The sequence below is a fragment of the Tachypleus tridentatus genome, chromosome 12 (genome assembly GCF_004210375.1).
Source record: "Tachypleus tridentatus isolate NWPU-2018 chromosome 12, ASM421037v1, whole genome shotgun sequence".
NCBI lineage: Eukaryota > Metazoa > Arthropoda > Merostomata > Xiphosura > Limulidae > Tachypleus > Tachypleus tridentatus.
Genome location: NC_134836.1, coordinates 92739933 through 92884111, shown reverse-complemented (window position 1 = coordinate 92884111; position 144179 = coordinate 92739933). Strand labels below are relative to the sequence as shown.

Below are 144179 nucleotides of genomic sequence, written 5' to 3'. Positions count from 1 at the left end.
GGTAAAAACATGGCAAAGGCTAAAAAGTTGGCAGAGTTTGAACGTAGCAGAATTATCGAGCTGCAAAAGCAAGGTTTCTCTCAACGTGCCATCGCTGGTGAGATTGAGCGAAGTAAAACTGCTGTTGTAACTTTCTTAAAAGACCCTGAGGGATACGGAACGAGAATTTCAAGTGGTTGGCCCCAGAAAATTTCACCGGCTTTGAGCAGGAGGATTCGGCAGGTTGCCGGCAAGACACCAGTCGATCGTTGAACCAGATTAAGGCCCTTACGAACGCATAATGTAGTTCAAGAACAATAAGGCGACATCTACGAGAAAAAGGCTTTAAAAACCGTAAACGTCTTTAAGGCCACGCCTCCTTCCATACCACGAAACAGTTCGGTTAAACTTTGCTGAGAAGAACCAAACATGGGACGTAGGAAAGTGGACGAAGGTTTTGTTCTCTGATGAGAAAAATTTAACCTGTATTGTTCAGATGGCTTCCAACGTTACTGGCACGGTAAGGATATCCAACCGAAGACATTTTCTGCACAAAACAGTGGAGGAGGTTCCATCATGATCTGGGGCGTTTTCTCCTTCCATGGAAAAATGGAGCTTAAATTTATAAAGGAGCGTCAAACGGCAGCTGGCTACATTGGTTTGTTGGAGAGAGCATTCTTATTGACTGAAGGCCCTCGAGTGTGTGGAAATGACTGGATCTTTCAGCAGGACAACGTTGCAAGCCACAATGCCTGCAGGACAAAGGAATTTTTCTTGGCGAATAATGTGATTCTTTTGGATGTTCGCCCGAACTGAATTACCTTAAAAATGTTTAGGGGAGGATGGCAAGAGAAGTCTATAGAAATGGACGACAATTCCAAACAGTGCATGATCTTCGTGAAGCCATTTTCACCACTTGACAGGGGCGTAGATGTTTTACACTCGATGGGGGAATGATTTTTGCAATCACTTATGTGGACTGTTCAATTTGCAAATTGATAATCTCTGATTACGTGAACTTGAAACCTGTAAACATGCAGTCCCAGAGTAATCTTGTTGCCACGATACTTCAAGGTTTCTATGTAGGTTTGTATAAGTGAGATGTTGTGAACAGTTTTCAAAATGTTAACAGAATAAAGACAAATGTGTCACAAATTAACTGCTGCATGAATTTATTCCTGCACACTGCAAATATAAAAGATGGCCATTATACTTGATAAGGTTACTAATATTTTTCATTTCATAAATTACGTTTTCAAATATTAATAAAATTAGTAATTACCCTTGATAAGTTTATATATATACTGAAAAACTGTTCATTTTGTTTGATAAAAATAATTAAAATGCCTTTGGGAACTCTTGAAAATTACACATCAGTACAATGTAGCACATAAGTTTTCATACTTTTCATTGAAGTAAGATTCATTTAGTCCTCTAATCTACATGTTCCCAAACGTAGACCTCCTTTGTAACGATCTGTTTATGAATTATTTCACAAGCTCTTCTATATTTATCTTGTCGACCTCATCTTTGTGAGTGTGACAAACTGTCACATGGTTGAGGCGACACTGAGACATAATTGACCTTAACCATGTCTTCAACCGTTTTAATGCAGAAAAGCTGAGTTCACATTCGCAGCTGGATACTGAACATACAAGCAAAATTTTCATGAGAAGAAACACTCCACTAAACACCTGCTGGCTTGTTTCATGCATTTTACAGTAAGCATCCTTCACTCCTTTCAGAGATACTGCTTTTGTTGTTCCTTTGAACATGGGCAACTGAAGCTCGAGCCGTTGTGCAGAGATTTCTGGATAGAAGTTTATAACCGAGTTGTCAATCTTGCCAGATGTGATCATGTTCTCAAGTGCCAGATATTGCCTCAAGTCATTGTTGTCTGCATTGAACCTAGTGGTCAAATGCTCTATGACTGTGTCCACAAATTCAAAATATTGGCTTCTGTAGTAATCTCTAGCTGTTGCAGAATGGTGTGCTGAGCCATCGCCTGTAATCATTCTGGGGGATCTGCAATTGCGTGGTAGTTCAATAGGCACCAGATCTAGGGAAGTTACCTTTTTCTCAGCTTCATCAAATATCTTGTTGTAATTTTCCTCTGTTCGCAATACCTGCAATTGCTCAACTGTCATTGCAGATGCTTCAATCATGCCAGATACTGTCGCTGATTTTGCTTGGAATGCACGGTTTAGTTCCTCTAATGCAGCTAATGAATGCTGAGCCATCAACAATCCTAAAACAGTCTTTCCTTTCTCAAATCTATCCAGCAGACCTCGCGCTTTCACTGCTACATCTGATTTTTCATTTGCTAATTTAGATAAAAAATCAATAATGTCACTGTAGTGATCATTAGCACATGTAATTGAAGATAAGCGGCACAACCAGCGTGTTGAACACAGTGGGCGGATGTATTTATCTAGACCATTGTGGCTGTCTGACGATACAATATTTTCAAAGATTGACTTGTATTTGCCTGACCTCTGAAGCAAGACACCAAGTTCATATACCCACTGGATAGAATCTCGAACACATTCACAAGCTTCAACTGCATGTTGCATTATTAAATTAGCCTTGTGTGCTCCGCAGTGAAAAAACAAAGCTGACGGTTGCTTCTCTTTTATTTTTGCCTGGCATCCACTGTACGCATCATTCATGTTAGCGGCTCCATCATAAGTTTGTGCTCATAATCCTGACAGTGGTAAATTGAGTCTAGTCAGTACATCAAGTATAGTCGAGGATATTGTTTCACAAGTTGTATTGGAAACACTGTACAAACCAATAAATGCTTCATGGACGTCAAGGTTCTCATGTACGTATCGTACACATATTGCTTCCTGTTCGGCACCTGTAACATATTGAGTGCCATCAACCATAAATGCAAAGATTTTACTTTGCTGCATTTCGTGTGTTATGTTCCTCAGTATTTGATGGCTAAACATCTCCATTATTTCATTCTGAGCCTAGAGTGATGTGAATGCGGTTTTTTTTTGACGAGTAGGCCGTCAACTGAGGATCTTCCTCTTCCAGGAGCTTCATCAACTGCAGGAAGTTTCCCTCCGTATCAGTATGTCCACGTAATGCTAAACCTTGACGCAGTAAGAAACGTAAACTTCTGAATATTTTGGTTAGACTTCTTTTGCATTCTTTCTGCTGCTTCTTTTTTCCATCATGTAGCTGGACAGTCACTGAAGTTACATCAAGTGAATCTTCTGGAGATATAGCAAATCTGTGCTGAGAAGATGATTGGTGTTCGTTGAATTTCTGTTTTGCCTTTTTTCAGTTGCAAAAACCGGTGGATATGAAGGTATACTCCACTGGCCTCTCCAATTTTCCTGTAAAAAGGCCTCTATTTTCCGCCTTGGCACAATGAAAGCATATGACTTTTTGAGTCTGATTGTCGAAGTGCAGCCATGGGAACTCATCAAACCACTTACCCTGGAAGTTGATATTTTGAGATTTTGCTTTCTGTCGTGGTATTAGTTGTGCGTCTGGATGATATGGCTTTCCACACTGTATCTATGGAGTGTCAGATTTTTCATTACTGCACAAACTTGTTTCACAACTATCTGGTGGTTCATGATGTGCAATAGTAGCACAAGCACTTTCAGACTCGTCCTCTGATGAACATGGTATTTCCTCTGTATGGCAAGTTTCTATTCCTTTGCTTGAGGTTGTTGGATTATCTGCATCTGCATTGTTACTTGTAGTTCTAGTAACTGGCTTGCAGAACTGTCTAATATCGGAAAGTTTCAGACGCTTGCTTGTCATAATTGGAATCTGCTTCCCAGATGACTCAACAGGTTAAAATACAGTCTTTATTGAAAAACTCTAACGTACAACGAACGAAGATAAAACAGAATGGAAGAAGGACTGAACTGTACAATGTATTTAAATCGAACGCGCGAACCTCACAGTGACTATGTGTTTTCTTTAGTCTGTAGTTTTCATATAAATTACAAAATGACATCTTTACTAGAACCACGCGGTTCTTTGAACTTTGATTCAATTCTCTGTTTAGGACGAGAGTGAAAACATCTTTCTTGTGATTATTAAACTGTTTTTATTATTAGCGCCTTTGGCATAATTTGAGTCTTTGATGCTTTCATGAGACCTGTGTTTTTCTGTTTTGAAATTGACTGATGTTTAAGAATACCAGAAAAAGTAAGCTACGTGTTGTTTTTTTTCAAGATAGTCATGCATTTGATTTTCAAATTATTTTATTTTATATAATATTTAGTATTATTTTTAATGTTATAAAGATGTGAATATGCACTTGCAAGAAATATGGATTTATTTTGTTTTTATTTATCTTCTTTTATGAGTTTTGCGAAGATATGATAAAATTTGTTGGAGCGTAAAAGGCGCAAGCAGTTAGATATTGTGATATCTAATAGGTTCGTTGATATCACGTGACAAATTTTGTATTAGTAAGCAACAAATTTTCGCGCGTCTGATGACAAAGGAGTGTGTGATTTGAAAGATGGTGAGTTTATTATGCTCACAGTTGCTCAGTTGTTATATTTAATTGGTTATGTATTATTATTATCATCATAAATTTTTTGTTGTTGTTTTGTATATTTAGGCAGGTGGAAAAGCAGGGAAAGATTCAGGTAAATCAAAAGCCAAAGCTGTATCACGATCGGCGAGAGCTGGATTACAGGTACTTAAGTACTTTGTATGCCTAATTTTAGTTTTACAAATTTATTCTTACTTTAATTTAATATTTTTAAGAAACTAAACTTACTAATAATATACTGTGAGTAAGCTAATAGTACCTGTAACGCATAGTGATGTTTAAAAACAAAGTTTTTTTTTTATATTGATTAATCATGGCTTGAGCTTAGTGCCTTCAATTTTTGAGAACTGTGCCATAATTTGCTCAGAATAATATTTTAAACCTCGTTTATTTTTAAGACAATAAACATTGATTACAAAAGTAACATAGACACAATAATGCACAATGTGCATTTTACTTTTCTTGGCACGTTAGTTAAATGAATACTCATAAAATAGCTACTTTTATTATTTATGCTATTGTTATAATATTAGTATTAAACGTTAAGTCTTAAAAATTAAAACGTGTGATTAACATCTTGAAACTGTAAGATCATCAAACTTTCAAAGTAGATAGTCATTTTTATATGACAAAGTTAAACTTTATAACTCTTAAATTATCTTTTAGAATTAACTCATTTCAAGTGTCAGATTATCTGATTAAAGTTAGGAAAAAAAAGTTTAACACAATCAAAATGGTCTTATTTAAATTTCAAAACAGTTATCAGCAACATTTCTGGTAAACTGTAGATGCTGGTATTATTAAATTATGAATTAAAACTGAGTATTGTTATAAATATTAGAGGAAAATAAAGATAAAGGCAACATACTGTTTGATTTACTGCCAGAACTGTTTGCAGATGTATGATATTGTAGTTGTAAGTGGGCTTTCCTCCCATAATTTTATTACAGTGCAGACTAGGTGGATTGTGTGAGTTTCAAGAGGTGTACTTCAAATGTAAAAGCAAATGATACATTGGATTATATATGGATTTTATCTTTAGCTGCTTTTTTTTCTCTCAACATTTTGATTATACATATTTTCCTTAATAATAGTCTCTTCAGTGAACTGTTCTGAACAAATCTCAAAATATTAACTTGTTGACAGTGGGTGTACAACAGTGAATCAGTCAGTTTCTAAAGTATTTACATCTGACAATGTTTCTCTGTCATGTTAGGTTGTTTCAACCTTATTAGACTTGTTTCCTTTACCTAATAATATGCTTTACAATTTGTTAGATTAATTTATATTTGCATTTCTCTTCTCATTACTTTTAATATACAGGTACAGTTAATTTCATTTTTAAAACTTCACTCTTTGTTTTTTTGTCACCATTGTCCACAATAGCTGTCACCCCAAAGAATTATCTTCCTGAGAAATTCAGTCGTTTTTATTCTGTGCTTTGACTGGAGCCACAGTTAACTTGAATAGTAAAACCTGAAATATATGTTATTAGTTTCATTTGCTTAAAGGATACAAAATTGAAATGTGTTTGATATAAGAGTTGATACAACAAACAAAATTAAAGTCCCTAGAAACTGAAGTAAAACTTTAAGAATGAAAATAACAATTATTGATAAGTGCTCATTAAGTATGAAGAAAAGCCTAGTTGGCATTAGATATTATATAGTGTTGTTTACATGTTTTTCATTGTTTTCACTTGAGGTTTTTGAACATCATATTTTACTTCTGTAACATTACCAATTAAGTGTTTCATTATTCATAGGGTCTAATGTATTTGTTTTGGGAGTATGCAGATTTTGCTGGTGAATAATTTGATGTAGTTATTTTTTATTTTTATAATATTAATTGTCAAAAAGGGTAATACAAGACAGTTTTTCATAATTGGGAGCAGTAAATGTAGTTAACATATTACAATACTTAAAATGCAATACTTAACCAAATGTTTGCTTACAAATATTCATAATGTTGTTGTTTAGACCTTAAAATCTTAAATTTAGTAGTATTTATATAACTGAATTTAATTTAATTTGAAAAAACAAAAATATATTTAACAGACAATGAACAACAAAGAACCATTTAGTCAAGGATGTCCTTACTCATTCATTGAAAGAGTAAAAATGTAAACACAAATTTTCAATAACTTGTTGATTTCCATCTTAAACTCCTATATAATGCTGAAGGCAACTAATTCCACAAGTTAATGAAGAGAAATACATGTTGATAAATCTTTACCTATCCCTGATTGACATAAATTGTTCAGTGGTACCCAAATGTCCTTAATATGGCTAGAAATAAATACTCTGGTGTTTAAAGTTACCAACAGAGTTTATTAACTACTCTACTCCTCTCTCAACATTGTTAAATAATTAATGTGAGAAATATTTATTTTTAAGTATTTGCAACAACTTGCATTTTGTTAGCAGTATTTTCCAGATCCAAATGAGTCAAAGTCAGAAGGAAGAATATTCAAATTTGATCTAGTAATTACATCTGCATTACTCCTTTCAATATTTATAAATATGTAGAAAAATGCAAAAAATCATGCATTCTGAATTTTTCTCCATATATTAATCTCTGGCTTGCTAATAATGTGGTATTCTCTGGTTCATGGATTGCCAGCAGAATAGATGAGAATGGTTTACTAAACAGAAGTTTTGATCTATACAGTTTCAGAGATGCCAACCATTATGATTTTGGTGTATACATTATAACTATATGCTCATACAGACAAATATTACAACTTGTTGCAACTCCCAAATTATTATATATCATATAGGCCTATACAATAAAGTGATAAATTGTTCCCCCAGGGCTTGAAATGGGTTAAAAGAAAATTTCTAGTGAGATACAAATAAATTTTGATAATAAATAAAAGACAGTCTAAATGCCTACTTGCGATAATCATGTTTGTACTTGAAATAATAAAAAATATTTGTATCTTCGACGTCTACCAATAGTTTGAGTGAGGTGCCATTCCATACTGGGTACGTGGGGGTATCCATAGTTACGTCATCAGTACTTGTCAATCAATCAGTGGTCGCGTAGATGGGTATTTCTCGTTTTCTAAGAGGCATAGAAACACCAATGCGATTGTTCACAAGATGGAAAAAAAAGAGGCCTTGTTCATCAGATTGTCTTGTTTCTGGCAAATGTAAGAGGACTAAAACTGTGAATCAAAAATTCAGGAAAGAGTATAGTGCAAAATATCCGGTCATTGCATCAAAAGTCAGTGACAGTCATGTGTTTTGTACAGTTTGTCACATCGATTTTTCTGTGGTGTATGGTGGGATAAACAATTGTTCCAGACATACAAAATCAGCATCTCACCAACAAAAGGCTGAGGTGAAGACAAAAACGATGCAAATAACGACATTTATGAGTAAGAATTCAGAATATGAAACTATAATTGCAGAAGTGATATTCACACAATTCTTCATTGCTCATAATTTACCCCTAGCTGTAGCCGATCATGCAGGACATCTATTCAGAAAAATGTTCCTACACTCTGATATAGCAAAAAAATATGGCTGTACTAGAACCAAAACTACAGCCATTGTACAAATGTTGGGTTGTGAAGATGACAAAGTTTTTTTAAGCATACTTACTAACAGTGTTTACAGTTTAGCCACAGATGGATCCACAGACATGGGTGACTCAAAACTGTATCCAGTGGTTGTACGATATCTGTACGGGTTCTATCTACAATCATTACCCTCAGTCATTTGAAATAGTTGGCATCTCTGTTACAATACAAAAGCAAAACAAGGGTGAGCATATGTGCTGAATTTGAAAATTATATGGGAGCAAATGTGAAAAGAAACATTTTACGATTCTCACTAGTTTAATGTGAGCTGCCTCTTTGTTGTAAGAAAAAGTTAACCCCTATAATTAAAATAAGCTGTAAGATCAAGACTGCATTTAGTTTGGACTTTTCATGTTTTAATGCAGCACAAAGTAAATTGATTTGGGTTTCTTAATGTATTCTGTACAATTTTTTTAATACTATTTTTTCTGATTTTTATTTTCATTTATTATGGCTGTTCTTTTGTGTGGGCTAGTCTTCATTCACTTATGCTTGTATTAATCTTCTAAGGCTGTGAAATATAATTTGGGTTGCTTATTTACATTTTTTAAACAAAAATGGAACACTTAATCACACCATCATGCTATGATACACAGATTGTTTCACATCTATTTGTTAAATGAAGCATTGTATTTAATTGTAAGTTATTTTTATATTGTTAAATAGCTAATCACTAGCCATATATTATAGTCTTTAACTGAAATAGGTTCTGCTCATAATGTAGTTCTGTAAAGTACTATTAAATGTCAGTGTGTCAACAATGAAACTCATTTTATAACTTGTAGAATCAACTGATGTTAATTAAATATTAGGTTTTAGCTCATTATTACCATAGTTGTGTTTTAATTATACATCTCTTATCTAATCTTGAATTCTTTAAGTTTCTGATTGAATACAATTTATCCTCATTTTACAATTTTTTCATATTTTATGTAAGTAAATTTGTTAACATCTGGTTTTATTTTCTTTTGCCCCAAACCTTGCCTGAAGTGTTGGAGTTAATATTTACTATTTTAACCTAGTTATTTGATAATAGAAAATTCATCACCTGCATACAGATCAACTACATATATTATCAGTACATAACAAAATGTTATTCTAAGACTCCCAGTCTTACTCATTTTCATCTGGCTATGTGGATGAGTATAGCATTTTATATTAAGAATTTTATTACTCTAGGTTTTATTGCTAATTGTTTCTTGTGAAACTCCCTTTTGTCCTCTTCAAATCTTTAAAATGTTGGCAAACTTTAACTTCTATCATAGTTTTAAAAAGTTAAGTATGTTTTAGTTTCCTGTTGGGAGAATTCATCGTCATCTGAAAAGCAGGACAACCAGCCATGGTCGAGTGGGTGCTACAGCAGCTGTTTATAGTGCTGCAATTTTAGAGTATTTGACTGCAGAGGTTAGTACATTTTCATCTTAACTATTTTGTTAGTTGATCAGCTGGTCTGATGTTTATAAAGTGAAGAGGTAATGTGGTTTGTTTGTTTTTTTCAAAATACCCTAAAAAGTGGTTTTACAAAAATTGATAAGTTTTCTCTAGACCAGAATTTCCTAAACCTTTGTCATCCCATCCCCCTTTTAATAAGTATGGTTTATTTTATGTTTTATCTGTTTTAAATGAGTGGAAGGTTCTGTTCAGTGATAAGACATTATACATGGATATACATTAAAATAATATATTGTAGTTATTACTTGTTTTCATTAATAAGAAAATATAATTTCTTCATTTTGCATTATTGTCAATCGTATTTGTTCGTGCCCCACTATCACCCCACAAAAATGTTAAGGGGTCCTGACGTGGCTCTTTCACCATGTGTTGGGTCATAGATCAAAGACCATTTCATCACTGTTGTTAACTTGCATTCCAAATTATATTGAACTACTGTTTCATGAATTTATGTCAAGATGTTTATCAAATTGTAGATTATAATTAATATTATACATTAAGTAATTTCTTAACAATAAGAACACATCTAAATATCAATATTTTCAAGTGGTGGTATAACTGGATACAGCACTGATTCAAATTAGATGTTTGTGAGGTTAAAATACAATTTCTCTAGTTTTCTATGAATTAGGGAATTCAAATTACTGATATTGAGAGACTAGACGATAAAATAAGAGCCTTGTATCTTTTCATTTTGCTGAGATAAGGCTTATATACTAAATCAAACACAGTGGGCCCCATTCACCTCTTTCTGTTTTTTGGAAACAGTTTTCTTTATCTGCACATTTACTTCACTATATGATGCAAATAACAAACTGACAGCTTAGAGTGTCTTTTAGTGGATTTTTAGTATGTTTTAATCTCTTAGGCCCCCTTGCTTTCATATTTTTATTTTAGACCTAAATGCAGCTTGGTTACTAAGCTTGGTAAATTGTAATGGAATTTTATGGTATCAGTATAATAACATATTTTTATATCGATGTTTGACTGTATATATATGTATGTATGTATGTATGTGTATATACAGTCAAACATCGATATATGGCGCTAGTTGGGGTCCAAAAAATTCGACTGCGTTGTATCTGATTGCGCCTTATACCGATTTAATTATATTTTTTTACCCTTGGGGTGAGCGATAATGCAAAATTTACACATTTTGTAGTGAAATAAAGAAAAACAAACAAAACTACTTACACCAATGATATAGCATTTTTTTTATTTATTAAACTCAATTTTAAGACTGAAATTAAATGTAAAAAGCAGAATTCTAAAGAAATTTATCGAATTCATTACTTTGATGGGGGCTGATATTCTAAAAGTAGTTCCGTCAGAGCAATCATGTGATCGTTTTTACGATTAGACGCTGATTAAAATTAGTTCAATTTTAAAACTTAATACATATAGTAATTAATTTTGATAATTTATTTACTAATTATTAAAATCTAAGTACAAACTGAAGTCAAATAATTACCAGATAAAAAAAATGTCATGGCAAAGTTTAAAATACGAATTCAGTACTGAAACAAAAACGGATTTTTTCAAAAAATTTAATAACAATAAAATATAGTAAGCACATAAAACAAGTTGAAATGCACAAATTTATAGTTACTCAGTAGTCTTCTTTCTTTCAAAAGCCTCCAAAAGTGTCTGTTGTCTTCCTCCTTGGTTCCGCATCCTCTTCGCAGTTCTCATTAGGTCCTGGATCTGTAGTACCTTGTAAATTCCTAGATTGTGGTGTTCTGCCCAATATAGAAGTTGTTCTGTGTACTGTACTGCCTGAGTTGAGGTGATGCAATTTCTGAGTTCTTCTGGAATGGGGTCATCTTCTTCTTCATCTGTGAGGGGTGGCTGGGTAACTGGTGCTACTTGCTCAATCTCGCCCACTGCTTCACAAGGGTTGTCAAGGTGAGTCCATCCTGGTAGTCTACAAACTTCCTTTCTGCCTCTGCTACTTTTTCTGCTGTAAATCCATGGAAAATGTCATCTTTTTCTTCTATTGGTTCTGGTTGTGGTTCTGGTGCTGCTTCTTTGAGTCCTTTATTCCAACAATTGATGATGGTGCTCTGGCTTATCTTGTTCCATGCTATGCTGCTCATGTAGATGGCGTCCTTGATGGTCATCTTCAAGAACTCTGGTACGTTGCTGATATCATCGACTATGGCCTTGACCAGTTGAGCTCTGTATTCTCTCTTGAAGCTGGCGATGATCCCTTGGTCAAGTGGTTGAATCTTGCTGGTGGTGTTTTTGGGTAAGTTCTCTGCCGGCGGGTGTGTTGGGCAATTATCCAATAGTAGTACGGCCTTCTCTTCTTTCTTCTGTGTTCTGAGGTGCTTCCTGACCGCTGGGACAAATTCCTGATGAAACCATTCTTCAAAGATTGTTGCTGTCATCCATGTGTTTTTGCTGCTGTTGTAGTCAAGTGGTAGTGTCTTCATGTTGAGGTGATGGAAACATCTTGGTTGTCAAAACTTGCCAATGAGTGGTTTGATCACAATATGAGGTGTGAAAACCATACAAAAAGATTGAAGTGGATTTCGTTTTTGATTTTTGATTACATTAAGCAGCGGCCTCTGTAGAAACCCCAAAAAATTTTGGGCCTAAGACCCCATCGCGCCCAACTGATTATCGAGCTTTATCGATGCGTTTTATATCGATGTTTACCTGTGTGTGTGTGTATATATATAAAACCTAAAAAAACTATATATTTTGTTTCATATCTTCCACATGAGAAATTTTAGGAACCGGAGTTAAGCAGCAGTGAGTTTGAAGATCATAACCAGAAGACATAACTGTTTTCTTTACTTCATTTACTGTTCTACATTTCAAGAAAAATATTTAATAACTTATTTCTAAATAGTAATAATCTGTATCCGTATATAGAATGCATAATAATTGAAATGTGACTGCATATTACATAATACTACTAGTCCACTAAAACACAGACAAGACAGGGCACTTGGGAAAAGACCAAAGGCTAGTTTAATGTTACTGAATTTGGTAATGTGTGCCATGTCAGTGCAAGTTAATGTCAGCCAAGATTGATTAGAAGGTCAATATAATAAACATAAGTCATGAGACTTGAGCTGTTTAGACAAAACATTTGTATTTTTATTATAATCTTTTGCCATTCTAGAATGAAAAAAGCATAATTTATTTTATTTTCAATTTTTTATGGTGGTTATTAGGTCAGTCTGATAGGCATACCCCACATAGTTAGGGTAGAGAAAATAACAGACAAAATATAGTTTTACTAAAAATAAACATTAGAAAATTAGATTACTCAAATATTTGATAATTTTGGGACAAAGAATAGCTTTTTAATCATAACATGAAAATTACTTTGCATAAACATATCTTTAGTAAAAATACTTCATTTAAAAATATCTCATTTTTTGTATACAAAATACTTGTAATTTGTACTAAGTCTACCAAATTTTGTATAAACACTTATAATGTGCAAATGTGTATTTGAACTTGGGTTTATTTTACCAAGCCAAATGCAAAAGACAAATCTTCCTATGGTCACAGATCAAAGGCCATGTCATTGTGTTTGACTTGTAATCAACATTTATTTGAGTTATTATTTTGTGAATTTATAGCTTTAAATTTGGTATCAAATTGTAGATTACTATTATATATTATCCATTGGTTAATTTCTTAATATAAAAGTAAATATTAGAGAATCACACCTAAACACTAATTTTAGGTGTCACCTGCATATTTTTAATGCATCATAAGTTCAAATTCGATGTTTGTGTTGTCAAAATATAACGTTTATAGTTTTGTTTAAAGTTGATATTATGTTACTGAAATTTTCTCAACCCATACCAGCCATTTTTACATGTATATTTTTCTCTATAAGTGGGTTTTCTTGTCATCACTGCTTATTTCATCATGGCGATTGTACGAGAAGTGTAAGTCTTTGTGTTTTATTTATGTATTTGTACTTATCTATGTAACCATTATATCTGAACAAACATACCTTACACCACTATTAACAGTACATGCTCATACGATCGTAAAGAAACTTAAACCAAAGAATTATCAATAGAAGAAATGACATTTCATTCAACAATGTAGAAAGGAACAACTAACTCCTAATTTTGTAAAGGTAAAATTATCAAATTTTAATCAATGCACAAACATTATTCAAAATTTACAGAAAAAACTATTAAAGCCCTATTGAATATGAAATACAAAGAACTACATGACTTACACAAACAAAAAATGAACCTAGCCCATCAACTGGCATGCTGCATTAACCAGATATTTACGGATTTGTACAACAAAACATAAACCAAATCAACACTAGGAATGACAGGAACAAAAAGATCTGCCACAACAAAAACTAGAGAAACTAAGATGTAAACAACAGAAAAGACGTCACAACAAACCGTTGACTAACTTCATAATTAACAGATCCGACCGACAATTAAACACAGATGAGATACATCTACTTAACAAAGGACTCAACTTTGCAACAGCACATAGGTACATTCCAACCTTAGAAATTAAAATATGTTTAGAAGACCTAGCCAGGAGACTTGATACTTTCCACAAAAGCAACCAACAGAAAGAAGACAACTTCGACAATTTTATTGACATCCAACAGCTAAACTTACCAGAAAAAATTAATTTTTATATTTTCCAGAAACACCTAAAACATCTTAAATTTTTTCAAAGAATTTTCTTACAAAACCATTAACATAATTTCACAAAACAAAAAACTAAAAAAAACAATCTTATAAAAAGAGACATGAATTCCATTAAAAACCTAAAACAACACAAAAACATAATTATAAAAGCTGATAAAGGAAACGCTATAGTTACAATGAACACACATGAATACATCTAAAAATGAAGAACATCCAATCAGACACAAAAAAATTTAAACCAATGTACACAAATCCAACAAAGACACAAAATACTACTGAAAATGAAAAAGCCAACACAATTTCAAAAACACTTAATTCCTATTTATGCAAGACCAACTCACGCACACCACAAAATACAGCATCTCTCTCTCTCTCTCTCTCTCTCTCTCTTTTTTTTTTTTTTTTTTTTTTTCGCAAACCTGACGATGACCTAATCTATACCAACCGTTTTCACGTATATATTTTTCTCTACAAGTTGGTTTTCTCGTCAAGACAGATTATTAGATCTTCAGAATATCCCACTAATGGCTCTCTTTATCATTTTAAAGTGTCATATCATTTTCTTCTTTCAAACTAAGACCAAATGAAGGTAAGAAGAATCTTTAGTCTGCCAAAATTTTCATATCTTAAGATTCAAATACAACTTGGTTACTGAGCTTGATAAATTAGTGAAATTCTATGGTATTGATAGTTTATGATTTTTAGTTATTTGAAATGTATATATAAAACTTAAATTATTTCTTTCACATTAACATGAAATTTAAAAGGCTTGGCAAGATATAGCAAGCAGCAAATAAGTTCAAAGGTTGTATAATCATTTGCCATACCTATTTATTTATTGACTTATGTTTTAAGAAAAATGAATGTTAAATTTATATGTAAATAGTAATAATCTATATACATATAATGTATTAAAACTGAAATATGACTATTTTACACAATGCTGTTACTAGTCCACTAAAACATAGTCAAGGTAGGTCAGTTTTATTTTTGTGGATAATGTAACACAATTGCACATGAGTCATATTGTAACTTCTGTGATGTTAGCCAATAGTGGCTGAAAGGTTAATATAATATATACAAATGCAATGACACTTAAGCTATTTGTGCTAAACATTTGTTTTCAAGTTATAATTTTTAGTCATTCTAGAGTAAACAGCATAATTTATTTTTTTAATTCTTTATGGTAGTTACAAGATTAGTCAAATCTACTGAACACATACGGAGATTCCAGTTCAATAAGGAAAATAATTATATATAAAAGATTTCTTAAACATTTACTTATCTGGAGGTTATAAAAATTTTACATGCGAAGTTTGAAAATTTTCTGATGCATAAAAGTATTTTTACTCTTACACTAAAAATTACTCTGCATGTTGGATAGTGAATATTCTGTGAGTAAAAAATTAGCAAGAAATCTTTAATTAAAAAAATCTTAATACTTCATTCTAAACCTGATATTTTGTGTACAAAAGCCTTGTAATACCAATAACTTGCAAACTTTTCTAAACATATGCCTACATTATCAAAATTCATTATATAATTACTCTTATGGTTTTGAGCTGGGTGGATTACACCCAATCAGTGATGGGAGGGTAAAGATGTTTAAGTTGAAAATGCTAAAAACTGTTTTATAAAACAGTAACGTGTTTTATTGTACATTAGCATTGTGTGTGATTCATGTAAAGAATCTTAATTATTTAATAATGTGAAAGCTGATGATTATCCAGTTTTACTATTCTTAAACTTTGGCATACATAAAACTTAATTTGAATATGATTCAAAATATTTGTTTTCTAAAGGTATTGGAATTGGCTGGCAATGCGAGTAAAGATCTTAAGGTAAAGAGGATAACCCCCCGCCATCTTCAGTTGGCTATTCGTGGAGATGAGGAGTTGGATTCTCTGATTAAAGCTACTATTGCTGGTGGAGGTATGTATAATCACTTTATATTAGATCTGGTATAATAATGGGTATGTTTGTAATCATAGCTACTTTTATAGTGGCAGTGCTATTTTAAACCTCTGTTTAAGCATAGGTTTAATCAGCATAAGAAATTATTAACGGTATATTGGAGAAATAAGTAATTGTTGCATCTTCTTCATAGTTCTATTTAGAAAACTGCCACTTTTTCAACAACCAAAATTTATAGGGTCCCTATGGAGTGTATACTTTTAAGTTCAAACTTGTTGATTTTATGAAATAAATATTGGTTACATTCTAAGCGAATTTTAACAAGCATGGCATTATTCTGTTTATATTTTAAAACAGTAAAATTAAGATACATTTCCTGATTTATGAGGGTTATAGTTGTATTGTCCTATTTGCTTCCCATTGATTCATAATTCTGATTGAAAGCAAAAGTGTCTTATATGCAACAAAGACTAAAACACTTTCTGTACTGTAAGACTGTTTAATAACCTTCTTTGTATATTAAATAATGGAATTTGAATTCTATTCATTTTATTTATATAAATAGTGAAATAAAAGTGAAAGTGCTTTTATTGTGTTAAAAGTATTGTATGTAGCATTGTACATTGTTTCACAAACATAGACTGATACGTAATTTGTTGCTTACATATTGTGCTTTGTATTAAAAAGGATTATTTAATGTGATAGTGCAGTACAGTAAGCATGGGTGAAAAATCTTGTATTTTATACATAAGTGTCAAGATTGTGGTTTGTAAGTTCATTTGCATTAATTCTGTGGCAAAATCAGCTTTTTCTATCATTATGTAATTAAATGTAAAATAAATATATTTTTCATGCTTGTAACCCTTATTGTATACATATACCACCATCTGTTTCTCTTTTTTTTCTTTTCTTTTACACAGGTGTTATCCCTCACATTCACAAATCCTTGATTGGAAAAAAAGGATCCCAGAAAGCAGCATAAACTTGATAAACCAGAGTTTTGTGTAACTTTCACCAATCATTCATTTTAAGAATTGTGGTTCACCAAAACTGCTCAGTGTTCATTTTTTTACTTTTATCATAAAGTGTGAATGTTTATCATATTGCATATTACTATATTCGTGTGTTAGTTGAGGTGACTTTTATTATATTTCATGTAACATAACTATAGAATGTCTCTTTTTCTATATTAAACTGACTTCTTGACATGTTGGTTATTTTAATACAACTTTTTATTGATATATAGCACCTGTCCATTTAAATGGAATTTTTCCTGTAGATACTAGATTGTGAATTCTGTCCAAGATTTTTGATTTAAAAAAATATTTGTATCTGTTCAAATATGTTGTTCATGCTTCTTAAATTTGTGTAATAATGTTGATTTTGGGATATTTTTAAGGTTCAGGGTCCCCTTTATTTTGAAACCTGAGTAAACCCTATATACATTACCGAAATGATTTTATGGTGATGGAAGAACTTTAATTTGCAAATGTTTTCTCTTGCAAGTCCTGTGTTCAATTGATATATGAAGATATGTGCATTAACTCTCATATAATGTATTTGTATCTGTAAATGTTTCTTCAGGTGGAGTTTCTGTATTTGAATTTTGTATAAAACATTGTGTCAACCCTGGATTCAGATTTTTAATTTTTTACTACACGTAATTTTTGTATATATATCGGAAGTCAACTGAAAAGTGTAATTTGTGCTAAATCGTTTGCATTTTAATTAAGTAAATACATTTGAAATGAATTAACAAAAAAAAAACTAGTGTTAAAGGCCACTGCTTTTACTAAAGACAAAAATAATGGCATATGCTTTTTCATTTGTATTTGTTTCAAAGATTTATTCTCTTATTTTATTGCAACAGAAACAGAAAGCAACCAAAAACCCCATACATACAAAAAAAAAAATATAAGTATATGTGCTGGGCATTTTCTGGTAGATGAAAGAGCATTCTAGGTATTAAATGAAAAAAAAGGTAAGAAAATTGTGCACACGGGTTAGAACCAAATGTTTAACTACACGCTGTAAAATTTTATGATTTTTCTGAGGACCCATGCATAACAATAATAAAAAACCTTTTAAATACTGTTTCGAGAAACATTACATTATGTTCTCTGAAAATAAATAAACAAAACTTCATTTCATGTAGTCTGCTTAGTAGGATTTTTGACATTTGAGTTTTGTCCAATCAAGTCATAGGTCAGTGAGGTCAAGAAACATGCAATTGATATGTCTGCTGAAAAATGTCAAGAGTATGAACTTGGTCCAGACAGATGGCATTATTTAATCAAAATCAAGGTTACAACGAAATTATGGAGGGAAAAGTCATAGCTGAAGAAACATAATAGATACGGTATAAGCAAGAGTAGTGTGGAGAAATAGACATCTAGTATTTTCAATGGTCAGCAGAATAAACTGGAAGATTTTGTCCATTCATAGGAGAATGTGAAATATGCAAGCATAGTTGTTTGAAAAGAAAATGCAGAACAACACTGGAAGTTAGAATTGTTTTATATTCTGAAAGACTTGATATATACCTTATAACAAGAAAATTGGAAACAGGTTTTGTACAAAAAGAATAAACACCTTTTGAGGGAGTCTGAGTTTCATCTGATAACTTATTCCTGTTTACAGTTGCATGTTACTCAATGAGAAAGTGGACTACCTTGCTGGTAAGGGAAACTTGGTAAAATCACCAAATAATCACTGAAATAGCATGTAAACTGAATAAACAAAAAGATGGAGCAAAGATCACACTAGTCAGCTGGAGGAAATAAAACATGTCTATAATAGAAATACTCCTGTTCTTTCCAAGTACAAAGCAAGGATATATACTCTTCAAAAAAAGAAACGCAAAAGGGATATTTTTGTTATTTTAAAGAGAAATATATGTAATAACGTTACAAGCTCAGAGTATGTGATGTTACACGTGTTAAGGCACTGATTGTCAGACCAAAATGACAATAAAAGTTGTGCACTTTGAAAACGGAGGAAAACATTGGATTTTTCGCCAAAACGCATTCGTGTCCAATAAATTTGAGAGATCTGCAAGTGCAACATGTGCAAAATCCCTATAAAAGTGACGAGTTCTCGGTTTCCATAGCTCAGTGTTAAGCTGAGCTTAGCACACGCAATACAGTTACGCCAAGACTGACTGAAGCACAACGCAACAACATCATTGGTCGCTTGGAAGCAGGCGAATCTCGATCAGATGTTGCCAGAGCTGTGAATGTTTACCCAAGCACCATCACAAGGCTATGGAATCGTCACCAACAACATGGATCAACTTGTGACCGTCCACGATCTGGCAGACCCTCGTGTGACCACGCCCGCACAAGATCGCTACATCCGGTTACGTCACCTTCGGGATAGGACCACCATTGCGACGTCTACTGCCTCAACCATACCAGGGTTGCGTAGGATTTTCGATCAGACCATACGCAACCGTCGACGAAATTCTTAGGCCACATGTGCAACCCATCATGATGAACGTCAACGACGTTTTTCAACGTGACAACGCCCGTTCTCACACAGCCCGACTCACCACTGTCTTCTTGAGACACCACAACATCAACGTTCTTCCCTGGCTCACCAGATTTAAACCCCATCGAACATCTTTGGGACGAGTTGGACTGGCGACAACCTCAGCTTGCAGCAGCTTTGCAGGCTGAGTGGACAGCCATTCCACAGGATGTGATTCGTCATCTCATCGCTTCCATGGGCAGGAGATGCCAAACAGGTATTAATGCTCACGGGGATCATACTCGTTATTGACGTTGAGTGACGTTAAACTTCAACTAGTGAGCGTGGACTTCGCCTTTGCAGACTTTGGATGTTCAGCAGTGAATGGGCAAAGTTTCACACATGTCATACAGAACTACCCGGAATAAACTTGTTTACAATATGTCTCAAATTTTGCGTTTCTTTTTTTGAAGAGTATATTACAAGTGCCTCTTAAAAAAACAATTGTTTATATTCATGATTAATTTTAAGATGTAAAATGTATACACAATATGCTAAAAGATTTAACGTGTGCAAGGCATGTTTACTGAGATTATACCTGCATGAGTAACTTTTTAAGCTGAAACGAAAGGGGTACTGTAATATTACAAGGGAAAAATTTTATGCAAAAATAAGGTCCCTCGAAATGTATTCCTGTACGTGGTGATGGGAGGACATCCCAAGGAAAGTTCTGTTTTTCAGTTTACCTCCTTTGGGATCTGATCATCCACCCACATGTTTACCGTGAAGGAGAAGAGAGGATCCTGGTGGTTGAGTGGCGTCTGGGGCACTGCAGTATATTAGTTTGGCCTGAATTCCTGTGTATATGGCTCCTTCTCAGGTCCTGACGTGTTGCTGCAGGGTCCTTGATTGGCATTACAGTGCATCTATTTGTTGGACTCTATTGTAGGTGAAATAGATGAGCAATGAACCGTTCTCCTTTTATTATGGATCCACCAAATCTTCAAAAAAATAAAATAGTAAAAAACAGCTAATCGGTAAACAACCATGTGTTAAAGACCAGCAATCTTTGCCCATTCTGAACATGTTTGTTTTTATCTTGCATTTCTTATCATGCAAAACTTTAGGGCAAATATATTTTTTTATTCGGAAGGGATTAGAGGAGCTTCCTAACTATCCAAACTCAGTTGCAAAACAATGTTCTTGGGACATCATGGTGGAAACATTACATTGAAACACAGCTCTTGAATTCGAAAGACCATTGGGGATTTACCCATTTAGGTTACTCTCCATATTACTTTGAATTCCTTACAAAGGGTTTTTGAGAAAGATTTGAAGAACATATTCGAGGCGGAAATCCTCGCTGGTTTATCCATCCAAGTAGTTTCTGCAGTGCTACATTTATCCACTAATAAAGAAGGTATTCTCCTGCCTTCCATAGTTCTTATTTTAATATTTATGTTTTCACGTCCAACTGCTGCTGTCAAGATAGGTTATCTGAACTTTTAGGTAAAGGTATATATTCCAGATGTTTTTACTGTTAGCGATTTTGTCATTCAAAGACGTCTTATCATGGTTCTGTGACTTATGCTCATTGCAGTGGTAAAGATCATGATGTCTATGAATGCAAACTGGACATTCACTGTGTTAATTATGGTAGTTTTTGTCTTAAACAAGTGAAAGAAAAAGAAGTACACCATTTCAAACTTAACGTTTCTTACTCGGAAGTTATTGTATCCGACTTCATTTCTCACCTATGTCATTGCACTGTGCCCCACTGCTTCAGGGGAAGTACAGACAGATCTTTCCGTGTCTACTTCGGAGTTTCTCTCACTGAAGAGTTTTTGTTTGCCCTCTATGGCTAAAAGTTGACAAGTCAATGTTTTCTCCTGTCATTGCTTTGGGTGACTTCCCAGGTCTGTCTTCAGCTCCAAAATGCAGAACTATTTTTTGTTCGTACCCCTTGGCAGAGACCTGACAATCAACCCAGGGCAGGATCCATAGAGGTTAATAGACCTCCTAGTAAAGAAAAAAGGCCTGGTTGTAAACAGAAGGGTTCTTTGTTCAGTTTGCTTCATTTAAATAAAAATAGCGAGTTTGATACATTGGAGCTATCGATGTTTCCATTGTAATCTGAATGGCATTAAGCCTTCATTGATTCCTATCATCCTGTGTGTATTTTCTTACAGGAAATATTCCTGAAACCTGCTATTATAGTCGTCTTGTGGCAAGTTTTTGTATACTGGAATGACAGGTTGTGTGAGAGATGAGTGGCACTGCTGGTCAACCAACAGTTGCCCACCTTGGAGATCATAGTTTCTTGGGTCGTACATTACTGTTTGTTCATTCTACTTGTCTGCTTTATTCTCTCGTAAACCAGTTGCCATTTCCCTTTGTAATCTTGGGAGAGTAATGGACACGGCTTCCTCTAGGGTGGTTCTGATAATCATGGGAGAGGTCGTTCTATGGAGTGTATGATCTAGGACTATGGCCACTTCAATACTGGTTCCTTTACCTATTTTCATGTACCTACCCTATCTTCTGCTGCCATTGATCCATCTATCTGTTCTCCACTTTTCTCTCGTTTCTTTTGCAGGTTGATGCCACCTAACTCGAGTGCCGTGGTGAAAGTTGAACCAGGCTAACTGGCTCTCGTTCACCTCTCTCTTTCTCGAAACTTGATCCTGCTGTCTTTAGTTAACGACTGTGTACAGGTAGTAACTGATTACATCAATCAAGCAGTTGTTTGTTCTGATCTAACACTTCGATACATTTCCTGCAGTATCTTCGTCCACAATGAGCTCTGGCAGGCCCACGAAGCTCAGAAATGGGCTTCGGGTATTTTTCACAAATATCCCAGTTTTTCTAACTGCATTGCTTTCCAGCAGGTCAGGTATCAAAGCCAAAATTAATCTTGCATTACATTTACAACCAGCGTTGCTTCTACCAACAGTTCTAAAGTAATACAAGACAGAATTCTGTTGGTCAATGGGAGGCATGATTTCCATCTCGCTGTCAAATTACCAGGAAGTTGCTGATGTACAGAGCATCGCTGACATTCTTGGTGAGAGCTTTTCTCGTCCATCTAGTTCTTTAGCTTTTCCTTTTGCCTTCTTTATTATCAAATTTCGAGCAAAACGATTGCCCCTTTCCTTTCGAGCTAATTGTCTCTATGACTATAATCGCCCTTTTTACATTAGTGGAAGTCGAACTTGCTATTCATTGGTCTGGAAATACATAAATTGGACCTGATGATTTTCATATAACAGCATGAAGTTTATGAACTTCAGTTAATGTCGCAAAACAGTTTTGTTGGAGTGGGAGAAATGAAAAAAAAAAAAAAATAGGCTAACAGAATAATTTCTTGTGATAAGATTTTAAATCGATATATCAAAAGATTATATAGTAGTTAGGTAACATACGTAAATAAACTAACGTAATAACTGTTGTTATTATTTCAAGCACAAAGTTATACAATGGACTATCTATGCTCTTCCTACGAATGGTATCGAAACGTATTTTAGTGTTGTAAGTCCGCAGACATACCGCTGTGCTACTGTGGGGTCCTAAGGTAATAAAACTTTGAGTACCTACTAAAAAATAAAGTGAGTTCACAAGTTATCGATCCTCCAGGCAAACAGTTTGAACTTCAGTCGTAAAAAAATCATGTTGCAAGAAGTGAACCAGCTTTTTTACGATTATATGCTTTGCTTTAAAGAAGTAATCTAAGATTCATTTGTAAGAAAGTTTTATTACGGACGTAAATGTCCTGTTTAAATATTTGTGGCTCCAGAATTACCGACAGATGGATATTAACGGCTTTTAAAACACACCTTTTAAAGATGTATGCATTTAATTGCTTCTACTTTCATGGTTTAAGCATCACTAATAATATACAAAAACATTTTACCAGGGTATTGCAATTAGTTCCACTTAATTACTATTGGGGTTTTATATGCATTTCTTTTTGAAGAAAATGAGTGATATTACCCGTTTCAGTTCTTTATAATTACTTAGAAAATAAAGTTAGACAATATAATGCAATTATTGAAACTCGCCATAGCGAACAGTAATAAACAGAGGTCAGTAATCTGAGGGTTATTTGAATGTTTTTGGGTGTTACTTTTTTAGTGAGATTTTACTTTAACGCTAATTTTAAGAAATACAGGTCTTACAATGCATCTTAAACAGATCCATTTAAGGTCTATTTATGATAAACATTAAATTTTAAAATACGACTACTTTAACCTAAAAATGTCTAAATTAAGGTGTGTTTTTTCGTTTTTTGTTTATATTAATAAAACAGTCTGCGTGGGTGTCAGTTAGTCAGCGCCATATCTCCAAGAGGAAAAAAACAAGAAACCTGGAACTTTTTACATATACTGAAGAAGTTTCGAGGGTGTGCACGTGGGCATTATTTTTTCTCAAAAATATTTTTGTCCTTAATCCTTCAGCCATCCTTTCTGTTTAGGCCAGGTGGTTGAGGCACTCGACTCGTAATCCGAGGGTCGCGGATTCGAATCCCTGTCACACCAAACATGCTAACCCTTTCAGCAGTGGGGACGTTACAATGTAAAGGTCAATCCCACTATTCTTTGGTAAAAGAGTAGCCCAGTAGTTGGAGGTGGGTGCTGATTACTAGCTCCAGTCTTACACTGCAAAATTAGGGACGGCTAGCGCAAATAGCCCTCGCGTAGCTTTGCACGAAATTCAAACCAAACCAATCCTTTCTGTTTAAAAATAGCTGAACATCGGCCCTATGTTCAGATAATTATCACTGCACAACAAAGTTTTTGCTTCTTGTACACTGTTGAGTGTTCCTTATAAATTTTTGGCTGTCGATCACCAAATTCACATTTAAATTTACCCATCACGTACCGTTTCATCGAAATCTTCAGTTTTGTCATGTTTTTTTCTTATAATTGTGTCCAAAAATGTTCGTCTCTGTAAGAGACCTATGAATAATGTTTTGTGCAGTCTGGGCATGTCCAGGTATGAAATCAGGCCAGGTTGGAAGTTGTTCTGTAAAAGTATGCAGACCGGAGCCAGCTTGACACTGTCTCAGCAGGCTATAAAAGTGGATTGCATACACAGATGCTACTCATTGGATTAATATAGACCTCATAGTGTGTACGTATTGTTTCAGAATATAGTATTGCCTCAGTGGCACTGTAATAAGTAAGTTAGATGTTATACAGTAGACGTTTTACAGGACGATTGGTGTCGGTCAATATGTCTCGTCAATGTCGTAACAGCCGCGATACATTCTGCTATATTTGTGACGAGTATACGCTTGTTCATCAGAGACGCTGAATGACTGCTCTTGTGAAGAAAGCATATCATCTGTACTTCGGCTGTAAAATTGGTGATTAAGACCGGAAATGGGCGCCTCACATTTGTTGTGCGATATGTGCTGTTTGTCTGAGAGCTTGGCTCAGAGGCACTTGAAAGACAATGCCGTTTGCTGTCCCGATGATATGGCGAGAAAAGAAAGACCATGTGACGGACTATTACTTCTCTTTGACTAATGTGTCTAGTTTCTCTGCCAAAACCAAGAAGTCAATTGAATACCCTAATCTGCATTCAACAATGAGACCCGTGCCACATGACGACGGTCTTCCAATTCCGAAACTACCAGAGGAATGGACCTTAGATGAACCAGCTGAAGAAACTGCAATGCAGGGAACTGGCAGTGACATTGAACCGGATTTTGAGCCGTACTCCTCAGACGATCCACATCTCATAACCCAGTCAGAATTAAACGATCTGGTCAGAGGTTTGAGTCTGTCAAAAGCAAAAGCCTAATTGCTGGGTTCGAGACTGCAGGAATGGTGTTTGCTGTCACCTGTTGGCTATGCAACACACATGAAAGAAACTTACGAGAACATGGAAATGTTGCTGAAGCACATCCAGTACAGCAAGTACAACTGGAATATCTGTGGAGATCTGAAAGTCGTTGCTCTGTCACTGGGATTGCAGCTCGGCTATACAAAGTACTGTTTTTTCATCTGTGAATGGGACAGTCGTGCCAAAGAGTCACATTATTCTAGACAGAGCTGGCCACTCCGTAAAAAGTTAGTTCCAGGACAAAAAAATGTGGCGCATGAACCGTTTGTCGACCCCGCAAAGTTTTTTACCTCCTCTTCAGATAAAATTGGGACTTATGAAGAATTTCGTGAAAGCAATGAACAAAGAAGACGAAGGTTTTCGTTATTTAAGACAGATGTTTCTAAGAATAACTGAGGCCAAGATCAAAGGGGCATTTTTGTTGGCCCTCAGATCAGACATGTTATGAGTGACAAGCGGTTCGAAGATTTGTTAGTTGGGCCAGGAAAGATTGCCTGGAAAGCCTTCAAAGACGTCGTTGACAATTTTCTTGACAACTACAGAGTCCCACATCACATTCAGATGGTAGATAAACTTCTCAAAGCATACAAAACAATGAAGTGCAACATGTCACTCAAGATTCATTTCCTCCACTCACACTTGGACTTCTTCCCCGCAAATCTCGGTGCTTTCAGTGACAAACACGGTGAAAGGTTTCACCAGGACATTGCTACAAAGGAAAAATGATATCATGGGAACTGAAATCCGTCAATGCTTGTTGGACACTGCAACGTGATGCACAGGACATTGAATACAAACGAAAATCAGGAGCAAAACACTTTTAATTATGTTGAACTTAATAGCGTATTAGAAACATAAACGCAATTAAATACGTTATTGCCGGTAAACAGTTAACTGTCTATTTCTCAGAGTTCCTACGTGATGAAGCAAAACCAAAACTATATTTGTGCATACCCACCAGGTACCTGTCACAATCAGCAAAAACTTTTCAGGAAGCAAAACTTTTCAAACAAATTGTTGTGCAGTGTATCCAGACAACACCGAGTAAGTGCAGTGTTTTGTATTTATGACTTGCACGAGTTCCTGTTGTTCAGGTCAGTTTTTAATTTCTATATGCATCGTTACGTAGTTAAACTTTCAGATAATCCTGGTTTATCCAGTTTCTTTTATATTTATTTTGAAATACCACATCAAATAAATTACAGCGTGACATTTCCTGGTTTGAACAGATGGCAGATTTCTTTTCTTAGTATTGCTTTAAAAGTAAAATTTTATTGAAAACCCCTTTTACTGTATAAGTCAAATGGCTTATAACAGTTTATCTAAATCAGTGCGGCGTAAGAATAAAACACCACCTGTCTCCACGAGCATTAGAGAGTTTAGATCGAGACCCACCCAGTTATGAAAATAATTAACAACTGACTTTGTACTCGTGATAATGACACGCAAATTATTTTTAGTAATCGTACAATAAATAAAGCAACACAATTTCGAAGTTTCTCAGTGACTCAAAGGCTTGAGGGTTTATAATGGTAAAATTTGACCTTTGATGAGAATAGCGCAGTTTTGTGCTCGAGAACACAGAAAACAGAATCAAAGTCTTGTAAACAACAACCAAAAAATTACCCCACACTCAGAAAGGATAGCATATTTTGTTAAACTTAAATGGTTTATAAGTGCTCGATAATTACCATACTTTATGCAATGATTGTATTCGGAATGCAACGTACCTAAGTAAAATGGCGCAGCTAGCCTTGTTGCTTTGCCCCATAAAACGCCAAATCAACCCACCCACTCTCATCCACCTAACAACCGGCATTTCAAATCATTATCTCGTGTACATGTACACTCTTCTACCATGTATTTATGTCGATATTTCAACTGCAATGTCTTTGTATTTTATATCTTGCTTTAAGGATGAAGTGATACGAAAGTGACGTGTAGTAAGTTTTGTGTTTACAAACCAAATATCAAAAGTTGAAGCCACTTTTAATAATTTATTTTGTCGAATATTGTTTCAAATTTTGTGAACATTACATATTTTTCTGTCCATACACATTCAGATTTTCACAATCTCGTAGTTTTAAAGTACTTAAGTTTATTTACAGAGATGTAATTCTAAGTTACTGTATCTTCCTATAAAGAAAGTACATACTAAAACCAAACAACTTGGATGTTAGTTCAAACAAATGCAAGTTACGTTCATTATTTCGATACACACGTAAATAAATGTAAAAAAAGAAAACGTATTTGCTTCCGAGCCCTAAGAGTCAGTTGAAAAGTAAATGTTAACAAAGGTTTATTTTATGTATTTAAAGGACGCCTCTGTTTCGATTGGCATGATTTCTCTTGAATAGATATGCAATACACAGTGATATTATGAATATGAATTAACTGAATAATACTAATAAATGTTGAAAAGTAAATGTTAGCAAAGGTTTATTTTATGTATTTAAAGGACGCCTCTGTTTCGATTGGCATGATTTCTCTTGAATAGATATGCAATACACAGTGATATTATGAATATGAATTAACTGAATAATACTAATAAATGTACAAGGTATCTTTGTAACTAAACAAAAACAACAAAGTATATGACTGAATTAACAATAACAGCTAGCAACTCTGATAAAACTATCGTTTCATCCTTCATTAAACAGTCAGTGTACACGATTGAAATAAGAGATGTCTACAATATTTTGTCATAACTTTATAATTTTGACGTCAATAGACACAAAAGAACAATCCAAATAGAGCAAATATTTAAAACTGGTAAGAAAATGCTTTATTAAACTAACCTCTTGCACGGAACTACTGACATTTAGTTTTAAATCTTTTTAAACGAAATACTATTGGAATTGCGATATGTAACTCAAACACCTAAACTGAGCATCTAAAATATTGAATTGCTAACGAACTGATTGGTATACTGATTGGGTTGTTAATAGAGTACATCAGAACTTTAAACTGGCAGATCGTAAAATCTACTCGCTGTTGTTGTTAAGCACAAAGCTACACAAAGGACTATTTGCGATCTGCCTATCACAAGTATTGAAACCCGGTTTATAGCGGTATGAGTCCGAAGATTTACAACTGTGCCACTGGAGGCGTAATTTAGACATGCTATATTTTAACAACTACACGTTCAATATCATTTCTAAGTATATTTGATTTCTAATTTCAACATACTTGACAGAAGTTACTTTCTAGAATATAACATTCTATCATTTCCACTCAAGTAAATTATGAAACGATTCGGTTCTACTTAAACTCATTACTTTCGAAAACGAACATTCAAATACTTCAACAACCACGTTTAATTTAAAAATATACATTTGGATTACATATAGGCGAACTACTGTCTTAAATTAAGTCGATACATTAATTCGAACTGCTATACTTTTACTTTGAGACAAATTTATTGTAATTACTACCATAAATCAGTTTCAACATAATTTATTAACATCAGATTATGGCATAAATTCATTTTCACTCTTCCGTGGGTTATGGCTTTGTTGTTCGTCTGATACTATTGTAACAAGAAGAGGATATTCTTCGTTTGTAGATGCGTTGCTTTTTGTATCAATGACACTCTCGTCTTCCACACCTTCACTATCATTTCTGGTCAAAACACTAATACTGCCACTATTACAGCTGTGAAATTCCTCAACTGGTGAAACCTCTTTTGAATGCACATCTTCAAACCTTGCAGTGCTTTCTGGTTCTCCTGTTCTAGAAGTGAGCAATCCTTTAGTAACTGATGGATTTTCGGGAACATTCTTAACAAGTATTATACGATTGTAAGATCTCCACCGCTGAAAGAACTGCGTGTACATCTTACACTGTACGTACATGAAAAACACGCCTCCAGTGAAGCCTATTGCAACAATAAGCAATTTAGTCCAAAATGGCCACTCCAATACGCCCGAATTCATTTCTTCAGTAGTTCGATCTAAAAGCACATAAAGTGACCATACGACGCACGTGATGGCGATTACGTGGAATGTGATGGAACACAGGATTTTCCGTCGTTCTACCGGAGATACTCTCAACTTTTCCCACTAGAATAAAAGAAGAATTTCTATTCATCCATGGATAAAAATGATTGAACATTTGTTTTAAAAACAAATTATTTAAAAAATCACAAAAAGAACAGCACACATACTGAACGGCAAATCGCTCATTATGTTTATTAAATCAAAAAAAATAATTTTTTTCAGAACCTTAAACTAAGTTCTCAAAGTTTATAAACTCATGGAACCGATGTTTAAAAAATCGTGGTTATTTTGAATACAATGACTTTAATACATAGTTCTGAAAATAAGACAGTTTTCAGTCTCAAAAGTACAATAAAATACCATTAACATACCACACAGGATTAAAATCAGTAAAAAACCCCAATGAGACTGTAAACCAGTCGCATACACTCTGCATGTTTTGACATATATTAATATGTCATCTAGAAGCGAGACCAACAAGTGTAAACAGTACCGATATTCAAGTTTGTACTGACAAAATTTCCATATCACCACTGAGAGAAAAACTATTCAAACTCCTTGCAATTTTTAACACCCGAATCGCGACATCTTTAGTATTTTTTGTGCCATACATAAACTATTCAAGAATTTCTCGTAGCTATAATGATTTTAATAAACTTACTATTTCCATTGCCTGTCTTACAACTTTTTCCCGCGTGTTAAAATTGAATATTATGGCTAGAAAGCATCGTAAAATCGCAGGTCCTCGTCTGATGGGTTAATGCCTTACACTATTTACAGATTTTAATATTCTATTGTACTGAGTTACGATATTTTTGCTACTGCTAACCAGTTTGTTATGTAGCTAGAATTCTCATTGATTTATCCTATTGTAATAAGAAGCTCTTAGCAATATATTTATATAGATGTTTCAGATTAGAATTCTTCAGGATGCATAGTTTCGACTCTGGATTGCTATAGCGGTTCTTCTTCAAACAATTTTAACACATTAAAGTATCGCGGTGTTCTACTTTGAGTGTAGATTCACATATTTCAAATGATTATTATAGGACACTTTATAAAAAAAAAAAAAAAAGAAATGCAACGGCAAGAAAAATGCGTGTCGCTAGAAAGATTCAGATGATAATTAAATGTAAAAATGTATTCATACACGCTACGAAAATATAAGATGATCTATTTGCATTTAACAAAGAAAACAGCCATGTGATAATTATAAGAATCATTATTTTACAAACTGTCATTCACAAGTTGGTCAAAATGTAACAAGTCTAATTGTCAAAATATGTTCAATGCGATTAATTATTTATTCAAAAGAGAAGGGAACACAGGCAATAAAAATGTATACCAATCAAAATTACTAAAGTGATTTTAAGCATTGGTACTTCACAAATGAAAATTGCATGAAAAAACATGGCTAACTGGAAGTCTTCAAATACTATAAACTGAATATTATTATTTAACTATAACAATTTTTTCCCAAGAAAACTGTTCTCGTAAATTACTACTGTTTTAGAATTTTCGAGTAAAGCTAGAAGCTGGACATGGCCTAGTAGCTAGGATTCTTAACTCGTAAACGGGTCACAGGTTATTAAATCCTCAGCATCGAACATATTCACCCTTTCAGCAGTGAAAGGATTATAATGTCACGGTCAATCAGTTAATCACTGGTGAAAGTGTAGCACGCTGTTAGAGATGGATTTTTGGTTCAGTTTGTTTTGAATTTCGCGCAAAGCTACACGAGGGCTATCTGTGCTAGCTATCCCTAATTTTGCAGTGTAAGACTAGAGGGAAGACAGCTACTAATCAGCCAACCCTTGGGCTACTTTTTTTTACAAATGAATAGTGAGATTAACTGTCACATAACACTCCCACGGGTGAAAGGGCGAGCATGTTTAGTGTGACGGGGATTCGAAATTATAGACGGCTAGCGTTGGTAACCCACGAGTAACTCTTTGCAAAGTTCAAACAACACTTAAAGGTACACAAAGCTAACTATGGATTTGCACACTAGAAAGGAGGCGACAAAATGGACCATCACCAATTAAACTACTTTTGTCTAAACAAATGGTGGGATTTGACTGTCACTTTTATAATTCCTCCACGGTTCCAAGTTGCGGAACGCAATGGAAGCACAAACCGTGAATTCATAGTTCGAGTACGTTAACCAACAGGCACGCACGACCTATTCTGTCACATAATGGAAGGTTTAGATTTTAAAAGTACAAAATGCTGAGTGAATCATAGTCGTTAAAAAAAATTACGAACTTTAACTCAAGGTATGGCTGACACCTATATGTATGCATGTATGTAAAGGTTATTTGAATGAATATAAATCAATATTTAAGAGTCTATATATATTAGTTCGCACTCTATTTATGTAAATCAGCTTTGTAATTCACAGTGGACTAGAATCCTTTAAAATTCCTTATACACTCAAAATGGCAAAAACTACTAAGATACCAATAGAGTTTTATCTCTACACTTAGAAAATAAATAAATGAGTTTAATTTTTCGAAGTCAGCGACATTATTTCAAAGAAAGGTGTATCTTTTGACTAAATGTTAAGGTTAGCAATTTTAAGACTCCACAATAAGGAAAGGGCAGGTACTGAGATTTCCACAGACGTACCTGGAGCAGTATCATTAAAAAGCTCAAACTGAACGACAAGTGTTTATGATATTCTCTGGAAAACTGATAACTAAAGGTTCGACACAAAATTACCGCAAATCTGTTTTAAATTTCTGATCTGAGCGACTTGAAGAAATATTTCTCTGTTTTCGAATATCTGCCCCAAACTATCTGCTGAAGTTATTCACAATATTCAGCTGACAGCATATTAGCTAACACCATTCATTGCCAACTCTTGGCATGCCCTTGTCCGAGAGAATAGAGATTTGACCGTCACTCTTATGACACACTCATAGCCCCCAAGTGAGGAGTACAATTCTTATTTATTTTTGCGGTAGCTGGATAAGAACGTTGGAACCACAGAGTTCGCGAAGTATTTTTAGTCTTGGCTTTCGTTTAAAAATGTCAAATTCTTAATATCGCTTTTTGTCATCTGAACTTCACAAGGTCAGCTAGTTTGTTTGAAATGTTTGATATCTTAGTTATGGTCTCTTCTGAAAACACATTTTAGATATGAAGCGTTTTAAACAATGCTATGTATTGCTCTGAAGAAATGTTAATTCTACTAGTATACCTATACGCATACTCTATTATGCAGTACTCAACATATCACATTATAAACAGGTAAGACATTAATTATACAAATTTCGTTTAATATGGCAAAAAGTTATTGCAAGCAGGTTTCACTTTATTAGACAATTTTATTCATTTCTGAATATTACATTCGAACTAACCAAGTTTATTCCTCATTAACATTACCGAAAATATTGTGTCGTAAATTACACTGTTATTTTCAAGTGAAGAAACTCCACTAGTTTATCAAATTTCAACTACCAAAAACGAAAAATATTCTCCCACCAACCAATATAAAAAAGCAACAGCATAGATAACTATCTTTCTATGATGCGGCCATAGTTCGATATCACAGTTTCACTACTTGTACTAATATTTCACCAATCAGGGCTAAGTTATTTATTTTATTGATTTGCTGCCTGACAACTGTGTACATGATTAACGTATATGATGCAAGATCCACGAGCGTATGTTACTATACAAGCGCAACACAATACATATGCATAAAGCCACATGAACGTATATGAATACTGCAACTAATGGTTTTTGCATATAGTTCCTGGCAGACTACCTGGATAACGTACACCCATGGTAACTTAAGTTACGACTCCTGTCTGTTATGACTGCACAGCTGTTCCATCTGTCACCATATCATTTATTATAATTTGATAAAGTACATTATCTCTCGATATTACAAAATGAAAAACAGCAGGTAAAACCTAGCGAAACTAAGAATTTTCACTATAATTCATCCAACTCGAATTAAAATCTGTGCTATCCACTAAAACGTACAGAAGTACACACACAAAATAATAGCAGGACAACAAGAAAAGACATTACGTGTCACAGGCAGCTACATACATCACAAAGCTTTTTACGTGTACATTCATCTGCAACAATCGGTACCAAAACGTTTTTGCTATAATTTCAGATTACTTTTCTTGGTATAATAACGACTTTTTCACCAATACTTACCACAGTCTGGTTCATCTGTTGATAAGTATAGAATCTGCACATGTGGAAGACATGTATAGGTGTTATGTCTTACGTACAAGTGTAATTGCAACATAATTTTCACACAAGCGATCTCAGATAGTTTTCGCATAAACATCTTCGCACTGTTTATCACAAACTTCCACAATGAAACTTGGAAAGCAAAGTCCTGCCATCGTGTATTAGTAATAATAATAAAAAAAGATCACTACTAGTCATCTCAACTATACGTGCTCTTGATGCCTTAACTTATGACACCAGCTGTCCTGGTTATAATGCAAACGAGCAGCTATCACGCGATGTCCTGAGGACTTCTCACCCAACAAGCACCACCCAGTGGCTAGAAAAGTAAATACCGTCACTTTTTCTAGCAGTTAGCCAGTGTGGCAACTGACACAAGCCATTATAATCAGAAGATCAATGCTGGGATCTGCCAATCATCGGAGCTGTCACGTTACCTCTCCACTGGTGTTTCTTCGTCTAAAATATCCAGATAATTATGTCCATCTTCCTCCTCATCAGTTGAGTCGAGATTGCCCAGAACAGTGCCCCCGATATTCTCTGGCCAGGCGGTATGGGCGGTTCGACTCGCGAGTTCGAATCCTATTACCGAACATGCTCATCCATTCAGCCGTGGTGAGCATTGTAATGTTACGATCAATTCTTCTAGTTACTAGTTAAATATCACTTCTATATTACTAATGACTACCGTAGACGGCCCTCTAGCAGCTTTGAATAGCATTCAACAAATCAAACAGCATGTTGAAAATAGAGCTGACGGTAAATGAGATTTTAAAAATAGTTTAGTATCTGTCACTGTTATATCTTTATCACATTTAATCTGCAAGTCAATTGCCAATACGAGAAAAAACAACGCAAAGTAGATATAAGTAACAAAAACTTATATAATCATATGAAATTGTCGTACATTACGTGATAATGTATAAATGTAACATTGTGAAGGAGGCGTAACCCAAATTTGTTATTAAATGAATGAAACGAACTTTAATCACAGTATGTGAATATTAAATTATTTCGTAGATGTAGTGCAACAATGTTCCGAAATAAACGTTTTAACAACGTAGAAATGAACAGTAAAGACGTAAGTGTATAATTTGGGGGAGAAGAGAAACTGGATTTTCATTTCTCATTATTTTGTACGATATATAAATTCAACGAGATGTACATGTGCAGACCTAAGTTATTTTGTTGCAAGCATAAGTAAAATTAAAATTTACAAATATTTTTATTTCTTGCTTTTGAAGTTCATACGTCATGCTATAGCTTTAAATAGTGCACAATTCTTTTCGTGATTCATTACAAATGCACGTTTTACTGACTTCACCACAGTACAAATTAAAATGCAAAGCGTCCCTTATATGACGTCATTTTAATATCTGCTGAGTGACTTAAACAATATAGTACGGTATAGTGGTGGTAGTGAATGTTTATATTTTGGACATTATCACATGATAAAAGAACAAAAATGGAGTTATATTTGAATAATATCACAGCGTAACTGAATTACTTAGTCTACTGTTGGAGCACGTTGGCATTGTTAAATAAATCTGATAATTTGAAACAAAATACATAAGGGCTTTATGTTCCTATATTTTGCTATTCATAACAATTTAATAACTTTAGAAGACAGAGAAAACATTGCGGAAAAAGGAATTAATTTTATTTGCAGGCGAAAACGCAATATTCTTATAAAAGCATCTATTTATGTCCAGATTTGAGGATACTGTTAATAGCAATTCATTAATCCTCCAGTGTTTCTTTGCAATTAAACACAAAGTTACACAACGGGATAACTGTGCTCTGCCCGCCACGAATATCGAAGCCCGGATTCAAGCATTGTAAATCCGCAGTCCTTCAATGGTTCAGACGTAAGTCTTAGACTTTATAACTCTAAAAATAGGATTTCGATGGTCGCAATGAGTAGATCAAAAGACATAGATGTGCAGTTTTGCACTTAAGAACAAAAATTTACTAAAAATACGTTAATTTACTGTATTTTGAAACTCAGTTTCTTCAATTACGTAGGCTATAGCACGTTTGAAAGATTTTTTAAAATCTCGAACTACCGAAAAATATGTTTTTTACAAGCAGGAATTGTTTGTTTTTTTGAATTTCGCTAAAAGCTACATGAGAGATACCTGCACTAGCCGTCCCTAATTTAACAGTGTAAGAGTAGAGGGAAGGCAGCCAGTCATCACCACCCAACACCAACTCTTGGGCTACTCTTTCACCAACGAATAGTAGAAATGACCGTCACTTTATAACGCCCCTACGGCTGAAAGGGCGAACATGTTTGGTGTGACGGGGATTCGAAACCGCGATTCTCGGATTACGAATCGAGTGCTCTAACCACCCGGCCATGCTGGGGTAGAAATATGAAACTCCCTATGTTACACTTCTGTATGAAGTTTAATAAAGGCTCTCTCTCTCTCACACACACACACACACCCGCACGCACGCCGAGAGAGATAAATATGTCTTCGGAGTCATTACAGCACATAATTGTCTAAAGAATGTGCAGATTCAGCACACTTCAAGCTCTCAGAGAAACTAACGATTAGGTTGAAGACTAGATTTTAGTGAATTGTACTTAGCTTGTTTTTATTTTTACTTCTGGATATTTAGATTCTAAAAAATTGTTTCAAACGTTTAAGCACTTAAGCGTCGCCGCACACTTTGACTTCGGCACATATATGTACGTTGACAGTATGGTTTGAAATGAGAATACTCGTGCACAGTCGCGCACTAATAATCTATTAACACTATTTTTAGGTTGGCTAACGAAACAGGAACAGACTCGTTAAATCAGACAACACAGGACTTCCGAAAAAGTACGACAGATTATAACAATGAAACTTGTTTTTTGACAAACGGTTAATTGTTCCATAACCTGCAACATTTTTTCTAGCAGCGTTGTTTCAGTAAAACAATATTTAAAGATGACAAAACTACATATTTTGATGGACAAGACTGACACTGTCGCATTCAACACCAATACATCCTGGTTAATGAAATATACCCCGTACATTATGAAGTTACAACAACATTCATACTATAATCATATCAGTATTAGGATAACGAAAGGATCTTAAGTCCATCAAGATTTATAAGGAAGAAAAAAAACCTCTTGAGGGTTGAAAAAAAGCAGCTTGTATCAAAACAAATTTTTTTCAACGACGTTAAAGTATTTGAATGTAAGAGAATATGACTAAGGTATACAGTTCCATTCAAAATGCACCATGTATATACAGCCTAAGTAGGCAGATAAAAGTTTGTTTGTTTTTGAATTTCGCACAAGGCTCCTCGAGGACTATCTGCGCTATTCGTCCCTAATTTAGCAGTGTAAGACTAGAGTGAAGGCAGCTAGTCATCACCACCCACCGCTAATTCTTGGGCTACTCCTTTACCAACGAATAGTGGAATTGACCGTCACTTTTTAACGGCCCGATAGATGAAAGGGCGAACATGTTTGGTGTGACAGGGATTCGAAACCGCGACCCTCAGATTGCGAGTCGAGTGCCTTAATCCACCTGGCCATTCCGGGCCCAGGCAGATAAAGGATCACTACCTATACATTGCTACTGTTATCTGTAATATTCCTTTAAATATAACAATTTAAAGCTTAATCTCAATTACTCTGTTTTCTTACCTTTAACAAAGTTCAAATTTAATAATCTCAAAATTACGTGTCTAAAACAGCTGTAAAACCGTACAGGTTGAATAAATATGCGAAGTTTATGTTTGCAGTATTATTGCCATAGAATAGCTGAGCAACTGCTTAGATCAAATAAGTGTATTTCGATTATCACACAGGTCTAAAGCAAAGAAAAGCAATTCATTGAAACACAACACATACGCACACAGTATATTGCAAATAACACTAGGGTAACTTAACAGTACATTTTTTTCGTTTTCTTTTTCGTAAAACGTTTCACCTTCCAAGTAACCTTTAATCTGCGTTGTTTTTATTTGGTTTCAAATATTAATATTTTCCCTTTAAAACCTGGACAGATATTTTCGTTGAAATGTCCACTTATTGATTCCATTCAGCATAATTGCTATAGGTCTCGGAGTGTCATTCCATCGTTTTCTTAGGATGTTTTAAGGTAGATGAACTTTAACCTTTACCAAGGATAGGTTAAATTACATATATTTATGACACCTGGCCATGATAAAAATGACCCCTGTAAACTTCGCGCAAAATTTTAATACATTATATCCCAGAAGGCGCTGACTAGTAGAAATATACTACTTAACCCTATTATTGAGAATCTTTGTTTCTCATATTTAAAATCCATGAAGTGTGAAAAAGATACAGATGTAAAATTATCTTCCACTGTTGCTTTTCACAGTAAGATATTTCCGTTGGGTAAATATCTTTAAACCAATTACGACCAAGGGTTGAAATTCTTGCTATTTTCATACGCCCTCAAAACCACCTAGTACCATCTTTATAGATAGAAATACATCGAGTTCTAAGTATGTCAACATTTTGTTTTTATGCAAGATGCACACATACACACAAATTACTGTAAGCTATTCACTGCAACAATTAAAACGTCAATCAAAACTAATTTTAATACACCATTTTAGTGTTAGATATACATTATATCACATAAATCAGCGCATTCCTTGTACGTTTTAAGATTTGTCCGGCAAATGGTAACAGCATTTTTCTTGCTTTAGTTCTAATGATTTAATTTTAGGTAGACTTTAAAGAATTTTGTTTGTATAATTTTTTATATTTAACTAAAATTTATTTTGAGTGGTTTAATTTACTCAAGTCAAGGTCGGAGTTAAAATTTCTAATAATAAGTCGAAACTGATTCACTCGAAAGGAACTTGTAAACTAAAAAGCAGGTTTCAGATGTATTCCGTTTTGTTGGATGCGTATGTATGTTTTCTAATATTCTGTTTTGTTGAAATTTAAACATGTGGTAAGTAACGTTCGCTTCTCTATACATGTTTGTTTTCGCACCAGAAATAAAAGTTGGCGTTACCAGAACGACTCACTTATTTTTAGATAAGTTATTTACTACTGTAAACGTACTTTCCAAACATTAAACAATTGTTTCCTGATGTAATGCACTTTGGGTCTGCTTATATGAAAAGAGATTGGGTCGTGTGTGTGTGTGTGTGTGTGTGTGTGTGTGTGTTTTCTTATAGCAAAGCCACATCGAGCTACCTGCTGAGCCCACCGAGAATCGAACCCTGATTTTAGCGTTGTCACTCCGTAGACTTACCGCTGTACCAGCGGGGAACCCAGTTGGACCGTCAGTTATCTTCTTGAGCCGTATAATATACATGGTCTAAATCTCAAGTCAGTGTTCATTAGAGTTAGTTTTGAATGAAGTTTTGTTCCATTATTTATACATTATAACATACAAGTGATAACGGGCGGTAAATGTTATGAGTTCTCTCTGTAACTATTAGCTTTGTACATTACCTTTGTTATTCATTATTTAGGAGTTTTTTGTTGTTGTTTTTGTACCACAGATGTGTAACAGTTTATTGTACTCCTATTTATTTCGGTTTTAGGTACAATATGATGTAGAAGTTGGTTATTCATTGTATGATTTACTGAACTTGTTGCAAAAAAGACCAGCGTTTTCGTCTCGCGTAAATATCCCACACACATGTTGTATATGCAAAATTATCACAAGACTTGAAAATGGGATGACGTTTGTGATCGTAAGTGATGCTTGTTGTGTGTCTATCAGGTTCTTTATAAATTGCTGTTGTAAAATTAAGACTCAATTACGAGGTGTTCTAACCGGAATAGTAAGTTATATAGGTTCAAGCTTCCGCCAAGATGGTTTAAATAACCATTTTTAGTTTTGCTTGCTTACTGATTCACTTACTACTATTATATTTTTTTTGAAAAGGTTGAATATGGTTTTGCTTAGGCTGATTTACCTTGTGTAGCTGTCGTTATAGGCTTGGTTGAAACCTATAAACAGACGTGGTTTCAAAAGTTCACGACTTTTGACTTGAAGGGTAATAAAACACCTTGTTCCTAAAACTACGGTTTTACAACTTCATAAAGCAACTGTGGTACAGAGACTCAGTCAGAATGTCGAGATTAGAAATGATATTCTTGCGCGGGTAAATTCAGGAACTAGCTGGTAAAGTAACACAACAAATTCGTAAAGTTGGGTATTGTATAAAAACACTATTGCTTTTTGTACCGTGAGAAAAAGAGGTTGTAATAAAACCAAAAATAAAGTATTTCTTTAATTTGAAGTAAGTGGTTGTGAACTTGTACTAATTTATCAAAATTTATTTTGCACTATAAACAATTAAAAAAGGTTCGAGTGTTATTATTTTCATTAATTAATTAAGAAGAGAATTACGTGACTATTACTGCATATTGTTAAACAACTTGAGTAAATTTCACATTCGTTTAACTTTTATTCAATTAAAGACTTGATGTTTAGCTGGCTTCTTTTGTTTTTGAAATTCGTGCAAAGCTACACGAGGACTATCTGCGCTAGCCGTCACTAATTTTGCACTGAAAGACTAGGGGAAGGCAGCCAGTCATGACCACCCACCGCCAACTCTTGGGCTGCACTTTTACCAAAGAATAGTGGGATCGACCGTCACATTATAATGATCCCAGGCTGAAAGGGCGAGCATGTTGGTGTGACAGAGATTCGAACCCGCGACCCTCGGATTACAAGTTCAGCTGGAAAGTGCTTTATTACCTACAGAAATGTTGTATGTTTGTTTGCCAGTGTTTGTGGCACAGTAACCAACTGTAACATAAAAAAATATAAAGTCAGAGAGTAAACTAACTCATTTTCAAAGGATTACAATTCCAAAATGAGTGATATAAATTACACAATTTCATAATTCATAATTTGTAAGACTCGTAAAGTATTTCCTACTCGCGTTAAATAATTTTCCAATCTCAATAATAATAACTCAAGGAAATGTTGTCAAGAGTTTGTTGTTGTTTTTATGATCTCATCGTCTACTGCTTAAGAGGTATAATATCAACAGAATTATTAATAATTTCCAACTGTAATAAATATAACACTTACACTTTGCACTTATCACTAACATATTTATAAGTAACGTTATCTATATCAAAGTAAGGGCACCCACAGCTTAAACTCAACCGAAATAGGACGCGGCGTGGCCAGGTGGGTTAAGGCGTTCGACTCGAAATCCGAGGATCGCGGTTTCGAATTCCCGTCACACCAAACAGACTCGCCCTTTTAGGCGTGGGGACGTTATAATTTGACGATCAATCCCACTATTCGTTGGTAAAAGAGTAGCCCAAGAGTTGGCGGGGGGTGGTGATGAGTAGCTTCCTTCCCTCTAGTCTTACACTGCTAAATTAGGGACGGCTAGCGCAGATAGTCCTCGTGTAGCTTCGCGCGAAATTAAAAACAACAATAACAGCCGAAATAAACTGAAGATTACTTTATCAAAATTGTCACTTCGGCAATGACTGGAAATATTGTCGTATTTGATCGTAAGAACACAGCATGAAAAAAAAAAAAAAAGAACAACACCAGTCACTTGACAAAAACATTACTGGAAAATATCAAACAGTTACAAAATAAAAGCAGGTTAAAGAGGTGGTATCATCCATTTTAAAGTACAGCATGCTGAATCACTTCTTTATAGATACATTTACACGATAGTAAAATCAAACAACATTTATACTTACGTGATTTAGGTATTGTAAAATTAATAAATCATTCGTGATATCGAAAGTTTAGTATATCCTTATGTACTTCTGACAGTAACTCCTCACATTAATGAGGAGATGATGCACGACTTTTACAAACATGCCTTACTTCTAAGGTAGAAGTAAACTAATTCCAAAAACAAACATGTCCCTATCCTCTCCTCACAAGTAATGTAGGGCCGGCATGGCCAGATGGTTAGGGCACTCTACTCGTAATCTGAGGTTCGCAGGATCGAATACCCGCCATACCAAACCTACTCACTCATTTAGCCCTGGGGGCGTTATATGTTATAGTCAATCCCACAATTCGTTGGCAAAAGAGTAGCCTAATAGTTGGTGGTGAGTTGTGATGACTAGCTGCCTTCTCTAGTCTTACACTGCTAAACTGGGGACGGCAAGCGCAGATAGCCCTCGAGTAGTTTTGCGCCAAATTCAAAACAACAAACACAAATAATAACTAAATATAACATTGTTTAAAATATTTACTGATAATAATTCTGCAAACAATGGAGCTAGAATATCGTAGATGACGTTTGTGGCATTTATTAACAGCATATTAAAAATAAATCATTACGTTAAAGATACTGATTTGCAGAAAACGTGTTTCTTCTAAAACATACATCTCCATTACTTTTACTGCATCTTCTGTGGTTCTATCCATCTGTCTGTCAATGTAGCATCGTTCATTTTGGATCAACAGACACCTTTCAGTGACATACGCATCCTACTTTGCAAGTGAACTGACAACGAGGTTTTCTTTTTCTTTTTACAAGATATCTGCGAGCATTTCGGTAGGGTATTCCATGTCAATCAACTGCTACGCTTGAATGTTGTGTACATCAATGCTTCGTCAAACGGTTTTGTTTGTAATTAAGCACAAAACTACACAATGTACTATCTGTGCTTTGCTCACCACTGGTATCGAAACCCAGTTTCAAGCGTTGCAAGGCCGAAGACATACCACTATGCCACTGGGGAACATTTCACATGGCAATGAAATGTTTTATTTTAAACCAGCAAGGGTAGTATACTTTCAAGATATAATTCAGACGTCAGCGTTCTGAATAGTAAATTAATATTTACATTTACGGAAGAAGCGAGTCATAAAAAATGAGTTCAGTAAATATATTTAAGTGATTTTTATCTGCGAAAATGGCTCCTGAAACAACATAAATTGGTCCAAAACTAAAGAAGAAAAAACAGTGTTTTCGGATTGACGTTGTAAACTGAAATGTCTTAAGTGTTAAAACACCAAGTGACTAACTCCATTGTCAGTTCAAAGTTTGTTTTGAAACATGATTTAAAGCTTATTATACGCACGTGAAATGTTTTACATTGACATGTAGTATGTGAAGTCGCATAAATGTAAGCTCAGTTTCCAGGGAAGCGACGTGAGACAACATATTTTTCTTTATTTTATCCTTGAGGTGTCTGAGAGATATGCGTATAATCTTTAAAATGAACTTCGACAAATTAGCATTCATACTTGTAGAAATAGAGAGTCGCAACGCCAAAGCCTGGACGCATAAATAAATAGTACTCCCCTTCACAGTCATAGAGTTAAGTAGTTTCAGCTTTCATTTAAATAATGAAACATTAGAGCACGTGCCCTTTGAATGTATGTTAAATACATCACGTACACAGTAATAAAACAGCTCGTTCCCTGTATGATACTGAATAATGAATTCCATGAAAAATCATGACATTATTTACATATTCAAATTAATTAAGGTTACTGTATCGTGAATGAAAACGGATTCAAAACCCCATAATTTTTGTTTTGTTTAATGTGCATAGAGAGTTTGTTTTGGAATTTCGCACAAAGCTACTCGAGGGCTATCTGTGCTAGCCGTCCCTAATTTAGCAGTGTAAGACTAGAGGGAAGGCAGCTAGTCATCACCACCCACCGCCAACTCTTGGGCTACTCTTTTACCAACGAATAGTGGGATTGACCGTGACATTATACACCCCCATGGCTGGGAGGGCGAGCATGTTTAGCGCGACGCGGGCGCGAACCCGCGACCCTCGGATTACGAGTCGCATGCCTGACGCACTTGGCCATGCCAGGCCGTGCATAGAGAAGTAAATGTGCAACTGGAAGAATTGTTTACACACATGGCAACCAAAGTAATAAAATAATTAAATCAGACGTTTTATTAGTAGGGCTCCTTCATTGATTCGAGTGTACCCGTATATAAAATAAAAAGTTACAAACACCAGTGTGAAGGTTTATTATGCACTCTATAACTGTCCCAGTTAATCGTAATATAAAGGATTTGCAAGTAATTTAGGTTTTCCTAAGAAAAACCTAATTAGGCTTAGGTGTATAGGAAAAGTATAGCATTGAAGTAAGGGACCAAACACTTAAAATATCATCTTTGTGAAAAATTCAAATATAAAAGTGTACAAAATAAACAATACAATGGGAGTACAAAGTTTTCTTTCTTGCATATATGTTTATACCCACCTTTCGAAATGGTTTTACCTGGGTTTCCATAATAAACTCAAATTTACAGAGCTCACAGCATCGGGTATTGGAGCTTTTAATCCACTGCTGAAGGCAAGCCTGATGCACATACCTCAAGCTTCCGGAACAAGGGCATGGAGATATGAGGGGCATATTTATATCTCCCTCACAGTGACAGATTCGGCAAATATCCTGATCGTTGCTACCCGAAAAAGAGACAGTGGACGGTACAGAAGAAGGCCGGTGGTCCATCAGTGATATTGTGGGCGATCCCGGGGTGAACACAGACTCCTGAGAACAATATACCAAAAGTATAAACGTAATTCAATAACACATGTATGGGGACGTGAAGCAGTTTATGCGTAACTTACATATAACGTTTTTTAAATGAGAATAAAGCATAAGTTATTTAAAGTAGGGCGTAAATCATCCAATGAATCTGTTTACAGCACGCAGTTATATACTTATCTTTATCAAAATGTACAGTCAAGGCGAGTCACGGGCAGCGACATAAATATGCCCTCGAAAAACCAGCAATTACTTATTATATGGGGAGGAGGGGTCACTGGCTACGGGTTACAAAGGAAAAAGGTAAAATATAAGGTTAGATTGTTTTTTGTATTCTTTAATAATCAATTATGTAAACATGAAAATCGTTTGAAACAAATATCTTCACAATGGAAATAATAGTTCCGTTTAACACACGTTTAATTTGAAGTCGATCGCCATACACGCACCCCCACACACACACACACACATACAGATATAAATACTCATACATACATACATACATACACAACCAAGTATACAGAGGGATGAATATGAAAATCAGCGACCTTCGCGACAACCACAATCGATATAGAATCTCAGTGGATTGTTTGTTTGTTTTGAATTTAGCGCAAAGCTACGCGAGGGCTATCTATGATAGCCGTCCCCAAGTTAGCAGTACAAGACAAGACGGAAAGCAGGTAATCATCACCACCCACCGCCAACTCTTGGGCTAATCTTTTACCAACGAATAGTGGGATTGACCGTAACATTATAACGCCCACACGGCTGAAAGGGCGGGCATGTTTAGTATAACGGGGATTCGAACCCGCGACTCTCGGATTACGAGTCGAGTGCCTTAACCACCTGGCCATGCCGGGCCTGAATCGCAATGGAACGGCGTGCATTAGACTGCATACTGACATTGTTTGACGTTACTTGGACAGAGTGATGCGACCGAAAACTGATCGCTTTTGGGAACGTTATACAACAGCTCTTCCCAACTGAAAATATTCACACACTGAGTTGAGATCATGGATTTAGAATTACAGATAAATATATTCAATGTACTCCTTATAAGGCATTGGAAAACAAAGTAATATAGATCAACTTTAAATGCTAGAAACATTCTATTATGGGGAGAATCCATAAGTACAGACACCAGTAACGAATGACGTTGTGCCGTAAGAAACAGTACCCAATATAATCAAGAAGGATCTCTGTCTGAAACGAGGTTAACAGGGCATCAATTCACCAACATGAGGCTGTTAGTCATACCTTCCCTTTTAGCTTTTTCAGTTATTCCATACGAAAAGATAGATATCGCCTACAAATATCCATACGAAGACTCTAAAATAGGCACTTGGAAACAATCTTCCTTGTACCCTAGACGTACAGGGTGTCTCAAAATACATACACCCAAAAAAAGTCGAATAAAATTTGTATCACTTGAGATAAAATTCAAAGTCAAACATCTTCCGAAGACTTGTTACATTTTTCATTAATAAACTTCTACAATTTCTATCATTTTAGCTACGCGAGGGCTATCTGCGATAGCCATCCTTAAGTTAGCAGTACAAAACTAGATGGAACGCAGCTAATCATCACCACCCACCGCCAACTCTTGGGCTAATCTTTAACCAACGAGTAGTGGGAGAGTCCGTCACATTATAACGCCTCCACGGCTGAAAGGGCGAGCATGTTTAGTGTGACGGGGATTCGAACCCGCGACCCTCGAATTACGAGTCAAGTGCCTTAACCACTTAGCCACGCCGGGCTCTTTCCATCGTTAGCTATAACTAATCTAATTGTCCATTAAAATGAGAACATTTTTGCAAACACAGCTGTAGGGATAGAGAAGACAGCACCACGGATACAATGTTTCAGTTCAAGATTACTTTATTATAATATACTTTTGTTTTTAAAAAAATGTCCCAGCGGTAGAAGTCCAAAGGGGTGAAATTGGGGAACTCTTCAGAAGTTGTCGTTTTACTCAAAAACGGGGTCAGTTATGAAATCTACAATAAAACATTAATAAATAGCAATGATAAGTAATGTAAGTAATAAAAGTTAAGCCTTCCGAAGATATTCTGTTTTGAATTTTTTTTTTTACTTCAAATAAAATTTTATTCAGTTTTCTTTTTGGTATATTCATTTTTATTATGGTAAGTTTGCAAGAAAGAGTCGCGTGTCTTTTGCAACAGAAACTGAGCTGTAGGAAAGAATACGACTGTACGTGGTGATATGAATTGTAAATAGTTGGTGAAGCTCCATAATCATTTTAATATAACGTTCCCAATCTCTGTATATAATATATTAGTGTAAGCATATACAGCTTTATTTCTTATATATATTTATATGGTTTGTCGCTGATATTTCGATTCACACACGAAAATATTTTATAGTTTATTTGGAACTGTTTAATAACAGTCATTTTGTACATCGAATCATATTATCAAATATAATATTATAACTTAAGCAAAAATTGTAGGTTTTTCTTGCGGAAGTGAAATACTAAAGTCACAATTTTTAGTTTAGAGTTATTAGCATATAAAACAGTAATATTTGATTCTACATCTTAGAAACTAAAGAAGATAGTTTGTTGTTTAACTATGCACTAAAATAATCTGCGATATGTGGACTACGGGAATCGAGCCCCGAATTTTAACGTGCAAGTTAGGACTCCAACCGCTGACGCACTAGAAAACAGGAAGGGAGATAAAAACAGGTCTTATTTAAAGATTTTGATCAGGTATAGTACTTTTTTCCTTTTTTAGTAACGAGCAGTAACTGACTGACTAGAAGTATAAAACTGCGAAGATACACCTCTGATTAATTACGTAGAAAATAAACGTACACGAATAAATTATGAATAGTCTGTATTAAACGACAGAGATGGTGGAGCTTTTAATATTTTAATGCATGTATGTCTTGAACAGCATCTAATGACTTAACTTCTCGTCTAACAAGTAGAAAGAGTCGATATAAATATAGTGCAGTATAACCTAATCGTGAATTTTCTATTCAAAATTAGACTTCTTACAACAATTTTAACACAAAATACAGAGTGAAGAGATCCAGCATTGATATTACGTTAAGTCTGTTTGTTAGAAGTCACGAAATTACCCAATAAACTATCTCCGTTCTTCCTGCCATGGGTCTGATAACTGGTACATGGTAAATTTTGAAGATCGTTAGTCAACGTCAGTAATATCTGTTTGACTACTGATGGAAGGAACCTCCATGGTAACTGTATACGACTCGTCCTATACCAATATTAGAAAGACTGCATTTTGCAGGAAAGTCGATGCCTGTTTGTCTTATAGTAAATGTTAATCCTTTTTTCAGCCCTGTTATCAATCACAGAAACGTGGTTATGTTATGAAGAAAGTTAAACAGCTTTCCAGATGAAAAGAAAGAAAGATATATTACAACGTTCCCGATATGCCACGAACACTCTTAAACAGCCTTAATATGAATTAATCAATAACAAAGCGTCTAATTAAATACAGTAATTAATATACGCGGGCGAATGCAACATATCTCCGCCATACAATCACAACATAGCCAATTTTGACACCAGAAAAATCGAAAACAGTCTATGTCACTATTTGGAATATGCAAGAAGGTTTCTTTGTAACCAAATCCCACTCGAGTTAGATAAGATGCACATGAATATTTCACAAAAATACCAAACTGCTTTCTTCGTAGAATAAAATAAATTTAGTAAAAGACAAAATTCAAAATTGTCTTATGTCCATTTCGCAGCTACGAAAGATGTCTTTACAGTAAATCCCACGTGCGTTGGTCAAAATATGTTCAAGAAATATGCAAAACCCCTAAAATTATGGGTTTTATTTATGTTTTACCCCCCTCACCCAATAAAATGACAAATATGGAGATATTTTACATTTTTGTTCCCATGCATGGAATATGTAGAAAGTGTCTTTGTACCAAAATCTACTGTAAACTGGTCGAAATACGACACAGTAATTGTTAAAGTATCCCAGCAATTACTTAAATGGGTAAGTCCACCATTTTATTTGTGAATATGCGAGACTTTTAGAAATGTATCTTTGAGCCAAATTCCATATGTATTGGTTAAAATATGACCAAGTAATTGATAAATATTCTCTAAACTATAATTTTTTGTGAGCTTTAATCCCCCAAAAAAGATTCAATATTTGCGAATTAAACTTGTGTCTGTATGTTTGGCGCGTGAAAATTTATATTTGTAACAATTTTCATCTTCACTGCTTTAAATATGACCACACAGAAGCCCAAGATATATATTTTGTTTGTTGAAAATTACGCACAAAGCCACATAAAGGGCTACCTGTGCTTTGCCCACCAAGGTTATGGAAGCCGGTTTCTAGCGTTGTCAGTCTGCATACATGCATACCACTGTGCCACACACACTTTTGGGTTGACCTATGACCCCATTAATTCCTTAAAAATACCTAAAGTAATGAAATGGTTAGGTGTATTGAATTGAAGTATAACCTACCGAATTTTAAATCAGTTCGCCGAGAAATATAGGATTGGAGGTCGATTGAAAAATGTTTGGAAAAAGAAAACAAAGGAAAATAGCACGTGTCTCTGCGAATATATAATAATAATACCAAACAATTATGTAACATATGAAACTAACACGAATCACTAAATGAAAAATTTGATAAACTGGACGCTTTCTGGAAGGTAGCTCTTCCTTCTTCTCATTTCATCCCTAAAGCATTAAGATTTCATGAGATTTTAAAAAAAAATTTTCGTAGTGTTAAGAATACTATTCATGTATGGAAGTGTGTGTAACCTTTATTCTTAAACTTTTAATTAATATTACGGTTTTAAGAATGTCAGAGGTTAAATGCAAACAAATTTAAAAGAAAATTATTGTATTTAATAAATCATATTTAAATTTATTTATAATTTTGACTTTTAACAACTGACGTATGGCCAAACTGGGCAACATTTTGTACCAGAAGATCACAAAAAATGTTATTGGAATTAAATTACAGAAACGATACTAAATCGAAGTTCTAATGACAGGAATTTCCGAGTATTTGGGACAAAATATTAAGTATAGATTTAAAATATGGCTACGCAAAGATTGGTGCATCAATAAATATTAAACACATTAAGAATGTATAAGCTGAAGCTCCATTGTTCCATGGAAGGAGAAAGCACCCCAGATCATGATGGTGCCCTCTCCACTGTGTCGTGAAGAAAATGTCTCCGGTAAGATATCTTTATCGTGCCAGTAACGTTGGAAGCCATCTGGACCATCCAGGTTAAATTTTTTTCTAATCAGAGAACAAAACCTTCTTCCACTTTTCTACGTCCCTTGTTTGGTGCTTCTCAGCAAAGTTTAACCGAGCTGTTTCGTGCTGTGGAAGGAGGCGTGTCCTTTGAAGACGTTTGTGGTTTTTAAAGCCTTTCTTTCGTAGATACCGTCTTATTGTCCTTCAGCTGCATTATACGTCCGTAAGGGCTTTAATCTGATTCGACGATCGGCTGGTGTCTTGCAGGACAACCTGTCGAATCCTCCTGCTCAACGCTGGCGAAATTTTCTTGGGCCTACCACTTGAAATTCTCGTTCCGTATCCCTCAGGGACTTTTAAGAAATTTGCAATAGCAGTTTCACTACGCTCAATCTCAGCAGCTCTGGCACGTTGAGAAAGACCTTGCTTTTGCAGCTCGACAATTCTGCCACGTTCAAACTTTGTCAACATCTCCCACTGACATCTCCTGTGTTACATTGGGTAAAAACATGGCAAAGGCTAAAAGATTGACGGTTGAACACAAATGACTAAATTTCTTTACGTGTTTACTGATTAAAGCTTCGTTTCAGTATGGTCTTAAACTTTTGACCAGCTAGTATGTAGGCTCATTTCAGTGTTCACATTTTCCCTATTAAAATGCTAAAAAGTTTATTTTTATTTTCCTTTTTCTTATTTTCATCTTTAGAAGCTCTACTCAAATAAGTGGTTGAGTCTAACAACGCAAAATGCATATTTTTCTTTATGTTCATTGGCCTTAAGATTTTGGCCAGCAGTGTATGTAGCGAAGCAAATAAGAAACGTGCATTTCTAAATTTATCAAAATGTAGTCATGATGAAGAACAACTTTACTACACTTCATTAGAGAAAACAACCGCTACTGTGCGAGATATTTTTTTATTTTCGTACGACTAATAACACCCTTTATACAATTTTCTATAACCATTAACTTTTGATGGCCTCGCAGGTTTTACAAGTTTCCATTTTTTTTTTCTTTTAGAGAAATCCTTCTTACCGACACGTTATTATAGTTTGGTTTGGTTGCTGTTAAACTTTGCCCACCATAGATACGAAACCTGAGTTCGTGATGACGAGAAACCCACTTGAAGTAAAAATGTATCTCAAGACGGCTGATATTGGTTTTAAAACGTTTATTAAAATAAAGCAGAGAACAACATTTCGCTCCTCTTAAGTCATTTTCAGGTTAACAAACCTGAGTTTTAGGGTCGTGAGCCTACAGACTTACCACTATGCCACTGGGGGGGGGCTTATTGTAATTACTTTAATGGTGGCATCTTTTCTCAGTTACCTCTCCTTTCGGCTTTATAAATGTAATGATATTTATATTATAATAAAAACTAAAATATACTTAAGAATTTCATTTGGTATAACGACCGCAAAAAAGAACATAAAGATGGCGTAATTTTAACGTAGAGAATTAATTTGTTTCAGGTGAATGACAAGATTTATTTTAATCCATTAATAGTTAACAGTGGTTCTTTTTCGAACATCTTTTTCATCTAAACTCCGTAGTGTTTGGCAATATATTTCCACTAAAGATCCTCCAGTATTATCACTATCGACCAGAGTGTTTAATTTTGACTATGTGATTACAACGTATAATGCTATGTGAATAAACAAACGGGTCCTTTACGCGAGAGGTGTAAAATTGTATTATTATAACTATAAGTGCACTTTACAATAGTTCTTACTGTCTCTTGGATAGCCAGCATCTCAGTAGCACAGCGACATGTCTGTGGACTTGTAGCACTAGAAATCGGGTGTCCATACACGTGGTGGGCAGAGTACAGATAATGTAAGTGTAGCTTTGTACTTAATAACACAGAATAACAACTTTTCTTGAACATTTTAAAAATGCTATTGTACATAAGAAAGAACCTTCAGAAGAGCTTATAACTGAAAATTATATAGAATGTTACCGAGTACAGTGAAGTGAAAGCGAACAAAATTATCCTGGGAGAAGCCTCCCCCAAAAAAACAAACAGGAAATGAAATTGATTATCCGAACTAGTATTTTTACAAATAAAAAATAACGAGGATTAACTGTTTTAAGTGCTTTTAAAATATATTTATATTGTGCAACGCTTCAGTCACAGCCAACTTCAGTTGGTTTTGAACCTGAAGTGGGCGCGGGGCCAATACGTTGCTCAATAAGTGTATATTTTTAAAGAGTATAGAAAGTTAATAACCTCATTTTTTTTATTTACACACTGCCAACAGTTCGGGAAAACATTATCATGCTTAAGTTTAATATCTGTACTACAAAATTTTAATAAATTAAAACTAATAATAAAATAATTCAGCAAAATAATGCGAAACAAATTAAAAAATGAACAAAATATGAAAAAATGAATAGTTTCAAACTGGTAAGCTTGTCATTCAAAGGGCACGGTAAAACTGTGCTCAAATATACCCATGAACACAAGCCTCGCATGTTTAGCTTCACACAGACCCAAAAGGATAAACACCCATAAACAAAATTGTAAAAAAACAACTTCCATCTTTCGTTGAAATTAATTTCTTTATTAAACATCTTTCCTCTAATTTTAAATATTTATATTTATTGTCTTGTGTTGATGAATAAATTTTAGTTTAGAAATGATTTTTGAATGTGAATGATCTAAAATAGTGTTGTGATTGTTACTGTAAACATGTAATGTAAAACAATTTGTTTCCAAATACCATCGGACGACAACTGTCTTCATGCTCAGTTACAGTATGGTATAATTAGGTCGAACGTAATTAACATAAAAAAATATCAAATAGGCCCACAGAATAACAGAATATTCGACCAGTACAGTTACTGTAGAACAACACTGCATGTCTGAATAAATGAGCCTGGGACAGAAACAGAGTAGACACGAAATAAAAAAAAATATTTGTTAATTCAAAGTGTGTGTGCTTGGTTTTGTTAAACACTTGGCTGTCACTTCTACTAGATGTACGTTTTTAACTAATCAGGCCTCTACAAAGCTCCTCAAATACAACGTTCCTCGCTTCGCAGGTAATGTGGGATTTAACAAAGTACCCAGGTGTTGTCCTCATAACCGATTTCTCAAGCGTGGGGAGAAATTGTAATTTCAAGGTACCACTTGAGCTACCATTGAAAGATCCACGTGATTCTCTTCAACTGTCCCAAACAGAGCTATTAATTTATTTCTCCATAGTGCACCTGTTAAAATGTGTATAGACATATGATTCAGTACACAAATCTCAGTCCATTTTATGAAGTAGTCGATGGCCCTCATTCTGTCTTTCGGAGTGAAGCAATGTTATCTACGGTTCTTGTCTGCAGAGGAAAGCCAATAATTCATCTTTGGAATCTACCTTGTTTAAGCCAGCTGTGATGTACTTCAATGTTCTTCTGAACTTCATGAAAATCTTGATTTGTTGTAATCCCTCAGTAGCTTCATCCATTTTGTATTCAATCAGATTTATTTTCAGTTTTTATTCAAATATTTCCTATATTTCCTTTTAACATTTCTCTCAGCTTTCTACAAATTTCTTCTCGGTCCTTAGTAACTTACAACAGTTAACAACGAAAGGGTAATAAAGAGCCCTAGCATTAGGCGAAAGGGCTCTTCGGCACTAGTTATAACAGGTACAATCTGGTTGACATACTGCTATGTATTATTCTTTACTTTCACTCGAAGGTTCTTAGAGTGTACGGGAAAGAAAAATCAAAACTGTGCCAAATAATTATAGCAAGAACTCTGACTATTAAAATAAACCAGGAGGCCACTTTAAATGCCATTAAAACTGCTCATGAACTAACTGAAGAAATCTTGACACAAATTTCAAGTTGAAGGAATACATTTTTCGAAGGTCACAGTCACTCTAACATTCATATTACAGCAATTCTAAATCAAAGTTAAGTAATTTTATAGAAACAAGTGTTTGGAGGTAATTAAAGCTTTTGTAGTTCTTTTTTAAACAAATTATAATACTATGTATACCTAACATTCAGTTAGTTAGTTATTTTGAATTTCGAGCAAAGCTACTCGAGGGTTATCTGCGCTAGCCGTCCCTAATTTACCAGTGTAAGACTAGAGAGAAGACAGCTAGTCATCACTACCCACCGCCAACTTTTGGGCTACTCTTTTACCAACGAATAGTGGGATTGACCGTAACATTATAACGCCCCCACGGCTGAAAGGGCGAGCATGTTTGGTGCGACCGGGAGTCGAACCCGCGACCCTCAGATTACGAGTCGAATGCCTTAAAACACTTGGCCATCCCGGGCCTAATTTGGTTCAGATCACCTAATCAGTTAACACTATTAAAAATATGTCTTAACTTTTTAAATAATATTTATGGTCACTTAGTAACTAGACTCAGCGGATAGCCCAATATGGCTTTGCTATAAGAAAAACACACGATGAATAACTACAAAATCCTGGTGGTTGGGAGTTTAACTACTATACGTAAAAATAAAAGCATGTTGATTTATTTTTCGGGCCTTTACAATTAGAATATTATAATTATAAAGAGTGTAATGTATGATGACGTATCTAAATATATACTTGGATGTTTTTTCAATAAACTACATAATTGTGTCCTCCTCACCGCGTGTCTCAAACCCGATTTCTGGCGTTATAACTTATGAGCTCTCTGACTTAACTCTGAGCCTATCGGGAAGGGTGGGGAACTAAAAATGACGTAAGTGAATTTTTATTTAATAACGAAAAGCACGGGCACGGCAAGTATTGTTTAAAATTAAATTTTAAAACGAGATCCTATCAGTCGTAATAAAATGTTTTTAATGATTATGTTTTCATACTAAAAGTAACACATTTGAAGTATAAGATCAAATCGTAATTACGAAAAATGTTTGAAAAGTGTTTTTCTTATTTGCGCATACATTGATATTTAACGTTAAAAGTCCAGCCTTTTTTGAGTTATAACAACACGAGTTATCACTGCTTATCAGTGCATATTCTCATGATCCAAAATAATCGTTCCTGTAGTCTGTACGATTATTAGTCTTGAAAACATTTTCCATTCTGTAAGATTCGTTTTTCGGTCTTCTTTAACAAAAAACACAAAATACAATTTCACATTATGATTTCGAACCTGTACAGTCATTAAATCTGAAGTCTGAATTTTTCCAACTTGAACTGCTATTCCGCACCCTTCACTGTTATTTGGAACACAAGTGTGTAACGCACCTTTGAGATCTATTATAAGTATTAATAGTTTCGTCTTAAAATGTACCATTCGTCAGAATAAGCTAGTAATGGTAGTAGCAATAAGTTAACGAGCAAATATTAAAGTAACATGTTATTAATCTAAGTTCGTTCAGAATATGTTATTCATTTTTTAAAACAAATGTCATTGATATACATGTATATTATCTTAGGACTCTATCCACGTTATGTTGCCCCCACACAATATTTTTTCTTTCTTGAAATAAGTACAAGGTCTCAATTTTTGTTTCGTAATATATGAGTGAAGAAAACTGATTTTTTTATCTCTGTTATAACATTTCAAATTTAAACGCATTTATCTTCCCATATCTTATACGTTATACTGCCTAATCTGCTTACACAGGTTAGACATTAACACTAACTGATGCAGTGCTTGATGTCCTTCTTCGCTAAAAACTGATAGTTCCCAAAAGAAGAAACAACAGCAACTTTTTGAAATCAACTATTTTCTGTTTGACTTTCAAGTAAGCTTGTGTTATAAAGAAACGGTGAAAGTCAAAAACATAGAAGTAATTTGCACATGTACTAACACTAACCACAAGTGCTTGTAGTTAGGTGCTAGTAACAATAATAGAAATCATTACGGGGAATTCCTATTGGTACAGCTTACTGTCATTTAATGTTACGCGCTGTAATATTTATGTGCGGTCGCCTAAGTGCAACTAGCAAAACAGGTTAAAATATGGCAATGCGCTACATTTTCCTTTCCGTGTCTCTATCGATACACTGTTATTAACTATCAGTTTGTTCGTCAGGTTATGCTAATTGACAGTTTATATAAAATTACCTGAAGAAATTTTATTATGTTGTTATAGTCAATTTACTTGAAACATAAGAAAACTATTATATTATCGTATTCTACAGTACACTGTTATAAAATATTAATTACGCCTACCTTCACAACATCGTATTTCACCTTTTGTTTTTCAGTTATGCCTACTTTTGGGTTCGAAGTTAAGGTATACATCCTTCGCACTAACGCACGGAGGATTTTCTAAGCACTTTTTTCGATGGCAAATCGTCCTATCTTACAGAGGTATTCGATACTATCTTCAGGAGAAACAGAAATTTCATGTGATGATTATACATTAAGAAATACAGAGAAAATATACATTAAAACTTCAGGTTTTAAAATAGCAGCGGGATTGCAGTTATCGTCTACGTTCTTCGGTATCACTCAAGCCTTCTAAAAATCTTTCCCGCAGTGTTTTTGGCATCTTGCCATAATGCAGTCTCAGCTGACAGCCAACAAGCTCGTTCTGTCAGAGGGAAAGTTCATTATGTATAAACAGGAGGGATAAGTAATAACGTATTAATTAAAGGCGAAAAACTATTCCAAACAATTATTTAAACAAACTGTTCGTATATACTACACCAGTGATGAACCGGCGTATACGTTGTTTGAGAAATTTAAACACTGAATGCTATGACTCCTTTGTAAGCAAAGACAGCCCACTTCAAGCATAGAAACGTGATTATTTTAATAACAATATTACTCCAACATTAAGTTGTTACAAAACTGGACTACATGTTATGGCTTCCATAAACTAAATCGATATATCTTTTAAAATTTCCTGAAAGTTACTATTCGCATATGAAACAAAATGTTTTCTATTATGATATAAATTAAGTTCTTCATTCAAATGGGAAGAGTAAACCAGCTTTGAGGTAAAAATTTAGAATAATGTGTCATGAATGAACTTTTACTCACTGCTTTCAGATGTTGCTCATAACAAAAAACAACAACAACATAATTCCTACAAAAACAAAATAGCGTTCATCTTAGAGTTTGATGTATTGTGAATGGACTTTTCCGTTCTACTCGCGGCTGATATTCTGTTTGCATACTTTACACATCATATCGTTACGATATACTTCGAGCTCGGCATGGCCAGGTGGGTTAAGGCGTTCGACTCGTAATCTGAAGGTCGCGGGTTCGAATCCCCCTCGCACCAAACATGCTCGCCCTTGCGGCCGTGGGGGTCTTATAATGTGATAGTCACTCCCACTATGCGTTCATAAAAGTGTAGCCCAAGAGTGGGCGGTGGGTGGTGATGATTAGTTGCCTTCCCTCTCGTTTGACACTGTTAAATTAGGAACGGCTAGTGTAGATAGCCCTAGTGTAGCTTTGCGCGAAATTCGAAAACAAAAAAAGAAACGACATGCTACTACGATGCAACATGTCTTAATGATACATTGCTAGCCAAAATCTTAAGGCCAATGAACATAAAGAAAAAAATATGCATTTTGCGTTGTTAGACTCAACCTCTTATTTGAGTAGAGCTTCGAAATATGAAAATAAAAAAAACTTTTCAGCATTTAATAGGGAAAATGTGAATATTATGAAATTATCCAAAATACTAGCTGGTTAAATGTTTAAGACCATACTGAAACGAAGAGTTAATCGGTTAACACGTAACGAAATTTAGTCATTTGTGTTCAAGCATCAGCGTTGTCAACATCTTCCACTGACATCTCCTGTGTTACATTGGGTTAAAACATAACAACGGCTGAAAAGTTGACAGAGTTTGAACGTGGCAGAATTGTCGAGCTGCAAAAGCAAGGTTTCTCTCAACGTGTCATCGCTGGTCAGATTGGAAGTAGTAAAACTGTTGTTGAGAATTTCCACACCACGAAACAATTCAGATTGATCAATAATTTATCGACATAATTATGGAAGTTTTACAATAGTTAGGTTATATTGGAACAGTTAACCCGTTGGATACAAACTGTTTGCTTGGAATTGTGCTGAAAGTCACACGAGGGATATCTGCGCGAGTAGTCCTAATAAAGCAATGAAAGACAAGAGGGGAGGCAACTAGTCATCACTACCCTCCGCCTACTCTTTTACCAACGAATTGTGGAACTGACCATCTCATTATAACGCCCACACGGCTGAAAACAGGGATTCGGACCCGCGACCCTCACGTTTATCACATTATGAGTCGAGTGCCATAATTCCCTGACCATGCCGTGCCTTAGCTATAATTAAAGACTTATTTAACGCTTAACTCTTACATATGCGTCTGAATGGATACGCATCTAAAAATGTTTGGTAATTTTGATCATTTGTGCACCATTCTTAACTATAGAGGTCAAGCAATCCCCAAAAAAGAAGACTGTTGGAGTACAGAGATCAATTCCCAGACAAAGAAGGCTGTTAGACTACAGAGGTCTATTCCAGAGAAAGAAAGCACACCCTAGTAGAATCGGCGGTCTTTTCGTATGCACAAGTACCTCTGTTGCACATTCGTTGTATCCATTAAGCCTTCCAGTGGCTCAGCAGCATGTTTGCAGACTTACAACGCTACAAACCAGGTTTCTATACCCGTGGTGGACAGAGCATAGATGGTCTTTTCTGTAGCTTTGTGCTTTGCTACAAACAAACAATTGCTTGCTAAATAATAAAGTTTGTTTATTTTTGTAATCAAATTTATCCTGTTTCTTTATTTTACACATTCTGAGTTATCCAGTTCTGAATTACTTTCCTTGTTTCCTGAACGAATCTGTAACTATTAGCAGATCTGTCTATCTGATACTTGTCAAGAAATCAGTTTTTACCTAAAAATACCACTAATATATATATATATATGTATGTGTGTGTGTGTTTGTACGCCGTTCATTAAGATGAGGGGCTCAGAAATAGGGTAAAAAATTAACTCTACTCCCCGAGATCCCTCGATGGGTTGGCGGTAATTTTGTCGACTTGCAATGCTAAAATTCGGGAAACAGTTCTCTGAGTGGACAGCAGATAGCCCAGTGTGGCTTTGCTATAAAACAAACAAACGAACAATACTTCCAAATTCTCTACGCTTTTGAGCCTAGTGCAATGCTTTTGTTTTAGTGCACTACTACATACAGTGTGAAATCAGACAAAGTTACCTTTATGCAGCAAATACACTTATTTCAGGGATGGTAGCAGATAAAGATGGGGCTTCTACTACCTTTACCATCAACCAAATGACAAGAAAGACGGTGGTAGCCACAAAGGAAACTGCTGGTATCCTGGACATTTGGTTGAGTCTGTTAATGTAGGGTAACTAATCGGAGCAGTCCATGAGCAGAAGACACAGGCTCTGTGTCAGTAGCAGTTAAGTTAAGAAATTATCTTACAGTTTCTAGTGATTTTAAGTTCTCCTCATTGTAACGTTTTATAACTCGCATGAGAAACAAGAGAAAGTCAACCAAGAAGAACAGTATATAATTATTTCACCTGGATAGATAAGGTAGCTAAAAAGGGAAGAATTTAAAAATCCTTGATAAAAATCATATCCTTTTGTTCAGAAGTATAACGTTCAAAACTGTAATGTCCTGATTGCAATTATAATATATTTCAAAGGCAAATTCAAAGTATGAAATGCCAACATTATTGCTGTGATATTTCTACAGGTTGCCTATATTGAATGCTCATCAAGAATTTTTGCATGCCCTGATCCAACAAGTTACACACATTTGATCAGTATGTAGTTGTGCACTTTTGCAATTCCCAGTAGCGATCGCAGCTAACTCGCTACCACTCACACGAGTCTTTTACCATAGATTTTATGGAAATTGAACGTGATTTTAATTTCGCGCAATTCTACTGTCTACAGTAGCCGATCCTAATTTACCAGTGATAGGCTCTACTCCATCAATATAAACTGCTAAAAAAATTAAAGGAACAAGTATGTTTTCTTATATAATTTATCTCAGTGTTCCAAATATGATAATATTTTTATTTTTTTAGATAATGTGCCTTATTTTACTTCCATCTGTATCCATTTTTAATGTGTGATAAACGGTAAAACATGGAGAAATAAAATTCTTAAAAATGACCAATATCAACAAAACTGATATCCCATAAGAAACCACACTTTAACAGTTTAATGCATTTATTCAAAAATGTTTGAAACATTCAATATCTAGTGTGAACTCCACGAGCTGTGACACACTCCTGACACCGATTTGGCACACTTTGAATCTGTCTATCGAAGTTATCTTTGGGTATGGCAGCCAACTCGTCTACCAGAGCTTGTTGGAGTTCCTGTACATTCTGAAGAAAGTTCTGGCGTTCACTAACACGCCTCGACAACATATCCCAACAATGTTCAAACGGATTTAAATCTGGAAATCTGGTAGGCCACTCAAAAGTCTTTATTTTTTAGTCGTCAAGGGTCCGTACACAGTCTGGCGACGTGAGTTCGCGCGTTAACCTGCATGAAAATGAGCCCATCGCCGACAGCACCGGCAAAAGGCCTCACAATGGGTTCCAGAATTTCGTTTCTATATCATCATGCGTTCAGAGCACCCCTGTCGAGTATGAGTAAGTTCATGCTGCCACCCAAGCATATGTGTGCTCAGATTATTATAGAAGCGTCGACTTCCACATTGTTACAGGCGGAAAATCACTCCTCTCGGCATCTCCACACTCTTCCACATCCATCATCACGAGACACAGTGAACCTGTTCTCGTCTGTCCACAGCACGGTAGCCCATTGACGAAGTTGCCAGTCCAAGTGCTAACGAGTAAACTCCAATCTGGCTGCACGGTGTCGCGCTGTTAGAACAACGCCTCTTGCTGGCCGTCTGGCATTAAGGCGTCCTTCGTGCAGACGATTGCGAACTGTTTGGGACGACATACGGGTTCCAATAGAATGCTGAAGGTCACTTCGCAGTGACCGAGCCGTAGCTAACTGTCCCGCAGAACGGTAGTCACGATGTAACGGTCCACTCTGGCTGTTGTGTAGCGGTGATGGTCTTGACCTGGTCTTCTGCCATAAGGGTTCGTCTCCTGGTAGCGTCGCCAAAGTCATTTGATGACGCTTGGTGACACAGCGACGCGCTGTACCACCTTCCTTTGGGTCTGGCCATCCTCCAGCATCTGGACTGCCCTGGCCACTTCACTCTCTGTCAGATGGCGCCTGACTGCTTGGGTACACAAGGTAAAGGTACACACTGACAAAATGAGCCGCAAAAGATCCATGTTGATGTTTGTTTCGAGAATTAATGAGGAATGCATAGTTTCACATAACAGTCTTATATAGGGTACCTTGAATTGTATTCTCCTTGAGTGAGGTAAGTTCCGTTTGAGTTACTTCAAACTTTACTCGCAAGCTTAAAATACACTTGCAGACGAACGGATATGTTTTTCATACATAAATTTAGTTATGACAAAAATATACTGAAATATGTACTTGCTCCTTTAAATTTTTGAGCAGTATATATTTCCAGTCTAGTCAATTAGCTCAAAATGATTTTCCATGATGTATTTTAAAATTAGTATACAGAAAATACGTAACTCACTGATATTTTGTACCTTAACCCTAAAGGGAGATTCTCTAGTGTAGCGGTGATTTTCTGATTATCCATTGTGGTGGTTTGTAAGGTGACTCAGGGTTTGGTTAGGAAACTTTTTTTAGTGTTCTCTATCTTGCCCCGAAAGTGAAGTACATCATTCTCACTCTTTCCAGCGCTCCTAAAGCATTAATCATGATACCCATCCACTAGTAGAATTTCTCACCATATGTTTTGTCATTGCTATGGAGAAACGTTTTCAGCCCCCACACAGTGTACCTAAACAAAACATTGAATGAATAGAGAAAGGGGCTTCCTTTGTGCAGAAACAATTCAGCTGCACTTCCTTGTTGTAAGTCCAGTTGATGCCATGTTCTTGCAGTGTTGCTCCCCAGTATGATATCATCCATTATGGGCTTTTAAAGTTCATTAACCATTTATGTGAAGCAAAATCTACCAGATGGTGATCATTTTAGAAGCCATCATTGTACGACTAACGTATGTGTTTACACATTCCATTTTGTTCTGCCACTGTAATAATGGTCTCTAATTAGACCATCACTAGCATTGATGTTGAATAGGAGGTCCCTCTCCTGTGATGAAATCTCCAATAAAGCAGTCTTTAGGAATCATAATGGTTGTTTACATTCCTTGTACCATCCAACGTACATCTCAATTTTAGTGAGAACAAATAATGGTACTTGGAGAAACTGGCTATAAAGTAATAGTAATATGAAACTTTGTCACTTTGGCTCGGTCAGTGACGAGGTCAGTTTTCCACTGTTGCTATCTTAGCATGGTTTGTAAAGACTCTTCTCTACCTACAGTATGAAAATAAAATTCCAATTCTCTGTGCACGAGGATCCACTTTACTGGTTTCATCCAGCAACTCTCCCTCTCGGTTTGACGTACTTCTACTTTCAGAAAATACTATTCTTTACTCAGTAAATGTTTCCTTAAACTTAATTAGAAGACAAAATCTCCATAATAATATTCCGTGGTCATGATACTAACGTTTCTTCTTCATATCCTTCTTGCGATATTTTAAGGTTAACTAATTTCTTGAGAGAGTAAATTAGGTAGGTCCGTTATATAATAGAAATTCGGTAAGAATTTATGAGATACTAATAAATTCTGCAAAAAAAAACAACACAAAAAATCCAAAAACTAACGCCTGTAGCAAGAAATAAATGTAATGAACGCAAAATGTTATACACAGTGCAAACAATTGTTAATGTCACAAGCACAGTATGTGTACTTGCACTGGATACTGGATTGCCATCTTTACTGCAGCTGTGAACTGATCAAACTTTTAAATAGTGCATGGATTTAGAGGAGTGTTCCTGGAAAGAACCCATTCCCAACAGTGTCCTGGATTATCAAATTTAAAATATAAAGTGACATTTTATTGTAAAAACCTCAAAATCAAAATGCCAGTCATAAACTACTCATAACAGCATTCAAATAAAACTAGATGATCCTCGCTTTTTCCAGTCGTCTTTTACTGGCTTATTTCTGTGTTTATTCCCTTTCCAAATACCAGCTTAACACCACATTAAAATGAATATCAAAATCATAATATTGCTTGGATCAAGAAAACATTTGACCTAAATTACTTTTTCATCCATTTCCTCACTGTTCCATTTTATGCAGGTAATTTTCTGAAATATCTTGACATTGAGCATTTCTTTTAAATATAAACTTAAACTCTCCATTCCAAAATCAAATTCTCAATTTTGATGAAATAAGTCAGGTCAACATATTATATAACATAGTACTGTTAGTAAGTTTTTGTGTGCTAATAAGTGGCATATGGAAAAACAGTTACTTTATTAACCTATTCAGTCTCATCTTTCATATTAAAGAAATGATTTAGATTTATGTTATTTTTTAAAAAATGAACAGACTTTTGCTGTATAATATTTTCTTATAGCAGCTTCATATCCAGGGTCAAACGTGATTTAGTCGTTAGCATGCCAATTTTGGACTAATGGGTCAACTGTTTGTATCCTGCAAATTTTATTTCAGTTTTAAGTTCCTGATTGAACCCCTTTTAAAGTTTGATTGTTTTTCGTTCAGCACAAAGCTTCACTACACGATGGTTTAACTGCTGTGACAATCATGGGTATCGAATTCAGAATTTTACCATTATAAGTCCTCAGTCTTACTGCAGAAAATCCAGGGTTCCCTCGTTAGAGCTTAATGTTTATAATTTGTTATTAATCTTGTAGGTTATTATTTTTAACCTTCCTTAAGGAGCAAAGTATATAAAAATTAAGAAGCCCCCCTTGTCTGATGATTTTACTCTCTCTCCCTCGAGGCATGCTTTTCAGTAATTCAGCGGTATGTCTGCGGACTTACAACGTGGTGGGCAGAGCACAGATAGCCCATTGTGTAGCTTTGTGCTTAATTCAAAACAACTCTCAAGGCACAATGGATTGTTGCGAACTTACAACACTAGGAATCAGGTTTCGATACCTGTAGTGAACAAAACACATTTAACCCATTGTGTAGTTTTGCACTCAACTATACAGAAACAACTTATTCAGCTAAGCGATTCATATAATAGTTGTGAGTAGACCCGCCCTTAATATTCACTCTCTGTTGGCCAGATGATCACTACCTTCTTATATCAAAAACGTTATCATTTATTAACATATTCAACGCATTCATTGTATTTGGTTTGTTTGTTTGTTTGTTTTGAATTTCGCACAAAGCTACTCGAGGGCTATCTGTGCTAGTCATCGCCACCCACCGCCAACTCTTGGTCTACTCTTTTACCAACGAATAGTGGGATTGACTGTCACATTATAACGCCCCCACGACTGAAAGGGTGAGCATGTTTGGCGCGACGGGGATGCGAACCTGCGACCCTCAGATTACGAGTCGCACGCCTTAACACGCTTGCCCATGCTGGGCCCATTGAATTTGGAAAAACAGATCTGATATAAGTTTTTCAGAGACGTCCATGTCCTAGCGTGTTTTATTCAATTATTTTGTTCAGCAAAAGTCATAGAGTCAGATGATGTATTTTCTTCATTTCACAAAATGAGAACCCTTATAGCTATTGCATTAGGTTCAAGTGTCTCTACATGCTAGTATTTTGTCTCTAATTTTTTTAAATGAACATACAAAGTTTTTGTGCTGTGTTAAGCATTCACCTTTCATAAACGAAGCTTAGATTAATTTTGTTACCTTCACTTTTGCTTAGAATGAGTGCAGGAAGACTCTTGCCAATTCTTCAAGTCGTTTACGTTTACCATGTGTGAATGTTTGTTCGTTTTTGTTTTGTTTTTTTATTTCGCGCAAAGCTACATAAGCGCTATCTGCGTTAACCGTCCCTAATTTAGTAGTGTAAGACTAGAATGGAAGGCAGATAGTCATCGCCACTCACCGCCTTAACTACATAGCCATGCCGAGCTTCCAGATGCGAATGAGTTTTAAAGTTTGCGTCATTTAAAGTGTGAAGCGAAGCAAAGTTAGTGAATCATTGGTTCTGCCATTTTTAGTTGTTTTTAAGTCAGTCTTATAGTTCTAGTGAATTTCATATAGAATAAAGTAACCTAAACTGACGCCAATTTATTTAGTGGTTTCATTTTACTTAGTTTTCCTTACAAGAGAAAGCACACGGACCGATAGAAGTCTTTTTCTATTAAAGGTTTCATTACTTCTTGCAGACAACAATGCTAGAAACCGGGTTTCTGCAACAGTTGTAGGCAGATCACAGATAGCTCATTGTTTAGCTTTGTGCCTGTTTTCAAACACCCTACACTTTCTGTTTAAAGATTTAAAGCACACACACAATCACTTGCTTGTTGTCTTATAGTGTTAATTGAGTAGTGGGTTATTTCTATTATTAACTGTGTATGTTTCTTTGTAATTGAGCTGTTATAACTTATTGAGATAAATAAACCCAAGCATGAGATCGGAGAATCTTCTGTTATTAGTGGGTCTTTCTTTTGTACTTTACTACACATTTCAGTTCTATATTCAGGTGGTCGTGCCCCAGTACTTTGCATAGTGAACTGCGAATCCGAGGGTCCCTTATTTTCGTCCAGTTTTTTAAAATGTTGTTCTGCGCTTTATCGATGCGTTATAAAAGTAACGTTTAATCCCACTATCCGATTAGAGCAGCTCAACAGTTGGTGCTGGGTGCTGTTTACTAGCTGTTTTCCTTCTACCATTAGAGTTCAAATTGAGAAAAAGGTAATGCAAACAGCCCTTGAATGTTAGTGCGAATTTTCAAAACAAACGACATCTTTTATTTCTTTTTTTACATTTGTGTTCCAAGTCGTGGATTTTAATAACGTTCTTTTTACTTAATGTACGTGATAGCCTATATCTAATACATTTACACAGAGTGATGAAGAACTAATATCTGAGTGCCTTGCGAACCATCAACGTTCAAAACTGTCTTATATGTGGAAGAGTTCCAGTAGTAATATTGACTAAATAAGCAATGGTGGTTTAAAGAACCGACAAGTGTTCATTAACTGCTTCGTCAGCCCTTCGTATACTGACATGCACGCGACTCCTTACAATAAGAAGTGTTCAGGTTGCAGAGAAGGTATGAAATTTAGCTCTGTGTACGAATAAGGCGCTCTTCCTTCCTATTTACACACTAATTGATAATTTCTGCCTCTGAAGTGTGCAGCAAAATACTATAAAAATAAGATATATCTTTTTTGTTTTTCATTAAACGTGTATATTCAATTGATACTCAGAAGACAAAAGGCACAAGGTCAGTTTGATTATACAGGGTGACTCAAAAGAAAATGTTTACAATTTTATTATGTTTTGTGATTTAATGATGATACAGTTTAGCGAAGAGAAGGAAAATTGCTGCAGGAGCCACAGGCCCATTGTTTGTTCTAAAACACTGTCACTGGTCAGGGAATCTTAGACATGCTGTAGACATACACACTACACAATCTTTCTGTGGTCATCCGAGGGTCAGACAATTTTTCCACTTGAGGGGTAGCTCCTCCACACTTGCCCGCGACTCTATGAACAGGATCTCGGGATGGATTGGAAGAGATGGTCCTCAGAGATGGCTTGCTCATTCGCCAGATGCAACATCGTATGCTGGTTGGCTGTGGTTAAAGAACGTGTATGTGCCATAAAGCCACGGGATGTACATGATCTCCGAGAAAGGATTACAGAAGACATACAATCAGTATCATCTGGGATGTGCTCCGAAGCTCGGGATGCAACATTTGACCACTTTCAAACATGCATAGATATTTATGGAGAGAAGGTCGATACAGTATAAAACATAGGAAATAAAAATATAAACAGAGCTATTTCAACTTAACATCAAACATACATTACTATGCAAAAGTGTTAGGACAAGGCCAAAACTGGTTGCTTCCAAAGAAAAATGAAAGGTAAATCACAAGTGAAATATCAAAATTTTATCAATCTCCATATTTAGTCCGGTCGCACCAAACATGCTCGCCCTTTCAGCCGTGGGGGTGTTATAATTTGACGGTCAATCCCACTATTCGTTGGTAGAAGAGTAGCCCAAGAGTTGGCGGTGGGTGGTGATGACTAGCTGCCTTCCCTCTAGTCTTACACTGCTAAATTAGGGACGGCTAGCGCAGATAGCCCTCGAGTAGCTTTGCGCGAAATTCAAAAACAAAATAAAACAAACAAATCAATATTTAGTACAACAGAAACTCAATGGAAGTGCTTGAGTTCAGCAAACAGTTAATATTCTGTGTCTACCTTTTGTTTTAATAACTGCTTTCAAGCATTGTTACAACGTATTTAATCAAAATGTTTTTTTTTTTTTTTTAAATTTTACACCACATGACCAAAGCAACTCCTTTATCTGATTGTTTTATAATAATATAATTTCGACAATGAATGTGTTATTATGCTTTATGTTCTTCATGGGCAAGATTGTTCTTAGGGTATCGTGTTGTAAATTTATTTATCTATACAATAATCAAAGCTAGAAATGTGTTGTAAATTGCAAAAAAGAGACCTTCAGGATCAATGGTTTGCGTGATTTCACCGATTAATTTGTATTATCTGAATCATGTTTTATAAGGCAGTTTTTATTGGTTTCACTTAAATGTTTGGTATCAAAGTAGGCTTGGATCCTTGTGCGCAGAAAACAAATCGCAGTCATGTCTTAAGCAAAAAATATTCACGCTTGGTTGAATGGGGAAGCCTGTTACTCAACACGGATCTCTCTCTACATAAGACGAAGTCATGTTGTGTGAAATAATTACATTAGTTTCAGTTAGTGTATTTTATTCGTGGAACTATTAAACGACTTATTTTCTAATAACGGTGTTGTAAGTTATTTGGACATACAATTCCATGGTTTAGAAGTTTTTTAACATTTTGTTTTATTACAGAAGGCAGAGTGATTGGTAGAGTCGAGTGTTTTTTTAGTAATATGTACTTGTCTCGCGGTTGTTAACCTGTTAATTCGTATAGTCTTCGGTGGTAGTAACGTATGTCATTCGAGCTTTTGTCATGGTTGATTAAAAATATCATAAAAAAAATATCTTTCATTAAAACAAGTGGTTAAACAGTTAGAAAGTATTTACGGTCTTGAGTATTATGTGGAGTATGGAATTTTAGTTTGTAACAATTTTTAATTGCACGTTATTACATATGAAACTTAAATGGTTAATAAGTGCTCAGTATTTGAAACACTAACTTGGTTTCAGAGGTGAGAGCCTGTTGCCACTGTAAAGATTTTATCATTTGAGAAGGAAGTTTACTGTAGACTGATTTTATATCAGGCATATCGTTAGGCCTAAAATCTGATGGTTAAATAGTCACGATTAAATTAAAGTTGGTGTAAAACTTGGTACAAAATTATGCATGATAGTTGTTCAATGACAAAACAAGGAATGTGTTGGAGGTTAAACAACCAAATACAATAATATATATATACAGTTGTAGATACAACACTTTGCTTTATGCACTTCTTCAAGTATCTGTAGCAGGAGCAACAAGTCCGTGAACGAAGAAAGTTCTATTTCGAAACATTTGTTTATTTGTAATTAAGCACAAAACTGCACAATGAGATATTTGTGCTCTTCTCACCACGGGTTATAGCGTTGTAAGTTCGAAAAAGTACTGCTATGCCACTGGAGGGCACGTAACACAATAACATGTGAAAGAATAGTTGCAAACCTTTGAAACAATATGAAAGAGAATCAGGTTATATATATATATTTATTAACAGGCACAAACACACACACACACACACACATATATATACATACAAGTTGTAGAATTTATAAAACAAAGATTCAAAAATGAGAATTTGGTAAAAATATATGAAGGATTAGTCGAAACTATTTATAAGTAGAAAACACCACTATTAAAATAAAGTAGGTGTGTGTGTTTTCTTATAGCAAAGCCACATCGGGCTATATGCTGAGCCCACCGAGAAGAATCGAACCCCCTGATTTTAGCGTTGTAAATCCGTATACTTACCGCTGTGCAAGCGATGAGCATTAAAATAATAATAGTTAATTAAACACATAAATCAATTTTTTGTTTAAAAACTTAATACAATTGGTATAAAAATTTTGCAAAAACTAAAACGTTCGGTTATCCCATCTGTCTGGGTAGTTACCAGGTTTGTTTTTTGTAGTTTGTCGGTTATGTTTGTTCGTAGGGGTCTTTTTCTACACAAGTATTTTAAAATGTTCGAGGGCATGGTTAGGCAAATTAAAGTGCCGAGCTATTGGTTTATATATATTAAATTTTTTTATGTCTCTGAGATGTTTTCGGGTACGTTCGGTTTGTAATATGTTGCTTTCTCTAATATAATATTTTCCACAACACTTACGTACAATAAAATATATGATACCTTTTTATGTGCAGTTATATTGACCCTTAAACGATATGTCTGCAGACTATTCTGCTAGAAACTGGGTTTCGATACTGTGGTAGCTTTGTGTTTAATATTAAAAAAAACAATTGTACAGACGCTTGTTGGAAGCACAAGTGTTGCGGCGCCTTCTGTTAACATGGATAGCTTATCTTGCATTTTTAAAGGAGGTTTTTCAAGGTTGCTGTAAACTGGAGTATCTATATTGATATCGTAATGCTAAGAAATTGTAGGGAGGGGAGGAGGCCTTGCAAAAATACCATTATTGGTGTCTGATTCCTTTAAAACACGAAAATGATTCAGAATGTTGTCTTTAACGTGTTTGTTGTTGGAAGCGTGTGAGGATAAACGGTGGTCTAATACAGCTGTGCTTACAGTCTATTACTATGAGAGATAAAATGGGATTGTTGTTGGAAGCGTGTGAGGATAAGCGGTGGTCTAATACAGCTGTGCTTACAGTCTATTACTATGAGAGATAAAATGGGAGGAAATGTGGTCTTGATATACAATAGAGTTGCAAGCTTTTATCACTTTTAGTTCGGTTAGCCACGATTATGGAAAACTGATTCCAATTCTGTGGCGTGAGTATTAAAACCATCAGATTCGCTAAACAATTTCTGAATCCGATTGAATTGAGATATTTGGATGTTATCCTTCATGTGTATTGGGTGACTAGAATTAAAATACAAATAAGTGGGCATCTATGAGTTTATAATTAACACTAGCTGGCTGTGATTTTGTCGGAAATTATCGAAGGAAAGAATATAAGATCCAGAAATAATTATGATGAATCGGAAATGTCATGGGTGCATTCCAGTGAAGGATGGAACTTATTTACGTAATGAATAAATGTTTCTATATTAGACAAGCTGCCCGTGAATATTTCAATAAGATTTTCCACATATTTTTTTTAAAGGAGGAGCAAGAGGCCATCATACTATACAAATACGAGTTTTTCGATATATCCAACAGAAAGATTTGCAAAGTTTGGACCCATTTTAGTTTCAATTGGTACACCGATAATCAGCTTATAAAATTCACCGTTAGATAAAAACTCGGCATTTAGAAACTAGTTTTTATAGATGAATCAAACTTTTAGTAGGTAGAGAAATCCAAGTTCAGGACGTTTCTCAAAGTATTTTAACGCTTGTTACACTATTGGCCATAAATTACAGTTCGTGAAAGCTACTAACTACAAAATAAGCGACCAAATATCATGGTTAATTATTACAATACTGGTCTGGAGAAGCTAATCAAAGAATTACAGCACTCCTGCCTTAGGTTTTGTTACTTTGATTAAATTTTAGTGTGACCCCTAAAAGTTACATTTTTGAGTTTTTATGAACAACAAAAAAACAAACATATGCAGTACTTTATTTATTTATTTGCAATATACATAGAGAAATCTAATTTTCATTATGATTTTTTGATACATACATTTCCTAATTCTATGAAGTAGTGGATAGGTTTTACAATAGGAATAAACAAAAGTTAGGTACGGAACTCAGTAACATCTCGGCAACTAAAATTATATATATATGGCGTCTAGCTTAGAGTTTATTGAAAGAATTAAGAGAACACACAACGTATCGCTGACGTTAGCTTGGCATTATCGAGTCAATAAAAAAGCGGAATTCAAACAGTCGACTAGTGAGATTTTTGTTCTTAGTATTTACGTCTGCGGTTTGGTTCAGGCCCATTTTATACAGATGTAGGGGTGATAAGTTTAAGATGTGTTAGAATAGTTTCTTTGATTTTTCTAATGATGGAATATTTTTCATGGTTTATAACTTTGATTGTTTCAGCTAGCTTACAGTTGGCTGAATGTTTATAAACATGAGAAGTTTTGTTTTTATGTCTATTGCCTAGGGTTCTTTGTTTTTAATTCAATATATACATCGTTACATAAAGTACGTTCTATGTCACTTATTACTTTGCCTGCGAGTTTTGTGATAGTAGTTTTTAATGATAAAGAGTGCGACCACGGTTCGACGACAACTTTATGTTGATGTTCAAGTTTGATTCTTTAGAAACTTGGTTCTAAATTCTTATTAAGCTGCTAATGGTTTGGCTTGTTTTACATTTTGCAAAGCTACACGAGGGCTATCTGCGCTAGCCGTCCCTAATTTAGCAGTGTACGACTAGAGGGAAGGCAGCTAGTCATCACCACCCACCGCCAACTCTTGGGTTATCCTTTTATTAACGAATAGTGGAATTGACGGTAATATCATAACGCCCCCACAACCGAAAGAGAGAGTATGTTTGGTGTAACAGGGATTCGAACCTGCAACCCTCAGATTACTCCTCAAGTGCCTTAACCACCTGGCCATGCCGGGCCACTTCCTGTTAGGGATTTTAAGGTGAAATTAAAAGGTAAAGTGATTATAAGCAACTACCTGTGAAATGGAACTTTCAAGATGAAAATTATAAATTAAGACTGTCTAACTTAAAAAGTCATTATAACTCAAAATGTTTCATGAGTAAAAATGCTAACAGCAAGAAATAATTAATTAATTTTGTTGACATTAACTGGATTCTGTTACAGTATTTTAAATTTCTTTTTCGTCAATATTAAATTTTTAAACACATAAATATAATTTCCTTACATATTTAAAAAAATATATTATACAAAGCATGTAGAAATTCAAAATTACAAGAGATGAGAGCATAAAATATGAGGTAGAATTCATATAGTGTTGCTAATGATCCCACAGTGCTGCCTTATTTCAGCTGCTAAATAAAACCTTTAAGAGGTCCCAAGACTGTCCTTATCCATTTATCACTTTATTTTATATAACAAAACATTAGGAATGTTTCAATATGAACTTAATGATAAGTTGAAATAAACATGTTATAGAATTTCTGTTTAGTTATAATTAACCATGCTGGTGAAACAGTACACTGTCAAATTCTCTCTTTATAAAGTTTTTCAAACAATACTCCCCAAAACTGTCATCAAATAAACTAAATCACACTTGTAACAACAGGACTAAGATAAATGGAGTTAGATATTATTCATCATAATAAACTATTGTTACCAGTTCCCATGGCAATAGTATTAGTTTATATTAATTTAGCAAACATGAAATATGCAGTCATTGTATTCAGAAAATACAAACATAATTTAAGACATCTAGCTTGACATACCAAATAATTCAGACCAAAATAAGACATTCTTTGATGGAGGTGTGAACTCTGTGTGAGCTTTCTTTCTAGCAAAGTCATATGGGGTTATCTACTGTATCCATCACGGGGAATCAAATCTTTGATTTTTGAGTTGTAAATCCAAAGACTTACCATTCTTCTACCAGAGGACATTGATGAAGGTAAATTATAATATTAAACAATCAAACTGCACTGCCTGAAATTATTGAAATATTAAAATAAATATACACAGTGAAACAACAATTACTTTAAAGCTGTATCTCCCACCCCTGCCCCCACACTAGCTCAGTCCTAAGACTGAGGACTATAACATTGAAATTCAGGTTTTAATACCAGCAGCAGACAGAGTACAGATATATAACTGTGTAGTTTGCACTTAACAACAACAAAAACAAACTTTAAATCACAGAACAAGGTTACTTATCATTTGGAATGTCACTAGAAAGTTTAAACATTTTCTTACAAACCAACAAGCAAAAATTACCTTTATAGTTTTTAATACATTTTAGTTATAGACAGTTCTGATTTTTAATCATTAAAACAAAATAAGTCTGGTAATTATACAACTGTTGTTTATTACGAATGTAGGTTTTTAAAAAGATTAAATTTAAATCACAGTGACTCAATTGGGTTCAATAACTTAGAAAGATAACTTGAATATATAAGCAAAACCAAAACTAATAAACTTATTGCAAATAAAACAAGACATGATTCCGCTACTATAAATTATTCAAAACAGCATACACTGGGCTTTTATCTCAATAGAGGAGGTGGCCACTTTGTGGACAATGGACAAGTACGTTTCTTCTGACCTCGAACAGTTGTGTCATTTTCTCTGGAAATGTAGAGATTCAGTAACTGAGTTTCATACATATACTGAATGAACAAACAATAACCTTGACTATTTTTCATTAATAAATTAACAAAAAACAAATACTGATTTTCAGTTGCCATAAACTTATATATCAAGTACACATTGAAGAACCATCTAAAGTAAACCTCTAGAATTTAATAGAAACATCCATGCCTAACTTATGAATACCAATGCCTTTAAATTAACCAAATACCTGCTAAAGATACTGCCTTTATTTTATATAAAAATTCAATGAATGTTGTAAAACCTATCCATTAAATTTTATGTATTTCCAAAAATTATTTGTATTTTTTTATTATTTTTTTAAAACTGATAGAATGATTTTAGAAATTGAAGATAAGCATTTCATAGTTATTGTTGTTTGGATAAGCAGAGCTTACCTGTGACATATTCTAGTCATAACTGTTTCTACATTTAAACTGATCAATGTAGAAGTAAACTGTACACAAATACATATATGAACACTAATGAAATTTAAAACTGTTTCAATGCAAAGTGAAATACTACACAGTATGACATGAAGAATGGAATACACGTTTGTTATGGTGGACCAACAGAACAAATAGAAATTTACTTGCTGCCTAGATACAAGTCCTGATTTAAAACTTTCGACATAAAAGTTGAAAATAAGTAAAGATTGTTTGCAAGGACGACTTTACAGCCATTTACTTCATTCAAAGAATGTAAGATGACTAAATTATATTCTTGTACAAACTTAGAAATTAGATTTTTTTTCTCAAACAACACTGGGCTAAACAGCACTATCTATTGGTTAGGTATTGCTATCCCTAATTTTGAACTACTAAATTGATTGAATGTAATTTTTATAATGTTGTTACAGCTGAGAGTGCAATGCTCCTCTTTGTTAACCTGAAGATGCCCTAGGAGGGTTGAAACATTGTTCTCTACTTATCAATAAAAGTGTTACTACCCTACCAGCCATTCCCAGATGCATTTTCAGTGCCACTATGGCTCGAGTTAGGGAATCTTCAAAATACTGTCAGACATTTAGACTATCAGACCATGCCCAACTCTGTATGTTGGTTAACATAAAATACTAAAATGCCTTTGTAAGAAACCACTAAACCATCTGGTCAGCATTCAAAGAAAACATTGCTCTAGCTTTAGAGATAAAATTATTATTCTACTTTTTATGATTTAATGTGTTTCAAATTGTTAAAATATTATAAAAATGAAAACTTTCAATACTTTCACTGTATGGCTTTGTATCACAAGATTAAAAAGTTGAAAATGTAAAATGAGGTTTAATATTAGTTTCATGTTAAAATCCTTATTCTTTGTTCACTACCATCTGTTTTCTTATAATTGCATTAGGCTACTTCTCTGATTGCAGTGACATCTTTTGGATATTAAAAAACGTAAGTATCCAGTAAGACAGCCCCCATAATTTCCAAAGTCACAGCTAATTATGTTTTGATTGGGAACAAAGATAAATTATATTTCACTTCAAACATGCTCCCTCTTTCAGCCATTATGGTCAATCCCATTATTCATTGGTGAAAGAGTAGCCCAAGAGTTGGCAGTGGGTGGTGGTGACTAGCTGCCTTCCCTCTAGTCTTACACTGCTAAATTAGGGACAGCTAATGTAGATAGTCCTTGTGTAGCTTTGTACAAAATTCAAAACAAACCAAACCAAAAAAACAATGTCAAAAGTATAAATACTTAGACTCATTGATATCCCTTATATCTTTTTTACTGATTACAAGGGGCACACAGAACAAGATTACAAGACTTTCACAGATGTTACTTGTATCTTTAGGGTCTGTTTTGCTTGTTTCAATTGAAAGTCCTTTATTCAAATAACTGTGTAACTATTTCTGGTAACAAACATTCATATATTTTACAGCACAGAGATAACAATCTATTAGGTTTAACTTTATTCTTTAAAATCAACTAAAGTAAGTTGCAATTAAAAACTGCACCAAAATTTTATTTTCAAAAGTGTTGTAAGCAGAAGGAATGAAATCAACAATGTTTCACAACAAAAATTATCATCTATAATTTGTATCCCATTGTAGAAACAGAGAAAAATAAGACTAAAATAATGACAATTACACAAGTGAAACAGATCACTCAACCACACTATTCAAATGATAAAAATCATTTTGTGATACTGGCATTCCAATCCCACTATAATAGTAACATATTTATACCAGCAATAAAAAAATAAAACCTCGTACATTTAGGTTACTAGTTGTAAATATTACAAAAACTTAATTTACCATTCAAAGTTCAAAAACAATGTGCAAATACAACTTGCTTTCACCTTGTTCATTGTTGAATTACACTAATTAGGTTAAACAGTAATCATGTCAGTCTGTTTTATAGTTTACAATCCTTAAAAAAAAATCATGGGGTGAAAAAAAAGTGGCTTCCTTGAAAATGTTGTTAATTTGTTATATCTTGCAAGTTTTTTTGCAATTGTAGGGTCATTAAAATATATCTTTAAAAAAAGAGACTTGATGTTATAGAAGGGCCAAGGTCATTCATCTAATTGAAAATTAGTGGGCCGAGTTAAACAAATTAAATAAAAATTGCAAGCGAAACACAGAAAATGAATTTTCTAAGGTACTCAAAGGCAGTCAGTCACTCAGGAATATCTGCAAAAACTCACTGAAAATATGCCACGTTGATGTGAAGCAGCACTGAAATACAAGGGAATGACAACTAAATATTAACTTGTGAAACTGGTTTCTATTATTTTGAATTTCGTTTTTATGTTCAATTACACTATGTAACAAAATTTTTACTTTTTCTTGTTCCTGGGCAGAAAGTGTTATTTCCCAATTGCTTATGCCTAAAGTAAATGGAAAAGACATATTTTTCTCTTCAAACTTTGCTTTTGTGACCTGGGAGCATATAATGAAAACATGATGAGAGACTATATTTGGGAACTTATGCATGAAAGTGATTTACATTACAGTTGCAAATCTCGAAAAACTACTCACTTCTAAATATTTTTGTATAATGTTAGCATAAATATATGTAAATCTTGATTCATATGTTGTTTTATTCAGACCTTGTGTAAATGAAAATGTGCAAATTTGCCCATTTTTTGCATAGAAAATAGGCTACTTTCTAAATTTCATTATCCAGATTACAAAAGCAAAGTTTGAAGGGAATGATGGACATTTTCTGTACTTTAATACATAAGCAATTATGAAATAACACATACTATCCAAGAACAAAATTTGTGTGACATGGTGTTATAGAAGAGAAACTTGTTTGATCGTTTTGTAGGATAAATGGAATAATAAGACCTAAGAAAGTACATCAGTTGTACAACACTTTTATAATAGAATGTAACTAAAATCATAAAAAGTTCAGATATTTAAAATAGCCAGTGTTACAATTACAATTTGATATGACATTTGAACAGATATCATCAAGTATGTTCTGAAAACATGTAGTTTTACGCAGTTTTCTGTTATCTTATAAAAGATACAACAAATTAACAATATTTTTTTTGTCCACATCCCGTATATATTGTATAAATGAACTAAGAGTTCTGTTGTTGACATATATATATATGTCTGTATACAGTGCAATACTAAACTGTTTGTTTATATTATCTCCTTTAAAAATAAATTTTCTTTTATATAACTAAAACCATATGTATATACTGTATAGGCAGTGTAAAAATACACATTGAAAGTTTTACGTTATTTACATACCACATGTAGTACACAGACACAAAAGCTCATTTTTTTTAACTGGAAAAATACAAATTATATATTTTGTCTACATTTTGATGTGGACTCAACAAGTAGCCTGATGTGGCTTTGCTATAAGACAACATACACATAGACATTTTGATAATTGATACTATATTTGATTAAAATAAATATTAATATCAATTTACATATTACATCTAGACATTACTTTGCAATAAGTTGAACAAACATCACAACTTCTTTAGCTTCATCTACTTTCATTTCATTATCCTTCATAAAAATCTTTTCTTTCTGATTCTGTTGAAAGGCAATTTCTCCAGAACACCACTTTATGTCATTTGAAGAAGGCACTCCTTGCAACTTTCCTGAAATTACAGCAAAAGAATTATACTACTAATTACACATACAAATGCTTTCAAACAATTATACATTAAATAATAAGCTTTATTGGTATTTATTACAAACCTGAACTGAAAACTATTACTTTCATTGATGACTTTCCTACTTATTAATTACAGTTATAATACAAACAAAGCTGACTCTCACCAAACTCCAGTGCTTAATGCCTGAAAGTGTTAACTCACCCCTCTCATGCTTATCATCCATGTAAAGTTGCACATAAAACTCAAACTTAGAATGATATTATAGTAACTAAACAAAATGTATACTCCATGTGATTTGAGGAAACAACTTCAATCATTTAGACTGTGTAAGCCTACATAAATGAGACCAGGGTACAGAAATTACAAACTACAATAATAACTTAGTAAAATGTGTCTATATAATTACAATGTAAATCTGTTTGCACAATTTTATCATTTAATTATTTAAAACCAATTGATGTATGCAAACAGTACAAGAACCAGTTGGGAAAGAGACATCACACAGTTGGTTCTATAAATTATAAGCATTCATTCAGTCACATATTTAATAAAATAGATATATATCCTCTGAATTTCAAGGAAAACCACATCTTCATACAGCAGTTAAAAAACACAAATATCCTCTAAGTTATACTGACAGAATTTTGTCTTCCAACTAATAAACCTATCATATACAACTCAGAAATTGAGACACAACTGAGAAGTTAAAGATGTATTTAATTTTAGGCGTTTGTTTGTGTTTTTCTTATAGCAAAGCCACATCGGGCTATCTGCTCAGCCCACCGAGGTGAATCGAACCCCTGATTTTAGCGTTGTAAATCTGGAGACTAATGCTAGGCAAAGAGTGTAAACAGTGAAAATTATTTGTGCTTCATTACACCTAAACGTTTTATTATCGCATGGTAAACATGATTAACACATATGAATGTTCAAAAGAATGTTTCCTATTTTTGAATTACGTGATAAAAACAAACAAACTGGTACACGTATAGCAACAAATAAATTTTAGAAAAACTTATAAACTTCAAATACAAGTTAATCATAAATAAATACCATACTTGGCATTTAAACCAGATTAAAAAAAACAACAAATGTATAACAAACAAAGATGTAATAAATACTGACAATCACAAAGTAGGTTTTACTTTCTATTATTTTTCCATGCAAATGCTTCCAATGTGTTACATCATATTTTAAATATTTTTTGACTTAATAAAAACATGCTCAGGTTATTTGTATCTGAGGAAATTCTTAGAAATGCTCCTTTTATATATCAATTAAATTTATTAATTATGTATTAATTAATAGGAATTTCAAAGGGGAAGTCTGTTATTTCACACACTGCTAGTTAACGTTTATAAATTTTAAAATAGTATAAAATAGATATTTTGCTAAATCTTTTTCTAATAGTAAAACAAACTTAATTTATATAAATTTTACTAAAAATGATAAACTAGTTATTAGCACAAAGGAAGTGTAATCAGTGCTAAAATATGAAAAATTTTAAAATGTATACAAATAATGTAGATTCTTGGAAAAATGGCAAATTCCTGTTGAGACAAAAAATTTGTTTCAAATCTATGAAACTTAATATTTTTAAGTTGTGATGATATAAAATTGTCTCATAATGCTTTTGGTTTTTAATGCTATAAATCACTTCATATCTTGTTTGAAATAGAATTAATCAGAAAAATAATATTATTAACAATAGATATATTGTTTACTCCTTTTATAAATATACATGCATATACTATATACACATAATATTAATACTTTCCTTACTTTAAAGTATCTTAAATAGCTGCTGACCTCTTCACAGAACAGATAGCTACTAGTTCACCCACTTTCTAAATATTTTTGTGCATGTGCCAAGCCTTTGAACAAAACTCCTACCATCTACACCTAATAATGTGTATTGCACCAGTCTTAAGATGCAATCAACATTAGACTGTAGCTTTCCACTAGTAGAAGAGTGACACATCTTCTATGTAACACTTGTGTATACCAAAAGTTCATTTTTGAAGAGAAAAAAGAGACACATTGAAAGTGGAAGATAGGGTGGATGGTTCTAAGGGGTGTTACTTACCTAAACTAACCTACCAAACAACTATTCATCTCCCTACAGAACAGATAGTTTTAATCCCTCATTGAAGAAATGGTGGAGGGACTTAAATAAGTAAGGAATGAAACTAATGATTTCCTTTCTGAGATTATAGTGACAGAAAGGGAAAATGAATGGTGTGTGTTACTCAATAGAGTAAGAAACCTAGTGGTGAAAGACTGCAGCAATCTCAAGGAGGGAATACTCTTTACTCAATACAAGCAGTTTACATTTGTTGATAGTGTCACAAAGGTAACAATAATAATGAAGACTGCTAAAACCATCTTAAATATTTCAATATGACATAAGTTATGTTTGGCTAGGGAAATCTGCCAAAACATACAGTTTGGGAAGAAATACTTACAAATATTCAGGTTCTTGGATAAACCATCCTAGACCTACATCAAGAAGAGAACTCAAGACTCATTCAACTGGATATAACCACTGGGAACTGCTTGTTTTGGCCTGTTTTATGGTTCCAGTCAATACCCCTTCTTTACTTCTAACTGAGAAATGCACTGACTCAGTCTTGTACCAGTGTAATAACAATAATCTGGAAGAGAACTTTCCATACTGACATCCTGGTATTTTGTAACAGGAGATTCAATGGTTCTCCAGATCCACTAAATGAAATTGAAAAGGAATAAAAAAATTGCATAAGGAAAAGAGCTGTAAAGGCACATGGTTCAAACAGGAATCATCTCATTTGTACAAACCCCCTCATACAGACTATGCAGTGGGTTACACGAACTGTCCAGTAAAATGAATTGTATCCATTCTTTTTTTAATTGTTGGTCCAGTATAGCTTAGAAAGTAAATATATATACTGCTAAGATAGTCTTGTGGAAATCTTCATCTCAACAGTGAAAATTGAGAAGGTGGGCTGAATACTTTCTTTTATTCTATATTTGATGCAAACTTTTGGATGCAGAATTATTCCTTGTGAAGCAACACCTGCCATTCTGTTGTCTCCTTTTTATTCCACTATTTATATTTTTTATTAAATTGTTTTATCTTTTGTTGTTGTATGAACAATTCACATTCTTAAAGCCTCTTGGAAAAGTAGTTTTATTTTCTTGTTAGTGTTCCACGAACAACGTCTCCCTATAGAATCTTTTGGAAGATTGAACAATATAAACTGGAGGAATATGTAATCTATAGGCTGATGAAATGACTATGCAACAATGGACAAAAATGTCTGTGGAAGTACCCATCCTTGCCTGTACTAACTCATCCAGGATCACTGACAGCCAAAGGCAACAGAATCTGTGAAACGACAAGCTTGATAGGACATTACAAAGATAAAATATGTCCCCTCCCATGGGGAAAAACACAAGTCAAATGAGCTTCTTCAGGCTAGTGGAAGGAGAGTATTCACATGGCAAAAAAATACAATACGATTTCATCTAAGGGAAGCTGTGCAAACAACTTAACATTGTACTTTCCACACAAGACAAGGAGGATTGTAATTTGAACAATTGTTTAGACAAAAAAATGAACAGAGGGTTCCCAAATTTTGGGAGAAGAAAACAGTTCAGAATACAATCACCATACCTATGTAAAGTAAACTGAAGGTGGAAAAAGCCAACATTTCAGAGCCATGGATCTCTTAGGTGAGGAAGTGGATTTAAATGATATAGGAAACAAATGGGGAAAAGTTTGAATAGAGGACTTTTTACAACTCTATGTAATTTTGTTCTCTTTGTTTTCCTTAGGCATTTTCATAGTTATGAAACCATGTTTGATTAGTAGTTTCTGCTGAGACTTTCTCACAAGGTTATTGATGATGGTTACTCCTTTGAAGTAAATATCAAAGTCTTTGAAATATGTGTCCAAAGTCTTGTGGTTTGATTACATAAAGAAATGAAATTAATTTCAGAAAAGATAATTAGTATTAGAAGCTTTAAATTAAACTACCTTTAAAAGCTAAGTGAAGCACAAAAGATCAGTGTTTAACACTGTATTAGAAAACCACATCTAAACAATGTAGTGACAATGTAAATAATGAGGTTTTTATTGACATAAAGTACTCAAGGGGAATATTGTGTAAGGATAATGTGTCACTTTCCTATTAGCTGGGGCATAATGTAATGCTGACAGCATCACTGATTAAAACAATTCACATTATTAAATGTTGAGGTGAGAGGTCATTCAAAGGCTTAATGTATGTACACAAACTTATGACAATAGTTTCAAAACGATTTACTTTCATCATCATTACATATTCTTGCAAAGACAAGTATTATGAAATAACACAAACCTTGTGGACAGTAAGTGTTTCCTGTCTTTGCTTCATCTACTATATGGATATATCCTGGTTGAAATCTAACTTCAATAAGTCCATTTCGTTCCTGACTTTGAATAACACCTATTTTAGGAGTGAAAGCATCATGAGCTCTCATGAAAATAAATCTTTCTGTTGAATTCATTGGACTATCCAATCTTACCCTGACTTGAGATGCAAGTCGAAGACAAGCTACCAACTGTCCATCAATTTTTAAATCAACATTACAATCGCAATGTAAAAAATTACCTAACTCTACTTTATAGTTCGTACCACTGCTCATTTCTACATGGTATCCACAGCTACTTTTATAAAAGGTTCCTGGTATTATACTAACTAAGAAACTACCTTCCATGATATAGTTTTCTTTCATTTTTTTCCAAAATGTCCTAATCTTGTTTTCTAGTGATTGTTTCTTCTGAAGCTCATAACAGATAAATTTATTTTCTTCCTTATTTTTTTCTGTTTTTAATCTATTACTGGTTTTACTGAATAAACTTAGGTTAGTAGGATGTGATTTGTTAGATGATGTTTCTTGTTTTAGTGTGGAGATGTCTGCTTGGCTTGAGGTGTTTGTGCTTTCTTGAACCTCACTTTTATCTGAAAAAAATCCAGTTTTGTAATGATTTTGAATATTCTTTTAGAGTTTCTGTTAATTTAGTTTGTTCAATATTACCACTGACATGAGACTTATTTTCACCATCATTACCCTCAATATCAGCTTCATATTTCCACATTTCTTCACTACCTTCAGAGTAACTTGCGAGAAATCCAGGTTCAAGTTGACATTCTGCATTGAGCACTTTGCATTCCTTTAACCTTTCTTTCCAATCTTCTTCATAATTACTAATGCTTGTACATAATTTCATTTGGTTTAAACTCCCACACAGTGAGTTTACACCAGGCTGCATGTACTGTGAATTTGTACTTGGTATTATTTCATAAATACTGCATTTATGTGGCTCTTCCCAAGATTGTCTGAACTCTGAAATTTTACTTGATTTAACTTGGGTTGCAGTCTCAGTCAATAAATCTTTACAAGATTGCCTAGATTGTGAGTTATCAATTGATGCTATTTGATTAGGATTATCTCTCCATGGATCCATGCAAAACTGGTTACATTGAGAACTTTCATAATCAGACTGTCTTTCAAATGTCCTTGAAGAACTGGATTCTTCCAAGCTTCTATATGAAGTCTCTTGTTTCAGACTATTACTCCATGAATCTACACAAAGAAAGAAAACCCATTATAATCAGGATGTTTTTCAACTGTTCTTAAAAAGCTTGATTCTAAGTGAAACAGGTATTGTGTAATATGTTTATACATTAACACACATTTTTTCCCCAAGATACCCAAAAATCCTTTCAATAACATAATGTTTTGGAACATTGAACCTATTGGTCCATCTTAACTGTTCCATCTTCTAAAACAATCAATAAATATATTTTTAAAAAAATCTTTAAGCCAGCTTTATCACTCATATATTTACCAAGATTTCCCTTAAACTCAGTTAAATATATTGCCTCTACAACATCCTAAAACAACCAGTTCCAAAGACTATTTACCCTTTTAAAAAAATTAAACTGTTTAAGCTGAAGATGACTCCTACACTGGCAATATTTATATTTATGTTCCCTAGTTCTATTGTTCTCACTGTTAAGTGGTAAAAAAGGATGATGCACAAACATTATCAATTCCCTTTGCAATCTTAAACACATCAATCAGATTCCCCTAAATATTTTTTGTTCAAGAAAAACGATTTAAGAGATTTCATCTTCTCCTTAAATGACAACCTCTCTATTCCAGAAAGCAATAAGTAGCCCTTCTCTGAACCATTTCCAAACATTCAATGCCTTTTGTAAGGTAAGAAGCCAAAGATTGAGTACAATATTCCAAATGTGGCCTAACCAGCAACCTATAAAATGAAATTACAAACTATTTAGACTTGCATTCAATATTTCTGTTGATATAACCTGAAATTTTATTTGCTCTACCACTAGTAACAGCACACTGTTTGAATGGCTTTAGAGGCTGATCAACTATTGCACCATAATCACTTTCTTTCATGACACTGTTAAGGTTATTCCCATCCAAATTATACTTATAATTCATATTATGATAACCCACATACACTGTCTTGCATTTATTATAATTAAAACCCATTTGGCATTTATTTGCCCAACTTACTAAATGATGTAAATTCTTTTGTAAATCAGCAGTATCCTCTTCACAGCTAGCCACACCTAAGACCTTAACATTATCTGCAAGTTTATGTAATTTATAGGCCATTCCTTCATCTATGTCATTGATATAAATCAAAAATAGCAAAGGTCCTAAGACTGAAACCTGAGGTACCACACTTGTGAGATTAATCCAGTTTGACTGAACTTCATTTGTAACAACCCTCTGCTATCTTCCATCCAACCACTCTTGTATGCAATTTGCTAACTTATTCCCCATGCCTATAGATAATTTTCTTTTTTAAATAAACCTTTTAAGTGGCATCTTGTCTAATGGATCTATAATTACTTGGTCAATTTTTTGTTGCCTCTCCTTTAAAGAGGAATTATATTAATTTTGTTTACCCTTAATGTATTTAAAGAAATCATAACTGTTAATTTTTACATTTTCTCACAAATAACGTTTTGATGTCCTAATTTCTTGTTTCATCAACTTTCTTGATCTTCTCTAATCTTCTGAATCAATACTTCAAATTATTTTCATTTTTTTTATAGGGCAGTATAGCATCTTTGTTTTATCAAAGTGTCTATCTATTATGAATAATATATGTATCAAACATTTTGAGTAACAATAGTGAGTTAGTCTACCCTATCATTTCTTTAAGGATGTTATATTTATTACAATTATAGCTAATTTTAATTTTTATTAGCCTTGTTATTTATTGTAGAAAAGACTTTTTCACATTATTCAGAAACCAGACAATATGTTGCAAGTAAAAATACATCACTATACTACACTTCCTGCAAATGTGAAAATCATATTTTTAGAAGAACACCTAAAATGATGATTACAGCACATGTGATTTATCCAAGCATTAAATTATCTTATTATAGCTTATGCTTGCGAAGTGGCTAGCATGTTGGGCTCTAGATCTGAGGGTACATGGTTTGCATCACATTGCTACATTGATATCATGTGACTTTCTCATGGAAAAAATCATTGTAAAGTCAAGCACACTACATAGATAGAAATCTTCTCCATTGTTTAGTTGATACCATGACAATGCATCTTTCCCCTTTTCTTCAATGATCAACAATAACATATGTAGTACAAGTGTCCTAAAAGAGTTGTACTTGAGAACTGTGTATATGATACTATATTTTTTCACTCTGGAACATTTTTTCAGTGAAATTCAATCACAGTTTTCTACCACTGTACTTTTTCTGATGTCACAAACTCATCATTTTTTTACAAATAATGTAAAAGTTTCAAAATCTCCTATTTTACTTTGATTTGTTTAGAGACAATTTAATAAATAGTCATAATCAACTAACTATACACATACACCTTTTTAATGCTCTTAAGAGGTTTGTATTTGACACTACAATAACTAATTATTTCCTTCCTGCACTTTATCATTACCATTTAAAGTATTCATATTATTTTCAAACATATATGTATATATTTGATGTTTCTTTTATTTTTTGTCATATTAAGTATAATATTTTTTGTTTTTAATTAGTTTTCACAAAATCATAGCAAGACACAAATACCTATTTTTGGTTTTATAATATTTAAACCTTGTCAGCTGAGCCTAAATAATGCTGTCATTCATTCGTTAAATAATTTAACAATTCCTACTATAGCATACTACAGCCTCACCCTCCAAGCAGTTTATTAAATTAAACCTGGTTGCAGATACATGTTGAAGAATATGCACTTTCAGTTTAGCTTTAATGTGTATTTTGCAGGCAATTTTATATAAATACATATGCATTTTAAAAAACATATAAGACAGTGTAAAATGTTGATTATTCAATTAGTATGAAATATTATTATTAGAAAAATACCTTTTTCTGTCTTGATTGTCACATTATGAACACCCAATCGGTTCAGAAGGTGATAAATATTCTCCAAGTTTTCCTGATGAAGATCCAAATAGAAGTCAGGCATCATCATAAATCAGTTGAATTGATACACGTTAAGCCTAACAGAAGCCTACATGTATATACATTTTCTAATTTCATTATTAAAATAATTTTAACTTATTCTTGAGATGTGAATTAACCTGGAGCAGAGAAATAAAAAGTTTTTGCCATTCTGAAAGGAAGACATTTGAGCATCTGAGTCAACTCTCATAAAGAAGAATAAATCAATAAAAAGAAACACTCACGCAAGATAAAAAACAGATTAAGATATTAAGCTGTACAAGATCAGACATCCTGTTAATAAAACATTCTATTTCAGTTTCACAAATTGTTGCTCATTTATTTGCTTTGTTCAGTTGTAGCAGTTAATATTTTAGGTTTCAACTGAATTTGGATTATCACCCACTAAGATAGGCTTATGCTCTGAAATTTTACATCTTTTAAGAGTTGAAATTAATTTCCAACATGTACTTAATTCTGAAATGATGAAACACATTTCTTGTTGAGTTTGAACTTGTGCTATGAACAAAATCTATGCTCAAAATTTCCAAAAGTCCTTTACACATTTAAAAGCATGTATCACCCATAATTCTCTACTCTCCTATGCTTCATGTAACTTATTATGTTAGTTTTGCATTTTCATACAATTAATGTTTTATTGCAAGTTACAAAAATGGTGAAAATATGTTCATGGGGAGGTAGGAGGTAAGGTATTTCACAAATATATATTTGTTTAAAATTTATTTTAATTGTCAAAATGTAAAAGTAAATAAGAATCTTACTTTTGGATTGCTAAAAGCCAGAAAAGACATATTGTAAAGGAAATAATGAAAACAAAACAGAAAATTTATAACTGCAATTTATAGGCTGGGCAGATAATAACATACTGTAAAAGAAATATGCGTGAAGCACAGTCACATGTGGATCTAAAGTGCACTCAGAAAAAGGAATTTGTTTCAGTAGGATACCTCTTTATCCACAGGACCTTTAATTCAGACAAAGGGATAAGTTTTATGAATGATAATAGTGCATTAAACCTGTAGAGCAAACAATGGGACACAGAAAGTGGATTAAACAAGTAGGAGGAACACTAGAACCTCTTTCTGCACAGACCTGCAGTGAAAGGTTTTAGGGAGCAGCCCAAAACAGTGGCTTCTTTTCATTCATATTGAAAATGGCTAAATTAATGGGTACTTAGGAGGACCAAGGAAAGTTTTATGTAGTCACCGAGGATGGACTCAGCAACGTGAGTTGATCCTATACCAGTTGGAGCTGAGACATCTAGTGGTAATAGTAGTCTGTTATATCTAATGCCATGCAAGGTTTGGTTTGTTTTGAATTTCATGCAAAGCTACTCAAGGGCTATCTGTGCTCACCATCCCTAATTTAGCAGTGTAGGACTAGAGGGAAGGAAGCTAATCATCACTACCCACTGCCAACTCTTAGGCTACTCTTTTATTAATGAATAGTGGGATTACTCGTAACATTATAATGCCCCCATGGCTAAAAGGGCGAACAAGTTTGGTGTGATGGGGATTCGAACCCTCAACCCTCGGATTACAAGTTGAGTGCCTTAACCACCTAGCCATGCTGGGCCTGTTCATTGTGTAAAAGAAAAGTCTACATATGTGGCAACCATCCACATGTTTGAAAAGAAAATTCTTCTGAAACACAGAGCTGTGTAAGAAGATCATAAGCATTTAGCAAAGGCCTGTTGGTTTAGCAGCTGTTAAGCACAAAACTATATCTCCTGTTGGTTTAGCAGTTGTTAAGCACAAGATTATATCTCCTCAAGAAGATAAGCAGTTCCATTAATAAAAGACTGCATAACAGCCAGCCATAATGCTACAGAGAACAAATGTCATTTTGGAAGACTAGAGCAGTAAGAACAATTGTACAATGTTACCAACCGTACTTGGCCAATATTCAAGAAAGAAAATGAAGAGAGTAGGCATAGAGAAACAATTTCTCTCAGACGGCCTCAAAGCATTCATTGTTAGAAAAATACAGAAAACTGAGAGAAAAAGACATGATGTAAGTGAAGCCATGGAAATAGAGAAACCTCAAAAAACAAATACTGAGAGATTAAACTCAAATTACCTGTTGCTTTATGCCAAAAGAGTCAAACTGTCTGCAACTACTAAAATATAGCAGTGGTATGACAAGAGCAGGAAATCTTAGTTTTCTTGTTTAACAGCCCAAAGCTTCAAAGAATGATGATAGAATTGGATGTCTGAGAATATTTCAGACCTTGGAGAAAAACATCTGTGAAAAGGTCCAGAAGAGGTGATGGAGGAAAAGGGAGAGCCCACAGTGGCAAACATCTCAATGAGCAGCACTTGAAAATAACTGAGAGTAGTAGAAATTACAATAGACAACAGACCTGAGAATATCTCCCATGAAGGGGTAAGTTCTAATTGACAGTGTTTCAAATAAATATAATCCATGGTAATTTGTAATTACCATATAATGAGAAGCCATCATTCCCAATATCACAAAGGATATGTTTGGCAGATTTAGAAGTAGAGACACTTGAAATCTGCTGGAGACAGGTGAAGAATTTCTGAGAGACTGTTAATACATAATCTCAGATGAACAAGATATTGAATGGGCCAAAGCTAAGAAACGAATTCATGAACAATCCATCCTAGAGAATAAGTTAACTAGAATGTCAATTTATTGTGAGGCAATTACTAAGCAATAATTATATAATCATCTAGGTAATAGTAATAATTGATATTGATTGTGTGTAGAAGACCAGCTAATGGTTTGACTATATATGTGGAAACAATATATAGTGGGTGTCAAATCCAGACTGAAAAGAAAATAGTTATAAACAGACAAACCATTCTACAATACAAAGAAATAGAGATATGTATGAGAAGACTGGTAAAATAGAATGTATCTATAAGTGTCTTGAAAATAGTGTTGAATTCAGTGGATGTACAAGGGGAATTTCCCACTGTGCAAAGAAGTCTCCCTTGAAGTACAATAATTTCCTTTTCGTCAAAGTTTAATTCATTCTCCAGCTTCACATACCCCATCAAAGAAGAATTTTTAGATAACAAATGAGACAGGAAAGATTTTAAACCAGTCTACAATTCTCTGTTGTCTTTTATATTACAAAAATATGAGATTTTAATTCAGAAATCCTGATGAAACATGAAATAAAACACTGATATCACCTTGTTATAAAAAAGGGTTCAAAACTTCCAACTCCAAAATCAAATAGATACTGGAAGAGTCAAAATTGGATGTTGAATATAAAACTGAATTGAAGAATGTAGATAACCTAAGGAACTTGAAAGCAAGCTTCCAAAGGTGACCCTTGATTATCTGGAAGGTAAGAACTACCTAAAAGAGAGTCAATGAGTGAATGATAATAAAAATACACCTTACCAGCATTGATGCTTTACCACAAGAAAAGTAATGGTAGTGAGCATTAATAACCATGTGCTATACACAGGACTCTGGAGGAAAACAATGACCAGGAGCAAAGTGAGATGCGAAGGCACTTATCAACTCCTGTTGTTAAAGTTTATCCTGAATATGAAACAATAAGAGTGAAATATCTACAAATACACACAAAAACAGTTTTAAAATACATATATGGAGGTCAGTTGTTTGAAAGACCAGCACCTTGAAATACAATTTGATGGGTAAAAGTGTCAAAGGAACATTCAAACTACTTTGTAATAGAAACAATAATAGTGAGATCTGTAGGTAATGAATACATCGAAGTAGATATATGATCCAGTAGAGAAAAAAAACAGTAATTGTGCAGAAAAAGGAATTATTCACAAGATAACAAAACATCGTGTGTAAGGCAGAAAACTAAAGACAGGACAAATTACAAACTAAGTGGGTGAAAACTTGAAAAGGGAGAATAGTACTACAATATGAAGTTTATGAATACAGAGCCAATTAAAAAAAACACCAACATCAACAACTTCAGTATCAGAAGGAGGTTGTAGGATCAAATAAAAGATTCATCTCATATGACACAAGCAATCAATCAACTTCAGGTGTAATGGTTCCAGATTCATTATAAAAAACATAACATACTTGAGAGAAAATGAAAGGAGACCAGCAAAATGGTTTTCAGGATTAAGGCTAGAGCACTGAAAAATAAATCCAACTCTGTGGATTCTGAAGCTGATTAGGTCTGAGCAAAAGATTGACTTTTGTCAAAAACAAAAGAAAATTAAGTGTATACATGACTGTGATACCTGCCAGGTGCACAGCACACAATGGCATGAATACATTGACGAATTAGGTCTGACAACAAGGCTACAATTGTATTAACACTCTACAGGCAAACTGTATAAGTAAGGTTCCAATGAAGTTTTGATAGTGGCATAAGAAGTTGAATTAAAATGAATGGCACAGAATGCTTAACAAAATTAATGTGGAAAAGTTAACACATTTGTTGACAGAGTGAGTTCTAATTCAATAAGGAAGGATTTTCAGTATTTCAGAGGTAAGGCTGAAATAAAAAAAAAGTGCAAAATAAAAATTAATCACAGAAAACAAAAAAATGTGTTGACATCCTACAAGTGATATAAGGTACCCGAAAATATGCTGATTTACTTATTTATATGCTCCTATTACTATACACTGCTGTGTTTTTAATTCAAAGATTAAATCTGCAATTCTAATTAATTATTAAGTGCAGAATGTTTTCTATGCTGAATGTGTCTTCTAACTCATATATTTTAATAAAATTTTCAAATGCAATCAATTTTAGGTAAGAGATATTATAATTCTAACTAAAGTAACTTACTGAACTATGCATTGATATATATATCCTTGGACCAACATGGATATCATGGCTATCATAGGCTTGTACTGTAGTGTGACCTCCAGACAGTTCACTGTCTGGTGGGAAAATATTACAACCATGTTGATGGATTTCTTGCATGTTACAAGAGCCATTATCTTCTTGGTTTCCATCAAGTGTTGCATGATCCATTTCCATGGAACTGTAGATACAAAATTTTGAATCATTTTATATTAGTTTATGTACTACTTGCTATATGAAAAGTTACTCCTATACACGTGTAGAGTACCTACATGTAAACAAACACAAAAAAAGATTTATGATGGACATATATATACTAACTATATAATGTTTGAAACCAAGAGAATATTATATAGAGGTAATTAATTTTAAATTACAATACAAGTCATGCTTGCCTGATGCTCATGAAACTAACATTTCTATACTTCTATTTCAAAAGAAAATTATTTGTCCATAAAAGATAATTCTAAAGTTTTCTTAATAGCAAGCCCATTAAAGCTTAACATTTGGCACACAGTAAATATTGAAACCACAAAGTAATCAGAGATATTATTACACTTCAGAAATTAGGATATCTCATTTACATGTATATTCACAAAAATGACTGCTTAGCAAATCTTCAATTATTTTGTGGTAAATATATAAACATTAAACACAATGAAATGAATATGCTGGAGAGAACACAAATAAAAACCACTATTTTATATGTTACATGTATTCACTGTCATATCTCAGTTATCACAGAGAAAGAGACACACACTGCAAGGCTAAGTAGGGCATCTGAAAGTTCTGAAATTAGTACTAGAGACTTTATGTTAAAAGCTAAAGAAAGTGTAGATTTTAGTAAGTTTTAATTAATAAATGCTTTATGCACATATATATCCAATATCAAAGTCTTATACCGTGTACCTAAACATATTCTCCATCAACAACCCAAGTCAATAAGTTTTGCTCTCCTTTCCTTTTAAAACTCTAACACCCTCTACTTTTGTGCTAAGTTCACTGATATTTTTCTTTCCTATTTTAAGCTTTCCCCTCACTTCTTACAAACAAAAATACTCTCTTTTAACATATCTTAATAGTTTTCATGTGACCAAGGCTCAGTCATACCACTGATGCCTAATATGCTAATAAAAATCCAAAACTTCAAACATGAGCAACTTATCTTGCATAAGTAGGGGGGTGGGGTGGAAAGATTATTTGAGTTTTTAATAAAGAATTAGTTTCTTTAGTTTTATGAACATTTTAGTGAAAAAAACCCACAAAACAGAATAAGCAGTATTTAGAGCTTGCAGTAGGTTTCATATTACATTGTGCATATGCACTTTCATGTACAACAATTTGAATAAAAAAGTAACTTAATCCTATATTGCTTACCTAAAGATAGCTATCATATTAAAATAAGGGGCAGTCTGAAAATATTAAAAAATGCTGAAAATTAGAATGAAAATAGGAAGGTTAGTCTCATGTTAAAGTAACTGATTAACTGAATGTAACTGATTAGCAAATTTCATTACCTGGCCATCTCTACCCCATATACTCTTAAAATCAGTGCTGCAGATCTAAGTAGTTTTACTGTGTTGATTAATAAATATTACCAAAAACCAGTATATACAGAAGGTTTTGCAACTTGTTTATAAAACTTTCCTTTATAAAACTGATAATAAATCAAGAAATTCTATTCATAAATCTCAGAATATTAAGTAAAAAACAAAACAAAAACTCGCACATATTATTCTGCAAATGGGCTAGACAATGCAACTGTAGAGAGTAAAGCTAATGTTTATACATTACTAAATAGAATGGTAAACAAGGATCTATGGTGAGTAGATTTATTTAACATGTGGATACACAATCTGAATGTAGTAGTAGATCATGATAGTGAGCAACATTTTATTTGAAATATATATATAAAACCACATGTACAATATATTATACATGGAAAATATTATTAGTATATATACCTTAAAACTCACCATCTGATTCTAAAAGCCAAACTATCCTGTGGGTAAAGATGGAAATGACAAATAATGTTGTATTGTATCATAGTATTGCTCAAAGAAAAACAGATTAATTTCAAGGTTCAAGGAGACAAAAAATAATGCTGAAATTTCTCGAAATTACAGGAGTTATCACACACTCATAAATTTATTTAAATATGGACATCTCCATTGGCAATATGTATAGGAAGAGATAGGAATTAAAAGGTACAAATATCAGAACACACGAGTATATTTAGTCTGACCCTAAACTGAATGGGTTTCTTGTAACAAGATAATAACTTTTTGTAGTTATGAAACTTGAGATCTTTACATATTTATAAAATAAAATAAACTTTGCTAATATAGGTAATTCCCATTGATGTAATGGTTACTTGAACTAGTCTGGGCAAAATGAAAGTAACTAACTCATTCACCAATTATATTGAAAGACAGTAAAGCTGTGTAAAATAAATAATAATGAATATACAATACAAGAAAATAAATACTGTTATGTTAATAATTATTTCCCTAAAATTTGATGAGTAAATGAGTTAAATAAAATCTATAATACTTATGATTCTATTACTTAACCTTGTTCACACCATAAAGGTTGTTATTCATGAAAAGTCATGATATGTACCCTGTTTACTGTCTACCAGCTGGCTAGTTGAACCTTCATATTGGTTGAAAGGTCTCATCTGCACTGCAAATGGCAGATGTAGTGTGCCTGGCTTTTTTAACACATTCTCCATTACTTTTATTCATGGGTTTCTTGAACAATATAAACCGAAATATTTGACTTGAACAGTTTTAGGGCTAATGACAATCAGTGTATCTACACATAACACATTCTAAATAAGTGGGCACCTGTTAGGAAACATGACAACAGGTAAAGGTAAGTTACTGAAACCTAGTGAAAATAAAACAATACACATCAAAACTGTAATAAATCTTATATTTTAACCATAAGTGTCCAAGTTAAACTGTAGTCTCAAAATAAATTAGGTCTTTATTATTTGTAGTTAGAGAAATAAACTACTTTTCAAGAGTGTGTTCATTTTACTTAAATTCTGGAAGTTAACTAAAAATGTGTTCAACATTATTTAATTATAGAGTAAAAAATAAATTTATTGTTAAAAAATATGATGCATAAGCATGTTGGTGTAATTATTGTAGACAGTGTCTCTCTTGTTCAATGGTCAATTTGTTTTCAAATCTATTACAGAAGTACATTAAGTGTTGCACCTACTTTGCATAACAGGCAAAAAAATAATGTACTCTGCAAGTGTTTTAATTACTCATAAGTTCATAACAATTTGTATCTGAATTCAATTTTGCTGTAAACAAATAAATATAATTAAATATGTTTTGTTAATGGTTGTAGAATCAATATTGTCAATAATCAGTGATGTTGAGAAAACCTACTTGTAAAAAAAATATATATGTAAAAACGGCTCGTTTGGGTTGAGAATTGTTTTCGTCAGGTTGAAGATGACCAAAGAAGGTCAAAATGTTGTTCGCTCCTCTACGTAAAAAAAAAAAGACAAAAACAAAAACTTTTCTCAACCCAAATGAGCCATATTTACATATACAATATTGTCATTCTCAATACTATATGTACCTGTGTATGACAGATTCTATGTTGCCAACATTGTATAAGGTGCATAAGAATATAACAAAACACAGAAAGTTTTTACTTGTTCACATTTCAATAATATTCAAATGATACAAGGACATTTTTATGTGTATATTAATGAGTTAAACCAGTTATGTTTCAGGTCAGTAATCTGCTTTATGTAGGAGAATGTTTAAGGACACTCAATCTGACATGGACCTTTAAAAAAAACGTTTTTTAGAATAGAAAATGGAATACAAGGATAGATTTTAAATTACATACAAATTGATGTATTTTTTCAAACACTGTATATATGAATTAGAACTGCACTGTAACATTGATTCATATAACTTTAAAGTTTTTTTGTAGGGCATTTTCTATGTTCAACAATTTCTATACTGAAGAAAAGAAATGGCAGTGAAAGTGCTCAATTTGCAGAACTGAAACAAGCAGTTGTTCATTTTGAAAAATATGACAATTAACTCATCAATGCTCAAATACAATAACCCTATAGTATTTATAAAGGTCATTCCTACACAAATCATTGACCATGTAATTACTTTTACTTTACAATGATTGTAGCCATTTCTCTGCACTTTTTTTACAATTTTGTTCCTACTAACAGCACAAGGTCTATATTTTCACTATCATACCTAATAAAATCAAACAGGAGTATGCTGAAGTATTAAATCTTATTAAAGTTGGTTCTTCATTAAAAGTAATCATTAAATAAACTCCATCCTAAAAAAAATTGAAAGGAACAACTTTGTTCAAGGAATCTTAGATATCTTATCCCCATTTTGAAAGCACATTTTATAAAATATACTGTGTTTTAGGGAGAGAGGACATATACCCAACATGGATCTGCCAGCCTTAAGGAAACTATCTGCTAAACCAAATATTTTTAGTAAGGTTAAACCCATCCAAACACAACTTTAAAATCTTATTTTCTCTTCCAAGTAGGATTTGACCACAGAAATGTGTTCCATCATAAGTCATAAATATTTTTTCAAACAATACTTTTTCACAGTATTACACAATTTCATGTCAAACAAAAACAGATTGCTGATTGGACAATGTTTTTTTTTTTACTGTTTATAAATCAGTTCCTCTATACATTTAACATAATAATCACAATTATAACCAAAACAGAAAAAAGTAAAAAATATTATGTAACAGTAACTCATATTGAAATAGGTGTTACTTCTAATACAAAGTTTGTTGGTTAGACATTAATATGTGTGTGTGTGTGTTTTATTGTAGCAAAACCACATTGGGGTATCTGCTGTGCCCACCATGGGGAATCGAACCTCTAATTTTAGCATTGTATATCCAAATACTTATCACTGTCCCACTAGGGGACAGACATTAATGTACAAGTCTTCTTAAACAATGTGAAATTTTGTGTTAAACATACGTAAAGCACCAAACTACAGCTTTCTATTCAGTGTCCATGTTGCATGCACATATCATATGTCCAACCTGTTACACCAAACTCACTCTGAGCCAGCTCAGTGTAGAGGATTGTTAGTTTGAAATAACAACTTACACCAGGATTACAATATTAAGCTTTTAAAAAAAATGTATACCGACAGGGCATGTTGTGGTGAGTGCTCTGCCTTTCCAACAGCTTCCAACAGAAATACTCTTTTAAGATTTATAAATTCTTTACAATGTGACTACCACTGGCATGAATGTTAATTTTTTTTTCACCTTGCAAACTAACTGTTTGCTACTTTATAACCAAGAAACCTTGACTGACCCAAAGAAAAATCTATATGTTTATACTGGATGTTTACAAAAAACTAATACCATACATAGAAATAAAAAAATAAGTATTTTCAAGTATGCTTATACTTTTAATTCATAATTTTTCCTACAAATTCAATCACTTATTTGTGTTTTCAATAAATAAAAAAGATAAATAAAATTAATTTCTTAAGTAACATTTATGTTTTAAAGGTAAAAAAAAACTTGTACATCCATAACAATTTTACAACTCTGTGAATATTAGCATCCATTCCACTTTAAACCATTGTTTTTTACAAACTATAAGTTGCACAAACATACATTAGCATAACCACAAAAGATACCCCTGCATAAAAAGAAAGTAAAGCCCCTATACTTATTTCTTCATAATTTTAGTTACAATTATGACTGATTTTGTTGTAGTACAACTGCTTATGGTATTTAACATTTTCTATGTAGTATACATTCTTCTGATGAAGCATTGGTATTTTTTGGCTTGAAATAGTCGCATGCCTACAGACCTCTGTGGGATTAGAATGCTTTGCATGCTGACTGTGCTTCACACAATATGTTGGCTTTTCATCTCCCAAATTATAACCCATTCTTCAAATATTCAGCATATAGGTGTGATTCATATACCACAAATATGAAACAAGTTCTTAGACTGGTAACTATATGGCACACCTCCTCAGCTTTCTACCTCAACTGCAATAAGATTGATTGTTATGCAATTTGAGACCAGTAATAACTGTTTAGTGTGGTTACCAATCTGTAATGTAATCACTATGTTATAAGTAAAGATGTTTTGTTTATTTAAGCAGTATACTGTTTCTACAAGCAAAGGCACGCATCTTTATTTCCTTAGATGAAGTAGGTAACTTTTTATTAAGACAAAAATCTAGCTCAAAACCTCTAGGCTCGAGACAAAGATGCAGACCTTTTTTGTTGCCTCTTGCTATTGTAGATGTTATTCTGAGATCATCAGATAAAATGTTAGATGTGAAAGAAAATCTTGTTGTTAAATCAACACAAAGTAATAAATAGATATTATGATTTTACCTAAACATTAAAGTGAATTTCCTGGCCTCAGTTTGTACTTTTTCAACATTATTTCCCATGTATACTCTCTTAACATTTTTCTAACAAATCTAGTGAAGGGATGGCTTACGGAAATATAGGTACAGCATTTAGACATATTGGTACGTATCTGTGTAATACAGTTCTCTCTGATTTTGGCCCAATTTTGGTTTGATCCCACCAACCAATTTCTGGGTTTGTGAAAGCACATTTTAATATTAAATTAATAGTTTATGTTAATTTATTATTAGCACTATTTGGCTCTATGTAGCATTATTAGCTTAATTTTTCCATAAATAATCAAAACTGTGACATAGTTTGTGATTTTATATTTGACATTACTGTGTCATTATGCTTAAATAAGTTATATGCTAATATTATCAGGTCATCCCATAAGTAATGTCCAAACATTTAATACAGAAAGTGCATCATCATTTCTGTCTTCGTGGAAGGCTTTAATGACTAAAATATGTAGTAGGACGTGTATAGAAATGTTCAGATAACTAAAAGAAATTAACCCAACTCCACTTTTACAGATCATTAATCAAATAAACCCTTATGAAGATGGATGTGTCTGAGGAGCACATTAGGCATATAATGCTTTATGAGTTTAAAAAAGGCAATAGTGCAGCAGAAACTATGCAAAACATTCAAGGTGTTTATAGTGCGGAGTTTCTCAATGAAAGAAAATGTCTAAAGTTGTTTCAGAAGTTCAGATCAGGTGACTACAGCTTAAGTGATGCGTGATATTTAGGTTGTTCTGTTGAGATTAATGATGACTTGCTGTTGGCTGCATTTGATGAAGATTGTGCTGTAACAGTTGAAGAACTGGTACAGAAGTTTAATTCAATCCATTCAACAGTTCACCATTATCTGCAACAGCTTGGAAAGGTGTCAAAACTTGGAAAATGGATCCCCCATGATTTAACAGAAACCAAGCACTTCTCTGGACTTTCATGATTGTAACTCGCCTTTTTTAGACAGGTTAGTGACTGGAGATGAAAAATGGATAATTTATAAAAATGTTAAGCATCATACACAATGGCTCAGTGCAGGTATACTGGCTAAAGCACAGCCAAAAATAGGCCTCCATCCTAGGAGGCATTTGGTGGGATATTGTTGGTTTGATCACCTTTGAGTTGCTGCCACTTTATGTAACGATTACATCAGACTTCTATTGTCAACAGTTAGAGCACTTGAATGTTACACTGAAAGAAAAGATGCCTGCTTTGATCAATTGTAAAGGTGTGTCACACCAGGATAATGCATAGCCCAATACAGCAAGGATCATATTTGCAAAGATTGAAGAGCTAGACTAGGAAAAACTTCTACATCCTCCTTATTCTCCAGACCTTGCCCCATCTGATTATCATATATTCCAAAGTTTGCAGAACTATCTTGATGGGAAAGAGCTTGGAACACATAGTTGTCAAAACGATCCTCTGTACATTCTTTTCCTCCAAACCCCAATAATTTTATAGAAGAAGCTTGTGAATCGTTAGCAGGAAGTAATTAATAATAATGGGACATACATTATTGATTAAATAACATTAAAAGCGTTTGAAATTCTTTCTCTTTTTCTGAACCTAAAATCAGACATTACTTAAGAGATAACCTGAAAGTTTAATTTCTAATCCTAAACGACGTATTAATACTATAACAGTAAAACTAAGTGCTGATACTACACTACACTAGTCTACAGCATTAATATTTATAATTCTTAACTCGTTCACACTAGTTTCATTCACGTAAGTGATTTTATATACTTAATCTTAACTTTTTTCACGTTAATTTCAATTTCAATTATTTGAAAGCTGAAATAAAGCAATTGTAGCTATTACTATTAGACCCAAGTTATACTAATGCTCTTGATAATTTACTTATAAAAATTGTTGAGTATTCAAATGTTTAGAAGTATCGAAGTTGTTTTATAACATTTCGACTATTTTAAACTTAATCAATAATTATTGTTTATTTTGATGCTTTAGCACAAAGCTACACAATGTCCACACTTCAGCATCGAACTCCAGATTTTAACATTGTTATTTGTAAGTCAATAAAACACCACTTCCTTACCAGCGGATAACTTGATAAATCAGAAAGAATAAAGCTAGGAATAACAAAAACCTATTTCAAAGGAAGTTGCGGCAACTTATATGCATTAACTGTAATATTAATAATAATAACCGCAGTGCTACAGCTAATTTCCTAAAATGGTGCAACACTATCACGGACTGCAATTTTGGTATGGCTTGTGTAAAAGTTTCTCCTCAGTTTTGAAAGGGTAAATTTGTAAATAGAATTTTCAATTATTAGTCATGATGTACTTTCCAGAGAAATTATTAGTATTAGCTTACATACAAATTATATTTTTGCTTGAATTAAGTTACAACTTGCAACGTATTACTGTTTTGTGTAACCAATATATATGAAACTGAGTATAGTTAAGTTACCGGAAATTCTGAAAAGGAAACTGTTCCGTCCAATAAACGTAGGCTATTCACTGGGAAAATTGTTGTGATATGTTTAATGATAAGTTATGTTGTCATATTCCAACGTTCAGGACTGAACGTTTACTTTGTTTACCAGAAGCTGAGGGTGGAACTGACTGTAAGTCTGTAGATAATTGTGATATCGGGACGGGTAAGTGATATGAACTGTTTTTTAATTATGTGTATTTAAAATAAATATGAAACCCAAACCTTCATTCAGTTTACCACTTGTTGCTGAGTGATACCAGTTTCAGGAAATTTCACCATGTCATTATTTAATTATACCTGGCAGAGAAAGAGATCCATAGCGCCAAGTGGAACAACGTTTTGAAGGTTTCTTTGAAATTGTTATTTTTAATATTGGTATTACGCCAAAAATATTCTGAAATATGAAAACGTTTCAGTATGGCTGGAGCAAAACAATTTGCTCCAAGATTTCTTGAGACCAAATTACACTCACTACTGATCTTTGTATTAACTCGAAAAAACAAGACTACTCTTGATATAATAGTGAATTGAATATTAAATATGTGGTGTTTTAGTTGTCCTTCAGTCATAACAGTAAACCTATATTTATATACGATCTGAATAATTTCAAATTACTGTATTTTAGTTTTTAGTTTTAATTATCACTTGTTCTATATTATTAATTCTGACAAGCACCAAATTTAACATTAAATTGCTTTAAAAGCTCCATCATTTACGTTAAAGTTATTTGAAACAAAGTCAACTTGTGATTAAGACAGTTTTATTTATTTGTTAATCTAACAAAAAACATTGCTTTGTTACATTTCTATCATTTATAAGATAATTAGGTTGCTCTACGAATTCATTTATATTTTTACTGATTCAAAGGAATCACAAAGAAATGCCCTCTCTCACTTATCACACAGGACTATTTTCTGAACAGTTAGAATGGAATTTTTGAAAGAAGATGAGAATGCCGAAGTTCTTCAGAAAGTTACTAAATTGATGCAAAGTTTCGAAAACCAGGTGGAGAGTTTAAAATCTAAAGTCGACATTGTTGATGTTACTGAAAAGATTAAATCAAAATCAGGTAACTGAAAGTACACACATTCATATGTATATTTGCAAGTAATTATGATTTAGTTAGTTTTGTTATTCATTTACTTAGTAAAGTAAGTATCTTAGAGTAATAGAATCATCAGTTTAAGTAAGTGGAATAATGAAATAAAGTCAGCACAATTATATATTTTATTTATTTTTGATTAAACAATTTAATAACTTACATGCTCATGTTCAACACATAATTGGTTTGTTTTGAATTTCTCGCAGAGCTACTCGAGGGCTATTAAATATATCTTTAATTTCACAATTGTATCTCAATTTCTGAGTTCTAAATGACTGGTTTATTGTTTCTTTGTTTTTGAATTTTGCACAAAGCTACACGAGGGCTATCTGCGCTATCAGACCCTAATTTAGCAACGTAAGACTAGAAGGAAGGCAGCTAGTTATCACCACCCACCGCCAACTCTTGGGCTATTATTTTACCAACGAATAGTAGGATTGAGTTTCACATAACGCCCCCAGGGCGAGCATGTTTGGTACTTCGGGGATTCGAACTCGCGACCCTCGGATTACGAGTCGAACGCCTTAACCTAAAAAAATGAAATCAAGTTTTTATTCAAGGCCTGGCATGGCCAAGCGCATAAGGCGTGCGACTCGTAATCTGAGGGTCGCGGGTTCGCGCCCGAGTCGCGCCAAAACATGCTTGCCCTCCCAGCCGTGGGGGTGTTATAATTTGACGGTCACCCCCACTATTCGTTGGTAAAAGAGTAGCCCAAGAGTTGGCGGTGGGTGGTGATGACTAGCTGCCTTCTCTCTAGTCTTACACTGTTAAATTAGGGACGGCTAGCACAGATAGCCCTCGAGTTGCTTTGTGCGAAATTCCAAAACAAGACTCTTTTATATTACATATGATGGGTTTCAAAAATTGGCTTAAAATTTCCTGTTAATTATTGAAAGTATCAATAGCGTCATGGAGGGTGCGAAGGGGACACTTAAACACTTAAGATCCCTTAATATTTAATAGATTGTAAAATTATTAAATTCAATCAATTCTGCATGTGGTTTTGTTAAATATATTGTCCATTTTATATTTACTCGGAAAGTGAACTAAGATTTTAATTAAAATGTTGCATTAGGCCTACAGAAAATATGACTGTAGGCCTAATGCGAAAACGAGTGAAATGAGTATTTTGTTACGAAGGTGTTTTTTTTTTCTACTAGGGACAATTTATTCTTTTTAGTTTTATTAACGATAACTGGAAGTAACGTGTTTGGTTTTTGTTTTCACTTCTACAGGCACTTCAGACGAGACAGTAATACTGAAGAATTTGCACAATACAAACTTACCAGCTCTAGCAATCATTCTTGATAAACTTTTGGAGGAGAAAGATGGTTTGTCAGTTCAGAAAGTAAGTGGATGTTTTTCGACATTCTACGTAATTAATAATATTTAAGCAGCCCTGAACCAAATATTTTGGTATTAAACTTGGTGATGCCATGTCTCGCACCTGTAACTGTATGACATTGTTTTACCATTTGCAATTCTTTAAATATACTGCAATTAACCGTTAGTTATTGGTGACCACTCTCAAAAGGTTTTTTCTTTATTTCGTATAGAATAATCATGATGAGAAAGATGTTCATACAATAACCCTTTCTCTTACAGGCGTTATATCTTTTTTGAAGTTAACCCATCAAACGGAAGCAAATTACTTTTTTCTTGTTTGAAAGAGTACATGCGTGTGGACATAAATGTCATTCATAATTCCCTTTTTTATGACATTTCTCAAATGGCAAATACTGCCAAAATTAAATGACGTTATCGAAAACATTTTCCTATTATTCCAATGTAATAAGTTTTGGAAAGCATTTGTAATTTTGAAAAAAAAAAGAGGAGATTGTTCGAAATTGTATGCACTAGTCATGACCCGCAAAATATTTGCAATAATTTTTATGCCGTTTCCTTGAATTTTCCTTTTTCTATCATTTTCACACACGACATTTAAGGTACGCTTTCTTTCGAGTATTATGTGTTATATCTACAAATCCTGGCTAGATAAACAAACTCACGCAGACGTAACTTTATTAAATAGAACTACAGGTACACAACGTTATTTAATAAAACTACACGTAAAGTAAACAATAAAGTAATGGTAATTATGTAGCGTATTTGTCGTATTAAAGAGTTTGATTAAGCAGAAAGAAAAACGCAAGGTGATTCTGAATTAGTACTTTTCAAACAGAGACCTTACCAACAGTGTGAGATTTGTAGCGTTTGATCAAGAAATTTTCGAGAATAGTTCCGGACATATATATCCAAGCGTATTATTTACATAGATAAATATAGATATATTATTTATATATATATTTTACCAAAAAATACAGATATTATATTTGTAATACTTTATTTATCGATCATTTATTGAACCTTTAAGAGTAAAAATAGAGGACTTATTGAGTAGGCTTTAATTTTTTATAGCTTGCGACGTAAATAAATGTTGCTGAGATTAGCAGAACTCTTAAATTATTTTAAATATTTGCTCAAATTAACGTTAAATATTTTATCCAAATTTCAAGCTCTTGCTTTCAACTACAATACTTTGTCAGTTATATTTAATTGTTTGTGAAATTTTGATTTTCCTAAATAATCTAGCTTTAGTTCCTCAAATAAATAAAATTATATAACTTAGAAACAGTTCAGTGAAGTCTCTATCAATACCTGTTTCCATATTGGTTTAACTACTATCTATTTAAAACCATTAACTGTGAACTGGAATATGTAGTGTTTCTACTTTCTGAAATAAATATAGAATGACATTAGGGTTAGACTACACATAGATATCTTACAGATGAATTTAATAAATAATTGAGTGTTTTCAATATATATTTATTTGGTTTACTTCTGTGATATGTGTGTGTATATATATATTATTTGTCTTAAATTCAAGTCTAATTTAAATTATTAGCGAATGGAATATCTTGGACTTCGTCAACATGTAGCAATGTCTTTAGAAACATTCACTAAGGCACGATCACTAGGAGAGGTGATGCATCAACTTGCGAAAGATTTACATCAATCAACAACAACATGTTATCTTGATGCTCAAGTGGCTTTAACTACAGCATATAACTCACTATTCCAGGCCTGCATATGCTGTTTTCTTGTTTGCAGGTACCAAGGAGACGTAGAACACGCAAAGGTAAAGGACGTAGCTTGTATTATACCAGATCATCCCACAGAACATTAAATGCCACTCAAGTCTTGAACACTTTAAGATATTTCATGTCGTTTCATTTCATGCTTTATTTATACGTATCGGAGACACGAGACAGCAAAAGCATAATATATTAAGACATATTGCAGTAAAATATTAGTGTTAATTGAAATATTATATTAAATTTGTGTGTTCTGCATACACATTTACTAAAGATATTGGTGGTTTTTAACGCAAATTCGTTTTGTTTCTATCCTTCATATTTGTTATAGTAAAGGCCCCCAGTGGCACAGTGGAATGTCTGCAGATTCACACTACTAGAAACTGGATTTCGATACCCGTGGTTGGCAGAGCACAGATAGCCCATCGTGTAATTGTGTGCTTAACTTCAAATAAACACTAAGTATTAATATCCCTTACTATAACTATCGAAACCCAGTTTCTAGTGTTGTTGTATATATTATTTAAACATTGTTGAGAATTGCCAAGAAACCAATATTTAGTCATGAATTTCAAATTTATATTTCTTGTTGTAATCTATGGTTCTATTCACTAATGCAGCATTCATAAGCAAAAGGAAATATGTCTATTACTGCCATAGGAAACTTAATTAACTGGTCGTAAGCATAGACTTTGAAATGTGTACTAAAACCTAAGGCGTAGATAAAGGTATGAATTTCGAAACGTTAGAGACCTGACTCCTGAAATCGCTTAGTAGTGTTAGTTTTTAATTTACAATCAGCACATTTGAATAAGTTATTGTAAAAAATATTTCGATATTTAATGTTCATGTAAAATTATTCTTAAGTCGTAGTAGTTTTAATAGAAAAAATGAAGCAATAAAAAATATTTTTTTGAGAGACGGGGATACTGTGTGAAAAAAGACAACAACACAAAAAGTACAGGATCCTTCAAGTTAAACTAAGTTAGAAAAAAGAAACACACACAAAGTACAAGATCTTTTGAGTGAAACTAAATGTTTAAATAAAACCCTTCGAGTAAACTTTTTACGCTGATCTTGTCTTTAACGTAATCAAAATCAGTCATTCCTACATACATACTGGTATCGTATGTGTAGCAATATTATTTTGAACAAAGTCCCAACATTGTTTATTGATTCTAATCCAAAATTGTATTATTTCTTATTGCTCATCAGAAATACCTCGACGAAGCAAAAAGCGTAGCAGAAAAGGCTAATAATGATGATGACTACCAGATGGCGCTTATTTATCATGCGGATTGGTTATTGGCGAAAGGAAATTTGAATTCTGCTATCAATGAATTTTTAGAACCCCTACTTCATAAGAAAAACCTGACTATGCAAAACAAAGGACTCTTGTTACAGAAACTTGGAAATGCTTGCCGGTTAGTACTTATTCCACAATGTATGATGACATAACTTCTTAAAATGCAAATAAAATTTACAGTAATATCTAAAGCAATAAAGATACTGCTTTGCCGATAATTTCTATATCTTAAATGTTACAAGTTACTCCATTAGTGCAATTCCTATGATTAAATAAAGAAATTGGCAAAAATAAGAATACGCTGCTACGTTTACAGTTCCGCAGCTCAGTGGGGACTTGCAAAGCAACATTTGAGAGAATCCATCCGTATTGCTCAAAGTCTTGGAGATAAAGTGGCCGAATATGACCGAGCTACTGATCTTGGAAATGTGTACAGATCTGAAGGAAGAATTTCTGATGCCATAAAGCATCAGTCTCGTCACATGACTTTTGCGTTTCAAAGAGGTCAGTTAATTTGTTAATTTTTGCCTGATGTTCTTATTATTATGCTCTTGAGAAATTTAAATGTTCACGACCATGAGAAGTCCATTAATGAAATATACTTTTCTAGTATCTGGAGTTTGTGGTGCATATTTTATATTGTTTCAAAACGTTAGGAGCAAGAACTGATGATTCATTTTATTAATTAATTAATCTATTAATTCTCATGTTATTGTGTTCCACATTAACGAGCTGCTAAAATATTTGAGTGAAAATCCATTATAATTAAAAAACTACAATTTATGTAGAAATTATATGCATAAAGAAAGTACTATAACCAAAAAAATTGGCTACGGATTGCTGTGAGCAGGTCCAAAAATGAGTTATTAAGCATTGTAAATGGTAACAGTATTCTTGGATTTCGCTCTTTTACCACGTTGGCAAACAAAATATTGTTCTTATTTAAATATGTGTTTGAGAATTATCTCCTTAGCTACAATAAATCAAAATATTGCAGAGAAAAAAATTGCTTAAGTTCAATTTGATTTTAAGTTTAGTTATTATTTTTGTTACAGTTAAATAAGTGTGTTTATTTTCTTATAGCAAATTCACTTTGGGCTGTCTGTTCTATCCACCTAGGGGAATCAAACCTCTGATTTTAATGTTGTAAATCCGAAGACTTACCGCTGTCTGATAGGGGGTTTACGTGTTCGCATCTCTGTCATATCAAACATGCTTGTCCTTTCAGCCGTGGGGGCGTTATAAAGTGACGGTCAATCCCACTATTCGTTGGTAAAAGAGTAGCCCAAGAGTTGGTGGTGGGTGGTGATGACTAGCTGCCTTCCCTCTAGTCTTACATTGCTAAATTATGGACGGCTAGCACAGATAGCCCTCGAGTAGCTTTGTGCGAAATTCAAAAACAAACAAACAAAGAAACGATTTACACTGCTTCCCTCAGTGGCATAGCGGTATGGCTCCGGATATATAATTCTTGAAACCAGGTTTTGATACCCGTGGTGGGCATTGCATATATAGCCAGCCATCTGTGTAGCTTTGTGTCTAATAACAAAAAACAACTTATCTGTTTCTGGCTCGTGACTGCGAAAAATAAAAAAAGACCAAACCGAATAACGCGCGGGCTTCTGCAAGTTATACTTGATTCCTAATACAATGAACGAGGGACGTAGGCTTACTTCTAAACTCGGATTATCAGTTGATTGTTTCTGTTGATGTTATAGTAATGCAACACCTGTTTATTCTGTAGGATAAAAAAAAACATTCCCGCCAGACTGCATCACTTGAGTGTTTGGAACTATCGTTTTATAAGTAAATCGTTCTCTCAACATAGTAATGTAAAAGATTCCAGTGAAAAGGTTTAACAAACAGGACATAATAAAGCAAGTTTGTACATTGTAAGAATATTATAATAGATAAACAATTTTGAACATTAGACGATGTGTTAACTAATATATTTTGTGTATCTATAACAACGTTATGCATCACTTTGAAATGTTATGTTTGAATAAAGAGAAAGCTGCTGACGTGTTATTTTCAAAACATACATTACGAGCACTTATATTCATTATGATACTAGCGTGCTATATAAAATCGTAACATTCAGGATTTTGCATATTTGTAACTGAGTTACAATTATTCTTAGATTTATATATGGCCAGTGTTTATTCCATTTTCTTGTTTTCTCTTACCATTTTTTTTTTAAATATAATATTGTTTTTGATATGTGTGAGTCGAATAATACCAACTTCCGTAAGTATTATATTCATTAAAGTTGTATCAAGATGACTTCAGCATCTTCAGTCTAAATAAATAAACTCTATAGTAAGTTCACTCACTATGTGAACTACTCATTAAGAATATAATAATAACTGAGGTGAACAGTGGTGTACAAGATAAAATGTAAAAGTTTAAAAGTGCACAGTTGCGACAAAAAGTGTTCGTACCCCTGCGTCGTGAGTAGTTTTTTTCTCATAACATAAAAAGTATTAGGATTAGTATAATGAAAGTAGGGTATATTATAAATAGTATACTAACACACATCTACATAAATTTTTATGTAAATTGAGCGACAAATAAACTGTTTATAAACAAATAACCAAACATAGAAGGGGCAGAAAGTGTTCGTGCGTTTACTTTAATGGTCAGTTGTGGAGCCTTTCAAGTGAATTACGTGGCGCAATCTCTCCTCATAGCCCTTCATGGTCGTTTGACAGTACTCAACTGGCATTTTCTTCCATTCTTCTTTACAGAAGGCCTCCAACTCTTGCAAGTTTTTCGGATGACGCTGATGAACCCTGGTCTTCAACTCATGTCAAACGTTTTCAATTATGTTGAGATCGGGTGACTGCGATGGCCACTCCAGAACGCTTATATAGTTCGTCAGCAACAAGGATTGCACATATTTCGATGTGTGCTTAGGGTCATTGTCGTGTTGGAAGATCCAACGACGCCCAAGCCGCAAGTTCCGAGCATCATTTTTGATATAAGTGCCTAATATATCAACGTACTCTTCTTTTCTCATGATTCCGTTGACGCGGTGAAGGCTGCCTACACCAGAAGAGCTGAGGGAACCTCATAGCATGATCGAGCCACCTCCGTGTTTAACTGTAGATACGGTGTTCTTTGGAAAATTTCATTTCCCCTTCTTACGGAAAATATTGCAAACATTATTGTGGCTGAAAAGCTAGATTTTAGTCTCGTCTGACCAAAGAATACTCTTCCAATAGGTAAAGGGTTTATCTACATGCGTTTTTGCATACTTCAATCGTGCTTCTAAATGAACAGACTTTAAATATGGAGTTCTAGGAGGACGGCATGCTTTGAATCCAGAAGAGCGTAACATGTTCGTAACTGTAGAGGTGCTTACTTCAACCCCAGTTTCCCTTACCAGTTTTTGTATGTCATTACGTGTTCAACGAGGGTTCGCACTAACTTCTCTGAGAACCTTCTTCTTGGTTCTCTCTGGAATTTTGGTGGGGCGTCCAGAACGAGGGAGGTTAGCAGTTGATCCTGTAAGCTTAATCTTGGCAATTATGCTATGAACAGTAGATTTCGGCACATTAAGTTGGGTAGCAATACCGAAAAGAGACACACGAGACTTCTGTTTTACAATAATTCGTTTTTTTTTTAATTCACTGGACAGTTGTTTTCTGCCCGCCATGATGACCAAGCAGATAATGACGGAGACGGCGCTAACTTGCCGGAAGTAAATTTTTTGCTGGCTAAATTCCAATAATTATGAACCCAGTGTCTAGTTCTGGAATGGTATAATGTAGTTTATTCGCCAAACTAAACAAAAGTTTTACGGGAATATCAGTTTTTTTCACACATTCTGAACTGGACGAACACTTTCTGTTCCTCGTTTTTGGTTATTTGTTTATAAACAGTTTGTTTGTTGTTTAATTTACATAACTTTTTATGTAGATGTGTGTTAGTATAATATTTATAATACAACATACGTCTATTAGCTTAATCTTGTTACTTTTTAAGTTATAAGCAAAAAACTACTCGGGACGCAGGGGTACGAACACTTTCTGTCGTAACTGTAGTAATAATGATTAGAAAAAAGGCACTCTCTCGAACAAAGTTGTATATTTTACAAGTCGGACAACAGATGGCAGGGACTTCTTATCCGGCAATGTTTAATAGAAATTCGAGATAATGTATTTTATTATTTTAAGTTATGGGCAAAAATATCAATCTAATCTTGTTTGTTTTGTTTTAATTTAAACATTTTCATATGAGTAATTGAATCAAAGATTCAATGCGTGCTGTATTTCACTATACTGTTTGTGTACTTGACATTTTAACGTTTCTGATGATATTAATAGGTTTTGATTTGTTATTTTTTTAAAGGAAAGCTATACTGTAGGCAGTGCTAGCTGTCCACCGTGAAGAATCGAACATCAGGCTTTAGCATTCTAAGTCTGTAACTTACCGCTGATACGCCGGGGAAGGATTACTTTGTTGTTGTTGTTTTAAATTAAGCACAAAACTACACAATCGGTTTTCTGTGTTTTGCCCACCATGAGTATTGAAATTGAAACCCGGTTTCTAGCGTTTTAAGTCCGCAAACATACCACTGTGCCACTGGGGGAGGCAGTGTAAATCCTTTTAAAAATGATGTACAACAAAGGGATTTCAAGAAAGAGCTATCAGGGTGAGATATAATTTGTAAGGTGTTTTTGTACGAGATATATTGAAGCATTAAAACTGCTTTTCTCGCAAACTGACAGTTCCCTACATCCCAGTTGGCTTAGCGATTTTCTTGAGCGTTTATAATGCTAAAATTCGAGGTGCGGTCTCTGAATGTTTTTTTATTAATTCTGATATAATTAATTCAGTTAAATACTATATAGACTGATTTAATAGTAATTAGGTGGTTAAGGCACTCGACTCATAAGCCGAGGGTCGCGGGTTCGAATCCCTGTCATACCAAACATGCTCGCCTTTTTAGGGGTGGGGACGTTATAATGTTACGGTTAATCTCAGTATTCATTGGTAAAAGAGTAGCCCAAGAGTTGGTTGGGGGTGATGACTAGCTAGCTGCCTTCCCTCTAGTCTTACACTGTTAAATTAGGAACTGCTAGAGCAGATAGCGCTCGTATAGCTTTGCGCGAAATTCAAAACCAAACCGATTTAATTTCAACAACAACAAAAAAACAACAACAATTGAATGAGTATCCATTTTAACAAAAATTGCTCGAAACATATTCTGCGAAATAAGACAAAGAACAAACACGGTTTCTAAAATTTTATATAATGACTAAGTCATTAGACAGATGCCTGTTAATTTGAAATTACAATTATTGTAATAAAACATTTGTATTTTGGTTTTTATGTATTAAGTTTTTGATTTTATTATTATTTGTTTACTTTTACGAAATTCGTTCTTACATTTTACTTGTTTTGTATTACACTTATCACCAGTGCCCAAAGTACTCTTGTCTTCACTGTTCATTTCAGGTTGATAACTTACCTTGTTGATATTCAGAATAATACGTATCGCAAGGATAACATTGTCTTATATTTCCTACATACATATATCTTGTGTTTCTTTCAGGGGACTTATGGGGTCTGTCAGTAGCGTGTTTCAACATGGGGTTTGCTTACTTCTCCATTTCCCCCAAGCCGGATTTAGAAAGAGCCATGGTTTTTTTAGTTGTAAAAAATATTCTGGCTTCTAGAACACACAACGAACCTCTTCGAGGAATCGCCTTAAGCAATCTGGGAAAAGTGTTCTGTGGTAAGAAAAAAAAGACATACAGAAGCATTGTTTACGAGTTAATTTCTAAAAAGATGTATATGATACGTTACAGTGACGAAACATATGGTCTACAAGCCACTCTTTATCTTTAATTCAAGAAAAGGTGTTAATATTGACCCATAGAAAATTGTTTTTCTAACATCTTTTGAATTATGTTTAATAGATTATCATTCAAGGGAGGTAAATTTGTCCAGTTTAGTTTTCGATCAGATGATTAACTTTGAAAAGAATTAGGATACCTGAAAGATGAAACAAACTTTGTTTTTAAAGTAATCCTATTTACTGGAAACAAGAACACAGGCTTTTAGAGGAAAAACGTGAAATCTTTTCTTGAGTACTTTTGTTACGGAAGCAGTGTTTCTATTTTTATCATAACGTGATATGTAGTCAGATGGACAGATGTATATTTCTACTTTTTCAAAGTGGAAAACAGCGAGGCGAATTTTGTAATATTTTGTTTTAACGTAGTAAAAACTGCTTACAGATTTTAGGAGTTAATTTAATCAAAGTTTTGCGTTTAAGGGAAGTGATAAGTTATAAATGAGGGTGATTATGTGTTGGGAAAGCGAGGTTTCCGAAAATATAGGAACGTTTAGTAAAAAGGAAAGTACATTATCACCCAGCTTCTAAAACATTGTCCAGAAAATAATATCACAGTATTCTTCTATTCTGTCTCGTTTTAAAATAATTAATCATGAGATTTCTTCAAGTAATCGGACTATTTGTTTTATACAGAGGATTCGTCAGTTAATAATAAGTGAAAAACAACTTGATTTCTGGATGTTTAAATATATTTTGGGGCAAATTAATATATCTAAGAAAAGAAAGTACTCTGTGAATATGTTCAGAATTTAAAATTTTATCACCGATATGTGAATGTCACCAAAGATAATTATTTGAAAATTGTAAACACGCTATTGGACATAAGATCTACTCTTAATTGGATGTGCACTTGAAAATATTCTTGAGATTTCTAATAAGTACGTTGTAGAGAACATTAAAACGTTTGGATCAGTAGTTATAGTTGTGGCTAGTTCTAAACCGTGTTTATTATTAACCCAACTCTTAATGTTATAAAGCTATTTGGAATCATATTGGTGAGGTAATTCTAACCACATAAACAGGCCGAGTTTATCAAACAATAGTGGATGCAAATTTCACCAGATATGTCTTACGGAATTGTAGCAGCTATTCACGTCAACGGAGTTGCTACACCTAAATAAGACATGACACGCTAAATTTCTCTCCTCTTTGAATATTTATATATGCCTGGCTACTTTAATCAAGACATTGCTTATATATAATTGTGCATTTTAAAATTGCTTTTAATTTTTAACCGATAAAACGTTAATAATTAAAACAAGTAAACAAATCAAGTATACTATGTTTCATCAAACAGCTTTAGGTCAGTACGAAACTGCAATAAAAGCCTTAGAAGAAGGTGTCAGCGTTGCAAAGAAAACTGGGAATATTGCTGGTGAAGGGATGGCTTACGGAAATATAGGTACAGCATTTAGACATCTTGGTACGTATCTGTGTAATACAGTTCTCTCTTGTTTACTTATTTATTCATTCATTATACGATCGAATTGACCAGTAAAGCTTTGTGTCAGAATATCTAGTTGATTGTTTTTTTTAATTTCGCGCAAAGCTACACGAGAGCTATCTGCGCTAGCCGTCCCTCATTTAACAGTGTAAGACTAGGGTGAAGGCTGCTGGTCATCACCACCTACTAACAACTCTTGGGCTACTCTTTTACTAACGAATAGTGGGATTGACCTAAACATTACAACACTCCCACAGCTGAAAGGGTGAGCATGTTTGGTGTGACGGGGATTCGAACCCGCGACCCTCGGATTGCGAGTTAACCACTTTGCCATGCCGGGCCCATATCTAGTTGATGAGTAGTAATAACATATAACTGATTATGTTAGTATTATTAGACCTATTGTGCAATTTTCAACTCTTATTATATAGAAAATGCAGCTAATCGTAAGTTTAGAACATAGTGTCTATTTGTTTTTACACCAATTACCATTCGTTCATACCGTACCCAGGGAGTTTGTAAGGTTTTAAAGGTATTGTTATAATTGTTTTTTGTTTTCGTTTGTAATTGCGTGGTTGTATAAAGTATGTACAACATTGAATTATTATGGTTTATTTAAAGTAAGATAATATATATCTATATGTTTGTACTGATTATATTGTTAAGTCTTAAAATTGTTTGTTCGATGTTTTTTATTTATGGTTATTTATATATACTCTTCAACAAAAGAAACGCAAAAGGCAAAATTTAAGACAAATTGTTAACAAGTTTATTCGGGGTAGCTCTGAATGACATGTGTGAAACTTTGCACATTCACTGCTGAACATCCAAAGTCTACAAAGGCGAAGTCCACGCTCACTAGTTGAAGTTTAACGTCACTCAACGTCAATAACGGGTATGCCTGCCGTGAGCATCAATAACTGCTTGGCATCTCCTGCCCATGGAAGCGATGAGATGACGAATCACATCCTGTGGAATGGCTGTCCACTCAGCCTGCAAAGCTGCTGCAAGCTGAGGTAGAGTCTGCGGTTGAGGTTGTCGCCGGTCCAACTCGTCCCAAAGATGTTCGATGGAGTTTAAATCTGGTGATCTGGAGGGCCAGGGAAGAACGTTGATGTTGTGGTGTCTCAAGAAGACAGTGGTGAGTCGGGCTGTGTGAGGACGGGCGTTGTCACGTTGAAAAAACGTCGTTGACGTTCACCATGATGGGTTGCACATGGGGCCTAAGAATCTCGTCGACGGTTGCGTACGGTCTGATCGGAAATCCTACGCAGCCCTGGTATGATTGAAGCAGTAGACGACGCAGTGGTGGTCCTATCCCGAAGGTGACGTAACCGGATATAGCGTTCTTGTGCGGTCGTGGTCACACGAGGTCTGCCAGATCGTGGACGGTCACGAGTTGATCCATGTTGTTGGTGACGATTCCATAGCCTTGTGATGGTGCTTGGGTGGACATTCACAGCTCTAGCAACATCTGATCGAGATTCGCCTGCTTCAAACGACCAATGGCGTTGTTGCGTTGTGCTTCAGTCAGTCTTGGCGTAACTGTATTGCGTGTCGGTGGCTTAACACTGAGCTATGGAAACCGATAACCCGTCACTTTTATAGGGATTTTGCACATGTTGCAAGTGCAGAACATGCAGATCTCTCAAACAAACTTATTGGACACGAATGCGTTGGACATTGGACACATATCGACTCCTTGATAATTTAACACCTCGATGTAATGTATAATAATTATAATTATTTAACAAGAAAAATATCAAAGTGAGTCTCAACCCAAAGGTAATATAAATAAATAAATTCTAAATATTTCTAATTTTGGTATTAATTTTTATTAAACTGAACATGTTGAGTGACACCTGAACCAAATAGCCCAATCAGAGTCGACAGAGTGCTTCGGTTTAGTCATCCTTAGTTTATAATTGTTGACAAGAGAACGGACTTGCAATGCTAGGAATCGGGTTTCAATAACACGTGATAGATAGAACACAGACAGCATGTTGTGTAACTTTGTGCTTAACATCAAACGAAAAATATGTTTAAATTGTAAAGTTGTGTTTACTGAAAAGTCATTTTAAAGTAACTTGACAGTGTATGGCGGTGTTTAAACTTACAATGTGATACATAAATCACATTACTATAACTACTTATGGTCCGACATGGCCAAGTGGTTAGGGCGCTTGACTGGTAATCTGAGGGTCGCGGGCTCGAATTCCCGTTACATCAAACATGCTCGCCCTTTCATCCGCGGGGACGTTATAACTTTTACGATCCATCCCATCATTGGTAAAAGAGTAGTCAGAGAGTCAGCGGTGGGTGATGATGACTAGCTGCCTTCACTTCTAGTCGTACACTGCTAAGTTAGGGACGTTTAGCGCACATAGTCCTCGTGTAGCTTTGCGCAAAAATTCAATACAAACAAACACTATAGCTTACAAAACTATGTGTCTTGTTGTTGTCGTCGTCTACTATTAAGCAATTAAAATTACAGTTTGTTATTAGCTTTGTTCGCACAACGATTCTTTTTTAATTAAAGTACAGAATTGTTTGTACAAGAAAGAATTAACAAAAGTAAAGTGATTGTGCTTTTATCACCATCCAACGTATATTTAAAAACATGCTTGTAAACCTATCAAAATTATTATGTCAGTCATGGACTTTAGGTGCATTTTATTTATATATTTCACCCTACTGATGTATTCTACTACCATTATGTACGTTTCTCATTTCTCGACTCACAGCAATATAATCTAAATGAATAAGTAAAAGAAGTCACAGATAATATTTTTCCCTTTTTCCTGTGCTCATGGCTTACGCCCTCTGGTGTGTGTTATACAATTTTATTACACTAAATGTTTACACTTACCGAATATTTTGATCTATGATCATTACACTTCGGTTTTCCTGGCCTGAAGCACCCGAAATATTGTTCTTTTTAATTAATTTTTAGAATTTCAGAACTGCTAAAACATAGGAACTAGCTCTTTGTTAACCTGAAGATGATCTAAGAAGGTATAAACATTGTTCTCTACTTTAATTTAATTAAAGTTTTAATACTACCAGCCACATTGGGACTACAACTATCGTCTAATTTGTAAAAGTGACCGTTTTAACGGTTTGTCGAAACCTTTATGATTTTATTATACTTTTTGTATTGCTTAAAGGAATGTAAAGCTATACGTTTATGTTTAAGGACAGGATTTTTATTTCATTTAACTCAGGTAAATTTGACGAAGCGATAATACATCATGAAAAATATCGAGTGAACGGGTTACAGCGAGGAGATGACGGAGGTGTCGCAATCATGCAACGAGAAATGGCTTTAGACTACCTGTTGAAAGGGGTAAATAATAATGCATTTTTGTTCCCATTTGTTTTTTTTTATCCATATTACACACACTTTTTCATATATCAGCATTATCTTCTCTCTCTCTGCTTTCTAGAATTTTCGCCCAGTTTTACCCAAGAACTATAGGCATTCCTTATTCTGCACTGTTTGACAAGCGTGAAAGAAGCTAGCCAACAACTACATCATTACTTCTTGAGTCATTTGTGTAATGGAAAAGTGAAAATTTACTGTCTTTAGTTTAGTGTGCTCACCTCTCCTAGAGTATGAAACGCGTTTTTATTGCGATGTAATGCGAAGCGTGAAGTCGGATTCACAGACTGGGCACACTAGCTATTAGGCCACGTCCGGCCTTCCTTCACTGGTTTCTTTAGTGTTCGGTATTTGATATTTTCAACCTGGACGGCAGCATATGCAGCACATGGGCTTTAGTTGACCAAGTCAGTGACCACAATATTCAACCATAGTCAATCCTAATTGAGAACTGCTGATCAGATGGAGAGTAACCAGTCAGCGGTAACTTCCATCTGCACGGCTGCTGTTAACTGAATAGCAAGAATGACTGATGTGGTTTTAATGTCTCAGCATCTGAAAGTACAAAGATACAGCAACATGTTGCTGCTCGAACTTTGAACCTTCTGGTAAGCAATGTGACAAGGTGCCCAGAAGTCCACGCTCAGTTCTCGTTTGTTTTTTGTTGTTTCTTTTTTTTTTTCTTCAGGCTTTGGATACTTTTCTCAAAAATAACTTTACGTTAAGAGAATAAAACTGTACCACGTTTTGGGAAAAGTTTTGTGTTTATTTTTTTTCTTTAAAAAATTAAAAGTAATACAATATAGTGTTAACTAAGGAATTTGTGTGTTATGTCAATTGGTTTCTAAACATGTTTCTTTATCTATTCACTTAGCAGAGAAAAATAAATACAACAACAATAAATATTGATTAACTTTCCTTATTGATGTCTTCAGATTCCTGAGTGATTCAAAGTTCGATTTTAAACTCATTCAAATAACACGTTTACTTAGTTCATATATTTTTGGTTTTAGGATTTAAAACGTGCCGAGATCCAGGTAAAAAACGCCCTACTCACACTTGAAACTATTCGTACAAAACTAGGTACTGAAGATTCCTCAAGACTAGCAAATTTTGATAAAAACCAAGCAGAAGCGTATAATTTCCTTCAGGTAAATAAAACTTTTCAGTTTCTCTCTAGAAGGTCTTACAGTGAACTTGGTTAAGTGCTTCATATGTACGTGTACAATAAAGGCACTATATCTTGCATGGATTTCCTTTTATTTGCACTATTTCTTAATAATAACAAAACTTTACAGTATAGACATTACAAAAAAAGATAAGTTAATAATAAATAGCAGTTAGATATATGTTCTTCTTTTATATAATAATAACTATGAACATTTAAGAACTATTTCTTTACAAAACAAATCGATTTAAAATGATCAAATTCCATGTTAAACTACAACACAGGAGGAACATTGTTTTCTAAAACTAAATATTTGACTAGTAAAACAAATGGTAGAAAATTAAGAGTATTATAAACTCTTGGTTAAAACTATTGCACGACAAGCTGTATATATTTAATGGAGTAGTTGAAGTACTTGTCCAAGAAAAAATGAAAACTCGTTTGTGGCAATGGACAGGAAAAAAATTAAATAAAAATATCTAAGGGCACCAATACTATTTTTAAGAATTGTATCAACATGAAGTAAGATGGGGTTCACCCTTCTTACCCGTCTCTATATTCCTTTATCACTATGTCAGGTTTGGTGCTCATTGATCAAGAAATGTGGAAACGTATAAGGTATACATATACACACATATACTGATATTTTTATATATAAATTGAGTGTTCTTCTATCGAAACGTTCCAAACATTTTTTCATACATGTATCAAAAACGATAATCAACACTGAATTTATTAAAGCAGATGTTTTGATATAGTAATATATTAATTTTCATAATTTATTTAGCAATATATAAGACTGATAGACGGCGTATCCCCACCGCAATGTGGGTTCTTCACACGCAGTCACTTCCGAATCCTATGATACATTTTATAATCCCACGTTAGCTTGTACCCTAGGATCTTTTTAGAAATATGCAGCGTATTTTGATTAATTTTAATGTGTTTTATTTGTGACTTAAAAATTTCTTGTCATAATACAGTTAATCAGATGTTGGGATTTGCTGTTTTTAACGCAATCCTTCCTCATGATTTTATTTACTTATGTGGCTTCATTTATATATACTTATTTAATTTCACTAAAATATATACGTTTTGATGTATTTTTTTAAAAGCTGTTAAATATATTCTGTTAATTGCTCAAGTTCCGCAAAATAATAATTTGGTACTTAGTTTTTTTTTCATATTATCAACATCTCACTGGAATAATTATCTGTCAATGTAAAGCAGAAAAATCTGGCTCTATTTTTCCAATCAGGTTATTTTAGTGAAGCAGGGAATGATTAAAGAAGCTTTAGCTCTGTCAGAATTTGCTAGGGGAAGAGCTATTACGGATGTCATAAGGGACAACTTGCTGAAAAACCTGAGAGATTCGCCATCTTCGTGGTTGTGGAGAGACGACATCATTCTCAAGTATGAATTCATTTTCGTGTCGTTTTAATGGTTTTTACGTTTGATATGTTGATGAATATTTGTGAATCGGGAGTATCTTAAACACGACCCTAAACGCAGCATGGCCAGGTGGTTAGGACGCTCAACTCGTAATCTGAGGGTCGCGGGTTCGAATTCCCATCATACCAAACGTTCTCGCCCTTTCAGCCGTGGGGGCGTTATAATGGTACGATCAATTCCACTATTCATTGGTAAAAGAGTAGTCCAAGAATTGGCGGCAGGTGGTGATTACTAACTGCCTTCCCTCCAATCTTACACTGTTAAATTAGGGACGGCTAGTGCAGATGGCCCTCGTGTAGCTTTGCGCGAAGTACAAAACAAACAAACAAACGCAAGTCTGTAAAACTGTATTTTTCCATGTGAGATACCAAAAGATTTTATTTGTTTTGATGTGTTGTTAAGCGCAAATACCATAGAAGTTTGAGGTATTGTACCACATGTATACGAAATACAAAACCTGTATCTTCACCACATGAACCATTACGTTCAATAGGGAGGGGGCAATAAAAACGTACCTGGAACACGAGTACATTGGAAGTTAAGATGACACGTGTGGTCGGTTGTATCATTATGCGTAATGGTCAAATAACGTTCGTAATGTATTTCAACAAAAATTGATTTGAAACCCAAGATTTAAGTAATTATATCTATTTGTAGTCCAGTTTAGTCCCTTTAGAATACTCAATAAAATGGCTTTCACTTATCGTTATATTTAGGGTGTTTTATAATACTGTGGATGTGATATGGAACTCGATTTGTACATTTATTATTTATATATTTTCAAATTTTTTGCAGAACTGAAATGAAAGAAGAACTGGTTGGTGACATTATTCAAGACTTTTATTCAACCGCAGACTTGCTAAACTCCAGCTTTTTGGTGTACTCTGTTGTTAAGAGTTACACTCTCGACAGAAAACCGGAGAAGATGTTATACATCTGGGTCGTCAAATGTTCTGCACATGTGCAGGAAGGAGAAGAAAGGATTGGATTTGCAAGTATACAACTGAAAGGAGAAAACTTTGACTGTAAACTTGTAGAGGACAACAAGTTTTTTTCCAGTTTATGCCGTTCCTTTGCATATGTAAACCTTTCAAATGATGGTACGGCGTTTTCGCCATTTTTATACTTAATAGGTTTCAAAGATAATTTTCAGTTTATTTTTACAATTTTATGCACAATTTTAGAACTACATGTTTCAAACTAAAACTTTGGGACCATATGATAGTACTTAACATTTTTTTTACTTATTAAAATCCAATGATAGCCTGATTCTTATGGACCAACAGGATTATAATTTGATGTAAGAGTCTCACACTTATCGATCAACTGATAATATATTAAGAAAAATATAAGTTGATTAAAAAACAACAACTAGATTTAAAATTTAACAAACACTACACTAACAATCTAAAGCGGGAAATAATTACCCAATATTTCGTTTGCTTGGTTTCGAATTATGCGTAAAGCTCGAGGATTTGTTTGTTTGTTTAGAATTAAGCACAAAGCTACACAATGGGCTATCTGTGCTCTGCCCACCACGGGTATCCAAACCCGGTTTTTAGTGTGTAAGTCCGCAGACATACCACTGTGCCACTGGGGGGCAAAGCTCGAGGAATGCCATATGCGCTACCCGTCCTTAATTTAGCAGTGAAACACTAGAGGGAAGGTTTGTTTTTTGTTTGTTTGTTTGTTTGGGAATTTCGCACAAAGCTACTCGAGGGCTATCTGTGCTAGCCGTCCCTAATTTAGCAGTGTAAGACTAGAGGGAAGGCAGCTAGTCATCACCACCCACCGCCAACTCTTGGGCTACTCTTTACCAACGAATAGTGGGATTGACCGTCACATTATACACCCCCACGGCTGGGAGGTCGAGCATGTTTAGCGCGACGCGGGCGCGAACCCGCGACCCTCGGATTACGAGTCGAACGTCTTACGCGCTAGGCCATGCCGGGCCCTAGAGGGAAGGAAACTACTAAACATAATCCACCGCAAATTGTTGGGGTAATTATTTACAACCCCATAGCTAAAAAAGTGAGCATGTTGGGTGACGGGATTCGAACCCACGATCTTCATATTTCGAGTCGAGCACCCACGATTTTAGAACCAGCTGAACTAAACACGAAGTCTATCACTGACTAAAATATTCAAGTCAGTCATGCTGTCGCTCGAGCAAAATTCAACCGTTGTGATACACGGGTCTAACTTTTAATTTTTATTAAAAAATGTGTAATGTAGAGATTTCTGTAAGTGTGAAACTAAATGTGAAACTTGTGACGAATCTCGCACTGAACACCATTCTTTTTTCATTTTCTCATTTTTCTCTAGTTTTTCCAGTTTTATTACTTTGTGCTACGTGACCACGTCGTGTTAAGGATTTGTTTTAAGTTAATGTTTGTTTTTATCTGCAATAATAAACAGTGTTGATATCTCGTCATGCTATAAAATTCCTGTTTCAAACCATTATTTATATATAACTAACTACGCTCCAAGTATTCTGAAAATTAAAATGGTAAGTCTTTGTAATAACAGTGACATATAATTACCAAAAAATAATAGGCCCGGCAGGCGGTTAGGGCGCTTGACTCGTAATCTGAGGGTCGTGTGTTCAAATCCCTGTTACACCAAACAAGATCGCCCTTTCAGCTGTGGGGGCGATATAAGGTGACGATCAGTTGTACTATTCATTGATAAAAGAGTAGCCCAAGAATTAGCGGTGGGTGGTGATAACTAGCATGCCTTCCTTCTAGTCTTACACTGTTAAATTAGGTACGGCTAGCGCATATAATAGCCCTCATGTAGCCTTGCGCGAAATTCAAAACAATGAAACAAATTACGGAATGTTTACACCACGCGTTAGTGAAGCTTTGGACCTTGTTTGATGAGTGGAGATAGATATTTATGTTAAAACTTATTAGTTTTACTTATTTTATCAAGTAATATCGATATCACCAACACAAACATATTTCTGTGATTCTTACATGTCTTATTAGTTTTATCGTTTCACTGCTTGTTGGAAGAACACATATTGAATCATGCAGTTAGTTCAGTTTGTCAAGTGACATAGAAATATTGAGTGATATTGTACCGACACCTGAGTTAAAACGGTGTCGAATGCATAATACTAGTTTTGTAGAACACAAGCCTCGAGCCTCATTGACAATCATTAGAATAACTGCCTGCTAAACACATGTGAGGTACCAACTTACAACTATTTGTATAAGATATCGATTTAAAGCTCCTGTACAAACAATTGTAAAACCAGAACAAATCTCAATACGTCACATATTTCGTAGGTCAAAACTTTATATTGGTCAATCATAAAATTGCTGTTGCCCTGAGCAAATGTGAAACTTAAAGCAGTTTGGGTACGAAGGCTCATAGATTATGATTAATTTCAAAGTACTCGAAATGAAAATAAATATATTTTTAACTTATACATTTGAACTTCATAAAACGTATATCGAAATACATTTCTTATAGCCTAAATTCTATCAGTTTTTATAAGTTTCCTCCGTGCAAGAAAACTGTTTAAAATACAATTGAAATTGAGCCAGAAGTTTTATATCATCATTTAATTATAGTTTTGCTATTGAACGTGCCTGGTAAAGAAAGCAAAACTTTTGAACATTAATTTGTTTCTTTTAATTTTACTGACACTTTGATATTCAATGTTGTCAACAGAAATTTTGAGATCGTTAGCTGTGAAAGAAACCACAGATACAATTACCAAAGAACAACCAGAAGCCGTTGACGACGTGATCCCAGACATTCCTGACACTGAAGGCGCTCAACACTTTATTAGTTTGCTGAATTCACTCAAGCTGAAGGAAATAGGCCGTGAAGAAGAAATAAGTAAAGATAAGTTTGCTGAAAGTAGTCGAGGAAGTGAAATCTCAAAGGAAGGGGTTTTACAAGATGACAGTTCTTCCAAATCCAACGAGAAAATGTCTGAAATTGTAAGTATTCAATTGAAAGCCATTCATTGAGGGTGAAATGATTATTCTAAACAGTGCCTGATGTTGGGTCGATGCAGTTGTGTTTCTAGTAATTTCACACGCATGTTTCTTCCGTCACATTCCCAATATTTTAATATTTTAATTTTATGTGCATTTCTATATATCTCTTGTTACTCTTTCAGAAATTAACACCATCTGAAAAAAATTAGCATTTTACACCCTCCCTCTTTTTTTGGTTGTGAAGCACTGATGCAGGAGTTGAAACCTAAAGGTGTGAATTAATACCTTTTGTAAAGTTAGAATTCTCAAATATTAAATAATAATAGTATAAAGATTTGTTTTTTTTTAATTTCGCGCAAAGCTACACGAGTGTTATCTGCGCTAGTTGTCTCTAATTTAACAGTTTAAGACTTAGAGGGAAGGCAGCTTGTCATTACCACTCACCGCGAACTCTTGGGCAACTCATTTACCAATGAATAGTGGGATTGACCGTTATATTACATCGCCCCCACGGCTGAGAAGGGGAGCATGCTTGGTGAGACGGGGACTCGAACCCGCGACATTCAGATTGCGAGTTGAACGCCCTAACCACCTGGCCATGCAATACGTAAGGAGTCTTTTCTCAAACTACAGCTATTATCTCTAGAAATCAGTCCCTCCCCGCTAGTACAGCGGTATTTCTACAGATTTACAACGCTCAAATCAGGAGTTTGATTTCCCTCAGTGGGCTCAGAAGATAGCCCGATGTGGTTTTGCTGTAAGAAGAACACTAGAAAACAAAATATAACGTAAGAACAATTGGTAACGTTGACAACAGAGTGTTATTATTGAACCTGCTCCTTACTCATGGTTACTGCACAATGGGGCCTACGGCTGAAAGAGCGTTATAATGTGACGGTCAGTCGCACTGTTCGTTGGTAAAAGGGTAGCCCAAGAGTCGGCGGTGGGTGGTGATGACTAGCTGCCTTCCCTCTAGTTTTACACTGCATAATTAGGGATGGCTAGCACAGATAGTCCTTGTGTAGCATTGCGCTAAATTCAAAAACAAACAATTTTGCACAATATATGATGATATTTTGAAGGGGTCTATCAGTCAGCTAGCAATTTAAATCTTCAGAGCAGCTGATCTCCCAAACTGTTTATATAAAAAGAAACAATGCTTTTTTTTGTAAATAAACAACATTTCACGTATTAAACTAAACTTTTTGTAGTGTGGACATTGTACTATTGGTAACAGCTTCGTTTAGTGCGTGAAAAAAATATTGAAAAATGAGAGTTTAAATGAAAATGGTTTTTATTCAAATGTTCTTTATAAGTGTTAATCAGTAACTAATTTTATTTTACGTTCGTGAAAATAGGAAAGAATTACCTTTCTACGAGGCCAGTGGGAAAAGGAAGGACAGCAGCAGTTGAAATTGCTTTATAGAATTTGTGTAGAACCAGTAATCAAATTTCTGCCTACCTCTCGCGGTGGGGTTTCTCCGAGGTTAATTGTTATTCCACAAGGTAGGGAGGCTTTTAAGATTATGTTTCGCAGACGTTTAAAAGAAATGTGTGATGAAAGTGTAAACTCAGTAACCAGTTATTCAAACAGTTTTCAAGTTACTGATTATCTCGTTTTTTAAATTACATTTATTAAATATCACACTTCAATCTCTATAGACTATTTCGACATGCACTTCATTGGCTTTAAGAATATATTATACTTTACAGTTAATATTGAGAAATACTCTTTGCTGTATTGTCATCAACAGTTGTATCTTAAAGAATCTTACGTTTCTACTTCTGCCTCTGTCTCATGCTGTGTCTTATAGAATCTTACGTGTCTACTTCTCTTCTACTTTCACCTCATGCTGTGTCTTATAGAATTTTCCTATAAGTAGTCGTTTTTCAGCTTGAGACTTCGTAGGTCTTTATTTTTTGTGTATTGATATCCTGTGAATGATGCACTTCACATTATCTACTTTTCTACAGAACGTGCCCCCCCCCGCTAGTACAGCGGTAAGTCTACGGATTTACAACGCTAAAATCAGGGGTTCGATTTCCCTCGGTGGGCTCAGCAGATAGCTCGTTGTGGCTTTGCTAAAAGAAAAACACACACTATACAGAACGCGTTAATTAATTGGAAAACTAATTGAGGCACATTTGCCGTGTGTGTAAATAGACGTTTAAGCGTGAAGGTCGGTCGAACTGATGTTTGTGTATGTATATCATTATTTCGTGTACAAATAATCTACACCTAAGAATGTCTTGATTGGTTAAAGAGAAATTATATCTTGGCCAATACAATGAAGCTAAGAATGGTTCTAACAAGTACATAAAATCGAATTGCAAATCTCTTGTGCAGTTATTTTCCCAAACTAAATAATACCTGTGGAGTTTTGAGAATATTTAGAATTAATTATCGGGTAAATTTTAATCATGTGCTGTTTATAATATAATCCCAAAAATAATCACTGGTATGATGTTTGTATAGCTGTTCTCATTAATTATAACAATTTTTGACAAGTTAACCAGAAATGAAAATAACCATTTGTATAAGATTGAAGCTGCCTTTGTTTGGTTGAATGGATCAAACTTAAGACGATTGTTCTAACAGACAGAAGTTCATGTTTAATACGATGCACATGTTGCAGTTTAAGATTTTTAATTTATTTGGTTGTTGGTGCAAAGAGCTGTAAAAGATGTTTTAGCTGTAAAACATAAGATTCACCTGAAACTCATGCACACACAAAACAAAACACATACAAGTTTTCACCTGTGGACACGAATAACAAAACAACCTACAAACTTTGAACTCTTTTTTTTTTCTACCATTTTCATGCCTTCAAAGGTCACTCTTCAATTTTCTCCAACTAGTTTTGTGCCTTCAAAGGTCAGTCTTCAATTTTCTTTTACTGGTTTCATGCCTTCAAAGGTCACTCTTTAATTTTCTTCTACCGATTTCGTGCCTTCAAAGGTCACTCTTTAATTTTCTTCTACCAGTTTCATGCCTTCAAAGGTACTCCAAAATTTCTTCTACCAGTTTCGTGATTTCAAAGGTCACTCTTCAGAATGTAATTTTACAGTTGATCTGTAATAGAAATGTATGTAGTTCACGTTATTTATGTTTAGATGTAAATGATATTTGGATGTTTTTGTTATTGATTTTCTGTGAATATAAAAATGGAAGAATTCAAAGATTGTAGTGTGTTTAATGATATCTTTTCTACCATTTGGTTCAGTGGCAAATGGTTGAGTAAGAGGGTATTGTAGATCAATTATAGGTGTGTCATGGAATCTGTGACCTGTGAATCTACTGACAATAAGGATTTTCTTGAAATACACGTTGAGTTTTTGAAGCTTCTACTGTTCCTCAAAAATAACATTTGTGTCCAGTTTTTACACCAGATTTGACCTGTTTGGATCACTGGATGTGAAACAGTTATTATCTGTTTAGTTTTGTTCAGCTTTAGTTTCTTAAGACGATGGAAAACACAACAACTTTCTGATTTTCTTCTCCTTTGTTTATTTGTTCACAATTTTTTTGGAGGGGGTTTATAAAATTTCAACTACTTTAAATTTATATTTAATCAAAATATTCTCAATTCTTTCTTAGATATTTGAGCCAGAGGTTAAAAAGATTAATTTCATAGTTTTTTATCGTATGGATGTCAAGCTGCTAATGTTAGTTACAATTGTGAACACATTGTTATGTATGTCATATATATATGGGTGGGTGGGTAATTAGAGTATTCAGTGTTAATCAAAGGATGAAATTTCATTCTCCAGAATTCTTGTTCAGTGTTCCTTTCTGTGCATTGAAAAACCAAAATGGGAGATATTTTGTTGAAGATTATATTATATCATATGCTCCAAGTCTTCGTGCCATACATCTTCTCCATTTTCGTAATTCTCATCTCCGAAAACTGCAAGGAAATAGAAATCGAAGGGTGAAAATCTTATTTTTCCTTGTTTTCTGTCATAGCATAGAATATTGTAATGCCATTTAATCAGATGTATCCTATTACTATCTATATTTGTATTGGCCCATTTTGTAAGTTTTTAATTCTGTTAATTTATTATTAAAATATAGTTTAAATTATTTACCCTATTGATATTTGTATTTCTATTGACCCATTTTGTACGTTTTTAATTCTGTTAATTTATTAAAATATAGTTTAATTATATATCCTATTAATATCTGTATTTGTATTGACCTGTTTTTTTACGTTTTTAATTCTGTTAATTTGTTATTAATATATATGTTAATTATATATCCTATTAATATCTGTATTTGTATTGACCCATTTTGTAAGTTTTTAATTCTGCTAATTTGTTATTAAAATATAGCTTAATTATACAGGGTGTTTATAAAGTCCTTGTGCTGTTTGAATATTTAATAACTTCTATATAAGATATAACCGATCTATAAAATACAAAATAAATTTATTTAAGATTTAACATATTTAATTGTAAGAATGTTAACTTTCAACGTATTCACCATTCTTCCAACAACACTTAGTGGACTTGAATTGTGTACACTCGCTTAAGTAATTTTGTTTTGAGAGTTTTGTGAACTGTTGTTTTAGAAATACCTAATTCCAATGAAGCCCGTCTTACCGATTCTCATGGACTAATTGTAAACGCTTGTTCTATGAACAACATAGTCTAATCGTTTACCCTCGGTTTTCCAGTTCATGGCTTATCATTAATGGAACCAGTTTCTTCAAATTTTTTCATCGAGTTTTGTATTGAATTTCTGTGAGATGTTTCCTTGTTGTAATGAGATCTATTTTTTTTTCTGTCGGCTGATATAGAATTCAGCTTAGCTAGCCAGAAAACTTGATTGACCTTTTTTTCAATTGAAGCGATTCAGTATGACAAAGGAATTATTATCTGGAAAATAAAAGGAAGAAATTAGAACAAATGAATCATTAAAAATTTATTTAAATTCTAAATAAATTCCAAATTTTATTTTATTTTATAAATGGCATACAGGTTATATGGAAGTAAAGTTATTAATGAATCATACTGCACAAGGACTATATGCACACCCTGTATATCCTATTAATGTCTGTGTTTGTATTGATCCATTTTGTAAGTTTGGTTTTTAAATCAATGTAATCCTCTCTATTGGTCGGCCTAGCATTGCCAGGTGGATTAAGGAGTTCGACTCGTAATCCGAGGGTTGCGGCTTCGAATCCCGGTTACACCAAACATGCTCGAGCTTTTAGCCATTGGGGCATTATAATATGACGGTCAATCCCACTATTCGTTGGTAAAAGAGTAGCCCAAGAGTCGGCGGTGGGTGGTGATGACTAGCTGCCTTCCCTCTAGTCTCCCACTGCTAAATTATGGACGGCTAGGGACAGATAGCTTTCGTGTTGCTTTGCGCGAAATTCAAAACAAACAAACAAACAAACTCTATTGGTCAGAATTAAAGAAAAAATTACTGTGAGCATTTAAATAGTTATAAATAAACAAAAAAAAACTAGGATCGTTGCCATATCAATGCCCAGAAAAAAAGACAAAAAGCTGACTTTGAAGAAATTTATTTTTTGTTATGGATTTGCTAAGAAAAACATAAATAATAACTTACTAAGGCACCTTCAACGTATTATAAACTGCATTTTACCCATATCTCAGGTTTTAGCTATTGGTAATCCAAAAATGGCCGTAGGAAACCTTCCAGAGTTAGAGTTTGCCGCCAAGGAGGCTTTCATGGTACAGAGAATTTTTGGTGATGGTGATTGCACAGTAGCAACAGGAGAACATGCCAAGAAATCATTTGTTTTGGAAAAACTTAAGGAGGTGGACATCATTCATCTAGCCTCTCATGCAGCACCACGTGACCCAGTGGTAAGGCGTAATCGTGGATAGTAAATCGTTTTTCGAAAACATTGTTTCTGAAAAAAAAACCTGCTGTTTCACGTTTTACAACACAACTTTCTAAAGTTTGTTTACAAATAACTTGTTTGTGATTGATATTTGATCACAGGCCGGTCGAACCATCTTCAGGGACAGAGTGAAAAGCAGCCCAAACCTCTAACCATTATTTTTTTGCACATTTGTGTCGGATATGAATTTGTATATTTATTATTATTGTTAAGCGTGTCTCAAAATCAGATAACCTGAACAAGCCAAACATTTTGACACCTAAATATAACCCAGAGGAATCCTTTGCAATGATAAAGTGGGGACAGTAGGTGGAAATTTTTATTGAAACTGTTTCTGTTGATGACGTTAGATTTTAGTAAGCGTTGCCTATAGATTTAAGCCATATAACGTTTCAATACTGTGCATAATATACTTGAAATTTTTGGTGAAATAGGTGTCATCACATGAGGTGTGATCGTTTATTCTTATGTTAATGGAAGTAACTACGAAGGTTAAGTAGATTTGTTCACGAGAACTAATAAATAGCATTTACGAAGGTTAATAGTCATGTAATTTCAGTATTATAACCATTTATTCGAAAGGTTATTTCGGATTAGTTAAGACGAAAACTTAAAAAAGAAAGAAAGTGCATTTGAAACACTAGTAATGGCCTGTTTCTCAGGGCACTCGCATCTGGTCACCGAACATGCTTGCCATTGCATCTTTCGAGGCGTTATAATGTGATAGTCAATCGAATTGTTCATTGAAAAAGAATTGCGAAGTGTTGGCTGTGACTGATTTTGGTTAGCCTTCCCTGTAATCGACCATTCTGTGTGACTTGTCAAGACATTAAAAAATCACATTTCTGTTACATTCCTCAGAAATCGCTTTTACTTTAGAAATATTTTTACTCGTTTATCAGAATAAATTATATACTGTATTATATGTGACCTGTGTGACTTGTACACTGGTGAGAGTGGTTTTACAAAATCATTGTAAAAATTTCGCGAACACGTACGACAAATAAAGTCGTAATCTTGACTTACACTTTCAAGATACTCGACAACGTGACGTGTCTTACTCATCTCAACTCAGGTTCGTTGTTCGAATATTCACACTAACAAACCGTTATTCACATGAACCTGCTGAACAACACCTTATTTATTCTCTAGGAACACTTGGTTGTTTTTTGTAATCTTACATGAATATGGTCGGCCCTGATATTCAGGAAACGACTAAGAAGGTAAAATATCCATTATTATTGTTTTTATCATTTCTTCTTTAAAAAAACTATTTTATTAACTGATATGTTTTGGTCTAAACAATTGGCTTTAGTGTTTTTGATTCTGACAGAAAGTACAATGGGAATTGATAAATCATTCAAGTTACATGTAGTTTATTTTGTGTGTGTGGTTTTACATGAAGTTCCACATACTTTTTGGATCGTAGATTTTCTGCATTTCATTTGTCCTTTCAGCAATATCAAATATAAAATAAGGTACGATAAAAGTGCTATTATATATATGTGTGTGTATATACAGAACATTAATACTGATGGAGTGAAGTGAATTAAAACACAATCAAAAGAAAGAACTGCGTTGAAAACAGCAAATTCAAACCTCTGACTAATTATATTAGTTTGTTGTAACATAAAACAAGCCAAAACAAAAATAAATTTAAAAAACTCTGCACTAATTGAAAGAATCCCAGGGTACATGCTATAATGTGAGATATAAATGTGCCCTTAGTTTTGGAGGTGATTGCGAAAGTAGGGCTCAGATTGCGATGGGGATACACCGTCTATCAGTCTTAACCTCCAATTGCCAGTCTAACGTAAAGAAATAAAATAATAAATATATACTCTTCAAAAATAGAAACGCAAAAGGGATATTTTTTTTTAGTTTAAAGAGAAATATATGTAATAACGTTACAAGCTCAGAGTATGTGATGTTACACGTGTTAAGGCACTGATCGTCAGACCAAAATGACAATAAAAGTTGTGCACTTTGAAAACGGAGGAAAACACTGGATTTTTCGCCAAAACGCATTCGTGTCCAATAAATTTGTTTGAGAGATCTGCATGTTCTGCACGTGCAACATGTGCAAAATCCCTATAAAAGTGACGGGTTCTCGGTTTCCATAGCTCAGTGTTAAGCCACCGACACACAATACAGTTACGCCAAGACTGACTGAAGCACAACGCAACAACGCCATTGGTCGTATGAAGCAGGCGAATCTGGATCAGATGTTGCTAGAGCTGTGAATGTCCACCCAAGCACCATCACAAGGCTATGGAATCGTCACCAACAACATGGATCAACTCGTGACCGTCCACGATCTGGCAGACCTCGTGTGACCACGCCCGCACAAGATCGCTATATCCGGTTACGTCACCTTCGGGATAGGACCACCACTGCGTCGTCTACTGCTTCAATCATACCAGGGCTGCGTAGGATTTCCGATCAGACCGTACGCAACCGTCGACGAGATTCTTAGGCCCCATGTGCAACCCATCATGGTGAACGTCAACGACGTTTTTCAACATGACAACGCCCGTCCTCACACAGCCCGACTCACCATTGTCTTCTTGAGACACAACAACATCAACGTTCTTCCCTGGCCCTCCAGATCACCAGATTTAAACTCCATCGAACATCTTTGGGACGAGTTGGACCGGCGACAACCTCAACCGCAGACTCTACCTCAGCTTGCAGCAACTTTGCAGGCTGAGTGAACAGCCATTCCACAGGATGTGATTCGTCATCTCATCGCTTCCATGGGCAGGAGATGCCAAGCAGTTATTGATGCTCACGGGGGGCATACTCGTTATTGACGTTGAGTGACGTTAAACTTCAACTAGTGAGCGTGGACTTCGCCTTTGCAGACTTTGGATGTTCAGCAGTGAATGTGCAAAGTTTCACACATGTCATACAGAACTACCCGGAATAAACTTGTTAACAATTTCTCTCAAATTTTGCCTTTTGCGTTTCTTTTTTTGAAGAGTATATAAATTAGGAGAGCGAGATGCCCACAGCGTTTTAGATCTATATCACCCTTCACTGCCTACAAACAGTTGTAGGAAGGTGACTGAAGTAAAAAATAAAAATAAGAAAAAAAAAACTAAGGTACTACCATTTGGGGGTTAGTAAGTTAAATAAACTTACTTCTTGAAGTTAGCATTCCAGCTCACATTATGGTAGAAAGGCACTAGTATAATTCGTTTACTGGGCTACCAATTATTTTTTGTTTCGGCTTGTTTTGGGTCATATCAAACTAATATATATATATGTACAAACATAAATTTTTTTTATGATAGCAAATGTTTCTTGTTTGTTTGTTTTCACTCTGGACGTGCGTATTATAAACATTTCAAAGATTTTTCAACCATAACAAACATAGAAGGAGCGAAGGCTGCCTGTCTGTAAAATTCCCTGTATGTTTTTGTTGTATCTTACTCTTATATCATATTTAAAACTTCTACAGTTCACATTAATTACCAAGTATTAGTGATGGCGTAGCATTTTATGTAACGTTTACTACGTAATCTAAAGAATAAGTAATTGTTCTCAGTGATTCTTATTAACAATCTATGACTTAGCTCATTAAACAATCAAGCGCGCGCCTAATATTACAATACTTTAACAAAGAAACAAATGCCACATTCTAATTTTCGATTAAATTTTATGGAGGTAACTAACAAGACATTAACAAGAATTCTATAAACTGTTTGCTAGTTATTTTAAAACGTGTAGCTAAACAAGTGTTTTTATTTGTTTCATCTGTAGGTAGACGGAACAACAGTTGCTGACGGTGATTACTTAATGAGGGGTTTCGTTATTTTGGCGCCTTCAAGTGACGAATGTGAAGGAATTCTACTCGCCCGAGAAATTGAGCAGGTGCCTTGCTCGTGTCAACTGGTTATGCTTAGCTGCTGTGAAACTGGTTTAGGGAAGGTCACAGGTAAGTCGTTTGGAATAAAAGAAATGATTGGCATCGTTCTAAGTGTGTAAATAAAGTGTGCGTTTTTACATTTGTGTAAATTATTAAAGCACGTTTGTTAACCCTTCTAAAATACATTGTTTTATTAATTAGATTGTCCTTTACATTTAGTTTTTAAATCGTATGAGTGTTAAAAGATAGCTGACATTTACACTTAGGGCCTGTCTAAGTGCTGGTCGATTTTTATACGGAGTAGCCTATTTTAGTTTTTGAGTTTGAATGTAGAATTTTCTGTTTCAGTGCTTAACAAAGCAAACCAGTTGGCTATATGTGCTCTGCCCTCCACGAGTGTCAAAACTCGTATTCTAGCGTTGTAAGTCCGTGGCGTTTTAGTGTGTCTAAATTTGTTGTGTGATACTCATATTACAGGAACTTAAAGAAAGTTATAGTTTTGAAAGCTTAAAATACTATTCACTAAAGTTTGTGTGTTTTTTTCTAATATCAAAACCATCGAAGGGATTCAAATGTCTGATTCTAGCGTTGTAAGTCTGAAGACATACAGGGGACGTTCACACACACACCAAAAAAAGAACGGGGGTTTTGAAGAAAGAATAATGGCGCGATCAAGATGTAATGTAAACAGCCTAAGGATTTTAAAAGCGATTCAAATGAATCTTAATTAATTGCAAATCTCTATGACCATAAATATTACAGAGAAATGCTTTTAAGAATGAGAAGAGCGTATATGTATATCTAACTAGCTAAAATACAAGAAAAGATGCAAATTCCCAGTTTTAACATGCATCATGAGATCGTTAGTTTAATAGTGCAAAATTATACTTCATATGGATTTTAGTGTCTTTGAAGCCTTGACCAAATTCACAATGAACTTTAGCTGAGCCTATACGCAGAAAACATTTAGAAATATATTTTTTTTATTCAATCGTACAGGATTGTTAGGCCAAATTTTTATGATAAGGAAAACATTATTGTTTTCATTGTTTATTAACTAAAACTCCACATGAGGTTAAATATATTAATGCATACAGCTCCATATTTCTAAGAACATTCATTTGATTTTATTGTCTTTCCTATATTTCATTTTATAAAAACAAAACGAAACGTTAGAATATTACTTTAGTAACTCCCTGTTTCCCAATTGGTTAGCTATTCGTTGGTAAAAGAATAGCCCAAGAATTGGTGGTGGGTGGTAATGACTAACTGCCTTCCTTCTGGTCTTATACTTCTAAATTATGGACGGCTAACGCAGGTAGCCCTCGTGTAGCTTTGCGCGAAATTCAAAACAAACAAAAAATACTTTTAAATTTGACTCACTAATGATGTACAACAAAAATTTGATGCTGGAGAAAACTCAAAGAGATTCAGGGGAATTTGAGGGAACTGATTTGAAACATGTTGTCAGAATTTGTCCATCACTTCTAGATATTGAGGTATGGCTATACCTTAATATTTTATCAGGACTGTGTGAAATACCATACAACTAGCTTAGTACAATAGATTTATGCTGTGAAATTAATTTACATGGACAGTTTAATGTGTCAAATGCATATACTTCCGATAGCTTCAGACATGGACTGTATTGTATTGGACTCGTGTAAAATTAAAAATACGTTGTTTATATATATTGTATGTTTTCGATAAAATTCAGCCACTGAGTCAAGCCATATGGGCAAATTGTTCAACACACATTTGGAACCAAATTATTTTTCTTTGTCACCAATTTTGCACACACAATTTGTTTGTAAATTACCTTGTAATATATTTTCCACAAAGGTAACAGAAACTATTTGGTTCCAAATGTGTGTTGTACAATTTGCCCATATGGCTTGACTCAGTGACTGAATAGGAAGAGAACAAATATTCTATTTGCAGTTTCCGTGATACTGCGTGATCTTAAAGAACATCTAGCTCACTGTTATTTTTGCATTACTAAAGTTTATGAATATTTTGGCAAAACTAACCAATACGTTAAATATCCAAATATTATATCTGCAATGAAAACAGTATTTTGTGGGAATGATGTTTCAGTGCCTCATCCACCAATGAATCAGCAAACAGAATAGTTATCCTGCAAAGAAGACAATGAATCATCTTCATTCTCTTTGTCTAGTAATTCCATTCTTGTGGCACGTCAACCTAAATTGTCTCATCTGATGACACAAGAAAAACTAACTGATTAGTGACTTGTCTCTAGCAAAGCAACATGAGGAACTTCTTGGCTGTTGTTTACAGCAATGGAATTTGTCAGCTCCAGGAATAAGTATTTCAGATTACCGAATTCGCCATCAAAGTCTTGCTTCTTACCACAAAATTCGAGATACTTTGTGTTTCTTTAGAAATACCGATGCACCAAGGAGGAAGTGGGTACTTTATAGATTCGTATTAGGTAGTGAACATCGTTCTCAAGAATGGAAACTTCTTATAGGCTGATCTAAAGTTAGTCTGAAAGCTGTAATTTTGCACAATGTTGCTTATGCTGTAAATATGAAATAAAATTATCAAAGCATGCAGGTTATTCTTGATATCATTAAATATGATCACCATAGACAGAAAACATGTGGTGTTCTAAACATTTCTGCACTTCTGCTACACCTGCTGAATGGGTGTAGCAAACATTGTTGCATTTTGTGTCTCTGGGATAGTCGAGATAATAAAAAAATCGTTTTAATGGCTGATGAGAGAGAATTACATACCAGGAAAAAGAATATCGAGTGTCAGTTTTTAGTGAATTCTGCCACCATTACATATTAATACTGGGATTCGTGAAAAATTTTGTAAAAGTAATGGAAAAAGATGGCATAGATTTCAGATGTGTCTGACAAGTTTCCAAATATCAATGAAGCAAAACTGGAAGATAGGTTTGGTTTGAATTTCGCGCAAAGCTACACGAGGGCTATCTGCGCTGGCCGTTCCTAATTTAGCAGAGTAAGATTAGAGGAAAGGCAGCTAGTCATCACCATCTACCGCCAACTCTTGGGCTACTTTTTTACCAACGAATAGTGGTATTGACCGTAACATTATAACGCCCCCAGGGCTTAAAGGGCGAGCATGTTTGGTGCGACGGGGATTCGAACCCGTGGCCCTCAGATTACGAGTCGAGCGCCTTAACCCACCTGGCCATGCCAGGCCCAAACTAGAAGAGGATATCTTTGCTGTTCCATAGATTCAGGAAGTGCTGATGGTTGATGATTTTGAAACAATAGTATCATGATGGAAAGCTTTTTCACGTAACATGTATATTCATTGAAGAATCTTATTATACATATTGCACTTTTAAACTGGTATTGCTATTTTATATTATGAATAAATAAAATTCCTTATAAAAAGTTATTTTCAAGATATATAAGAGTACTTAACGCATGTGCTTCTTCTACCTAGATCAGCGTTTAAATATTGAGTATGTTAGTTTTAATGTGCGATATCTAATATATGCTACAGTCTTTTCATTTAATATTCTGAAGAATATATGTGCATGAACCAATTTAATGTATGATACTGGCATATGTAGAAGCGCGCATGTCTATTTTTAAGAGTTTATATTGTCTTGAGGTAAAATTCTGAAACTGTTTACTGTTACCTTAGGCTTTAAGACCATGAAAATTTAGAAAAAAAATCACCGTATTTTCCAGCGTCGAAGATGCTATTTTTCTTACCGAAAATAAGTCGGTAAAGTTACCCTGCGTCTTCCATTCCGAAGATGACGTTGCTCATAAGCCGAAACCTTAGCCAAGAGCGTTTCAATACGAGATAGTAATCCAAAGATCTCTGTATGACTCAGAATGAAATGTACAAGTTACTTAGTATTAAATAACAAGTAAATAAACAAGACAAGACCACTGTATGTATGGTGCTCTAATTCCGGAACTCTTTTTAACTCCTCAAAGGTAGATGTGATAAACATATAGCTCACAAAAAACGAGTAATGTAAGTCACTAAACAATTCACGAAATATCTTGGTGAAATTGGTGGAAGTGCTGCGACCTGGTCCTTATGTTTCTTTCTCTTTTTTTTTTTTCTTCAAAATTGCGCTTATCGAATTGGGGGTGTGTCTTCGACGCCGGGAAATACGGTAAGTGAGTGGGATAGTTGATAATCACCCAAGAACTAACCCAGTTTTTTTGCAAATATAGAACTCAAATGTGTAATTTGAGAAAGAAAAATATTCTTACTTGGTTTAAGTTGCCAAAAAGCCTGTACACACAAATTTTGAACTAATATTTTTGCTATCTTAGATGTGCTTTCTTCCCGGAAGGATATTTTCATAATAAACTCCTGTTGGACTTTGAAATAATATTTTATTTAGGGCTTAACTCGAAACTACTCACTTTAAAAACAATGAAAGTGAAAATGCCTTTGAATTAGGTCCGGCATGGCCAGGCGGGTTAAGGCGTTCGACTCGTAATCCGAGGATCGCGGGTTCGAATCCCGGTCGCACCAAACATGCTCGCCCTTCCAGGCGTGGGGACGTTATTATGTGACGGTCAATCCCATTATTCGTTGGTTAAAGAGTAGCCCAAGAGCTGGCGGTGGGTGATGATTACTAGCTCCCTTCCCTCTAGTCTTACACTGCTAAATTAGGGACGGCTAGCGCAGATAGCCCTCGAGTAGCTTTGAGCGAAATTCAAAAACAAACAAACAAATTAAAAAACAAGCCTTTGAATTTGTAAAGAATAAATAAAAATAGTTTGACTACGACAATATAGTCAATCTTTATATCAGATATCACTAAAAAGTATAGTGATATCTTAAATAAGGCAGTGCGAATACAATTTACTGTATTCTGACGAATTATTAAACGTTAACTGTTTTTTTCTTTTTCATGGTCAGATGTTGTTGGCCAAGCTAAAACCATGGTTAAGGCACTCGACTTGTAATCCGAGGGCCGTGGGTTCGAATCCCTCTCACACCAAACATGGTTGCCCTTTCAGCCGTGTGAGCTTTATAATGTGACGGTCAATACCACTATTCATTGGTAAAAGAGTAGCCCAAGAGTTGGTGGTGTGTGGTGATGACTAGCTGCCAATTTAAATTAAAAGGATGGTTATTTAAAAGGTGGCTTTTCTATCGTTTTATATATAGAGCATAATTAATCTATCAAATTATTATTATATCTCTTGTAGTAACAGATTGGTAGGGAATAAACGTGGAGAAAAGATGGCTGTCAGCGGACAGGTTACATCGACTTATCGCTTTCGTTGAAAGTGAATGGCTTACTAGACCTATGAAGATTCAACCTGTGTATAGTAAATATCAGTTAGGGACATTGAACTGAGAAAATAGGTTATATAATCTTATGTCGTGTTATCCACTAGGAGTACACTCAATTTACTGGCTATTTAGTCAATGCTATCTTTTTCTCTTAACCATTTCAACGTACCTGAATTAGAGGTACGTCTTATTTTACTTTATACCACAGTAGGGTTCATTTGTTAGTTACATGAATACTTCTGCTCAAACTTTATATACTCTTCAAAAAAAAACGCAAAAGGGATATTTTTGTTATTTTAAAGAGAAATATATGTAATAACGTTACAAGCTCAGAGTATGTGATGTTACACGTGTTAAGGCACTGATCGTCAGACCAAAATGACAATAAAAGTTGTGCACTTTGAAAACGGAGGAAAACATTGGATTTTTCGCCAAAACGCATTCGTGTCCAATAAATTTGTTTGAGAGATCTGCATGTTCTGCACGTGCAACATGTGCAAAATCCCTATAAAAGTGACGGGTTCTCGGTTTCCATAGCTCAGTGTTAAGCCACCGACACGCAATACAGTTACGCCAAGACTGACTGAAGCACAACGCAACAACGCCATTGGTAGTTTGAAGCAGGCGAATCTCGATCAGATGTTGCCAGAGCTGTGAATGTCCACCCAAGCACCATCACAAGGCTATGGAATCGTCACCAACAACATGGATCAACTCGTGACCGTCCACGATCTGGCAGACCTCGTGTGACCACGCCCGCACAAGATCGCTATATCCGGTTACGTCACCTTCGGGATAGGACCACCACTGCGACGTCTACTGCCTCAACCATACCAGGGCTGCGTAGGATTTCCGATCAGACCGTACGCAACCGTCGACGAGATCTTAGGCCCCATGTGTAACCCATCATGGTGAACGTCAACGACGTTTTTCAACGTGACAACGCCCGTTCTCACACAGCCCGACTCACCATTGTCTTCTTGAGACACAACAACATCAACGTTCTTCCCTGGCCCTCCAGATCACCAGATTTAAACTCCATCGAACATCTTTGGGACGAGTTGGAACGGCGACAACCTTAACCGCAGACTCTACCTCAGTTTGCAGCAGCTTTGCAGGCTGAGTGAATAGCCATTCCACAGGATGTGATTCGTCATCTCATCGCTTCCATGGGCAGGAGATGCCAAGCAGTTATTGATGCTCACGGGGGACATACTTGTTATTGACGTTGAGTGACGTTAAACTTCAACGAGTGAGCGTGGACTTCGCCTTTGCAGACTTTGGATGTTCAGCAGTGAATGTGCAAAGTTTCACACATGTCATACAGAACTACTCGGAATAAACTTGTTAACAATGTGTCTGAAATTTTGCCTTTTGCGTTTCTTTTTTTGAAGAGTATATTAAACTTCTTTATCGCTGTTATTATTCTGGAAGAATTCCATCTTTTCTTTTCAATCACATTTTCTTTCAAGATGTTTTATTGTTTGTCTTCCTAAAGTTAATAGAAGATTATCATATTCCTTTACTTCATATCTTTTCCATCTATTACTTATTTACCTTTTTATTTTGTTAAAACCTTCCACTGTTAGCTTTTCATTCCTAAGTATGTACATTGTATATCTTTTCCTTCCTTTCAGTTTTAGCTACTTTTTTTAGAACTCCCGGGCATTTGTTGTCATGAATTGTTTTTCTTCGTTTCAGCCACTTACTGTTTAAAGTTTTTAATCTTTTTTCCTTATTTTTTTTGCTTCAACGTTTTCTTCAAAACTATAAAATTAACTATATACTTCGCTATGAAGGTATTTGGTTTTTGATATAAAGATACCCATAGCGTTTGTTATTTTTTGTTATACATTCTTATACACAAATTGAGGATAATTACACATTAGTGACAATTTACTTATACGTGCTAATTACGTCTGTTTTTATTTTGTTATAGTCCTTTGAAATCGTTTTACTTATTTTGTTCAGGTGATGGTGTTGTAGGACTCTACAGGTCGTTCTTAGCTGCTGGTGCTGCTGGTGTGGTTGTTACGCTATGGGAAATCAGAGATGATTTAACCCTAGAATTTATGGAGACATTCTACAATAATTTCAAAGTAAGTTAAGAAACGTGTCAGGGAATAATGTTTGATGAATCCTTATTTTAGCACAAAAATTCCAATTTTAATTTGTTCAGTTAAACCACCTACATCTTGTACATCGGTAAGTCTACGGATATACAACGCTAAAACCAGGGGTTCGATCCTCCTCGGTAGACTTCGCAGATACCTCGATGTGGCTTTGCTATATGAAAACACACATACACACTAACAGCGATAAAGACAACAAATAATGTGATTATGACAATGTTTTATTCTGTACTTGATTAATAGATAGAAAACGTTACTTAAATTTAATATACCAAAAGTATTATAACCGTATCATTTTAAATACATTTAAAATATTTTTAACCGTGCATATTTCTGATTACGAGATATGTTTTGGTAAACTTGCCTATTTTAAATATTAGTTAATTAGGGAATAATTTCCCTTTAGTATACTATAAATGTATACAATACTAAAACCTAACAAGGAATTTTTATACTGAAATCATACACCAAGTTTATATTTACTTGTACAAATAGTATTTTTTTTTAAATGGATAAGACTTGCAACACAATCCGTGTGTAAAAAAAACAACAAAACATTTTAATGTATAGGGTGTCCTAAAATCAATATACCAAAAAAGACATTTGAATAACTTTTTTATTACAAGAGATAACAACGAAAGTCAAAGTAATATATATTTTGAAGGCTTGTGAGTTTTAATTTAGTTCTATACATTCTTCACCATAAGTTATAATCGATTTAATTCAGCATTCAAACTCTGAGAATAAATTTCTCAACACAGTTGTAGAGATGGATAAGAAAGTATCACGGGTATGAAGGCTCAGTTCCTCAAGATTCTTTGATTTCTTATAGTACACTTTTTGTTTCAAAAAAGACCCGGCCTAGCATTGTCAGGTGGTTAAGGCACTCGACTCCTAATGCGCGGGTTCGAATCCTCGTCGCATCAAACATGCTTCCCCTTTCAGCCTTGGGGCGTTGTAATGTAATTGCCAATCTAACTATTCGTTGGTAAAAGAGTAGCCCAAGAGTTGGTGATGGGTGGTGATGACTAGCTGCCTTCCCTCTCGTCTTACATTGCTAAATTCCAGACGGCTAGTGCAGATAGCCCTCCTGTAGTTTTACGCGAAATTAAAATAGAATAGCCCCCAAGATAAAAGTCCAAAAGGGTCTCTTTTTATGATTTCTAAATATCTTACGACCCGCTGGGAATTATTGGTTTATGTTTTTTTAAAAAAAAGAACTAGAAAAAGAGAAAAAAAATTAAATATTTTATCAAATTAAATTCGTTTTCTAGTGTTATTTTAATTCAGTTTCACTTTTCAAAGAGTTTGATGATTTTTGTTTTAGGAATTTATGCACAAAATGCCCCTAAAATATTCTAATTGATATAATGCTTATCTTTCTGACTTAAATTAAGTTACACGTTCGTTTATTTCCCAGAAGGAAGACGATGTTCCAGCAGCTTTGAGAGCAGCCATGATGTACCTATTAAAAGAAAGAGGTCTTCCACCAAGTCAGTGGGCGGCCTTCTCATTCATAGGGGTATCTAGAGAAAATCAAATTAATCGTTTTGGATTTAACCAGTTGTATTTGTAAGGACCATTTGTCATCCAAGCCGAACAAAAAGAAGAAAAAAAATTTCAGTTCATGAAAGTTATTAATTGAAAACATAAAAAGAAAAGCATAATGTATTATTAGAAATTATCCAAATCTCAAAACGACCTCTCATACAGATCATAATCTCATTACTTACCAATTACAAGTATTATCAATAAAATTAGACATTCTATTTTACTGATATTGCCGATATACCATGAATAATATGATATATTTGATTGTATTTACTCAGTAGTGTGAAAAAAGTCAAGGCTATATCAAGGTGTTAGTTTCTGAGTCAAAATATTTTTTCTTATAATTGTCTTTCCAAAATTAGAGTGTGTCTTCCACGATGTTGCGTCTTACAAGGCGTAAAATACGGTAAATAGATGTCAATAATAAATGGTAGACCATACAAGCTAGTAAACCAGTCAAGAGAATCAAGAGATGGTGTGGTTTCTAATTTTTTCTTTTAGAGCGCATTTCTCAATGCAATAATTTTTAATCCAAACTATGGAGAAAATACGAAATCTCCCAACTATCTCTTTGCTGTATTATTGTTCTGCGTTTGTTATCGTTACAGTATACTATTTAAGATTATTTTTACTATGATTTATAATTGACCATCAAACACGTGTTGTTATTTAGCTCACAATTTACGACTTCCATTATAAATGTATATTATTTAACCAATAAACAACCTTGATACAATAATGTTTAACCGGGTTTGGTTGTGTTGAGTGTATTATTTTATAGGCGAAACCAATAATAATACTATTAAAATGAGTTTAGTTTTGTTGATTGAATTACTTAACAGACGAAACTAACAATGATAGCATTAAACTGGGTTTAATTTTCTCGGGTGTATTATTTAACAGACCAAACTAACAATGATAGCATTAAACTAGGTTTAGTTTTCTTGAGTCTTATTCCGTAGACGAAACTAGCAACTTTAACATTATAGGTGTATTTTTAGTATAACTGACTGACAATATACATTATTACTAGTAAGTTTTCGTCCGTTCCTGGTGGCTTAGCGTCAAGTTTCAGGGCTCATAACTCTAAAACTCAAGATTCGATGTACACAGAAAGTAGAGAGTAGAAATAGTAGAAAGTTCTTATGAGTTTCTGCGCTTAAATGGAAATAACAAAAAAAATTATAAGTATAATTATAATGCATTTGTTCTTATTGTTGAAACAATTGTTTTTAATTTTATCAAGTATTTTTGTTAAACAGATTTCTGCGTCGCTTTGAAAGTGATTCGTGAAAAGCGCAATAATTTGCGATTATACAAGTGATTGAAATTTAAATATTCATTGAAAATAGGATTTTAATAAGGAAGGCACTTTAGTTACTGACTGTGTATATTTATCTATATTATTATCACAGAATAGCATTGTATATTGTAACACTGTGTTATTGTCCATAGATGTGATGTTACAGAAATGTGCAATAACTAAGCTACTTAGAAAAGATATAATAGTGAACAAAATGTTAGCGGCCACGTCAAACAAAATATATTTTAACGATATAATATATAATGTAACATGAAGAACTCTTATTAAAGTCTTGTTACGATTTTATGTTCCCGTGTTTTGTCAGATTCGTTTAGAACAACTATGTTGAAAACGTTGTATTTCTGATAAAAATCACCTTATCTATGAAATAACTACAAGTATAATATTAAAAACACGTTTTTGTATTAGCATGTTTTGTTACCGAAAACGATACTAGCCACTTGGCCAAGCATGAGTTAGTTTATGTAAGTAGATCTGAGTACATGCACGATCAAACTGGGCTAAATGTATTGATCCGAGCTTCGAGTTCCCCGTGATTTGCCTCAGAACGTGTTTCGCACTTTTACTCTCAGCTGTTGACGTGTTGTTGACTGCTATTCAGTGTGCTAATGACTGGTTTCCTTCTCTTTTTTCAGCAATTTTAGTGTACGGACAGCCATGCCTTAACCTTGGACTTTCTGTCCTGGTTGTTTAAGTCATATATCGCGTATGGTTTCCCCAGATTTGAAATAGTAAATATAATAACTAGGTTATTTCTTTTTTTTTTGCAATATCGTGGTACTTTATATGAAGAGAGAAACATAAAACGATCATCAAGGCTTATATTAGCTCAACCTATTTTAAACTCCAATTGATAATGGATAAGACAAGATGGAGGAAGGTGGCTAAAGAGCAAATAAGGAATTAATTAATTATACAAATACTTTTTGAGATTTTCACATCTTCACAACCATAATTAACATCAAAACTTCAAATATGATAAAACAATCGGATTATAAGGTAACTTTTGCACCTTAAAACAAAGTTGCTAACGATTCACAAACACTCAAAGATCAAAAAAGAAAAAAAGAATTGAGATACAGATGGAATTCATGAAATCCGTCGTGTTGTGGTGGGATATAAGTATTACAAGCAAGATAGGAACTAATAATAAGTTTGAAAGAACACCAGTATGACATAAACATAGAAACACAACGTCTTCTGCTCAAGCTGGTCGTTTCTGAAACGGTGATGATAATTATTATTGGAGAATGTAAACCATATTAAGAAATGCACGCACAAATAATGAAACGGAATTATTTGTATACTTACAAAGAAATCTATGTTTTTAAATAGAGACGTAAAAACAATCAACACACTCTATTCGAATAATTGTTTCTCGTAAGTATTATAACATACCCTATATACCTGCACCTTCTCTGTTACCTCCTGCCATTGTTTGTTAAGAAATGAACTTACCAATTAATGATGAAGTTTAATGAAGGCTATATTAACACCATATATACAAACCTTGTTGATAGTAGCTTAGTTAACAGAGCCAGTCGGTTGAAACTAATGACAAAATGTTAATCTTTCATTGTACCAAATTCGTCTTTTTTTAAAAAAATCGTAAACAAGAAACACGGTCACGTGTCGTGCTGCGAAAACAACAGGCAGGACACAAAGTACATGTTATTAAGAGACGTAATAGTTTAGCGTATCTCAAAGTGCGGTAATAAACACTACGATGTTGTTTTGTGTATGTGCTGTACTGGACCCTTACTTCATATGCTGAATTTCAATGTAATTCATTAAGTAATACACGAGATATAAAATCTCAGATTTTGATGGAGTTTGTTTGTTTTTTTCTTCACAAACTATGGACACTTTATTTGATGGAAAAAACACATAACTTTCATGAATTTTTTTTAAAATTTGGTACACTAGTTTCTTGGTGTATAATAATAAAGTCATGATATCTAATCAAAAACACTTACTAATTAGGGCTTGGTTTTCTGTTTTATTAATGAAATATTGGGCCCATCAGCTGCTTGAAGTGAATGAAACAATCCGAAAGCGATATATTTGTTTGTTTGTTAGTATTATTGTTTGTTCCTTACGAAAAATGAACTTTTTATAAACACAGAGCAGACGTACGTGAAATGTTTGTGTAAGTGGATTACTCTGACACTTTGTAAGAACGTGATATCAGGTCGACACCAGATTACTCTGACACTTTGTAAGAACGTGATATCAGGTCGACACCACGTCTAGAGACAAGGAAATTGTAAAGCTTCTCATTTATTAGATGATGTTCCATTGAAAATAACTTGTTACGAGTTAATTCATTAACATTTATT

At 34.2% G+C, this 144179-nt stretch overlaps 4 protein-coding genes across 12 annotated transcripts; 2 read left to right on the top strand and 2 right to left on the bottom strand.

Annotated features, from left to right (window-relative positions):
* The first annotated feature begins 4348 nt into the window (after positions 1-4348).
* Positions 4349-17751, top strand: LOC143234005 (histone H2A.V-like). The gene is made up of 5 exons (XM_076470994.1): positions 4349-4477; positions 4577-4654; positions 9387-9500; positions 16006-16135; positions 17038-17751. Exons 1-5 carry the CDS (start codon positions 4475-4477, stop codon positions 17097-17099), a joined length of 387 nt encoding a protein of 128 aa, XP_076327109.1. The 5' UTR covers positions 4349-4474; the 3' UTR covers positions 17100-17751.
* A 9664-nt stretch (positions 17752-27415) lies between these two features.
* On the bottom strand, positions 27416-55810 carry LOC143234004 (E3 ubiquitin-protein ligase MARCHF8-like). Its single transcript, XM_076470993.1, has 3 exons — positions 55478-55810; positions 43812-44102; positions 27416-29493 (listed from the first exon to the last, which is right to left on the bottom strand). The coding sequence occupies exons 1-3, from the start codon at positions 55547-55549 to the stop codon at positions 28903-28905; spliced, it is 954 nt and encodes a 317-aa protein (XP_076327108.1). The 5' UTR covers positions 55550-55810; the 3' UTR covers positions 27416-28902.
* Positions 55811-70083: 14273 nt separating this feature from the next.
* LOC143234003 (uncharacterized) lies at positions 70084-98793 on the bottom strand. 2 transcript variants are annotated; one of them, XM_076470991.1, is made up of 7 exons: positions 98632-98748; positions 91510-91544; positions 90115-90313; positions 85254-85326; positions 81198-82446; positions 76662-76818; positions 70084-72719 (listed from the first exon to the last, which is right to left on the bottom strand). In XM_076470991.1, exons 2-5 carry the CDS (start codon positions 91524-91526, stop codon positions 81818-81820), a joined length of 918 nt encoding a protein of 305 aa, XP_076327106.1. In that variant the 5' UTR covers positions 91527-91544; positions 98632-98748; the 3' UTR covers positions 70084-72719; positions 76662-76818; positions 81198-81817. The 2 variants fall into 2 exon arrangements, with proteins under 2 accessions (XP_076327106.1, XP_076327107.1); XM_076470992.1 differs by lacking the exon at positions 91510-91544 and having other exon boundaries at positions 98632-98793.
* Positions 98794-99052: 259 nt separating this feature from the next.
* LOC143234001 (tetratricopeptide repeat protein 28-like) lies at positions 99053-141267 on the top strand. 8 transcript variants are annotated; one of them, XR_013018469.1, is made up of 19 exons: positions 99054-99198; positions 99958-100104; positions 101373-101485; positions 103043-103276; positions 104448-104656; positions 104855-105042; positions 110099-110281; positions 111702-111827; positions 115073-115194; positions 116244-116381; positions 117657-117811; positions 118646-118950; positions 121532-121806; positions 123165-123312; positions 125578-125738; positions 127435-127647; positions 131451-131625; positions 136746-136868; positions 138805-138932. XR_013018469.1 is itself a non-coding variant. In XM_076470984.1 (19 exons), the coding sequence occupies exons 1-19, from the start codon at positions 99078-99080 to the stop codon at positions 140539-140541; spliced, it is 3297 nt and encodes a 1098-aa protein (XP_076327099.1). In that variant the 5' UTR covers positions 99054-99077; the 3' UTR covers positions 140542-141267. The 8 variants fall into 8 exon arrangements, 7 of the variants coding, with proteins under 7 accessions (XP_076327103.1, XP_076327099.1, XP_076327104.1 ...); XM_076470984.1 differs by lacking the exon at positions 136746-136868 and adding an exon at positions 140386-141267; XM_076470985.1 differs by lacking the exon at positions 136746-136868 and adding an exon at positions 140386-141267 and having other exon boundaries at positions 99063-99198; positions 99941-100104.
* Positions 141268-144179: the final 2912 nt, after the last annotated feature.

Excerpts from the sequence above, each read along its gene's own strand:
- LOC143234001 (XM_076470984.1), top strand. The coding sequence starts at position 99,078 with ATGTTTAATGATAAGTTATGTTGTCATATTCCAACGTTCAGGACTGAA. Across the intron at positions 121,807-123,164 it reads ACGAGAAAATGTCTGAAATT|GAAAGAATTACCTTTCTACG; the intron begins GTAAGTATTCAA and ends TCGTGAAAATAG. Across the intron at positions 138,933-140,385 it reads CATTCTACAATAATTTCAAA|AAGGAAGACGATGTTCCAGC; the intron begins GTAAGTTAAGAA and ends TTTATTTCCCAG.
- LOC143234003 (XM_076470991.1), bottom strand. Across the intron at positions 85,327-90,114 it reads ATATATCAATGCATAGTTCA|GAAAACTTGGAGAATATTTA; the intron begins GTAAGTTACTTT and ends GATCTTCATCAG. Across the intron at positions 82,447-85,253 it reads GACAATCAAGACAGAAAAAG|ATTCATGGAGTAATAGTCTG; the intron begins GTATTTTTCTAA and ends TTCTTTGTGTAG.
- LOC143234004 (XM_076470993.1), bottom strand. The coding sequence starts at position 55,549 with ATGTATACCTTAACTTCGAACCCAAAAGTAGGCATAACTGAAAAACAA. Across the intron at positions 44,103-55,477 it reads TGAAATACGATGTTGTGAAG|GAGTCTGTGTTCACCCCGGG; the intron begins GTAGGCGTAATT and ends TATTGTTCTCAG. Across the intron at positions 29,494-43,811 it reads AGGTAAAACCATTTCGAAAG|TGGGAAAAGTTGAGAGTATC; the intron begins GTGGGTATAAAC and ends CTTTTATTCTAG.
- LOC143234005 (XM_076470994.1), top strand. Across the intron at positions 4,655-9,386 it reads CGGCGAGAGCTGGATTACAG|TTTCCTGTTGGGAGAATTCA; the intron begins GTACTTAAGTAC and ends AGTATGTTTTAG. Across the intron at positions 16,136-17,037 it reads AGCTACTATTGCTGGTGGAG|GTGTTATCCCTCACATTCAC; the intron begins GTATGTATAATC and ends TCTTTTACACAG.